The sequence below is a fragment of the Telopea speciosissima genome, chromosome 6, assembly GCF_018873765.1.
Source record: "Telopea speciosissima isolate NSW1024214 ecotype Mountain lineage chromosome 6, Tspe_v1, whole genome shotgun sequence".
Classification (NCBI taxonomy): Eukaryota; Viridiplantae; Streptophyta; class Magnoliopsida; order Proteales; family Proteaceae; genus Telopea; species Telopea speciosissima.
This window is the reverse complement of record NC_057921.1, coordinates 6877911-7022089: the sequence shown is the minus strand read 5'-3', so window position 1 is coordinate 7022089 and position 144179 is coordinate 6877911. Positions and strand designations below refer to the sequence as shown.

Here is a 144179-nt window from a genome sequence, read left to right as displayed (position 1 = left end):
ATGCGTTTCACCAGGTTAAGTCGGAGAGGCACCGACTCGACTCGGAGAGATACCAAACTGAGCTAGCTCATGCCAGAGTCGAGATCGAGGCTCTCCGCTTGGACCGAGATGCTGCCACGGGTATCGGGGTGAGCCTTTCGGTGGAGGACTACAGCTCAGAGTGACATACACTTTTTTATTTTATGTATATATATATTCTCTTTTTTTGTTGTTTTATGTACATTTTGAAAATTTTTTTTTTTTTTTTGGAGAGGATCATTTGTACACATTATTTTATTTTTTGATGTATATACATTTGTTCAATACCGAAATCATTTCTTTTACTTTTCCATAGAAGTGTTTGAGTTAAAATAAAACCGCAAGCGTACGGGTCAATCGTAGCTACGGGTCGCACACGAGGAGATATACGCCACTCTATTTAACTAACTTAAAAGTAATGCAAAGTGAACCAAATTAAAGTGTTAAATTAAACTAACGAAAATCAATGCATCCTAACTCATAAGCATCTAACAAAATTAAGGGATTAAATCGGCGTCCTAACACATGAGCATCTAACCTATCAAACTAAAGTGAATTGAAAGGAATAAAAATACAGCCACACATACTAACCACACAAAAAGAAATAAGGGAATAAAAATGCATCCACAAACCACAACCATATAAAATTAAAATAAAGAAATAGAGGAAGAAGAAGAAGAAGAGAGAGAGAGATAGAGGAGATGGAGAATGAGATTGAGAGTTTAGATAGTAAAACCTGGATGTGCTTGCATGAATGTAATTGAAAAGCTTGAATACTTGCATAAACTTACCATGGCCTCCTCTTCTAAATCTTCAAGTCTTGTCATCAACTTAAGAACTTAGACTAGAAGGCTTAAAACCTAAACTAGAATTAAGAAATTACAACCCAATTGAAGACTTAAATTGAAATTAAAGCATAAACTAAACCTATTATAACCATTAAATGAAAATCAAAAAAACAAACTAGAACTTAGAAAAGCCAAAAATCACAAATTAGAAGGAGAAGTAGAGAAGAAATTTCACTAAGTGAATGAGCAATTTTTACAAGAGAGGTAGGGGGTATTTATAGGGGGAAGAGAGGAGAAGAGAGAAGATGGAAGTGTAGGAGAAATATTCCCTAAGAAAAGAGAATATTCTCTTCTCCTTCCTCTTTTACAATGTCTTGAATCCTAAGAAAAAAGAAAAAAAAAATAGAAAGAAGAAGAAGAGAAGATTGTTTACATAGACCTTCTATTTTTAGAAAAGTAAATTTCTAATTCTAACTTGTGCTTCCTTTTCTTTGTAGATATCTTCTCAAAGCAATAAAATCAAAGATGCTTTGATTTTTCAACCTTCCATAGATGAGAAAATATCTTTCAAAATAAATCTATCCCAAGTAGAATTCCAGAAGTGCCCTTAGAAAGTTGGAGGAGAGAGAGAGTGATGACTAGGATTTCACTCATAATTAATGAAATACCAAATCTGTCTTTCAAAAAACATGGAGCATGGGGTGATTATATAGGCCTAACCATTGTGTTCCTTTCGAAAAATCACCTAAAATAGACCCAAATTTCGTCCAATTTGGAGTTGGGGAGCCCAAGATATCTCAAGTTGAAGTTGGACTGTCCAGAGCCCTCCAAATGGAATCTTTCGGGTACAGGAAAGTAACTTTTGATAATTATGTTAAGGCCCCTGGAATCCGAACTTCTGCTTCACTTTGTCCCCGGACGACTATCAATAATTACAAATAAACCCCTATAGACCATTTTCGCGTGTCGTTACGGAAGCGGCCATAACTTCTTCGTTTCAATTCGGAATCAAGTGCCGTTTGAACCGTTACGAAACTGACTCGATGGGCTATGGATCCATACTTTAACACCTCTAAAAAGTTTAAAAACATCTCCTTAGCATCATCTCCTCCATTTTCACAAGAATTCACCTAAAACCCTGAAAAGCACAAGAAAGCACCGAGTAACTCTGTCCAATGTGGTAAAATGTATGCTTTATGCCCTAAGATTTCACACATAAATGTGCTCATCAAGAAGCACAAATTTCATTGATGATAGATTCAATTACATGGAGAAAGAGAAGATGAACCAATTATCAACTTGATGTCACTCGTTTACAGCATTTTTCCTCCATATTCCTGATAATAGAATCACCATCCCTTGGGTCAAAATTTCAAGAGCCCGAAAATTCTTCAACTTAGGTTGTTCTTGCTTTGGGGACGCCAAGGAAGGAATATAAAAGTTGGTGTGAGTTAAACCCATGAACCTCACATAGTTGCATCCAAGTGTCTCTGGTAATTCCATCCTGGTCTTCATCCAATGGCAATCCCATTGGATCTCTTGAGTAGTCCTTTTATCCAAGTATTCTTTCTGATCTTGGACCTTGTAAAATTCTCGTGTTTCTCTTCTTACTTGATAATGCATAGGCCGGAGGTGAGGACACAGAATTGGTTCCACCAATCTTAACTTTTCCATCACCCACATTTGGAAAACTGCCGGAGATCCATAGTAGAAATCTGTTCCATATTTCTGAGATTGGCTCAAGATGTCAAATCCTTTGAAAGTCTTTGTCAAAACTGTAGGAACGATGTCGCACCCTTCCTCTATTTGTTTAACAACTTCTGCAATCATTGGAGACATTCCTTTCCCAGGAGTTGTTAGGAGGTATTTCCCAATCATACAGAAAAGATATGCCCATTTTCTACATCAAACTTGGTCTGCTTCTTCAACTCTGTTGTTGCTAAAGATTCTCACTATTTTTAATGCATCAACCTTGTTATAGTTAAGAATCTACTTTAGCCCCCTTTTTGTCCATAACGAAGAAATCTTCCAGAGTCTTGAAAAGTTGGTCCTTCTGCACAATCGGGAGGAATAGCTTTCCTTGAGGAGGTGCCATCATGCAGGCCCGAAATTCTTCAATGGTTGGGGTTATTCTGACCTTTCCGAAATGGAAGGCGTGCAATTAAGGATCCCAACATTTTGATACTTCTCTGAGTAAATCATGATGGAGCCTGGGACATCTGATTCTCCCTAGTACTGATAAATGGATATTGTCTAGAAGTGTAGGACCATCCATATGCGTACGGAGAGTCCATTGGTGTAACTATTCATCCAGCCCTTCTTTCTTTGGTCCTCGCATAATACCTGCATCAAGGATTTTATTAGTACCTTGGACATGAATAAGTCTTTAGTTAATAGCCAGCTCTTAACAACCCTAGGCCTACTATAAGTCCAAAGAATGAATCGAAGGCCAAATGGCGGGATCTACCATATTTGCAGGAGATGCCGACTGACAGGATCATAGAATGGACTAACACAATGCCCTCTTCTTTATTATATTTTTTTTGTTTATTATTATTATTATTTTTGAGACCGCACCGGAACACCGGAATACGTCTAGTTGCCTACGTATCCCTTGAGAGGAATCAGGTCAAACGTAGTTCAAGTCACTCAATGAATTCAGACAAAATATTTCTTCAACTAATCCATGTTGACTAATCCCCGGAGATCTTCTCCATCAAGGTCAGCGAGCTGAACCGCTTTGCCTGGTAATATGGCTTTCACTCTGTAAGGACCGCTCCAATTGGGCTGGAATTTTCCTCTTGGATCATGAATTGGGGCCCTTTGCTCTCTCAAGACCAAATCTCCTTCCTTAATGTTTCGAGGGTGCACCCCTTTATTGAACGCCCTAGCCATCCTTTGCTAGTATTTCTTGAGATTATCCATAGCTTTCATCCTCTTTTCATCCAAGAGGTTGAGCTCTTCATATCTAGCCCTCACCCATTCTCCTTCTGGTAACTGGCTGTCAAGTAATACTCAAAGGGAAGGGACCTCTATCAGTAATACAGCCTCTACCCCGTATATAAGAGAGTACGGCGTTGCCCCAGTTGAGGTTCGGATTGATGTCCGGTAAGCCCATAAGGCTAATGGGAGCTTCTCAACCCAGTCATTATGCGTATTGCCATTTTCTGCAATATGATTTTTATATTTTTATTGGTCACTTCGACTGCTCCATTAGTTTGAGGTCGATAAGTAGTGGACCTATGCCTTTTAATGCCGAATTTGGTACATAGTTCTTCCACTTTTCCTCGGAAGTGCAAGCCTTAATCCGAAATCAATTGCTGAGGTACACCATAACTGTAAATGATGTTTTCTTTTATGAACTTCGACACCTTAGTAGCAGTCAAGACTGCATAAGATTGAGACTCCACCCACTTTGTGAAATTGTCGATGGTGACGACTAATACAAATTCATGTCCATTGGAGGCTTTTGGGGTTATTTTTCCAATTACATCGATTCCCCAAGTAGAAAATGGCCAAGGGGCGCTCAATGAATGCAACTCTGTTGGAGGAATATGGATAATGTTGGCAAATATCTAGCATTGATGGCATTTCCTAACGAAGACGACACAATCAGCTTCCATCATTGCCCAATAATATCCCATTCTGAGGATCTTCTTGGCAAGCATTTTTGCATTCATGTGTGGTCCACAGATTCCTTGGTGAATTTCCTTCATAATGGTTTGAGCTTGCTCCTCATCTACACATAATAGTTGGATTCCATCATAAGACCTTTTATACAGCAGGATTCCTTGGAGGATGAATTGAGTAGCATATTTCCACAGATGCCTTTTCTTCCTTTCTATAAAATGTTCAGGGTACCTCCTTTCTCTGATATAATCAATTATTGGGGTGTACCAGGGCCTTCCATCCTCGGTGAGCATATTGACTGGCTCTCTGTATACTGGGCTAGTCCTCCTTTCTATCAGAAAAGGCTGAATCCTATCCCAAGGATCGCATTCTGCCATGGAGGCTAAAGTAGCCAAGGCATCTGCAAACCGATAGCTATCTCTGGGCAAGTATTCGAAAGAGATTTCTTTGAAGCATTTAGCCACCTGCTTCAAATATACCTGATAAGGCTTTAACTTCTCATCCCTAGTCCTCCACTTCCCTTGAGTTTGACAAATCACTACTGAAGAATCTCCGAAGACTTTGATCTTTTCTACTCCCATCGATAAGGCCATTTCCAGACCAATGACATAGGCTTCATACTCTGCAATGTTATTGGTGCAATTGAACTCTAAGCGGAACGCCATGGGTAGGTAAAAGTCCTCTGGAGTTATGAGTAATACTCCTCAAAATATAATTGCCATTCTTTATTTTGATCTTCTTCCATAAAGTGCAAATCTTCATCCGGGAAGGAATCCTCTATTGGTTGTGAATCACTCTTCACAGGAAATTAGGTCAAATGGTCTGAGATTGCTTGCCCCTTTATAGACATTTGATTGACATAAGTTATGTCAAATTCCGACAGTAATAATAACCACTTGGCCATCCTTTCGGTCAATGCTAGTTTTTCAAAGAGGTATTTGATTGGATCCATTCTTGAGACGAGTTTGACTGGATTTGATATCATGTAATGCCTCAACCTTTTAGTTACCCAAACTAGAGAGCTGCATGTTTTTTCTACTGGAGCATAGCGAGTTTCATACTCTAGTAGTTTTCTGCTTAAGTAGTAAATTGCATGTTCTTCTCCATCTCTCTTAGCAATCTGCGCCATCATTGATCCAATCGATGCTTCCCCTACTGACAGATACAAAAGCAAGGGCTCACCCAATATTGGAGGGATTAGTATAGGGGGACAGAGCAAATACTCTTTGATTTTCATGAAGGCATCCTGGCACTCATCATTCCATTCTTTTGATTCTTTCTTCCTTAGAAGTTTGAAGATGGGTTCACATGTCGCGGTTAAGCGAGATATGAATCTGATGATATATTGGATGCGGCCTAGGAATCCTCACACTTCTTTCTCTGTCCTTGGTGGAGGCATTTCTGTGATGGCCTTTATCTTGTCAGGAACCACTTCTATCCATCTTTCGCTAATAAGGAATCCTAGCAGCTTTCCTGCTTTTGCTCCGAACACACAGTTCTGGGGGTTCAACCTTAGCTTGTATTCTTTTATTTTTTCAAAGAATTTTCTTAGAGCTACAAAATGACCTTGCCGATCAATGGATTTGACTATCATATCATTGACATATACCTCCACTTCTTTGTGTATCATGTCATGTAGTATAGCCGTGGTTGCTCTTTGGTATGTTGCCCCAGCATTCTTCAATCCAAAAGGCATCACCTTATAGCAAAACGTCCCCTATGGTGTGGTGAATTTTGTCTTTTTTTGATCCTTTGGACACATGCTGATTTGATTGTAGCCTGAGAAACCGTCCATGAATGATAGTAAAGCATGGCCTACAGTGTTGTCGACCAATATGTCGATGTGGGGTATTGGAAAATCATCCTTAGGGCTGACCTTGTTTAGGTCAGGAAATCAACACACATTCTGACTTTCCCATCTTTCTAAGGAACTGGGACGATATTAGACAACCATTGAGGGTATTGAGTCACTTGGAGGAATCCTGCATTCCATTGTTTGATGACTTCTTTCCTGATTTCCTCACTCCATTCCGACTGCATCCTCCTTGGCTTATGTTTAACTGGGCGAGCATCTGGATACATAGGTAGCCTGTGTTGCACGATTTCTGGGTCAATGCCGGGCATGTCCTTGTAGGACCAGGCGAAGACTTCCTCGAATTCCTTGAGGAGAGAGGTCATTAAGGATATTTTGTTATTATTGAGAGAAGAACCAATCTTGATCATTTGAGGGCATTGGTCAGTTCCCAGATTTATGAGATTTGTGTCTTCTCGGACAGGTTGAGCTCTTCTTTGCTCCAATTTTTCAAACAAGTTACAATGTTCGAGAATATTATCATCCTCAGAAGAATAAGAAGAAGAAGAAGGCAAATTGTACTCAAAATCAGCAATTTCATTCATGATAAGAGGAAGAGTATAGACGGACTCAACAAATTGGAAGTTTCCAATTTCTTTTGGGAAAGCAAATACAGACTCAGAAACAGACTCAGACAGGACTAAACCAGAGCTGGCTACTACTTTAAACTCATTAATATGGAAATTCTCCGTCATCCTTGCCCAATTTGCTATGGATCCTTGAAGAGGTCGTATGAGAAGCGGCGGTGATGGCCCTTCTTCTTCCTCAATGATTACTGCTACTTCGAATAGCTCGCCAATCCCTTGATCTTCTTGGATTCCATCCTTACTTACTTGGTCCAATTCCATGGCTATCTAGTCTACTTCATCTTTGAAGAATATCTCAAATTTCGGCTGAAACTGGCCTTTCTCTTGATCAAACCATGGCTCTCGGTTTCCACAGTAGGGAAAGTTCTCCCCTTCTTTCACGAAGTAACCATTCAGAGTCTTGAAGTAAGGAACGCTCCCTGCCACATTGTTTCTTTGTTCCAAGGCATTCTTCTTCAGATTCCTTCTTGGATTGAAACCCAAGTCGTAACGGTTGGCATTGGCTTGTATTTTTGGGAACGTCGGGATTCCTTGTTGATTCTTTCCCAATCCTAGCCCTGGAAAATACTTCATTTTCTTCATGATCTTCACAAAGGCCTTACACCATGTCATCGGAAACTTCACTGGGACAGGTTTTTCTTCCTTCGCAGATACAATGCAAACACTTTTGATTTCAAGCCCTCCTAATTGCACCTCTGGTAGGGGCAAATGACCCACCTCTATGTTGGCCAAAGTATGTACCATCTTTGGGTCTCCGAAAATGGTAATCACCTTTTGGTCATGTACGAACTTCAGCTTCTGATGGAGACTCGATGCTATGACTCCTGGTGAATGTAACCATGGTCTTCCAAGCAGCATATTGAAAGATGCTTGAATGTGGATGACTTGGAAATCTATGGTAAACTAAGCAGGCCCTACCTTAATATCAGTGGTGAGAATCCCAATTACTTCCCTCCTGGAATTATCATATGCCCTGATGGTTTGGCTTGACGGCTTCATTTTGTCAAGGGGTAAATCCATGCACTTTGCAAGCCCTTAGAGGCATAACATTGAGGGCGGATCCATTGTCAATCAGAACCTGAGGGACTTGATTTTTGTTACACTCCACGGTGATGTAAAGAGCCCTATTATGATTCTTTCCCCATGGGGATAAGTCTTCCTCTGAGAAAAAATGACTGGATAGCATAAGTAGCCCCTACTATGTGAGACAACTCTTCTGGCCCTATTTCTATGGGCACCTGTACCTTAGTGAGAGCCTTCAAAACCGCCTCTCGGTGAGTTGGCGAAGTCATTAACAACCCCCAGATTGAGATGTTGGCTTGGGCCTTCTTCAATTGGTCCAACACTTTTTCGGCTCAACACTCGACCTTGATTGACTAGGCTGATACTTCTCCATTGTAACCCTTTATTCTTAAAATTCTTCCCACTTCTGGTTTTCATAACATCTGAATTCCTCTCTTTGATGATTAGCTCGGCTGGGCAAAGGCTATCTTCTTCCACATCGCTATCTATGATGATAATGGGGCCTTTGGAGTGATCCCCCTTCTTTAACTCTTGGTTAATTTTTTCCTTATCTGCCATGGCTGCGATAGATTTCTGAGCCTGGCCTAGGATTTCAGACAAAGTTTCTTGCTTCTTGGTAATCTGCTAGACCATAAGGTGATGATCAGGGCTTGTCGGATCCTCAGTGATCAATTGACTTATGGCTTGGAAAGTCTTCAAAGCGACTTGGTACATTCTTTTTGCTTCGACCAAAGACATGTAGAAGTTGCAGTTCTTCTCCTCTTCTTGGGAATTAGAACTTTTTCTTCAGGACTTGAAATGACTGGGTGAATATTCCCTGTTGGGTCATTGGCCAATCTCTCTTCATTGGCATGGCAAAGGATGAAATCATCATGCGCTTTTACCCACTCATAATATTCCCTACTTCCGAGGTTAGGAGAAGAAGGAGGAGTCCCGTACAAATCTTGTGCCAAGGCCAGATTCAATCTCACAGAATTCTTTAGATGGCATATTCCCTGAGGGAGTGACCACTGCTCCTTAATAGGTTCCAGCTGTTGAAGTTTCTCTTGGTACTTGTCGTCTATGACTACCATTCTTGCGAGCATTTCTTGAACTTTGTCAACATTTCTGTGAATTTTATTTACCTAAAACGATAAATCCCATGGTGCTAGCCCCCAAATATTCTCATACTTGTCGAGTCCTATCACCGGCCGATAAGGCTCTTCCCCTTCATCAGAACCCTCTTCTTCGGATTCTTCCTCCCATTCTGGCTCTTCATCATCCGACTCTATGGGCCCAAATTCCTGTTCGCTTTCATTTTCCTTGGATGAATCTTCTCTTGCCGAGTCCTTTCCATTGTCAATCTCCATAGGATGGATGTTATTTGTCGGGTCAATGTGAGGTTCTCCCAGATTGATGTCATTGACCCATGCTTCCCATGTTTCACTTCTCCTTGGTGGTTCAGGGTAGGATAGAATATCTGAGAAGAGAGCAAGATCTTCTGGAGGGGCTCCGAATAGATTGTGTGCCAGGGCGTTGGCCAGCCATGCCATGTTCTTCAATTCATGTAGAGTCTGAGCAAGTATGTCATTTTCATTTGGCATGACCAGCCTTTCACATTGTGCCGCAAAGCTACTGTACACCAAATTCGAGAGTAGGGAAGTTGCTTTGTAGAGGATTTCCTGAGTATTAGTGGTGATTATGTCTGATATCTGATAGAAGACACTCATGCTCCAACAGTCGATGTCTTCTCTAGACACAGTCCATTCTCCTCTTGGAGCTTCAGGGGATGATATTTTCTCGTCATCTCTACTTTCATCGTCACTCAATAGAATGGGTTGGATGAGATCGGTTGGATCATCACTATCATCATTCCCAATGTTGTTTACCCATTCCATTGTGTGGAATCCTTCTTCGGCCGGCTCAGGGTCTTGCTCCTCTTCAGCATATTTGATCCATTCTTCATAGACGTCCATGTCATCAGCTTCATCCATACTCTTTAGTGTCTCCCCCTATATGTATAAGAGAGATTTCTTCTGACAGGGATTGTCTTATGGCCAATGCCGATACTGCCTTGAGAAGCTTGGGTGTGACTCGCATGAAATCATCCACTTCTTCCTTTTCAGGGATCAAATGGCAAATTTCAAATGGTGAGAAACCGTGTTTGCATAGAGGTACCCCTATATCGAGGCCTTCCAGCCCAAACTCTAAGAAATCCAATTTTTGAAGCTGATTGTTGGATGCTATGCCCTTGCCATGGTCACACAATTGTCCACCTATTTGGACATTCCCATCACAATTCGTTCTTACGCAATGGACACAGACTTGCATTTTCTCAGCTCTTATCCGGCGTGCCTGCTCATCCTTCCCTAAATACCATAGGATAGGTTGGATTAATGTTGTTGGGTCCTGGATTAATGTTTCCTCTTGCAACATGTTCACCGATCCTGAGGAGGACTCTGGAGAATAAGTCCCTTTCAAAAGAGGCTGCGGTGCTTTCCATGATGGTGTTGAGTATTCCACCCATGTAGCACCCACTGACCTAGGATGATAAAAAGGGGAATCCGGACGATCCACTTCTTGAGAAACTTCCTTCTGAACTGGACATTTCTTCTCCTTTATACCTTTTCGCCAGGCTTGCTCTATAGGCACGTGCGTTCATTAATTTCTTCTTCCTTCTGATTGGTTTGATCAATGAAGTAGGATCCCTTCAATCGGAATCTTCCTGAAGCATGTTCACCTCGTGAGTGGGCAAGGGGTTTGTAGTGACGTTTGGCTACTGCTTAGCCTGTGGTTCAATTTTGCCTTCGTTAATCAAGTCCTAGATCGCATGCTTGAGGAATATACACGTATCTGTGTGATGCCCCTTCTGGTCATGATAATGGCAATAGAGATTGGATTTGTACCATGTGGGTGGATTATTTAGATCCACATGCCTAGGGGGGACCGAATTCATCATCCCTTCCTTTTTAAGCTTGGTAAACAACAGCGTGGGTGTCATCCCTCCGAAATTGAAGGTTCTTTTAGGAAGTTCAGGCTCGGCTTGGATCATGAGAGGTGTGGTCCCAACGGTCACTACTTGTACTTCTGCTGCTAGACGACTTGTTCTTGTCACATTCCCTCCTTTTGCCCTTGAATTTTTCTTTCCAGAGTAGGTTCCCATGGTCTCTCAGGTCACACCTTAGGCTTGTTTCTCTTTGAAGATTTTGTCTTCGATCTTCTTTCCAATGGTCATGAGTGCATCAAATGTCTTGATGTACTAGTAGTATATCTTTTTGTGATATTCACCATATAAGTTTTCCAATAGAATCTCGACTTGTTCTTCCTCTGTAGGGCGGTTCCACATTTTTTGGCCTTTTCTCTGAATCTCAAGATGAAATTCGAGAATTCTTCATTTGGTTCTTGCCTTAGAGTCTCCAGCTCCCTCCGAGTGATATCCATCTCAATATTGTACGAATACTGTTTCGTGAACGCCTTTACCATAGATGCCCAGCATTGAGTTTGGGTATGATCCAATTGGGTCAACCATCGCAACGTAGATCCAGCCAAGGAATATAAGAATGATTGTCCCATTTGGTTCTCAGAAAGTCCCCATAACCTGACGATGGTGGCGAAGATCTTGAGATGAGCTCTAGGATCTCCTGACCTATCAAACTTATCCAGTTTCCACTTGAAGTCTTCAAGGATTTTTCCCTTGGGGAAGAATACCAAGTCTTCTTCATCTTTTTCCTTAATCTTGCCTTTGCCTGCCACCTCAAGTTCCGTAACTTTCTCTCTTATTTTCTTCTCCCTCTCAGTCTCAGGGGGATCTGAAGGCCGACTGTCGTCTCCCTCCTCTACCAGTATGGTGATCAGAGTTTTGGGGGTTGCAGAGATGGTCCTCCTTACTTCTTGCTCTGTAGGTCCAGATGTGGATCCTCCCTTAGAGATTTCATTAACTGATTGCACCAGTTGTGCCATAAGTTATCGTATTTTGGCCATGTCTATTTGCAGCCTATCCACTCGGTGCTCCACGTGACTTTCAGATAAATGATCATCTGTCAGATCCATGTTGTCCCTAAGTGATATCTCAGTTGAAGAATCGGAAGAATGAGAAGAAGACAGGGAGCTTGGAAAGAGTGATGGACCGGCTCGGATCAACCTTCCATCTTGTCGGATCCAGATGGGCGAGAATAATCTTTTCGGGTATGAAATTGTGCCACTACGAAAAAGAGAAACCCTAATTTAGGTATTGAGAGTGAATGAAGAAAGCTCACATATTAGACAATTTAGGACCCGTTTCTCCTTTTTTTTTTTTTTTACTTTCCTTTTGTATATTTTTTTTGTACAATTCTTATTGTATTTTTGTTTTGGCTTAAGTAATCGAAGTCGTCGGAACTTTCGGTGTTGTAGCGGTTCTTTTCGACTATACTTTGAATGCCGTCATCGCCCAAACATTTCTTAAAAGGAAAAGTAAACAAACAAAGAAGAAAACCTAGTTTCAGGTTCCTAATGATTATATCTGGAATCAATACGAGGTGCCCCATTTTTGAGGGTCGTGCAGGATTCCATTAGACAGAAGAAGTGGACCTCCATCTTTCTCTGAGGGACTATCGCGGGACCATGGAATTCCCTACTCGGGGCGGCATCTCATATTGAGGCCAGCTTAATCATCAGGTGCCCTTAAACTCGGTCCTTCTTAAAGCTAACAAGGGTTAGTTTGTGCCGTACCCTAATCATATATGATCTATTTTCCTACATGAAGCATACAATGGGTAGGCTGATAGAATAGAAGAAGGTCACCCTTGATAGAACCGATATACCTATCGCTCATGGTCGCGAATTGCGGGTACATGGTTCTTTTAATATATCTGGAGAGTAGGTCACACAATCTTAGAGTAATCATGCTAGTATCTTTTTTAAGTGACTAAAGCACCCCATAACACACTAGTGACTACCCTCGTTGGTGATTCTAAACTCGTACAGTAAATATCAAAGGCTGTGGCTTCGCCGTTAATTACCCATGACTACTCATGGGGTCCAACGACTACCCATGGGGTAAAAGTGTTCCCATGCAATGTGTGTGTGCACGAAAGGGGTACAGGAAGCGGCTATCATCCGATCTTAGAGTACTTAGTATGACTTACCTCACCTCCCCGGGGGTAAACGTATGACAGGGAGTACCCTCGTTGTTTGATTTCACTTTGAGTACTATGCATGATGCAGTTAGTACACAGGTTTTCATACAAAATTGGAGAGAATATTCTTGCATTTATCGACAACATCTATTTCTAGAAAGCTTGACCTCAAATGGATATTTATCCACAATCCCCAGCGGAGTCGCCACTGTAAGTACCGTGGTCCTCCATGACGAGGTTTCCTCAGCCTTATTGACGACTGGCTATTTGTTTTGTGTGTGGGGTATCATTTTGCCACATCATCATAGGGTTGGGGGTCATGCATCATAAAATATAAAATAATAAGAAGTTGCCACCTAGGATTAGGGCCCAGGATCCAATTGGTGTAGCCCTACCTGTTATGAACGAAAATGGGCTATTGAACTCCATATGGTCTGGTCAGAGATTCAGGTAAGGAGTTAGGTTGCAAGCATGGGAAGGTGTTAGGCACCCATCTTACCCGGTGAAAACCGATCTTTCTGTTATAGATGCTGGAATGACGAATATTCTCTCCTTATGTGATGGTGAGGTTATAGGACATATACTACAGTTACATCTACAATATGTACATTAAAGCGGTAAAACATTAAGGACTACATTGTAACAATGAAAATGCAGTAATTATACCTCTATGAGGGTATACCTCAGATCTTGGTAGTCCCTTGGCTCAGGGGAGACGGACGAAAGGACCAACACCGGCTTCTTTGAATAGAATAATGACTCCTTTTGGTAGCTTTTGTTATCGACAAATGGACAGAATAACGGCTGTAATGGGGGATTCTGCTTGTTATCAGTGCACAAACAGGATAACAAACTCGAAGGAAGAGAATCGCGGGTAATCGAAGGATCTACCCACAGTCGAGAACCTCGCTTTAATGGACACTCTAAAGAGGGAAAATTGGCACAAAGGGGGATGTATCTCACACTAGGAGGGTCTCCCTACCCTGAAAATCCATGAAATGAGGGGAGGGGGACCCTCCTATTTATAGGGGGTACCCCACAACTCTGGCCTGGATAGGTCCTCCACTACGCCGTGGAGGACAACCACGGCGCCATGGGGGACTTTTCCACGGTGTTTTGGATGACATCAGGAAGCTAACCTCGAAAACCTCCCTGGCAGCATGGCTCTGTACACCATTTTCGTGGGGGACCTCCACAGGGTCGTGGACAGTGTGGTCCCCCTCATCTCATTTTTTGGGCCCAAATGGGCCATTTTTGGGTTCCAGAAGGTGTTTGGGCCCATGGGCTAGGTCTTCTGGGTTCTAGGAAGGGAAAGGGTGCATCGCCCATCGTCCATGTCCCATCGTCATCCTCGCCAAGGGTGGTGACAAAATTCCAGTGTCTACAACTATCTAGAGTGGAATGACTTTAGTGTCCCTAAGTCCAGTTAGTGTCAAGTACGGGTAGGTAGATCCCACTCGCTCTAGGTAGCGTACATGCATATGCTCTGATCAATAACCCCAATAAACCTTCATTACAAGCACCACTTGGGGTGATTTGACCTTAATACCCCTAGACTAGGGTAGCATTAAGTAGGGGTAGGTCCCACTTAAGGCTAGGTGAGGCCCACATCCATTTAATCCAGTTTTAAAGCTTAAATGGCCTGTTTTATCTCGGATTAAGCCGGGACTTTCTCTAGTACACTTGTACACCTTTGAGGACATAAATACTATGGATCATACGCATCAAATGTCATGAGCTACCATGCATGTTGAATTTGATTATTTATGGTTAGCCACTGATCGCAATCATCTGAGTGGGGATTTGGGTATCCCTCCCGACTGATTTCACACCACGGCATGTGCACAAAGGGTAGTCAACAATTCTATCACAATGAATGTATTCCCCGACCTTATAACCAATAATTCTATCCTTGACTACTACAGTCCAAGGTCACCGGTGTCGACAGTTACCGGTATTGCAACACCTATTATCAAAATTTCAAATTATCCCAGATTTTTGGGCACGGTTGCAACACTAGTGGACAAGGACACGACCCCAAATGAAGCCTTGGAGCTCCCATGCCTGAAAACTTCACCATGACTGTGATAGTTGCTGAAAATCAACACAGAAAATCATTGCAGTCGATGGCTGTGGTCTGCGCAAAGATCGACCGCAAGGATCAACCGCAAGAGATGGAACCCTCAACTGGCTCAGGTCTGTTTTCCCAATCCATAGGCCTTGCGGTCAATGTATTGATCGACCACAGTGATAGACTACAGGGCACAAAACTTTGCAATCTAGACTGTTTGACCTAGAGTTTTGACCTGGGTCCTCTCCCAAACTAATGAGGACATGCAATAGACTTGTTAGGGTGTTTACCACCCACTGCGAGGACGTGTACACACACGGAAACCTAGGCACTTCTTTTACGATGATGTTGGTGAGTGGATTGTTTTTCACATGATTGTCTTGAATGGCATTCATGCATGATGTATGCTTGGAATATCAATGTGCTATTCACTATGCATGTTATTTCATTGTCAGACTGAAAGTAGAGGTGCTAAGGTACTGTTGTATTGAATGCTGGAAGTTTACGGTTTGATGCCTATAATGGAATCGATATGATTAATAGATATGTGATGAATGATAATTGTCATTAACATTTATGTGTTGTTTATGAGATGAACATGTGGTTATGCGACAAGTGTTAGTAATGGGGATCCAAGTATCATGAGTGGGCACCGGACTTGGGATCGCCATGTGAGAACTATGAGAGTGACTATGTAGAGATGATTGTGTATTTGAGATATCTATGTATCAGGGTGAGAATGAGGTTGTGACTGACTGATCGTTATTTTGGTATCACACTCGCCTTGATATATGTTTGCATGTGTGTAATCTAGGGGACGAGAGGATAGCCGGGCCATCCGTATTATGGTACTATGGACTCAATTCCTAGTCTACACACATGCCTATCTTTGCATTGCATTAGTTGATTGTATGTTAGGTTATGACTTACCCAATTCTACGACCTTTACTGGTAGGGGTTTAGGTGTCGGGCATGCCCATGGGTCCTGAATGTATTTCGAGGTAGCCTGCCATGAAGTTTAGGCACCGACCGTATTTTGAGATGAACACCAAGATGGGGTATGTATTAGGGGTTTGTGGACAACTCAGGGAGGAGTCCAGTATCGTAGGCTTCCATAGTAACACAAGTTTGTCATTGTTGGATTGCCATCTATATTATGGCACCGATGCCAGGGATGCTAACTATGTGTCATTGTAGTACTCGACCAGACTTAGATATGTTTCTAGGGGGAAAAGTAATAAATGCATTCATGCATCATTAACAAATCTGTGCTTGTTGTATGGTTTAATCGCTCACTGGGCTTGTGAAGCTCATCCCTCGAGGGTTCCTTTTTTTTTTTTTAGATATGGATGCAGATTTGGGGGGATTAGTCAAGGTTGATCTGATATATCAGTGTGGCGATGGCTATGATGCCTGGGGTGTTTCTGGTGAGGAGCATGGACCCGATTGCAGCTACGAGGCGTCTGCCTATGAAGCACAGTAGTCTAGGGCGTGAAGTCCACTTGAATTTTGAGAACATTATTTAGGAACTGATGTAAGTAATTACAGTTTTGATATTGGGGTTTGTAAATAATCTTACATGTTTGTATGATGCTAGTACTTGTTGATAAATAGTGAATTGATGAAATAATATGATACTTACTATATGATATCATTGTTTAGATTTCACATTCTAATATTGTATTTATATTGCATAGCTTCTGCTAATACTTTGATTACATTGTGTTGAGAGTTATCGAATATGGCACTGCAAAGTGTGGATCCCTGGGGTTTGGTGTGGAATACCAGGAGTATTCCAATCACATAGCCCATGTTTGGGGAGTGGGGTGTGATAGCGTGGTATCAGAGCACTTTTGCTTTGCCATGTCTAGTAACTGACTCACTATGATTTACTCTACTTTAGGATATGCTCAATAAAAATCTTAACAACACACAAATAGGTTAGAGACATGCTTGTGATTGAAATTGTTGATTTCATTAAGTTAATGCCAACCTTACTTAGTTAGGCTGTCCATGGCTGACATAATTAAAGGAATAACACCCAAACCACCTCCTTGCCTCTGCCGTCCTACTACATAGAAACAAACCTAAAGTCTAATAACAAAAGAACATAACAAAATAGGAAACGAAAAATAAAGTCCTAGATCTACTCTTACTACTTCTCTTTCCCCTTGCTCCCATTCTTATCCTTATCCATTGTCTGAGACCTTAATCTACCTTGGGCCCTTTCTATCATTAGGCGGCCTTCTATGTTTGTTAGGCTATCATCAAACTCAGTGAAGCCCATAGTTATCTGAGCCTTCAAGTTCTTATAGTGAGCCTCCATCCTTTGCTCCATAGCAGTGAATCGTTGTATCATATAACCCCAACCTGGTAAGCCTGACTGAGTGCTCTCTTGAGGTGACAATGGAGGAAGTATGTCGTCACGTGGTGAGGAAGTCCCAGTCGCATGTGAAGGAGAAGCACCGGCCATCTAGGAAGTAGAAGGAGCTATCCTCCGAGTGGGTGAGGCAGTAATAGAAGTAGCAATAGAAAGGAGAACAACTACTGGTACACCCCCACCATCTCTCCCATCTCCGTGGTCACCATCGCCATCCAAGTCATCATTTTCCCTATCACCTCTATGGTCGTCACCCTAATCACCCTCTCTAGCTTGTTCTCTTGCTTCTTCCTCCTCAGCTTCTCTGGCTACCTGGATCCTATCCTGTGGTGGCTCTAGACTCCCTTCTCACCCTATCATCTTCATTTTTCTCAACGAGGTACTTCCGAAGGAAGTAACTCTAGTTCCTCTCCATGCAAAAACCATTGGAACCTGCAAATGTGGGAGAATCGTGGTGATCAACTTGGTGTAAAGTAAGTTTCCCTCCTCTGGGTAATCGATCCGGAGTGCCATAGTCTTAACAATTATGTTGGAGAGACACAGGGGCTGACCAATGTACAAGCAATCACGCAGTAGCTTTGCATCAATGTCACCTGTAGAAAGAGGGAGTAAACAGTGTTAGGAGTCATAAATGCTAGTATTTAATGGGTAAGAAATTAAAACATGAAGAGTTTTAAGCTTCGGAAATTACCTGATCCTTGTACCCATAAATGGGTAGCACATTAAGCTGAATAATGTGTGACAAAATGCAAAGTGAAGGAAAATAATCCTTAATAAGAAGTCAAGTCTGTACTTGCATAGGCTGCAAGGTACGCATCATATCGGCATACTCATCTTCAGTTGTGAGTTGATGATATTCTGTCCTAGGAGGGACATACCTCATAGAACCCACTAGGGAGACACCGATAATTTCTGCCAACTCGTCAGTGGTGAAAGCTATATCAATGTTGTCCACCTGTGTGGTAACCCAAACTCTCCATGTGGAAGTTCGCGTAGATGTATTGTACTAATAGGGGGTAATAAAACTCTGCAGGCTCAAGGATGTTCAACCATCCCAATCTCTTGAACCTTTCCGCCACACGGAAGGATTGAAAGTCATTGGCGATAATTCTCCTCTCCGCGATGACCTAGGCTATTGCGAAGCCCCCCCAAAAATCCTCATGTTCTGTCCAACGGAACCAATATGCATCGAACTCTCTTGTTGGGGCTGGTTTCGTAAACCTCTTTGTTCTGCCATGGCTGTCCTACACACACACAAGAACCAAACAAGACGAGGTTTGATAAATCACACATGGAGAGACAAAGAGAGTGTACGTTAGGTGTTTAGCTTACATACCGTGCAAACAAAGAAGAAAATATAGCAAGACAGGGGATTTTCAAATTTTCAAGTTGGAGCATAGGATTCAAATTTTGGGATGAAATTTGGGAATTGTGATAGGAGTAACCAAGATTAACATGCGTACGACCTAATACGACAATTACACCCTAGACCCCATCTACATTGCCATGCCTCATCCGATTTGGGGCACAATCACAAGAACCCTAACCTTCAAAATTGGGGGAAAAAATCCAAACTTAAGTAATGGGACTCAAAGTTTAAAGTTTCGCATGAATAGTTGGTGAATCGGCATGTATTCAATGTGTAAACACTCAAGCAATCAAAACCTTAAACCATATTTCCCTAAAACATATTTGCATTCCAAATTTGGGCAAGAACTTCCTAAAACCCTAGGTTGGGGTGGGAAGGTGGATTTACACATCAATGGGACATGAAGCTAAATCCTAAAACACATAAACATCAAGCAATCATAGCAAGTTGGAACATTCATGCAAGGAGCACACAAAATGAATCCAAAATCGCGAGTTTCAAACCCTAAGTGGAGATTTTGAATGAGGAATTACCAAATAAAAATGATTTTGGAGGATCGAACTCACCTTCGAAGTTGTTTTGATTAAGGAAGTCTGAGGTTGAGGCTTGGATTTGTGTCATTTGGGGCAGGGGAAACCTTCCTTGGGTGTGGGGACCTTTCCCTTACGGTCGGAGTTGAAGACAAGTGAGAAATAAGAATTGTGGTTCATGTTTTTAAAACAAAAATCGCGCCCTATGATCGTTGGCCGTGAGCCTAGGGCTCGACCGCAGCTTCCAACCGCAGTAAAAATCTAGGCACCTGGAATCCCTGCCTGGATCAACCATAGCCTGCGGTCGATGCATAATACACTGATCGCAACATTGACCACAAGGACCAATTTTTATTGTTTTGAGGAAATTTTTTGATTTCTGATTTACGTGCATACTTATGTTTGATGAGGCCCACCTAGACACGAACTCACACCACCATGCATACTCCAAATCATTTAATTCATTAAATTATTGAGGATTTGATATGAGCCTAAGAGGGGTTTAATCATGGTGCACACACAACATGTTGTTGGCTATAGACCTACCTCACCTGATGTGAATGCAGTCGGGACCTCCGACAATGTTGCCTCTAACACTCCGGGATACACCACTACTCACGAGGTCAGCCAAGTAGTGGGGGACATATTGAATGGTTTCCAAACCCAATAGATGGACTACATAGAAAACATGAGGCTCACCTTCCAACAATAGCAAAGGGAGTTCATGGAGTTTGTGAATACTCGATATGAGGCCGATGAGAGGGCTAGAGTGACAGCAAGTGTCGCTCCTATACCACCTAATCCCCTACGGATGTTGCTCTGCCGACACAAGTTTGGATGGATGTTTCTAGAATCATGGAGAGGTTCCAAAAGTTGAGACATATGGAATTCTCCAGACTGACAAAGGACCCGCTACTTCTGGCTATGTGGGTTTGGGAAATGGAGAAGGCTTTCTCAGTACTTGATTGTACCAAAGAGTACAAGATCAGATGCGCCACCTATATGTTGAAGGGTGAGGCCGATCTTTTGTGGCAGACTACTCAACCTAACCTTGTTGTTACCCACCCCAACCTTACGTGGGAACAATTCAAGGAGGTGTTCTTTGAGAATTACTTTTCAGAGAATTATAGAGAAAGGAAAACAACTGAGTTCATGGATTTTATTCAAGGTTCAAATCTGTCCTTGAATACCAACAAAAGTTTCAGGAACTATTATATTTTGCACCGAACCACTTGAAGACGGATGCGGAGAAGGCAAAATGGTTCGAGAAAGGGTTAAGGCCCGACATCAGCTCCATTATGGTGTCGCATGGTCTTCAGACCTATGTAAGATGGTACAATTGGCCAAATCTATTGAGGATCGACAAATAAATTCCTATGTTGCTCAATCGGGGTATGGAAAGATAGCAACTGCAGCACCAGTCAGCCGGGAACCAACTAAGTTTCCTTGGGGACCCTACTTGAACCCCGCACCAGTGCAATATAGACGTCCTAAAACATCACAACCTATTCATCCCACCCAGTCATCAGCTTCATCACAGCCTATGGGCAATGGTGTCTGGTGTTTCAACTATAACCAATTCGGACATATTTCCAAGAGTTGCCCCCAAAAGAAACCGGATGTACCATCAGCTGCACCAATATGACCAATATACTTTAGACTAGTTGGCCGGCCTCCACAACCTCCACATGGCAATAGGATCCTGGGTCAAGTGTATGCTATCACGGATGTTGAGGCGGAGACTACGCCAGATGTTTTGAAAGGTAAACCACTTTATCACCATTTGATCATGCTTATGCATCATACCATCATATGCTAGCATGGTTGATCTCAATCCTTGTGCTAGGTACTATTTTTATTGCATGCATGCCCGCTTTTGTGCTTTTCGATTCTGGTGCATCACATTCCTTTGTGTCCCCCTGCTTCACAAAAAAGATGGGGATTGCTCCTCAGAGTCTAGCTCAGGGACTTACCGTTAGCACTCCTACTGGTGATGTGGTAGGTTAGGACATGGTGTATGAACTGTGCCCTTTGCAAGTGTGTGGCTAAGACATGATTGCTCACCTTGTCGAGTTGGAAATGGACTTCGACGCAATCTTGGGCATTGATTGGTTGGCAGCCTACAAGGCAAACTTATTATGCATGGAACAATAGATTGTGTTTAGATCTCGGGGCGAGGATGAGTTTGTTTTCACTGGAGACAAAGCAAAGAGATCTAAGAGGCTCATTATCTCGGCTCTTAAAACCAAGAAGCTTATGAACCAAGGGTGTGAATGTTATCTAGCTTTGGTGATCGATACGGAAGCCAAAGTGAAGAATTTGGCAAATTTGAGGATCATGAAGGACTTTCTGGATGACTTGACAAAGCTGCTTCCCGATCGTGAGACTGAGTTTGTTATTAATTTACTACCGGGAGCGGCGCCAGTGTCCAAGGTACCCTACCGGATGGCACCGACTAAGAAGGAACTACATGTTCAGCTTTAAGACTTGTTAAAGAAAGGATTTATTAGGCCTACCATGTCTCCTTGGGGAGTACTGGTCCTCTTCGTCAAGAAGAAGGATGGTAGCATGTAGATGTCCATCGAATATAGAGAACTCAACAAGTTAACCATCAAGAACAAATATCTGCTGCCAAGGATCGGCGACCTATTTGATCAGCTTCAAGGGGCCAAAGTTTTCTCCAAGATCGAATTGAGGTCAGGGTACCACCAGTGGAAGATCAAGGAGAGTGATATTAGTAAGACCGTGTTCAGATCATGCTATGGTCATTATGAGTTTCTAGTGATGTCTTTGGTCAGACCAACGCTCCAGCAACATTTATGGAGTTGATGAATAGAGTCTTCCAAGACGTTCTACACAAGTTCATGATAGTTTTTATCAATGATATCCTAATTTACTCCAATTAGCGGAAGAGCATGTTGAGCATCTCAAGTTGGTACTATAGAGATTGAGAGAGAAGAAACTGTATGCCAAGTTTAGCTAGTGTGAGTTTTGGATCACACAAGTCACTTTCTTGGGTCACATAGTTTCAGTTAAGGGAATCAAGGTTGACCCAGGGAAGGTGAAGGCGGTGATGGACTAGGAAGCCCCCAAGAATGTAGGAGAAATCCATAGCTTTTTGGGTTTGGCCGGGTACTATCGAAGTTTCATCGAGAACTTCTCAAGGATATCAGCTCCTATGACCAAGTTAACTCGAAAGGGGGTAAAGTTTGTTTGGTCCAAAGAGTGTGAGAAGAGCTTCTAAGAGTTGACGCAGAAACTGAGCACAACACTAGTTTTGATATTACTAGATGGCACTGGGGGAATGACTATTTACAGTAATGCCTCAAGGTTGAGACTAGGATGTGTATTAACATAGAATGGAAAGGTAGTGGCCTATGCTTCAAGACAGTTGAAGGATTATGAGAAGAACTACACAACTCATGACCTTGAGTTGGCAGTGGTAGTCTTTGCACTAAAGATATGGCCTCACAATTTATATAGGGAGAAGAGCGAGATCTATAGTGATCACAAAAGCCTAAAATACTTCTTCACCCAGAAGGAGTTGAACATAAGACAAAGGCGGTGGTTGGAGTTAATGAAAGATTATGATTGCACAATCCATTACCACCCAAGCAAGGCAAATGTGGTAGCGGATGTCCTCAGTAGGAAGTCTCAGACTTTGTCTCTAACTGCACTATCAGTGAGCGAGCAGTTGATTGAGGAAGCTCAACAGATAGATTTGGAGTTACTGGTTGAGGATGCTACCATGTCCTTGGCAGCCCTTACTGTGCGTCTGTCTTTGATCAAGAGAATCAAGGATGCCCGACCTACTAATCCAAACATACAAAAGTTATGGACAGTGTTTGGACAAGTGATCAGCCGGATATGGATTTCACCTTATTTGAGGATGGCATGCTTAGATTCAGAGGCAGAGTTTGCTTGCCCGATGATGAACAATTGAGAAGAGAAGTGTTGAGCGAGGCACACAATTCACTGTATTCGGTACATCTTGGTAGCACCAATATGTATAAGGACCTAAAGAGAAACTACTAGTGGACCGGTATGAAGGCGGATGTAGCTACTTATGATTTAAGATGCTTTACTTGTTAACAGGTAAAGGCAGAGAGGCAGCAACCGAATGGATTGCTATAATTGATACCTATTCTAGAGTGGAAGTGGGACAACATCACTATGGATTTTATTACTGGTTTCCCTAACACAGCGAGGGGTATGGATGCCATTTTGGTCATAGTTGATCGGTTGACCAAATCGACACATTTTATCCCCATGAGGATGACCTTTACTATGGATCAATTGGCCAAACTCTACATTGATAATGTTGTTCGCCTATATGGACTGTCTACCGATATCATTTTAGACTGAGATTCGAGGTTTACTTCAAGATTCTGAGATGCCTTTCAGAAGGCAATGGGATCCTTACTAAACTTCAGCACGACCTTCCATCCACAGACCGATGGGCGGTCGGAGCACACTATTCAGACCTTGGAGGGCATGCTTAGGGTGTGTGCTATTGATATGAAGGGTAGTTGGGATAAGCACATATCGCTCATCAAGTTTGCCTACAACAACTGCTACCAAGCATCTATTGGCATGGCACCATTTGAAGCTTAGGATGGTAGAAAATGTCGTATGCCACTGTATTAGGATGAGGTAGGCAAGCGACGTATACTGGGACCTGAGTTGATCCAGGCTACCTATGAGAAGGTAAAATTGATAAAGGACCGTATCAAGGCAGCTCAGTCAAGGTAAAAGAGCTACGTCAATGTTAGACAGAAGGACCTAGAGTTTGCTATTGGTGATGAAGTTTTCCTTCGTGTGTCACCTACCAAAGTGGTGATGAGGTTTGGGAAGAAGGGGAAGTTGAGTCCAAGATTCATTGGGCCTTACGAGATCTTGGCTTACATTGGACAGGTGGCTTACAGATTGGCACTGTCCCCATCATTGGCAAGAGTCCATGATGTGTTTCATGTATCGATGTTGAGAAAGTATGTACCCGACCCAGCACATGTCTTATCTTAGGAGCTATTGTAGACACCTCATTTTGTCTTTTACATCAGAGGTTCCTCATAATGATGATGAGTACCGTCTAAGGCCTAGAGCCGGTGTATCTGTGGATGTAGCGTCAGTGTGCATTGCTCGAATCCATTTATTGATCGTAGATTCCCCTTGTCGGAGCCCAAACCAGAGCTTGCAAGCCCTCCAAGATCCCCTGGAAAGGCTAGCCCTGATCTAGACCCCTTGGAATAAGCCTGGACTAGCATAGAACCTGGCCTAAACAACCCAATCCATCCCTGTTGACACTAAAACCTAGGTTGACACTCAAAGACCCAAAGTTGACATCGACCCCACCTTCCATCGACATCGAGCCATCCCATTTTACTACTAGGTAGAACCTTCCTACTATCTAACTTACCTCGACATTCAAAAAATAACCATTGATATCTGAGCACTTCTTGATGGTGAGTGTTGTTCATTAATAGCCACTCGATGTCGACCTCACCCCATCTCGATGTCAAATCGACCCCAGTTCATTGTCAAATCTGTGTAAATCTGAGAAGCTAAAACTTACCATTTTTTACTCTGATCTCTATTCCTTTCATGACTAAGCTCGAATTTGGCAACTTGGATCTCAATCTTGGCTCCCTTAGGCCCCAAAAAACCATTCCTAAGGTAACTAAACACTTGCCCACCCCCATTGGCTGTTACCTTGACTTTACACCCACCATCGATGCAAAGACAACCCTTCTCAACGATCCAGATCAACCCAAGGATCCCTACACAAATTTGGGAGTGCACACACCCCTCTACATCTATAAATACACCCCCTCTCACGTTGAGGATGGTTAGACAAAGTTTTCATTAAGTCCTTAGCTCAATTACCCATTATTTAGTGCTTGCATGCTCTAAGTCCAGCTCCCCTATTCAAGTGCCTTGAAGCCTTAGTCTTTAGCCTTTCACTTGGCCTTAGCCTATTGTCTCTCCCCCTCTTGAATGCCACAATCCACTTGAGACTTCAAGATCAAAGCCCCCAAGACATCCACCTAGTGATCTAGGCTTGACAACAAAGTGTCGCATACGAAGAGACAAGAGAAGCCACCACAAGCGGTGACACTTTTTCAATGTGCAAACACCCTAAGTTACAAAAGGGAAACCTCCACATTTTTGTTTTGATCGTCTCCAAACTAGGTAGGTTCTTCTTCATCTTTAATTTTTATCAAAATAAGTGTTTTTCAATTTCTTCATTTTGCATCTCCGGAAGAGTGTGATCCCATCTCTCTAGATGGCGATCACATGTATTCCTCACCTTTCTCCTTTCCTTTATGTTGCACTCCATTTACATGCATGCATCTCTCCATAACCCCATCACCTGTTGTCTAAGACTCCCCCATGTTACCATTCATATTATTGATTTACATATCTCTCCTTGCATATGTGTTAAATCATTGCTTTCGCTCCCATACACTTATCGTGTCACCATTCTTAGATTAGAGTCAATCATGCCAAGGTCATTTAGGTTTTGAGTCCTTTATTTTTGCATTCCTGTATACTAATCTTTGCCTTGTAGTCGAACCCACGAGTATGGGCTTCTTATCCATCTTTGTATTTTAATTTTTTACAATTTTTGCACGTTACAGTCTTCCCCAAAAGCATGTTATAATCCAACCTTGCCTAGAAATAGAGAGACCGGTAAGTCCAAGAGGACTGGGGTGCCTAATACTTTCCCCAGATCGTAACTTGATCCGTACCTAGACCAATGGACTGATCAGTCCCCAAAAAGGCATAGCGTGTGAGTCGTTACATTACATTTTTTGGCTCCTAGACCCTCCTCTAGGTGGCGACTCTCTACATTTGATTCGCCCCTCTCTCCAACATCATTGAGGTGGAGGACACGTGGTGATCCCCTGCCATGTCATTATCCTCACAGTGGCGACTTAATTGGGGATAAATTTGATCTGCTTATTAGTATAGGTTAGACTTTTGATGTGCATGACATATATGTTATACTATTATAACATGCTTTTTCTTCCTTGTATGCTTTTGGATGCTAACTTCTATACACTAAATTGCAACATAATTTACATACACTATCACACACCATTGGTCATGCCAACAATGCATGGTTTAACCCCGTTACTTACACCTTATAGTATAATCTACCCTGGGCCCGGTGTGTAGACACACAGCTTACCCTTGGTGACATGCAACTCTTAGCACCATATTGTTTGGTATATCAAAGAGGCTTGCACCGCCGTACCTCTTGATCATCTTACTCATAGGAGTAGTGAGAGGTACATAGGAGCACCTTGCCAAAGGAACCCTTTTTTGGTCTTATTATCCTTTAACCAACATGCATCATGTAGGGATCTAGAGCCCAACGCTTAGGTCATGACACACTAATTGTAATATTGTTTAAGAACCGAATCGACACTTTGTTGACCTTGTTCTTAATTAACCTGATCAACTGATCTCGTCTTGGACCTGCTTCGCCAATCCACGGTCCTTGACGTATTGGCCAACCTAGAACTTGATCAGCTTAGCACCCACACTCACTAACCCTTGTTTGGATTAGTGTGGTAGTGAACTTGTTTGTGCATCATGTTACATATCATATAATTCCTAGGGTGACATACTTGGGGTACGAGGTTTACCATAGGCCTAGGTTCTTCCCAAATTCCCTTTTGGTCTAATCTTGACCCTATCTAATTAGGAACCATTACTTCGGAGCGATAGGATACTGGTTCTACAACTGGTTGGGCTAGGAGTGGAAGAAGACTAGTCCGTGTTTTGAGTTCCCCTGAACAAGAGATGGGTGACGAAAGCAATCATATGGATATGGAGGAGCTGAAGGTTCAGATGCAACTCTTAGTAAGCTTAGTGACTAAGATGGTGACAATTGTCGCTACTCAAGCACTATCACAAGCCAGTTTGGACCACAGTCGCACACGAACCCATGGAGGTTCTTCACTTAACCCTAATCTGGCCCTAGAGGATGAGGTCATCACGTCTGGGCTATAACCCACTATTGACAATCGAGACTCAATCCCTGAGGCAAAAGATTGAGAACTGGAACATGCTATGAAAAATATGAAAGGGGTGAAGGACCAAATGATCGACTTTGAAGGACTTTGTTTCTTCCCTGAAGCACGCTTACTAGAGGGTTTCAAGTGGAAATCCAAAAAGTTTGGTGGAACCAGTGACCCAAGAGCTCACCTTAGGGTATATGTAGGCCAGATGAGGATTAGGAACTTTTCAGAGTAGCAAATGGGCTAGGCTTTCCAAATGTCTTTATCTGGGCCCGCCTTGAGATGGCTTATGTCCTTAGATTCTTCTTAAACCCGCACTTGGGATGACATGGTGAAGGCCTTTAAGAACCAATACTCCTACAATACTTAGATGGAGTTGACCCGCCGAGACCTGGAGACCACTAAGCAAGAGGTTAATGAAGGGTTCACTTAATACTTGATGAGGTTCAGGTCCAAGGCTGCACTAATGTGGGACCGACCCAGAGAGAGAACAAACCAAGATGATTATCAAGAATCTCCAAATGGCTTACAAGACCCACTTGTTTGCCCAACCCTTGACCACTTTTGAGGCCTTGTTTGAAGTGGGCCAGCAAGTTGAAGATGCCTTGAACCCTCTTGACTTGATCCAGGAAAGTTCTAAGCAAGGCGTGACATTGAACAACCAACGAACTGGGGCTGGCAAAAAGACTTTTCCTAGTAAGAATACTGAGGTGAATGTGGTGGCACCGATCATTGAGGCCTCACTTCTGATTGAGAACAATGCCCCAAGGGTAGGGGTGAACCGGTAGAAAAGAGGACTATTGACCAAGATATAGCCGGCTAACCTGCCAAACCCATTACCAAAATGGTAGAAGCCCAACCTCTTTTATGAGTACCATCAACAAAATGGGCATTCGACCGATGAGTGCTACTAGTTGAAGCATACGGTTCAAGATTTAATTGATGAAGGAAAGTTTGTAGTTCAATCGAGCCAACCCAATATACAAACCAATCCCCTTTCGCCACATGATAGAAACTCTAAGTCCATTCACAACCTTGAAGAGGAGGATCGACCCATTAATTTACAAGCCTTGATCACACTAGTCGAGAACTAACAAGATCCCCTTGTTACAGAATGGACTGAATAGTTGGTTCAAGCCCTAACTGCCATCACCGGGAGAAAAATTCTTACATTCAACGGTAGTATCTAGTATTGAAAGTTTGACCATCATATCCCCAGCGGAGTTGCCACTATGAAGATCCATTCCCACGCCGCGCCGCAATGCGTGGGGGGCTTTTGGGTGCTCCTCTATTATTGAGAAGGGGTCTTAATGTTGACTATCGGGGGATGGGGGTCATGCAATCATGTAAAATGGAGTCACCGCCTAGGACCTGATTGGTGTAGTCTGTGAAGGGCTACACGATTCCGTTTGTTCTGGTCAGAGATTCAGGGTAAGTGATCAGGTTACGAGAGTAGGAAGGTGTTAGGCACCCACCTCGCCCAAGTAAACCGGTCTTTCTACTAGATGTTTGTTTTCAAATATTCTTCCTTTATAAATGTTCTATACCAACATACATGGCTAAATAATGATGCACAAACTGCTTAAATAAAACTAAACTACATTATAACTACTATGTACACTACACATGAATATTTAAAAGTCTACTTTGTGCCAAAATCAATAATTAATGACAAAAATATATACTTGTATGCTAAATCAATGTGATTATGAAAAATGTAAGAGGCAGAGCATCCCTTGGCTCAAGTGGAGACAAATGATTGATGTTATCCTTTATCGAACTGAGTAACGACTTTCGGGAACCAAATCGGAACAACTTCAACAAAATATAGGCATCACAAGAATTTGGGAGTCGAATACTCGATTCTCGAACAAAATGGCTATGCCATGAGGAATTTTTAAGGATCAGGCGAAAAAGAAAAGGTCGAAGAAGTTGGGTACGGATAACCAAAACTTCGAACAAGGGAACAAGGCTTAGAAGCTCATAAATGGATTGGGGAAGGCCCTGAAACAAGGTAAACAGGACTCTAGGAAGGCGAAAAGTCAAAAGAGGAGATTTGGGAGCACCCCTCTCTGAAAAACTGAGATGTTGCAAATGAGGGGGAGGGCCCTCTAAAATGAGCTCTTCAGCGCTGCTGAGCACGTCAGTCCGCGCGTGGCATTGCGGTGCTATGGTGGGCTGCAACACTATGCACACTCCGCTGCATGGGGCTGTGGCACTATAGACTAATACGGCTATACGCACGATACTACACATGCAACGTTACTGCGCATGCGGTGCACGCTTCGCAGGGTCATGAGGTTGTGGTGAATGTTAGTGCTTTTTTTTGCTTTTGTGATGATCGTGGACGGGTTCCTGGGGACATCGTCAGTCATTCGCATCCAATTATCATCATTGTCGGGTGGTGATAAAATTCAGTGTCTACACCATGCATGATTAATTTAAATAAACAATGGTTAGCTACTTACCCTTAGTCCTACAAAAATAGCTTCGGTACTCCATGACCTAGTACTCTGCTGCCAGTCCTACATACAAGGTTCAAATTAGACTAGGTTTGGGTGTGGTTGTAACAACATGGACTAAAGATTAGAAAATGCTCAAGTGACAAAACAATCATGCTAAAAAAATGGAAAATACATCATTGGTAGCTTATACACATCCATCTTATTAAAACTAAAATTAAGGAACAAAACTAAAAGAACCCCCAAAGGAGAGGAGCACCATACAAATAAAACAGACAGACATACTTATAGAAACATAAAAGACTAACTCACGAAAGAATCATCAAAATATTCATCAAAAGAAATGTAGGGCTCAATTAGATAGAGGAGGAAATGCTAGAGGGAACCGAATTGATAAAGTATGAAGTTGCTGCAAAATCCTTTGATTTTAGGCTGCAAAAATATCATGACTAGATCGGATCTGTGCCTCCAAAGTGTTCAACCTGTTAGTTGACTCTCTTACATAGGCTTGATATTCTTCTTACAACTATATTTATTCCTTTTTCTATTTTTTCTTCCAAGCGCAAGATACATCAATCTATATATGTAAACGATGGTTTGTCAATAACGAACAAGGGGTCTTCTTTTTCAAGAGCCGCTAGTTGAACTTTAGTTGATGAGAAGATCTACCAAGTACCAAAAATCATCTACTAGACTTCCATGACATCAATAGGTGCAAGAAAATTGGAATGCTTTGAAGAAGCAAAGATCGATGAGTGTTGAAGCCATACAAGTGGAGTAGCTATAATATAAGTACAATATTTTATAACTGTTAAGTTGGATCCGTTCCATGATCGAGCGTTGTTCATTCAAGGAAATAACATTACACAAAATCACACACAAACACTATGCATAGAATTGCAATAATAGTGGTGTATACTGAATAGTGCAAGCAAGATAGTGGTGCACACAAAATGATATACACATTGAGAATATGCAAGGTGAAGAATGAATCGAGTAAGTCATTACAATGGCAAAGAAACCACTTTGTAGATTGGTAAGATGCAATGGGTACTCCTACAATGTGAGAAGTTTGGTGTATGACATGGTGTGTATGACATGGTGGAAAGCTTGTGTTGTAGGGATACACAGATGTTGACATGGTAGGTTTGGTAGACCTGTCCACATGAGTTGGAGGAAGAGATTGTTGGGTTCCTCCTCACTTTAAGGATGGGAACCCACATCTACATTAATGAGACGATAAGCGATATCCTATTTCTAATGTCACTCATCCACATGCAACTACCTTAAGTCAGTTTCACAAACCGACTTGATTTTGTATTTGCTCATATCGAGTCTCTAGAATACTTTGAATTCCCCTCATGTCTCCTCTTGATTTATTTTAAAAAAAATGGAGTTAGGTCTTGGGGGTTTGTAACCCTCTTCTTTGTTGTGTACGTGATTTTCTTATGTGTTTTGCCTTTTCTCTCATCTCGTATTGTTGCAAGCATAAATGAGGATGTAAGAGAAGAAAAGGTACACTCTCATGTTCCTCGAATTGGATTGTGGCGCGATGGCATTTTCTTTGTCAAGGGAGGAAGGGAAGGTATTATAGTTTTTTTTATATTTGTCACATCGGATATTGAGGTGAGAGTATTGTATTCTTGTGAAGCCACCTTGTCTGGTTAGTTATTTTTTTATACAAGAAGGATTATTATTCTTACTATTTGTTAACCCCTAGCACTGGCTAGAGAGGAGATTTTTAATCTCATTATTTATTATAATGGATGTTCTTACAGGTCCAGGGGATCTCTGTTAAACCCGTGCAAAAAAAATGTCGGCTAATTTGAAATATTTTTTTTTTTGGTTGAAGGTCCAAAACCCGAGGTCTAAGGTACCAGTACCTTGTGGAGCGTTGAATGAATGGTCGAGATAAATGATGTAATGTAATGCCCGCATCTTTGTATTAATATTTCCCCGTTAACTTTGGTTGCCAACAAGTGCATCGCCGGTCTAACCTGGCGATTGGTAAACAATAAAACAACTTATATTTGTAATATAGGGGCATTAAGGTAATTATACCAACTCATGAAAAATTGAGTAGTGACAACGTGAAATAATTCTTAAGATCAATAAATTATTGAGAAGAACCTTAAAACGAAACCTATACAATTGATGAGGTTTCCTAGACAAAATTTTGATCAAAACAATAAGAACAAAAGGATAAAGTAATTTATTCTTCAAAAGATAGCAAATTAGAGTCTTAGCCCAACTGGTTGTTACTTTGGCTATTTAAATGGGAGGTTGTATGTTCAAATCCCCACCCATGTATACTTTTATGTATCTATAAAAATTTTAAATAAGTTAAATAAAAGACATGTGATGAGGTGGAAATTCAACTTTAAAAACAAATATGCATGTGGGACCCAACTAAAATGGTAGCCACATGGCACACTCAAGCATAGGAACATATGTTCCATGTTCCATGCATACAATAGTTGGAAGCCACATGGCATCCCATGTGGAAGGATTCTATTGGTGAGAATTAAGAAACTTCAAATTAATAAATAGGTGGCAAGTTGGGATAGGCTAGATATAATTAAAATAAAACATAAGACTAAAGGGTAATTAAGTCTTTTCACTTTATAGGGGTACCTTAGTCAAAGAAAAAGACTAACACTATTGGTAGAAAATGGAGGCACGGTAGGGTAGGACTAGAATTTCATAGGTTTGGGACTTAAAGATATTTCATTTAAAGTATAGGGACATTGATGTCCTTACACATTTAGATGGGTACCCAAGATACTAAATAAAGAAAATATAACATATTGGCTATACAAGGATAAAGAAGGGGTAAAATTGTATTCTCATAAATCAAATCTAAATAAAAATAAAATAAAGTATGAAAGAACCCATCTTCGTTGGTTTCCTTTCAGCAAAACTGAAAAAGAAGAGAAGAACTTGAAAGAAAGTGGGGGAGAAGAGAAGAAAGAAAAGGAGAAGGAGAAGAATAGGGAGCCTTGCTCACCTCTTGCTCTCAAGACCCAAGGTAAGCACCACTAGTGTTGCTTCAAGAAATCGTCCGATGGTCCCTACGAGTGCATTAACTTGCAAAAAGATCAGAGTGACAAAGGAGAACCGGTGTGGTTCTGGCCTAGGACTCTCCGATGCCTAAGTTAGATCTCTCTGAGCAAACAGATGAATGATAGAATTCAAGATAGGTTGATGGGGTGGAATACCTCTGCGTTTATAGTGGAATGTGGCGGTATGGAGAGTTCCAGTTGATGGCCGAGTAGTCCTCGTAGTTGATAGAGTCCCTGGGTAGCAGGGTTCTTCCTTGGTTGGTTGTCTCCTTAAGGGAGGTGGTGTCCCAGTAGGGTTGATGTCCTTAGTAGATAGATGCTTGCGTGTGTTAGATAAGGTCCTTCGTGTTTGAGTCCGTTTGGGACTATGTGGCTAGTAGGCGGTGGCCTAGTGTCCTTGAAATAGTGTATGTCTTGTTGATAGTGGTGGTAGTAGTCTGTTGTACTCGCACTTGAATCTTGGTGGCGGTCATGTCTCCGGGCCTGATCTACGCCTGAGGTCCAGTCTGTGCCCGGGGACCGCACCCATGGTCTTGCCTGAGGCCGCAGCCATGAGGCGGCGCCTGTGAGGTTGCGCCTGTGAGGCCGTGCCCTGTGAGGTTGCTTCTGGAGGTCGTGCTTATGCTTCATGTCTGAGCTGGTTCTCCGCCGGTCCTGGGACTGCCCACTCCCTTAGGCCCGAACACGTGGTGGCTCCCGATTGGTCAGTAGGAATTTGGGTTTATTATTTGCCCCCCACTCTCTTGGAATGGAGTGTTCAAGAGAGTAGCTTTTTCATTTTTGTTTTGAAGCTTTGTCTCCCTTGCTCTCCTCTAATCTCTTCCTTTCTTGGCTATTAGCCCTTGGCCTTCCTGGTGGCTTGCCCAGCCTTGTCCTACTTAGTGTTGCTTACTCTTGATCTTGATCTCGTCCGAGGTCTCAGTCATGAGCTTGTCGCCTTCTTGTGCCCGTATCGCCCGTGCCTCGATCAGTTGGTCACTTGGCCTGTAATTATTGTCGCTTCCTACTTTTGATATTTATGGTTGAATTCTTGCCTCCCTTATGGGTGTTGTTGTTCCTCATCCTTCATATGTGGCCGATAGGCCTTGGTAGTCGTTCAACCTTGGTGGCCTTGAGCCTTGGTGGTTGTTGAACCTTGGTGGCCTCGAGCCTTGGTGGTCGTCGAACCTTGGTGGCCTTGAGCCTTAGTGGTTGTTGAACCTTGGTGGCTTTGACCCTTGGTGGTCATCGAACCTTGGTGGCCTTGAGTCTTGGGGGGTTTGTGGACCCTTGGTGGCCTTATGCCTCGGTGGTCCGTGGACCTTGTTGGCCTTATGCCTCGGTGGTCTACAGACCTTGGTAGTATTGCGCCTTGGTGGTCTATGGACCTGGTGGCATTGCGCCTTGGTGGTCTATGGACCTTGGTGGCATTGCGCCTTGGTGGTCTACGGACCTTGGTGGCATTGCCCCTTGGTGGTCTACGGACCTTGGTGGCATTGCGCCTTGGTGGTCAACGGACCTTGGTGGCATTGCGCCTTGGTGGTCTACAGACCTTGGTGGCATTGCGCCTTGGTGGTCAGCGGACCTTGGTGGCATTGCGCCTTGGTGGTCTACGGACCTTGGTGGCATTGCGCCTTGGTGGTCAACGGACCTTGGTGGCATTGCGCCTTGGTGGTCTACGGACCTTGGTGGCATTGCGCCTTGGTGGTCAGCGAACCTTAGTGGCATTGCGCCTTGGTGGTCTACGGACCTTGGTATTTGAACCATCTCGAACTCCATAAACTTTTCGGACTCTGCCTCTAAACCTCGAATTCGTGACAAATTTGACGTCTCGTACTTCCCTTTTTTTTTTTACTCGAATTGGTCTTTGGCCACATAAACATCTTTGCTCGAACCTCGACCTCAAACCTCGACCTCAAACCTTCGCGAACTCTGACCTCGGACCTCGATCCTCGACCTCGACCTCAGACCTCGAACCTCAAACCTCGTCCTCGAACCTCGTCAATGGCCATAGCCTGTCACCTACGGCCCTTAGCCATGGCCTTATTATTTTTTTTTTATATTGAGTCGAATTGGTCTTTGGCCATAGACATGTCTTTACTCAAACCTCGACCTCGACCCTTAGCGAACCTTGACCTCGACCCTCGGACCTCGGACCTCAAACCTCAAACCTCATCCTCGAACGTTGTCCATGGCTTGTCGCCTACGTTCCTTGGCTGTAGCAATTTTTTTTTTTTTTGACTCGATTTGATCTTTGGCCACAGACACATCTTTGCTCGAACCTAGACCTCGAACCCTCTCGAACTTCGACCTCGGACCTCGGACCTTGAACCTCGTCCTCGGACCTCAACCTTGAACCTCGTCCATGCCCATGGCCTATCGATCGCGGTCCTTGGCCGTGGCCAAAGACCCCCTTTTTATTTTTCTTTCTTCTCTCTTTTCTTCTTTGCTTTTGGGCGATGCCCATTGATGGATGGTGCCCATTCATAAATTTTTTTTTTCACTCTCTTTCTTCCCTCTCTTAAGAGTCGACGCCCATTGATGGCGCCCATGGCCCTTCGGCCATGGCCTCTTGGCCGTGGTCTCTTGTCCGCGGACATTGGCGGTCATCCCTGGACCTCGACCTCAAACTTCGCCCATGTCCATGGCCTGTCGTCTTATGGGCTCACTTGTTGGTCGTTGCAGCTCGCTTTCCCTTCTCCCGGGTCAGAGGCTTGACGTTGGGGAAGTACCGCCCAAGTAAGTAGTCTCCCTTTTTAGTTGGATGCAACCCTCTGTGTCATGCCTGGTGTCTTTATGGAAGTGATAGTACTTGTTGGAATTACACTTCTCAGGTCCTGCTAGCATGGGTCGTGGCCAGTAGTAGGTCATGGTCCTGGATCTGAGACCTAGTGGTATTCAGGGGTGAGAATTCAGGGCTGCTTGCTTGGTCGCTTCTCTTTGGGCGATAGTCGGTCCTTCCTGACTGGCAGTCGCCCTTCTCCTATCGGCACTTGGTCCTCGATCTCTTTCTATCTTTACAGTCGTCTGACGCTGATCTCTTGTTATCCTGTGGCTTGGCCTCGATCACCTTCTTTCGAGCCGGTAGTACCTCGGCCATGTTGGCAAACTCATTACACCGCTCTAGAAGCTCCTTCATGGTTCTGGTCTCATATCGCGCCAGGTCCTTGATCAAGTCCAGGTCTCTGATGCCCCCAACCAAGGCTGTATACTGGGTCTGGTCGTCTAAGTCTCTGAATTCCAAGGACTCCTTGGTGAACCTGGTGACATACTCCCTGAGGGACTCCTCAGGGTTCTGTACCACGTTCAATAGATTGACCGTGGTCTTCTTCTACTTGACGCTGCTTTGGAAGTGGGTGACGAACTGTTCACATAACTCTACGAATGAACCTATCAACCTCGGTCGCAGTCTGGAAAACCAAAAAGTAGTAGCACCCTTGAGGGATGCAGGGAACGCTCGGCAAGAGACCACATCTGATCCCCCATATAAGGTCATCATCCCATTGAAGTAGTTGATATGGTCATTAGGGTCCGTGGTACCATTTTAGAGTTCGAAGGTGGTTAATCTGAACCTGGAGGGGAGTGAGGCTGACATGATCTCTGTCGAGAATGGAAGTTGCCTGGGTGTCGAGTGTGCCACGCCCTTGGTCTGCTTCTTCAATCCTTCCAGCTTCTCATCTAAATCTCGGAGTCTCTTGTCTAGCTCCTCTTCTCGTGACTGTCCCTCACGTCTGGCTGGATGTTCACTGCGACCTCGCTCTCAACCTCTCCTTGAAGTTCCCTCCCTTCTTGAGTGTTGGAGGGATGGCGAATGGTCATATCGTGATGACCCCTGGCGTGAACGTGAGGGGCTTTCTTCTCGATTGGCCTGGCTCCTCCCTGGTGTGTGACTTCCTCCTAGTCGACCTTGGAACACCAACCTCCTAATTGATCCTTTCAGACTGGGTACCACGGATCGGTGTGATGGTGTCCTCCCACGGCTTGACCGTATTGGGAGGTCCGCTGTTCTCATGGGATGCTGGGAGGGATCCCCCTGTTGGTGAGTGGCACTTACGCGCCTGGTGTACCTCTCTGATCTGTCACCCCTGGGAGGTGACCTCCTAGGGCTCTGCTCTTGTCGTGGAATAGGATCTGTTCTTGGTGTTGGCAACATTCTACGGCAGTGGGATGTCGCACGCTGCCTCAGGTAGTCTCGAAAGAGTCGTTGGTCATTGAGGATCTGCCGCTACAAGTCATTGATCTGACCCACAGTCGCTGGTGCATTATGGTCAGGACTAGGTCCACGGCTACTTCGGGGTTGAGGTCGACTACTTCAACATGTTCGTTCTCTGAGATCTCCCTCTCTTGAGAGACATGGTAATTGGCTCTGCGACGCGAGCTCTCTGGAGGTGGTGACCTGTTCCCCTCCCTCGTAGCATTGTTGGTGGAGGGAGCGGTCTTCTTACCCCGTGGTGCCATTGAGTGATGGTGGAATTGACCTAGTAGGTCTGATGGCTAGCGTCATTCCCACAGACGGCGCCAATCTGTTGCGTCAAGAAATCGTCTGGTGGTTCTTTTGAGTGCCATAACCTACAAAAGGACCAGAGTGACAAAGGAGAACCGGTGTGGTTCCGGCCTAGGACTCTCCGATGCCTAAGTTAGATCTCTCTGAGCAAACAGATGAATGATAGAATTTAAGATAGGTTGATGGGGTGGAATACCTTTGCTTTTATAGTGGAATGTGGCGGTGTGGAGAGTTCCAGTCGATGGCCTAGTAGTCCTCGTAGTTGATAGAGTCCCTGGGTAGCAGGGTTCTTCCTTGGTTGGTTGTCTCCTTAAGGGAGGTGGTGTCCCAGTAGGGTTGATGTCCTTAGTAGATAGATGCTTGCGTGTGTTGGATAAGGTCCTTCGTGTTTGAGTCCGTCTGGGACTATGTGGCTAGTAGGCGGTGGCCTAGTGTCCTTGAAATAGTATGTCTTGTTGATAGCGATGGTAGTAGTCTGTTGTACTCGTACTTGGATCTTGGTGGTGGTCATGTCTCTGGGCCTGGTCTACACCTGAGGTCCAGTCTGTGCTCGGGGACCGCGCCCATGGCCTTGCCTAAGGCCGCGCCCCTTGAGGTCGGGCCTGGAGGTCGTGCTTGTGGTTCATGTCTGAGCTGGTTCTCCGCCGGTCTTGGGACGTCCCACTCCCTTAGGTCGGGACATGTGGCGGCTCCCAATTGGTTAGTAGGAATTTGGGTTTATCAACTAGGATCCGATCTTCTCATCTCATAAACCTTCCTTACAAAATTCTGTTTGGGAAAACAGTTACAGAATTGAACCCAAACTCCTACCTTGCATGCTACCATGTATGAAATGCTTAAATTGGTAGCTAGGATGCATGATCCTCTTGCATAACCTCTCCCTCCTACCTCCTACTTTCTTTTCAAACTTGGAATGTACCTAAACTTAAGTTCCAGCCATGATTTGGCTAACCATCGTGCTAAACTATGAATGTAAGCCATGATCTGTAGGATAGAACCATGGATCCGTGCATGCATGCCATGGATTCTATGTTATTGCTCTTCATCCACATTCTTACAAACCCAGAATTGCTTAGACCTCAGTTCCAGCCATGAATATAGCTTAATTTTATACCAAACCATGTGCATAAAGCATGAATAGTAGGATAGAGCCATGGATCCATACATGCATGTTAAATCCCAACATAAATATCAAATTCTGCTACTCTGCAGATTGACCTTTTCTTAGTTAAAATGATATAACTCCACCATCCAAACTCCATTTGTCTTGGTTCCAATTTTGTTAGAAAGTATACTCATAGGGCTGCATTTTATTAGAAGAAACCATTACCTAGTTATGTCTCTAAGTTAGTTAAAAGCTCATTTCAAGTTGCTGTCAAAATCGAATCCTGCTATTTTGACAGATTGACCTTTGTATAATAAAAATAACATAACTTCATAATCCAATCTTTATTTTCTTTGATTCTAATTTTTCTAGAAACTATATTCATAGATCTTCATTTTCTTAGAAGGAACCATAATCCAATTATTCCTCTAAATGAACTGAAATTTCATTTCAATCCAAGAAAATTCTACAAATGAAATCTCTAGGTGATGCATTGGGCGATTGACCCAAATGCCCAATGCAAGGCCCAGTGATGCTGTTTTGGCCAGAATTGAAATCATCCTTTTGGGACCATCATTCTCAAGCCTAGAATAGTGTGTACAACCCATAAATGACCTAAATACCCTGCCCCAACTGCCCTTGCTGTTATCTATGCTTTAGGTGCTCAAGTGGGCCCCACAAAGCCAAGTATCCACACCCAGACTGGGCCAAGCATGACCTGAAGCCTTTGGCCCTGATATGCAGACTTGGTTGGACCATGTTTAAGTTAATTTTCCCTTAAAATTATTTAAAAATGAGGTGCTGCATCTCTGGGTGATGCACTGGACGTTTGACCCAAAGGCCCAGTGCAAGTCCCAGAGATCTATAACTTGTTGGTTGTGTACCCGAGATTGAATCCAAGCTAACCCAAACCAATCCTAGAACCACAATCAGATGTGATTCATGTTTGATGTATTTTAATTTACCAATTAATTTAGGTTATAACCCCGAGTACGAGACACAGTGTCAGACACCGGTTGGGACCAAGCCGACAGAAGAGCAAGCAGGAGCACTACAAGGTGAGTGGAATTACACCATGAGTGTAAGTGTAACATGACTAATGGGTCATGACAACAACAACAACAATATTTACTGTCTCTAATTACTTTAAATTACTTTATATTATTATTTAAATTCTGAATCTTATCTGATAGACATTGGAAATGGATGATAATGCTTATATGTGGAATTGCTAGATTAGATGTCGTAGCCGGCTTGGAAATGAGGCTTGTGGTAGCCCGTAGAATGGGATGCAATTGACACCACCCGACTCATACTATGTCATATAGAATGCATCTAGTTGGATACCACAAATGTGTGAGGCCAATGTCTCAAGGAGGCATTGCTCGGTCAGTTGACCCATCATGATCATTAGGACGTGGTGGTAGCATAAAAAGGTGTGGGGCCAATGTCTCAAGAAGACATTGCTCGGTCGGTAGGCCCACCAATCAATAGGGCTGGTGGTAGCACAGTGGTAACCTAGAGGGCTGGTCGGGCTGACCTTGGTGACTGATGCGGGAGCTAATCAGTCCTCTCCGACAACTCAATGGGTGTATCGCGGGAAGGGGTTAAAAGCCCGCACTAGGGATACATGTATTGAGGATTGTAGTAGCATAGAACCTACCTTAGTTTTGATGCTAGGTGGCTTAATAATAATAAAGAATCTCATTTCATATAAGATTCATTTGGTTGTGCTTGGATGTGCATGCATGGTTATGTTTCATTCACAGGTTCGGTGGAGCTCACACTCTTGTATATTTCTTTTTAGATAATACTGCAGGTGGACCTCTCGATAGCTAGGAGACTCATTTCGCCGAGGAGGATGATGGTGACTACGACCTTTTAGGTTTGGACCCCGAGGGAGGTTATCCCTCTTGTGCCAGTGACCAGGGTGGCCCTTGAGGACGATCTTTAAGGGATGAGTAGCATACTAATCTAACCTTTTGGGGACTCTCTTTGGGTAGATAGGATATACTAAACCCCCCCCCTTGTCTTGTATAGCTTGTTTAGGCTGTTGATGTTGTAGCCCTCTTTTGTATTTTGTAAAGTTATTGGTTAGAAAAGTATTGACTGCATAATCAAGTGGTGAAATGGAGTAATGAACAACGTACAGTTTATTTTGAATGTTTAATGATAAGCTTTAGCTTTCGCAACACTCTATATTTCTTTTATCCATTGTTATGGGTGTGTGTGTGTTTGTGAGTTAAATTAACTGCTTCTTGATCCTTGAGGATTGGCGGATGTCGTAGGATATCCGGGTCACTTGTCTAAAACCTCCCAGGGGGTGGTTTGGGGTGTGACAATCTCCTTCCTAATGACACATAATTGGAAACCATATACTTGAATGCTTCACTAGGATTGGACAAATTCAATTTGACTAAAATTTTACACAAAATTGATACACCACTAGTCATTGAGAGATTGGTAAACAAGTAGTAACCCTAGGAAGAAGAATTTTGAAACTGTAAATTTCAACATTTCATCCATAAGGAAGCTTATCATATTCAATATGAATCTTTGTTCACCTTTACAAAATTCACTTCATGAGATACAAAGAGAACATCAACTAGCCCCATCTTGAGGTTGCTGGGAGGAAATGGTATCCAAGAGACCATCCCCTACAGCTTTTGTCCCCCACAAGGATACTGTCTCGACTGCTTTAGCAAGTATTTTAGGGACACGCACCTTTCCTTCAAGCAATTTAGACTTTTCTGATTTATCTGCTTTCAGCTCAAAGGCTTTCCTGCTAAAAATCCTTGCAAGAGTAAGGTATCGTTGGATCTCTTCATCAAACTCCTTCAACTTGGCTCTCTCCACTTCTCTCCTCTTCTTCACCTCATGAAGAAGCTCAGCTGCATCAATATTGCAGGCTACTTCCTCTACACGTTCCTTCAACCAACCCACCTCCCAACCACTCTTTTCTGCGTCCACCACCTCATCTTGCCACTTCTTCACTGTCTTACGGTCCACGCTATTGTAGCCTACTTTGTTCATCTCAAGGACTACTTTGCAGATAAGAGCGTATATTGCGGAACGAAACTGTATCGAATTAAGGGAGCAGTTGATCCCAATGTCACCATATCTATCCCAAATAGACATTGCAGTGTCCATAAGGGCAGGAGCCACTTTGTAGGGCATTGTAGCAGATGGAGTTGCTCCTTCTCTTGATGTATCTTCAGTATCATCTAAGATGTTCAATTCGATGAAACGATTATCTTTTTTTCGTACTGAAGGAAGCGAAGTAGAACGGTGTCGGTGTGCTTCCTGGGGGCCATTTTGATGATTATTAGTCCCTTGTTGAAGAGGAGGTGAAGAACGTGAGGTTTGGGTTTGGGTCACCCGTGTTTCCTCCAATATTACTGCAAGGAAGGATATAATTAATTGAGATCTTAGTTCTATCATTATATATATAAACGATTAAAAAGTTGATTAAAAGATTGGACAACTAACCATTCTCCTTAGCCTTGAGCTTCTCTTGATCTTGTACTGTTTCACTCTTATTGCTTAAATTCTCTGAGGGAATGGGTGGGTCTTCTTTTATCGGTCCATTATCTTTACTTGATGAATCTTCAACAGGACGTCGTCCCGCCAATGGTGGTTCCGGCAATTTCATTGATCTTCACAGTGGTGGTGGATAATGCATATATATCTCTGCCCTGTGTCTCAGAACCTGACAAACAAACATTTGTAAGAATAATTCATCAGGGATTGTTGTTAACAAAAAAGCAGGACCTAACTGATAGAGACCATTTAAATTAGAACTTACCCTTTCCAACCGGAGCTACCAAACTACATTTGTGCTCTGTAATGAAATGCCACTATAAATAAGCAATTGTAGCAGTTGATGACTTGGTTCATATTCAAGTCAAGCCTTGAACTTCATGAAAAAGGGGGGAAAAAAAATTAAAGGTCAAACTAACCACATTTGAGGCAGAAATGATCTAGGGAAATTGTAATCCTTGTAACACTGATCTGTTAGTTTATCCTCATGAAATGTACATACATTAGCATGTATCTCTGACTTTTTCTTTTATATATATATATATATGTTACCTTGATATAACATGCTCGATCTCTAGGATGGTTACATAGTCCCAAGCATGCTGATGCACATCTTCATGAAAAATGGCTTCTTCTTGCAAGTTAAACATTCAGCTAATGTTATTTATTTCACTTTAACTTTGTTTTATTTAAAAATTAATATTTGTTTTCAGAACAATTACATAAGGAAGTTGATCTGTCTTTACACTAAAGTCAATGTTTGACTTTATATTGCATGAACGAAGTTCTTAGTGACTACCATAGGAATCGGTAAAGAAATAGCATCTTGATCTTTATCATACACAAATTGAAATTAAGAATATTCCTTAGTCTCATAAAATTAATACTAAGAGGGCATCCCTGTCGAAGTCTCCTAGTAGGTTCAAAAAGTTCAAAAACACTCCCCTCCATTTTGATGGAAAAAGTGCATTTGAGGATGGTAGAGATAAGATAACACCAAGAATTGTCAAAGCCAAGGAAGAAAAATAGGGACAGAAGGAAATTTCATTCAATTCTGTCATAGGCTTTAGACATGTCAATTTTCAAAGTCATGTACCCAATTTTCCTCTTTTCCTTTTTCCTTAGAAAGTGAAAAATATCTTGAGCAATAATAATGTTATCAGTGATTTGACACCCTTTAATAAAAGCCGATTGTGAGGGAGAAATGATATCAGGGAGTACAGGTTTCAATCTGTTAGCCAAGATCTTAGTTAGGATTTTGTAGGAGACATTACATAAATTGATAGGTCTGAAATCCTCAACTCTACAAGCTGAATTTTTCTTTGGCACAATGGTAAGAAGAGTGTGATTAATGCCAAATGGGAGAGAGGAAGACCTAAAAAACTCATGGACAAAACCAATTATATCTCCTTTAATAATGTCCCAACAGTGATGATAAAACCCAGTAGAAAGTCCATCGATACCCGGTGCTTCAGAGCATCAATACTAAAGACCGCATCCTTAATCTCTTCTACCAAGGGTAAGTCGGTGAGGTGGGAAAGAAGGATAGGAACATGTAAAGGCCTGAATAAACATTTCACAAATCCAGGGTCAAGAGGGAAGGAAGTTGTTAGGACCTCCTTAAAGTGATTTGCGAAAAGGTGTACAATTTCAGAGATGTTGGAGATCAGATTGGTCTCCACATCTTTAATGTAACAGACCCTATTGAAATGGTAATTATTTTTTGGGAAAAAGATCTGTCCGGGAGTGTGGCCTATGCCAGCACTCCCATGAGTCTATCTCTCTCCTCCCCATGTGAAAAGACAATTCTGCCACCTTGTTTTAAGGAGGAGAGAGATAGACTCATGGGAGTGCTGGCGTAGGCCACACTCCCGTACAGAAAACTGCTTCCCTTATTTTTTTGCCATGGAATGATAAAACCGGGTGTTTCTGTCACCATCATGTTTCATGAAAGTGTAATCACACAAACCACACACCAATCCCAAAAGGTTAACCATTTCTGTCACCATCATAATCACCCTTTGTGGAATATTTATTCAGGCCTTTACATGACCCTACCCTTCTTTCCCACCTCACCGACTTACCCTTTGTAAAGGCTAATGTTGATGGACCCTCTCTTGGTTGTCCAGGTCCTTTCGGTATTGGTGGTGTATTCGGAAACCATTACGAACAGTTTACCTATGGCTTCTAAATATCTGGGTATCACCTATTCAATGGTGGCAGAGATTCTTGCAGTTCGACGTGTAATACTTTCAGCACTTAGCCTTTTGGAATTCAGAATCTTTGGATCGAGAGTGACAACTCCTGCTATCATCAATCTTTGTTAATCAAGTTAATCCTGGAGTTACTCTGCAACAAGTTGTTTTTCACCATACTTTAAGACGGGGAAATACCGTTGCTGATGCCCTCGCTAGTAATCAGATGTTTTTCTATGCGGTTTCCTGACCGGTGCGGTTCCCTAGTGCCTCTCACAAGAGGAGGGTGGACTCCACCCGGGTCCCGTAGACGATAACGATTCCGCTAGTAATGGCTCCAACCTTTCTTCCTCCTTTGTTTGGGAATTTATTCCCACTTCCTTTATTTTGCCTCTTATTAGTTGAATGTGCCAGCACAGCTTTAATTGGAATTATAACCTTCGACCTGTGGTATTCAACGTTTGGGCTCAATTGACAAGATTTCCTGGGCTCAGCAGCACTTCATGCAATCAGTTTCCTTTCCTCATCAGGGATTGAGATATCAGTACTTTTGGATCGGTCAATTTTACCCCTACTTTTCATTAAAAATATATATTTTTTTTACAATTCTGCCATTGGTCCAATACCGATACAAGCCGACCGATTCGATACCGTTATTACAATCCATGTTTCTCACATTAAATACAAGTGTGGAGAGGGAACGTCTGTTTCTATTGTTTGCAACAATATACCAATCTTTTATCTTATGCAAAGGAAACTCTCTCTTCGGAAGTCCAATCTTTTATCTTATGCAGGACGTAATGTGTTAATTATATCTGTGTTAGCCTCTACCCCTGCATATTTGATGAATTGCTTTCTGTTTCTTTTAAAATTTTGTTAGAATATTGATTCTATTTGTTTCAATTTTTGGTTGAGTAACTCTGAGAAAAATAAAAAAAAATTCTCTTATTGCTTGGGAGAAAATGTGCACCTCCAAATCTCAAGGGCGTTTGGGTTTTCGTAAGGCGGAACATCACAACAAAACCTTGCTTATGAAATTAGGGTGGAGGTTACTCACTGATACCTCGTCGATTTGGGTTCGAGTCCTGAAAACAAAGTATTTCTCCAAACTCTCCTTTTTTGACCCTAAAACCCACGTAAAAGGGTCGTGGGTCTGGAACAGCATTTCTCATATAATCCCATTCCTGGAACGTATTTTGATCAGGAAAATTGGTAACGGTAAATCTACCTTCTTCTGGACTGATCATTGGATTGCCTCTCATCATGGTTGTCTCCTTGATTCAGCTAAATTATCGATCTCCTTGATCGATCGAATGAATAAAATTGATTCTTTTTCTGTGGAGTCTGGCTGGAATATTTCTGTATTAAATAATTTGCTACCTTTGAATATTTCTTCTCTGATTCATAAAGTAAATTTGTCATTGTCTGATGACAGTTGGTGGTGTACTTTGGCCAAGAATGATATGTTTAGTACTAAACTTGCTGCTAGGTCGCTAAATTCTATTTCTACAAATAGTAATTCTTGTTTGTCTTCTTGGTGGAACTTCTTTTGGCAGCTTAAGATTCATCCCAAATTTAAATTCTTCTTCTAGCGTGCGTTAAATGCAGGTCTTCCAGTCAAAGCTTCTCTTTCCAAATGGTTCCAAACCGACCCTTCCTGTGCTTTATGTGGAATCTGTGTTGAATCCTTTTAGCATCTATTTCTTTCTTGCGATTGGATTAAACACATTTGGGTGGTGGGGCCTCTGGGATTGAGAACTGAGTTTTTGGCCAATGCTTCTCTGCAGAAATTCTGCCTTACCACTTTGTTCTCTCGTAAATTAGATAAACGATCTTTAGCTTGATTTTTTGGAGTGTTTATCATTATGCGTTATTTCATTTGGGCTGTCAGGGATAAGGTTGTTTTTGGATCGGAAAAACCCGATCCCCTTTGGGTAGTTAACCAGGTTAAGCGTTGGTTAGTTGATTTGAATCGAACCCCCCTTCCATTTCATCCCATGATAAATGTCTTAGTATTGAGCAGGAATTTATTGTTCCTGTTGTTTCTTCGTTACTAAAACTTTCTTATCCTATTTTAATCTGTGCAGGATACCAGATACCAAGAGTAAACTTGGTCGGATGGTCTTATCTTCTTCTCCTAGATGGCAGATTCATCATGTTGGCTATAGGACACTTCATATCTTCCACTCCTTTGGAACCAGAATAAGTCAGTATTCGAACAGGCCTCAATCATGCTTCAAGTATGGGATTGATGATAAAAGAAGTCTGGTGCTTAAATCAATAGATAACTGGTCTCCTTCCATCTCCAACTTCTTCTCCTTAACCTTGGAATCTTTTAAAAGACTTGTTATATATAAATTGTATAGCTCAAAATATCTCATTTGTCAATCAGGGAGACTCTCTTTGTATGGCTATTGCCCTTAATTTAACTAGACTTGGGCAATCTAAAAACACTGTACATATGTCTTTTTTCTAAGTTATTACTTTCTTTTTACCATAAAAAAAAAACAATATACCAATCTTCCTTTCTACTGAGGCAGGTTAAAACACGCCTGTTGTAGGAATACTTTCTCAAACACCCACTGTACCTTAAAAAACACGTGTGGTCACTTTAGAAATACCCAAATTTAGTATGGACATGTTTTCCACATCATCATCTAATTATTTATTTATTTCTAAACCAATCTAGTTTCTCCAGATGCTACTATAGTGGTTTCAAAAATTGTTTGAAAAAATCATTCCAATAGTTAGAATACCAAATCTCATCCATGTAAGTGGGGAAAAAATGGAAACCAAATTTCCTTGTTGCAATCTTAAACCTAAGAATTTGTAGATTTTCTTGGAAAATGATATCCTACAGTCCGTATAAAATGAGGAATCCTTAACGGCAGTTCAGCCTTCAATTCAATCCATATACCCTCCCATATATAAGCATACCCTCACATATATATCCATGCTCTCTCATAATAGTCTGTATGCCCTTTAGCTAGTCCGAGAGTTTTTCAATGATCTGTTTTCCTACATGGCCAACTCCAATTCGACTGAAACTTGACATGTGAACATGTGAGCAGGGCACATTGGGGGCTACCTGTCCACAATTTCAACCCCATCTGAAGTTGAAATAATTTTATTGTACTCCACATGTGCACCTGAAGTCAAAACTACCATCAATGTGACGGGGCCTGCAAAGGTAATCACCGCAACGGAAAAGTTAAAGTAGATGTAACAAAAAATGGATTCTGACTGGTTAAATTGTTGCAGATGCAAATACAGATGATTAAACCAATGAAAAAAAAACCCAGTAGAAAAGCAATCTAAATATTACCCTAGTGAACAACTACATGCTCATCTTTCGAAGCGTGTTCATGTAAGTGTAACTGGAGAGAGACACAAACAGCTTCCGAAACCTGAAGAATTATTATCAAACAGCATTACAAACTGAAGGAAAATAAACTGACCTTGTTTTTCGATTATTTTCCATTAAGGAAGTGTGCTACAGATTGAATACTCAAAATAAAATGCTGCTTATTTATTACAGAATGAGTGCACATTGCAGACCTATTAATTTATCACAAACCTGAGGCATCGTTTGTGTTCCAAAAAATATTTTACATTGAATCAATGAAGCATGATCTGTTTTAAGCATCAGTTATCACATACTCACCTATTAAATATTAGTTATTTCCGTAGTGTCAGTGTATCTCCTAATTTCATCTTCACAATTGATTTTTTTCTTATTTATAAAGATGCCATATTGTTATATTTATTGATTTAGTAATTAACAATCTGTGACTCTGTGCTTATGCTTGATATGTCACATACACATCACCTTTTAGGCAAGTGAAAAGCTAAAATTCATGCCTGTAGCATTTAAATAAATTCCCTTTTATACAACTTATCCAGTGCATCAGATTCAAAGCATGATTGACTAAGCTATTATTCTGTCAAACAAAGTTCCCCATTTCCTTCTACTAGAAAAGGCAAAGCGAAGTAACATCATATCCTATGCCATTAACAGCACTTTGATGAAAAGTAATAAGACAAGATACATACCAAACCCATTGGCTCTGATGTTGTGCCATTGCAAGAAAGCTTTTATGAGGATACTCATTTAGCAAACAGTACATTTGACCTCCTGGGTAACAGAAAGCACATATGATGGACAGCCAGATGTCCACTGGTCCACTGTACTTGCGTATGATGTTTGTACTGATCTGGAAATAAATTAGCAAACATCATTATAACATAAACCACGGTAGCTTCAGATTACTAAGAATTCTTTTGACTATCTAAAGTAGTACCAGTGTACATTAGACGAGTCTATTAACCCAAGTAAAAATTTTGGAGTTCTATTTCCATCAGTGAGGAAATTTCACTTTCTTTTCTCAGCAGGCTGACCTGGGCGGTACCAGGCAGAGGGAGGTAAGCCCACTAAGAAGAGGATTTGGCTGTTGTGGAGGATGATGATTGGTGCCAGGAATCACATGTACAACCACAAGGAAGCCTTCTGTAAGAGGCTTATACAAGAAGCAAAGGGAAATAAGCCTACTACCGGGAAATAGAAAAGTCAATGGAGGGCCCAATCCCAGGTCAACTTCATCATTGGCCATAGTTTGAAATTCGGTCGAAATACACAAAACATCGCGAAATATTTCGGTTTTGAGAAGCCACAAAATTAAATAGAGGTCGACTCTAGAGGAATACCATATTTCAACTCATTTCGGCAAAATTTCGAGATTTCACCCCTTTCATTGGGAACTCCCTAACTACTAGGAAACCTCAATTTGCAACCGACTCAATTAGGTGGTCAACTGTGGAGCATCCACTTCAACATTTGGGTGAATTGAAGCATTATTTTGCCAAATTTTCATGTGTCAAATTTTCTACCCATAGGACTGTCGTGATGGACTTTGAGAGATTCTTCAGGCAGCGGATGATGTGGCCGCCATATGTCATAAGAGTCTAAAGCAGAACTACCACTTTAGGTGTTCTTCTTCCAATCTAATGATTCAAACATATGAAAACATGCTTAAAATAGGCAATCCCTATTAATTATCTATGACGACACTTTTTGACATTGGAGAATATTATTAAATTATTTTTCTTCATTCTTAATAAATATTTCAAGTTCTTTTAATGAATGTTATGTTTTCTGCTACTAAATTATGTGTAGAATAGGTTATATATGAGAAAGGAAACCGAAATATATACCATTCAGTACCAACCTAGGGCCCGAAGCCAAACTACCATTCTAGGTGTGTTTTTTTACAATGTAAAAGTTCAAATATAAAAAAAGGGTGTACCAAGTGCACGAGGCTCGCCACTGTGAGGTCTGGAGAGGGTCATAATGTATGCAGCTTTACCCCTGCTTTCACAATGAGGCTGTTCCCAAACTCGAACCCGTGACCACTTGGTCACAATGGAGCAACCATTACCGTTGCACCAAGGATTAAATATGTTTGGAGATATTTAATTGGGGTTTCCCTGGAGTTTCAGGGCAAAAAATGACCACTTGACCACTGAAATGTATCAGATTTCGGCTGAAATTTGACCAAAATCCGAAACATTTCGGTTTCACCCAGGGTTGGAACCTAGGTTGAAATCGAATTCTTGAACCATGCCACTGGCACATGTAGACATACTTTTTTTTTCTTTATTAGAAATACAAACTATGATGGATTAAAATTCTTCATTTATAGGTCAGAGCTACACCTTTACTGAAGCTGTAAGAAAATTTACTACCTGGTAACTGATGGTCCTAGTGTATCATAATTGAACATAATAGAAAACTGGGTGAACCAGCTAATAAATGTCAGGCTAATTAGAAAGGTTCCCTGACCCTTTTCTTTTCTTTACTTTATTTTATTTCATTTCATTTTTTGGGTGGGGGGCAGGGGGTGCGGCACTGGCTCTGTTAACTTAGGTAGGTGAAAACTAGCCAAGTGATGGCATTTCTCAGTCATGAGGATGTAATGCACTTTTTGACAGCTGTAACAGCCTGCTACTCAGGTCACTTGAGTCAAGTTTATACAGAAAAAACAAGTCTATTCTGACAGAAAATTATCCAAAAACATCTATTAATCAAAAGAGGGACACTAAGAAGTAACCCAATAAATAGTAACACATTTAAGAGTTTCTTGGTTTTCAAGAACAGAATAACACTTGTAACAATAAAGAATCAAGATAGACTCGGTAGCGAGGGTGTTTCTCTTCTCTGAGAGAAGTACAAAGAATCAAGATAGATTTGCATTGGCGGCACTGGCTCTGTTGACTTAGGTAGGTGAAAACTAGCCAAGTGATGGCATTTCTCAGTCAAGAGAATGTAATGCACTTTTTGACAGCTGTAATAGCCTGCTACTCAGCTCACTCGAGTCAAGTTTATACAGAAAAAACAAGTTTTTCTGACAGAAAATTATCCGAAAACACCAATTAATTAAAAGAGGGTCCTTAAGAAGTAACTCAATAAATACTAACACATTTAAGAGCTTCTTGGTTTTCAAGAACAGCTTAGTAACAATAAAGAATCAAGATGGACTCGGTAGCGGGGGAGCCTCTCTTCTTCGACAGAAGAACAAATAATCAAGATCGACTCGCATTGCAAGGCTGTGTGTGAAAGTTTCAGCAATGGAAGACCTTTTGGATCCAGTGCTGGTTGAAGATGAAGATGGGTTCTCATTCTACCAGGCCGTGCGTTATGATTGGAAACCTGCTGCTTGTAAGCAGTGCTGGATTTTCAGCCACTCTACTGGTAGCTGCTCTGCTATCAATCCTCAACTGAACCGGAATAGTGAAGCTCAAAATAGATGGCAGCATAAGGCAATGGTCGATCAAGGAGGTCAGTTCCGGTGAAGGGAGATAGTGAAAATATGCAGGAGATTCTCAGCTAGCCTGAGAGGATGAAGTTGGTTGCAGTGATCCCCAAAGCCTCCTTGTAATACTAATGCCCAAAATACAGGGGTAATTTGGACTTTTAACTTTGTGTGCATAATCTGTACCAATGGACCAATGAAGGGTGGAATTTTGGTTGTTAACATGCACACTAGAGGTAAAAACCTTGCTAGTATTTTATTAGTGTTAGTGCATGGTATGCTTGTTTATTTATTTTCCCTGTGCATGGTTATATGCTGCTAATATCCAAATATTTTTATTTATAAGTATATTAGCATCTAAGTAGGTTAGTGTAGAAAACCTAGGACCTGTAACCAGTAACTTGAGAGCGAAGAAAAGATGAGGAAGAGGAGAGAACTGTTAAACTTATTAGTCTCCCTCATAATGCTTGTATTTATAATCTCAAATTACAATAGAAAGGGGAACTCCTAATCAGATTGGGAATTCCTAATCATGATAGGATTCCAAGTTATAATAGGAAAAGAACTAGAACTAACAACTCAAACTGAAACTAAGACTAACAACTCACAGTAAAATTAGGACTTTACATAATTAGAAACTAGGACTCCAACTAGGACTAGGAAAATAGAAGATACACATATCAACCAAATCATTGTTCACGTGAACAGTGTCACATGAACAGTACTTCAACACTCCCCCTCAAGCTGGATTATACAAATAAGTAAAGAAAGAAGATCCAGCTTGAACTAAAAGGAAACAAAAAAAAACTCCATAATAATGCAAACACTCCCCCTCAAGTTGGCGCATACAAGGTATTAATGCCTAACTTGAACAAAATGAGAAGAAACTAAGTTGCAACAGAATCCAGCTTAACAGATGAATGTAGCTCCCAAATAAACCTTCAAGAACTTGAAAAAATTGATCTTCAAAACCTGGACAGACATGATCAGCAAACCGGGACTAGAATTTCTTCCAAAAAAAGGCAGCTTTTAACGATCTTCAATAGCTAACCAGTGATGAATCTCAGATTGTCATAATGACATAAAATCTTGAAGTTAAATAACTAGAGCAGCAAGTAACGGAAACGAGCTGAATTAGGCAGCGGAAAACACTGTATCAACCCAACTGAAAGTCCTCAAATAGGCAACAACCAAATATCTTCAATACTCTTCAATACTTCAATCTCCCCTTTACGGCAAACTCAACCCAATAACAAAGTAGATACCCATTGGCAATGGTGAAAGCTCTGATCTTCTATGCTTTGCACCAAGTGTTCCTGCAAGTTCTGCTTCTACAATGTCTGCAGGTGTACTGTACATCATGGTCCGAAAACTCGGGTCTCGAAGCCAACTCGGCCCACGAAAAAACCAAGTTGGGCCGAGATCTAGGCGAGATCTCGGCGAGTTTTTGCATTTTTTTTTTTTGACTCGGAAGCCCATCTCGGTGGGTTTTAGGGCTCTGTTGGGTCTGAAAATTGGTACACAGCCTATTTTAGGCCATTTAAGCACAATGGCATCATTAGATTTTGCAAAAACAAAGTCCAAATATGACTTTTACATCGGACCCTTAGTTCCTAGGCGGCGACGTATTAAAATAGCATAATAGATACATTAATGACATAATTTATGTACATAGAACTCAAACAAAACATTCAATTAATAGGAAACAAGTTAATAAGCATTACAAATGTTTAAGTTACAAGTTACAACTTCATCACATAAAATGAGATTGAATGACATATTCATTCCCCATTTGTCCCACATAGTCTTCCCATGACATATTGTTGCTAAACTGTTGTGTATAGTCCTCCACAGCATTCATATAAGAGTTCTCATCCACATATGCCAACATCCCTAACCTAGGGTATAGTTGCTCCACAGTGGCGTTAGACAGTTGCCATGAAGGATGAGATGCACCGCTTATGCTACTGTCATATTGAGGAATGCCTAGGACTTGGAATGTGGACGGATCGCTGGACCCAATGCTGGACCCAATGCCAGACTCACTGCTTTGATAGTCATACGCATGTGTCGGCCTAGCTTGTATAACATAACTCAAAATCACATCCATCTACCAACATTTCATCAATTTTTTTTCAAAAAAATAGGTTTAGGGAAAATGGGTTTACTTTCAAAAAACCTTCACAAACTTGAGCAATCCTCCAAAATTGAGCTGCAATCTTCACCTTCCAAATGTTTGAATCCAACCAAATAATGAAGAAGGGAAGAGAAGATTGAGAGAAGAGAGTTGGAGAGAAGAAGAGGTGTCTCTGTTGACAGAATAGCCCCAAAAACACATCTGTTTTAACTTAAAACAAGTCATTTGGGTCAAATGACCCAGCCCCATACCCGACACCCAGATTTCGACCCGAGATCTCAGCGAGATTTTGCATTTCTCCTATTTTTTCCTTGTTTTTTTCAAGCCTATTCGAGACGAGATCTCGCCGAGATCCTGCACTTTTGTGTTTCGCCTTGCATCTCGTCTCGGCTTTCTAAAAAACCGAGAATCTCTGAGAGATCTCGCGAGATTTCGGACTATGCTGTACATAATCTACCCCCTCACGTGTAGTACACGTGGACATAACAGAGATAATGTAAAAGATAGGGTAAAAACATAATATTCCAGAATTTTCTAAAAATGCTACGGGTAATTAAAAAGGAAGGAATGGTAAAATTGTAATTTACCAGAAGTTTCCAAAGGTGTTATGGGTAAACACCAAAGGTATGGGACATGAAGGGAATTAGAATTATTGAAAGAGAACGGTGTTGAAAAAAAAAGGATGGCATGGCTGTAAGTTGGTGGAAATCCACTTTTAAATACAATCCAAGCCAAAGGGCAAACTGGTAATAAACCAGAATTTTCAAGGGTCAATTGGGTAGGCAAATAGGGGAATGGATGAAAAAGTAATGGCAGTTCCGTAAATAATCAGAATTTTGCAAGGGCTTTTTGGTAAACAAAAAGCAATGGGATACAATGAGTAAAATAACCAAAATTTCATGAATGGCTATGGAGGGTGGCAATTTGGTAAATAACCAAAATTTTCAAGGGGTTATTGGAAAATAATGAAGCAAGGGAACAGATTTGGAAAATAATTTAATTCCCTAGTAGAAAGGGAAACTAGGAAAGGAATGTAAAAAATGGATAAAGAGAATAGGAGACAAAGACAAGGGTATTATTGGAACTCAAAAAATAAGGTTTTAAATAAACCAACTTACGAAGGTTGTCTTCAACCTTACGACAGAGAAACCAGGGAGATTGAAACCTTCACGCAACCACGGTTTCAAGCTCAGGACAAAACCAGCAAAGGCGGAAAAAAGGATCTGCCCAAATCAATAACCTCGAGACCCCATCGTCACCTTCACGAAACTAGGGGCGGTAGTCGTGGATGCAGCGGCAACCCAGCAAAATCTCTCAAGGAAGAGAAGCAGTCCAAAGGGAAGAGGAAAACTACACTTGCTGCAAACACCATACAACCAGAGCACTAAACACCGCAACCAGCCCAGCAGGAAACTAGTTAGTCTTATTCTCAACCATGTCTTCAATCCTAGCAGTAATCGATCCAAACCAGATCGGGGAACCGCCAGCAAACGAAGAACTTTCAGCAATCGAACAAGATCAACCGATAGCAACCACAGCATTAAATCGATTCAGCAGCAAACCAGAATTTAATTCCACAAACAAACCTTCGATAGCAATCAAAGTAAACAACAACAGCGACAATTGATGAATCGATCCAAATAAAATTTCCCACAGCAATAATCAACCCTGGAAACCAGAAATCGAAGAACAACTTCTTCTCTGTTCACTTGCTTCTCAGGAGGAGAGGATCTAGTCGAACCGAGAAACCTTCGTCTTCAAACCGACGGTACGGTAAAGTAGGGAAGAGTTGGGGAAGCAGCAAAAACAAAAGTTCCAACAGATCAATTCAGCAAATCGATGTCTGTTCTTCAAAAAACCAGATTGGAAACCCCTGCAAGATGGAGAAGAAAAAAAAAACCTGCAACTGAATCTGGCAATAGCAGTGGTATCGTAGTAGCGGCAGCGTATCATATACCCAACAAGGAATAAAACTCCTCGAATAAAAACAGCGGCAAACAAGAACCAGATCTGAAACTGGCCAAGAAAAAGAGTTGTTCCCAATAATAACCTTGATCGATCTCCAAGGAATCTTCAAACAGAACAGCAATCGATTCCAAAAAAACACACTGTAGAAAATAGATCTCCAAAAAGGCAGATCAGAACCTGAGCAAATCAAATCAGCAACTCAATGTACGAAACCCTAGTTCTTCTTCGATGAACTAGGGTTTCTTTCTAAAAACAAGAAACCCTAAACGACTCTCAAAACGGCAATCTTGGAGAGAATCAGTCACTAGTTGCCTAGCTCTGATACCATGTAGAAAACCTAGGACCTGTAACCAGTAACTTGAGAGAGAAGAAAAGATGAGGAAGAGGAGAGAACTGTTAAACTTATCAGTCTCCCTCATAATGCTTGTATTTATAATCTCAAATTACAATAGAAAGGGGAACTCCTAATCAGATTAGGAATTCCTAATCATGATAGGATTCCAAGTTACAATAGGAAAAGAACTAGAACTAACAACTCAAACTGAAACTAAGACTAACAACTCACAGTAGAATTAGGACTTTACATAATTAGAAACTAGGACTCCAACTAGGACTAGGAAAATAGAAGATACACATATCAACCAAATCACTGTTCACGTGAACAGTGTCACGTGAACAGTACTTCACTAGTTAGCCTAGTGGTTAGGACCCTATATGGAAATAAAGAGGTCTAAGGATCAATTCATGAGTGAAGCTATTAAAGGTGATTTTATTTCTTTTGCCATAAGCAGTATGGTGGACCCCACATAATATTGACTTTTGACTTGAGGACTATAGATCGATTTTGAAAGGAAGGGAGGATTCCCTTTGTCAAGGTGTACTTGAGAAGTTGAAATAAAATAAAGTAATGTAAGACAGGAATGAAAGTTCAACCAGTCCCAAAACAGGATATGAATCAGGGAAAAAAGGGTTCAATTCGATGGGGTTAAGGTTGGGTTGCATTGGTGTATTAATGAATAGGCTAAGGGTAAAGGTAAAGAGAGGGAATAGATCTAGGATAATAGGGAAGTCAAGGGATTAGCCAAACAGATTTGCAGTAGGGCAGCTGTCTCTGCCGATTAGGTCTGCAGGCTGGGAAAGGGGTTTTGATGAGTTTTGGGAGATTTCTTGAGGAAGGTGATCTGCAGGTTAGATGGGGCTACAAGGGGGGTCGAGTGGTGGTCTTAGAGGGGGGAAGGTTTGCTGAAAAGCTTGAGGAAAATTATTGGATGGGTAGGACAGGAGAGAGAGGGAATGGAATTAGAAAGTACTCCAAAAATAGAAACTAACCAAGGAATTGCAGAGCAGGCAGCAACAATGAGTCTCGGCTGGAGTAGGGAGGTCTTCTGGCTGGAATGCTTGAAAAGAATGAGAACAAAGACAACAGAGTAACCTCCTGGGCTTTCCACCACAAGGAGTCAGCTTGGATCACACACCAGCTCCATCACCAGGGATCGAACACCATGGAATTACTTCAGAAGAAGCAACAGCTTAACAACAATATTGAATGGCAAAATCGTGGGCTCTTCAGCCCTTGGGTTGATTTATATAATATTAGAAAGGGGCAGCAAGGCTCCACAATTAACAAATTTCAAAAATAGAAAGTTTCCAATTAGTCCCCTGTGCTTGGAGTACAAGACACAATCAGTTTCTAAACTGATGTGAACTACTAATTATTGACATCTACTAATTATGAAAATAGAAGCTAACTACTAACAATGAAAATAGAAAGTAAATAACTTCAGCTAGACCACTAGACTGGACCATAACTTAAACTGGACCAACCGGTTCAATTAAACTAACCCAAACCATCTTAAAAATAAACTAAAGAAACAAACTAGCTAAGCCTGTATGCAACCTTATTACCTATACATTAGGCCCATAAAAGTGACCTATTACATTGAAAACCTATGGGATCAAAGGCCCAACATATATAGAACCCAACCCTAGACTTATTCCTAAGAAAACAAGCCATGTTTGGTGATGAATCTGCATCAACTCTCCCCAGCTTGAAGAAATTTGTCCTCGAATTTTGCAGTGACAAGGGGGAAACAACATATGAGTAGCAGCTTTGATCATTCCCAAAAAAACTCTACTATGTAGGAACGTTAGGAATAAAGTCTTCAAGGCGTGGAGCTTTCTCGTCAAAGAACCATTGTGGCATAACAAACTCTATGTGCTTGACCTCTGAATCAAGATCAATTGTGAATGTCGTATTCATAGTCTTCAACGTTGATAACCTTCTCATCTACGACTTAAGGCTTAAACTCTACCTCTTCAAGAACAACATCTTGAATGTTGATGATTTCTTGGGGAGTGTTCTCGACCACCACTTCATCTTCCACTGTTTCAGCTTTGTCTACTTTGATGTCTTCAACGTAGACTTCTTCAATAAAATCTTCTACATGTTGACCTTCTGTCTTGGAAGCTTCAAGCACTGTCTTTTCTTTATCATCATAGTTCATTGTGATAACTTCAGCTTTATCTTCAACTTCAAGCTCCTTCTCTTTGAATGTTTCCTTTGTTTTATCCTTTAATGGTGCAAAGTTGAGTTGAGCTTGTGCTCTAACATTAGTGGTGCTTGACTTCCAACAATCCTCAAATTGTGAACTGAATTCCATTGATGGTTGTTTCAAGTTGTCTTCAATTTTGAAAGCCTTTTGGTAGTAACCTAGTCGAAGGGCGAGTCTCCTTGGGATATGCTTTGGTAGGTACTTGTTCTTCAACTCGTGCTTCATCTCTTCCCAAGTCCTAGGTTCATGCCTTCTAACTTTAAGCCTCTCTTTATGGAATGTCCATCATTCTCCAGCACGACCAGTCAATCGCAAGGAAACAGAGTGAAGCTTCCTTGCCTCAGTTGTTCCATACCAGTAAAAAAATTCATCTAGAGAATCTAACCAATCAAGGAATAGGTATGGATTTGTCAGTCCATCAAAGTAGGAAACTTCGGGCTTCACCTTCTTTGTAGTAATTACAGTCCTCCTCTGTGGACCCCTATCCATTAAATTCTGAGTACAGTTGTCTATTGTAGACTGTGCTGGATGTTCTACCTCACCTTCAAGAGGTGCACAACTACCTTGTATAGGGGTAGCAATACGGTTCTCCCTTGTCGTCATCTGATCAAGCAATTGCTGGAACATCTTCAATACCTTAGCCATAGGATCAGGTGGGTCTGGAGTTCTTGAACTATTCTCTGCCATATCTCTGATACCATTTAATGTAGGACAGGAATGAAAGTTCAACCAGTCCCAAAACAGGATTTGAATCAAAGAAAAAAGGGTTCAATTTGATGGGGTTAAGGTTGGGTTTGGTTGGTGTATTAATGAATAGTCTAAGGTTAAAGGTAAAGAGAGGGAGTAGGTCTAGGATAACAGGGAAGTCAGGGGATTAGGCAAACAGATTTGCAGTAGGGCAGTTGTCTCTGCCAATTAGGTCTGCAGGCTGGGAAAGGGGTTTTGATGGGTTTTGGGAAATTTCTTAAGGAAGGTGATCTGCAGGTTAGATTGGCCTACAAGGGGGGTTGAGTGGAGCTCTTAGAGGGGGGAAGGTTTGCTGAAAAGCTTGAGGAAAATTAATGGCTGGATAAGACAGGAGAGGGAATGGAATTAGAAAGTAATTCAAAAATAGAAACTAACCAAGGAATTGCAGAGCAGGCAACAACAATGAGTCTCGGTTGGAGTGGGGAGGTTTTCTAATGGCTGGAATGTTTGAAAAGAATGAGAGCAAGGACAGCAGAGTAACCTCCTGGGTTTCCCATCGCAAGGAGTCAGTTTGGATCACACCAGCTCTATCATCAAGGATCGAACACCATGGAATTATTTCAGAAGAAACAGCAGCTTAACAACAATATTGAATGGCAAAATCGTGGGCTCTTCAGCCCCTTGAGTTGCTTTATATAATATTAGAAAGGAGCAGCAAGTGTCCGCAATCAAAAAGTTTCAAAAATAGAAAGTGTTAGATACGGGCCAGAATACCGTGGGGGGTATTCTGGACTTTTTTCCTCTTTATTTATTTAGTTGTTTGTATGTGGTTTAGTCCCACATTGCTCATGTACATATGTTTATTCTTTTATTACTCTTATAAATAAAGAGGTGCTTGGGGTGACTCTAATCATTTCCCTAATTTTAAATCTCTCTACATGGTATCAGAGCTGATTTCGAATTAGGGACCAACCCAATCGATTTTTTCTCTCCTTCTTCTCTCCTCCATCGTTTCTCCCTTCTTCTCCCTCCTTGTTTCTCCTTTGTTCTCCCTTTTTTTCCTAAGGGAAGCACTACAAGAGGTGGTCGTATGACTTAGGTGCTGCCCCTCCCAACCTCTTTTTTATGTCTTCTCCATGATCAATTCCTGCTTGATAGCTGCTGGACTCTACCTGCGATTTTGAAGTCTTCAAGTGTTTTTAGAAGATCAGCCCCTACCATTATTGCAGGCTGTTCTTCCCTTATTGGAGCTTCTTCAGCACCCTTTCCAGCATCTATTCAGCATATATATCCTCCTTCATTGAAGACCTCCACTCCCAATCGATCTCTATCTTCAAGGTTTTTTCCAAAACCCTGACAATTGTCGACTTTGGGTGTGGGGCTGCTTGTTGCTGCTACACTTTGGCTCTACTTCTGCAGGGCTGCTTCTACACTTACAAGGACATACTCGACTGCAATTTGGGCCTTCACAATTCAGTTTTGAAGACCTCTCTAAGATTGATATACCATCACAAGGTTTTTTTTCAAAACCCTGACATTCATCGATCTTGGGGGCTGCTGCTGCCTATTGGACCTATATTTCTGCAGGTTATTTTCTCCATTATACAGGGTCAATCGACTTCAGTTGCTGCTATTTACCTACAGTTTTATCCCTCTCTTGTCCCTTTATCGATTTCCACAATTCAGGGTTTTTTACAAAACCCTGCAAATATCGATATAGGGTTCTTCTTGAGCTGCTGGTTCTGATTTTTGGAGAGGTGATTCAGCCTTTAATTTGAGGATAGTTTTGGATTAATTTGCTTCCAGTATGGGTGATTCGATCACTTCTTCAGCTACTTCAGACCAATCACTTCATGATGGTCACAGCAAGACAGAGTACCACAGCTTCCCACCAAATCCTATTAAACTGGATGGCTCGAATTATCTTCTATGGTCCAGATCTGCCTCTTTTGCTATTGCAGGCCGTGGTCTCACCAGTCATATTAATGGCACTTGTGTTATGCCTACTGAACAAGGGCATGCTCAGGAAAAGTGGCTTGCCAATAATGGTGTTCTGACGTCTTATCTGATAGGCTCAATGACTTCAGATTTACAGCATAACTTTCTTCTTCTGGACACTACCTCTCAGATTTGGGCTGCATGCAAGGAAACATATGGGCAGCTTGGCAATGATGCCCAAGTATATGAAATCCGGAAGAAGGTCCTTCACACCACTCAGGGAGAACTTTCAGTGTCAAAATAATATGCTACTCTCCGCAGTCTGTGGCAACAGTTGGACCATTTCTCAGACTTTCATCCTACTACAGTGGTTGATATTGCTTCCTATAAGAAGCATGTGGATAAGATCAGAGTCTATGACTTTTTGGCTGGTTTGAATGTGGAGTATGATTAGATCCGTGTTCAGGTGTTGGGCCATAAGCCTTTTCCCACACTTGAACAATCATATGCATTGGTGTCTTCTGAGGAGAACCGGAGGGCTGCTATGTTGCACCCTCCTATTACAGAGAGATCAGCTCTTAAAGCTGCTGCCCCTGCCACTCCTGCTCCTAGTAGCACTGCTTCTCTGGGTGATTCTGCTACAGGAAATGTTGTTTGTGAGCACTGTCACAAACCCTATCACACCAAAGAGAAGTGCTGGAAACTTCATGGGAAACCAGCTGATTTTGAAGCGAAAAGGGCTGCCAAGACCAAGACCAAGGCCCATCAGACTGAGACTATTACTGCAGCCCCTGCTACTGACCCTGGTCTATCCCAGGAGGATCTACAGGCACTCCTACGTATGCTAAGGTCTTCCGCTGCCGCTGCCTCTACTACATCAGCTACTGCCAATTCTTCTGCTCCTTCAGGTTCACACTTTGCCCGGTCAGGTATTCCATTTGGAGGTCATTGTACCTCTGTAGCTTCCCATCCTTGGATCATAGATTTTGGAGCTACAGATCATATGACCGGTTCCTCTAGCTTGTTTCATAAATACTCTCCCACTTCTGGGAAAGATAAGGTCAAAGTGGCTGATGGTTCTCTTTCTTCCATATCTGGAAAGGGAATTATCAATTGCACTTCCTCCCTTCCCTTGACTTCTGTTTTGCACATTCCTAATTTTACTACTAACCTTCTTTCCATTAGTAGTATTACTCGTGATCTTAACTGTAAAGTCATTTTTTTTCCTTCTCATTGTGTGTTTCAGGATCTGGAGTCTGGGAAGACGATTGGATTGGGTAAAGTGCACGGTGGGCTGTATCTGCTTGATGACGGTCGCTTCTCTCCACCACCATTACATTTTCCACTACACCAGAACTCCATGGTCTGTTCTGAACTCTACCAATGGCACTCTAGGTTAGGTCACCCCCCTTTAGGAATCTTAGCTCATTTATTTCCTAGTCTGGTCACCCTTCGTCCTAAGGATGACTTTTTTTGTGAGGCTTATGTTCTGACCAAACAGATACGTTCAAATTATCCAGTTTCTAATAAAAGGAGTTCTTTTTGTTTTAATTTGGTGCATTCTGATGTTTGGGGCCCTAGTCGTAAACCTTATATTTCTGGCCACCGATGGTTTATTTCTTTCATTGATTGTCATTCTAGGCATACATGGGTATATCTTTTGCATACAAAAAATCAGGTTTTTTCATGTTTTCAGCATTTTCATAAGATTATTCAAACTCTGTTCCAGGCTACTCTCAAAGTATTGAGAAGTGATAATAGAACAGACTACACTGAGTCCCAATTTCAAAAATATTTGGCTGACCATGGCATCCTTCATCAAACTAGTTGTGTTGATACCCTTGCCCAGAATGGTGTGGCAGAAAGGAAAAATCGCCACTTGCTAGAGATGGCCAGGGCTTTGATGTTTGCGAGGAATGTCCCATCTCAATATTGGGGGGATGCGGTACTCACTGCCGCCTATCTCATCAATAGGTTGCCCTCTAGGGTTCTTAACTCTCGTAGCCCCTCTGATGTTTTAATGGGAAATCCTCCTTTATTGTGCCACCCAAGGTCTTTGGTTGTGTGTGTTATGCTAGGGATACTAGATCTCCTGGCAAACTGGAACCTCGGGGACTTCGTTGTATTTTCTTGGGTTATTCTCCGACCCAGAAAGGTTACAAGTGTTACCATCCCCCTTCCCGCCGGACCATGGTTAGTATGGATGTTATTTTCCATGAGTCTCTTTCTTACTATTCTTCGCCACCTCTTCAGGGGGAGAGTTCTAGTGAAGATGTGCCTTTTGAGATTCCTCTACCAGAAGTTCCTCAGGCTGCTGTCCAACCTACTTTATCACCACCCACGGCTGCTGTCCAGCCTAATTTACCACCACCCACGGCTACTGCCCAGCCTATTTTGGATGCCCAACTTCCTCTGGCTGTTCCTCCCTCACCTGATGGGAATCCTTTACAGGGGGAGACCATAGAAAATAGTGTTGTTAATGTTCCTATCCAGGGGGAGCTGACTCCTGTCCAGAGGACTATTGGTGAATTTCATAAGAGAATCGACAACTCCAACATCATCACCTATACAAGGGGCAGATCCAACAGAGGGCAACTGCAACCCACTATATCACCAGTACCCATCCAATTGCCGGCTCCAGACCCGAATCCTTCATCTCCTGGTAATCCCTCTCCTTCCGACCTACCTATTGCTCATCGCAAAGGTACTAGGACTAGCACTTTACATCCCATATCTCGCTTTATTTCATATAGTTCTCTTTCTCCTTATTTCCGTGCTTTTGTATCCTCTCTTTCTTCTGTCTCTATTCCTAAAAATTGGCAGGAAGCATATACAGATGGAAAGTGGAAGGCAGCAATATTGGAAGAAATGAGAGCACTACACAAAAATAACACGTGGGATCTTGTGGCACTTCCTCCAGGGAAAAAACCAATGGGATGTAATTGGGTCTTTGTGGTAAAACAGAAGGCTGATGGTTCAGTGGATCAGTATAAGGCACGTCTGGTTGCAAAGGGATTTACTCAAACTTATGGAGTTGACTACCAGGAGACCTTTGCACCAGTGGCAAAGCTCAACACTATCAGGGTGTTATTATCTTGTGCTGCAAATCTTGGGTGGGATCTTTAGCAGTTAGATGTAAAGAATGCCTTCCTCCATGAGGAGCTTGAGGAGGAGGTATATATGGACATTCCACCAGGCTTCTCTGATGACAGGACTAGGGGCAAAGTCTATAAGTTGAAACGTGCTCTATATGGGTTGAAGCAATTACCTAGGGCCTGGTTCAGCAGATTTCATAAGGCTATGATTTCAGCAGGTTATAAGCAGAACAATGCTGATCACACTTTGTTCATCAGATGAGTTGGTGACAAGGTTACTCTACTCATAGTCTACGTGGATGATATCGTGGTGACTGGTAATGATAATGCTGCTATCAGGGATTTGAAGCTTCTCCTTGGCCGTGAGTTTGAGGTCAAAGATCTAGGTTCTCTCAAATATTTTCTAGGGATAGAAGTTGCTCGCTCTTCAAAGGGCATCTTTCTTTCTCAAAGAAAATATGTCATGGATCTATTGACTGAGACAGGGCTGCTAGGTTGTCATCCTTCAGATACTCCTATGGAGGCCACTACAAAACTTAGGGAAAAAGAGGGTGAACCTGTTAACAAAGGTGGTTATCAGCGGTTAGTGGGCAAACTAATCTATCTTTCTCACTCCAGACCTGACATAGCAGTTGCTATAAGTATGGTGAGCCAATTCATGCATGATCCCAATTCCTCTCATATGGATGCAGTCCATCATATTTTGAGGTATTTGAAGTCTGTTCCAGGAAAGGGAATTTTCTTATCTTCCAATGGTCACCTCAAGCTTGAAGCTTATACTGATGCCGATTGGGCTAGTTCTCCTGACAAGAAGCCTATCTCTGGCTATTGTTCCTTTGTGAGTGGGAACCTTGTCACCTGGCGTAGCAAAAAGCAGAATGTTGTGGCAAGGTCCAGTGCTGAAGTCGAGTGTGCGATGGCCCAAGGCATTTGTGAACTTCTATGGCTTAGAGGATTATTACAGGATATTGGTGTTGTTGTCCATCTTCCAATGTCACAATAAAGCTGCCATTAGCATTGCTCATAACCCTGTCCAGCATGATCGCACTAAGCATGTGGAGGTTGACAGACATTTCATCAAGGAGAAGCTTGAAGCTGGCCTCATTTGTGTTCCCTTTGTGAAGTCTACTGATCAACTTGCTGATGTGTTCACTAAGGAGCTGAATAGCAAGCTGTTTCATCCTATCTTAGTCAAGTTGGGCATGCATGATATATATGCTCCAACTTGAGGGGGAGTGTTAGATATGGGTCAGAATACCGTGGGGGGTATTCTGGACTTTTTTCCTCTTAATTTATTTAGTTGTTTGTATGTGGTTTAGTCCCACATTGCTCATGTACATATGTTTATTCTTTTATTACTCTTATAAATAAAGAGGTGTTTGGGGTGACTCTAATCATTCAAGCCTTTCCCTAATTTTAAATCTCTCTACAGAAAGTGTCCAATTGGTTCCCTTTGCTTGGAGTACAAGACACAATCAGTTTCTAAACTGATGTGAACTACTAATTGTTGACATCTACTAATTATGAAAATAGAAGCTAACTACTAAAAATGAAAATAGAAGTAAATAACTTCAGCTAGACCACTAGACTGGACCATAACTTAAACTGAACCAACCGGTTCAATTAAACTAACCCAAACCAACTTAAAAATAAACTAAGTAAAGAAACAAACTAGCTAAACCCATATGCAACCTTATTACTTACCCATACTTTAGGCCCATAAAAGTAGCCTATTACATTGAAAACCCATGGGATCAAAGGCCCAACATGTATAGAACCCAACCCTAGACTTATTCCTAATAAAACAAGCCATGTTTGGTGATGAATATGCATCATAAAGTAAGGGAGAGAATTAAGAAACTGTAACAAGAATTGGGAGATTAAAACTTGAAGTTCTATTAAAAGAGAGTTGAAACCTACTCCAAGAAATAAAGAAGAAATAAAGGAGAAAAAGAGATAGTGAGAGAAAGTTACACGCAAACAAGGGAGAGTTCCATTGAGTCTTTCATTTTTCAGAAGGTAATACATTGTCCCATTTTCATGCTCTATTTCAAAGTCATTTGAATATAGGAGATTTGAATTTTATGGTTGTTTTGCTACAGTGTACTGTTTTGGATGGATACTATTTGCTGTTAGGAAAAGAACTATAGTTCTTAATAGGTGAGGATTTTGGGCCCCAATTTCGGTGGGATCATGGATAATATGTAGATGGAATACTGTTCCGAATTTGGGACCCATCCAATTTCATTTGATATCCCATCTGAATGAAAACTTGGTACTAGTCTGCTGTCATAGCAGAATTTCAACCTGAACTTGGGAATAATGAAAGCCCGACTAATACTTGGTATTCAGACTTGAAATTTGGTGTGAATCATTATTTTTTTGTCCAGTTTCATACTAGAAAAATTTGGATTAAATTAGTTTCAGGATATAGTAGTTTTGTATCTTTTAATTCTGTTGTGCAGATTCTGGCTGAATCTGAGCACTAAGATTGAAACGCATGATTTAAATATGAAATGTGAGAATTTGGAGATGATTCTTGGTGGAGATCGTGGTATTAAGGTAAATTGGTCTCCTGTAAATTTTGTGAGTCTCAAGATATGTATAAGTGGGGGAAATACTGGATTGTGAGGGTTGTCTGTGTTTGCAAGTTGGGTACAACCTTGTAGGGGTGGATTACCCTATTGATTTTGCTATTTATGGTCTATGTAGGGGATATTGGATCGTTACTTTTGTGATTCGAAGTACAGTGAGAATTGACTTAGAACTTGCTAAAGTGAGTGAGACCTCACAGAACCTATGTATTATTTTTATATACAAATTTCTTTTCTTTGATTTACTATTTTATGAAATTTCATGATTTGAAATAACATGACTATTTGTGCATAATTGTTTTGAAGTCTACTTGGAAGTACAATGCATATTTTGAAACATAACTTGATTTATATGGAAAGAATGCATGGTTGTGACTTTAACAAAAGCATGATGAGACTTGCTATTTTATGATATATATATGTATGACTTGAACGTAATATCAATGGACTGTAACCCTTCCAACAGGGGGTTATGTGTTGGGGTGGATTGTTGAGCACAGGAGTGAGGCAAGAGCGTGACGTTTAAGGGCATGGTACGGTTCTGTGAGCCAAGAGCTCGAAGCTCATAATTTCACTGTGTTTGTGTATGTGGACTGAGGGCTGAGGCAAGAGCGTGACAGTTAAGGAACGTGATTTCCCCTCCATTGGGGCCCCGTTACCAGTTCTGTGAGCCAAGACCCTGAATCCCATCCCGTTGACTATATTGGTGGTATGTTGATTGTTAGTAGTGCCACTTTACAAACCTATTGAGACTATTAATTTGAACTGGTGTTATGAACATTTGAACACATGGCATGTTTTACTGGAATTTATAATATTTTCAGATTTATACAACTTATGTTTTGAGATTCTATTATATTTCTGGATATGCACTTGTTTACTGATATTTTATGTTTTGTTTCCCCTTACTCACTAAGCTTTCCCCAAGCTTACCCTTTTATTTAACCACACAAAGAACAAGAGTCAAGAGCCATGCTCATGTGATGAGTGCATTGGAGTTGTTAGAGGAGATGATGCTCAGATTGGGGATGATTAGAACATTTCTAGATTCATTTACTTTCTTTTATTTGAAACGGTTGTAATGATTTTGGATTTGGATTTGACCTTAGATATGGTTTATTTTAAGATTTGGATGGATGGATTTAATAGAGATTTATTTAACTTCTAGTTGTTGTGCCACCAACACCTTAGTTTTGAATATTTGAATTAATATTAACCGAATGCTGATTTTAATTGTTTAAGTCTTCTGTTGTGTTATATTATGGTAATAGTGAGGATTTATTTGGAGATTATGATTAATGGTTCAGTTTTGGTTCATCTATCTAAAACCATTTTAATTTTGTGGATTTGTATGACGACCCTTACCCCTAGGCCGGTTTAGGGACGTTACAAAAGTGGTATCAGAGCAGAGTTTCAGAGTAGAGTATGAACTAGAACTGGTGGCATAGGATCTTGAACATAGAGATATTACACTTAGAATTGAACACCTATCAATAGGGTAGTTTGTTTTGGTTTCCTGTGTACTGGAAATTTTAGCATGGGAGTGATATATTGCTTTGAACTAATGCGTACCTCTTATTGTTAGGTACAATGCCTCCCCGTAGAGGACTCCCGCCTCCGCCACCAGTAATTGAGGATGCTCAATTCCTCCACCACAACCAACTGAGGAGGATCCACTACCACCACCACCAGATGAGGAGAATCTACCCCCACCACTACCTATTGTGCATGGGGTTACTCTATGAATTTTATGGGAGCATTTACAAATTTTATGAATTTTGTGCAACAACAGGCTACAGTTGGCGGTAACCAACTACAACCAGGCCAACAGGCCCCAAGGAGAGAAGACACCAACAAGGTGGTGGAAATATTCAAGAAACTGGGATCACTTGTCTTTTAAGAGAGTGAGTATAGATCCCTAGTGGCCATCAGTTTAGGTTGATGAGATGGAGAAGATCTTCAGAGTCTTGGAGTGCACCGACCACCAGAAGGTCGCTTGCGCCACATTCATGCTGCAGGGAGAAGCCAATATGTGGTGGAAAACTTCTACGCAGATTCTGGAAGCTCAAGACCCAGTGATTACATGGGCGAGATTCTTAGAGGCCTTCTAGGAGAACTTCTTCCTTGAAAACCTTAGGGAGAAAAAGGAGGTGGAGTTTTTACAGTTGACTCAGGGATTTCAGTGATGGTCTACAGAAAGAAATTTGAAGAATTAGCTTGGTTTACACCTGAATAGGTTGATACTAATGCTAAGAAGGCCAAGAAATGTTTGAGAGGTTTGAATCCCCAATTGAAGGGATCGATCGTAGTATTGAAGCTGAGATCATATGTTGAGGTGTTAGAGAGGGCACTATTATTAGAGGATAATCAGAGGGGTACTACACATGGCAACTCGAGTAAGGTACAGGGAAAGAGGTCTATGGACAATCAGCATTCTAGGGATGATAGACCCCAGAGGCATCAGAGGACTCACTATGAGCAGACCACATAAAATCCTTGTCGTATCTGTGGCAAGCATCACAATGGGCAGTGTAGGCAGAGTTCTGATAATTTCTATACATGTGGAGGACGAGGTCACATGGTAAAGGACTGCCCTATGCCATTACCTCATTAAGCACCACAACTTGGACAGCAAACCACGCCACCACAGAGGCAGCAGCAGATACCTTAGAGGTTACCACATCAGGGGCAGCGTCCACATCAGACACACCAAGGAACAGCAACAGCCCCCGAGGCAGCAATAAAAGCAAATACATCAGACTGCGCAAACGGGTCAAATACAAAAGGCTCAGGCCAGAGTTTTTGCTTTGACGACAGAGGATGTTGAGGCTTTACCCACAGTGGTTACAGGTAAGCCTATATCTAAGGATTTGATTTATAGCATAACTGATGATTGCTTTGATTGATTGATGGATTGCATCTAGAACTAGGAAATTAAAACTGAAACCTGGAACATATTTTAGGTACACTGAACATTTCTACCATATCTGCCAAAGAATTATTTGACTCGGGTTCGACACACTCCTTTCTATCTAAATCATATTCTGAGAAGATTAGTGTTGACCCTAGACCATTGAGACCCTCCTTATTGGTGACCCTACCATCTGGAGAGAATTTGATTGCAGACACTGTGTTTTGAGTCCTGTTTGGTTCAGATAGAGGGCAAAGAGATGCCAGCAAACTTAATTATTCTAGACATGACAGACTTTAATGTCATACTTGGCATGGACTGGCTGTCTACTTATCTTGCCAATATACAATGTTATGAGAAGGAGATAGTTTTTAAACCCAAGGATGAGACTGAATTTAAGTTTAGTGGGTTGAGGACGAGTAAACCTGCATCGCCTCTGATATCAGTAGTGCGTGCAAGGAAATTACTCGCTCAAGGTTGCCACGGATTTTTGGCTTGTCTAGTTGATTTGAAGAAAGAGGAGCAACAGTTGGAGGATATCCATATCATTAGGGACTTTCCAGATATGTTCCCTGATGACCTTGTTGGGTTACCACCCGATAGGGAATTGGAATTTGTCATTGATCTAGTACCTGGTACAGCGTCGATCTCTAAGCACCATACTGAATGGCACCATTAAAACTGAAAGAGTTGAAAGACCAGCTGCAAGAGTTATTAAAGAAAGGATATATCAGACCTAGCGTGTCTCCTTGGGAAACATCAATGTTATCTATGAAAAAAAAGGATGTCTTCAGTCTAGATATTTCATCAACTCTGTCACCAAATAGGTCTTCAGTCTAGATATTTCATCAACATCACTCCCAATGATTACAATGTTATCTACATAGACAATCAAGACTGTAATATGTTGACTAGTCTTCTTGATAAACAAAGTGTGATCAACATTACTTTGTTTATAACCAATTGACACCATGGCTCTATTGAAACGACTGAACCAAGCTCTTGGGGACTATTTTAGACCATATAAAGCTATCTTTAATCGATACACTTTGTCCTGGGTATCTGGGGTACCAAATCCAAGAGGGTGTCCATATATAACTCCTCTTCAACCTCCCCATGGAGAGAAAAGCATTCTTCACATCAAGTTGTTGAAGATCCCATCCTTGGTTAACTGCACATGAGATAATGACTCTAACAGTGTTCATTTTTGCTACTGGAGCAAATAATTCATGATAATCGATCCCATGTGTCTGAGTGAATACTCTAACAACCAGCCTCGCCTTATATCTATCCACTATTCCATCAGCCTTTGGATTCGGTAGTGACGATTGGTTAGGAGCAGTGGTTGTAACAGCCGTGCCCAAAATCCATGCCTAGTTGGACCAAGCCTATTTTGAACCTATTTGAAACACCCACACCTTACCTGGACATACCCTTGACCATTGGTGAGTGATCCAAATCATATGGTCCAATCACTTGGGGAAAGTCCTATACCTATTTTGATAGCCTATTTCATGTTTTGGATAGGACCACAGCCTTAGTTGAAGCTCAGAACCTTACCGGGCTTGAACTGGACCCATTGGCTGACCTTGGGACACCCTTAATAACCTTGCTGCTGTATCTACCGCCTCTAGGCGGCAGATCAATCCATTAGCCGCCCATCTGCCTCTTCAGCCTAGAAATGCCTAAAACAGCATCTTTGAGCTATGGGACCCACCAAGCTTTGATGCTAACCTAACCTAACCTATCCCTAGGTGATACCCTCCCTTACCCTCTCATACTTTGTGGGACCATAGTGAGAGGTTTAAATGGTTTCAATGAAGGAAAAATGCAGTTTTAAAGTGAGTTTTCCATAGACCATCCAAACAGGCCTCAGTTTAAGCTGTCTATTTAAGGTTTTGAGCTTCTAAAACCCCTATTTGCTCAACCACTTTGCCAAATTCGTGGGAGGGAGTTAAGGAAGGAGAAAAAGGAGGAGAAGAAGGGAGGAAGAGCTTGGGAACTCAGCTGGATCATCCTCTTTTGACTTAAATCCTCAAGGTTTGCTAGAATCTACCTACTCTATTCAATTCTTCCTTTATTGGCTTTTGATTTAGGGTTTTTAGTGGGGAATTTGATGGGAAAGACCTTGAACTCTTCCATACTTGATTTATTTGAAAATCTAATTGTAGATTTATACTCTTCTCTACTTCCTCTAGCTCTAGGTATGCCTCGTCTAGAAACCAATTGTGATTCTCTATCCATTTGAGGCTTCAAGCCAAAAAACCTTCATCTAAACCCTTGCCCATCAATTGTTTTAGTTCTCTGAAGTATGTAGACCTAATAGAAGGTGTAGGGATCATTATTAGAGCTTCCATGAAACTTCGGATGGATTGCAACCAAGCTAAGCTGAAAATACAGCAAAGCTGGCCCAGGCATAGTTGTCACGTCATCACGGCGATCCAAGTTGGTGGAGGGGTGTCATGTCGATATATCGACATGTCGCCTGCCATGGCAATTATATCGACTATGTTTTATTTTTTATTCTCTATTTTTAATGTCATTTAGTATGCTATAATATATACACTATAACATCAAAAATTAACACGAAAGTGTACCACTAATCTACTATGGTTTAATTCATGAAAGTAATATCCATTAGTGTATATGAAATCATGGATTATCAAATAATTGATAGCAATAGTCTTGCTGATAATAAAGTTGAAATATCATGAGAGTTGAGATATGATTCATATGAAAGTGACTACAAAAGTAACAAAACAAAAAAACAATTACAAGAACGTAATTTATACTGAGTGAATAAAGCTAATAAACAATCCATCTAAATAAAAATAAAAAAATTGCTGATGTGAATATGTGATTGTGTATTAGTCAATAGTGTATTAGTGTTTTCTATTTAATGTTTTTTTATTTTTTTTTATGTTAAGGAAAAAGCATTAAAATAAAAAATGGTTAAAAAAATTTATTGTTAAAAAATTAAGTTTTATAATTTGAAACAACCATGTCGCCCGATATGGCCGTATGTCGTGGTATGGCGTCCATGGCGGCGCCATGGCGACGACATGGAGGCCATATCGGTCGATATTCTTATATCATCCATATTGGTGGTCGATATGTCCACTTCTCCAGCGATATAACGCCATGGTGTTGATATGGCGACGCCATGACAACTATGGGCCTAGGGTACTCTGTTGTGAGAGGCAGATGCCATCAGCCACCCCCATCTGCCGCTGCCTCCATTTTTGGTGTATGGCTGCTCCTATATAATGCCCCTTATGCCTTTGATAACCTCCACACCTTGGGGACTAAACCATTGATCGATTTTGGGACTCCTTGGGGTATGTTCCTTGAGTAATATGATTTGGGATGTTAATTAAATGATTCTTCCATAATTATTATCTAGGGTTCGATTCAACTTCCGGTGAGGCCTTGCGGGTGCCATTGGGAAGTGAAGTGCAGGATTAAATCACCAAAAGTAAGAAGATTATAAGTGGACTAGATATTGACTTAATTTATGGAGTGTTTATGTTATTTTTAGTTGTGACTGTACATGCTTGCATAGTGTTTGGTAAAATGTCTCATCAAGCATACTTGGGATTTTTTATTGGGCATCATCTATCATTGCATATCATTGTTGTACTTTATTTCAAATACATGTTCAATGCATATAGAAGGATTTCGTTGGTTGTTTGCATATTGTTTAATGTGATCATTGATAGTAGAGCATCATGCATGTGGAATGGGATCCAGGAGCCGAGGGTAAAGCCGGTCTCGTGATTGCCATGAGGTCATTAGAATTGCATCTTGCATTAGGTTGGATATGGGTTTGTGATGGACCGACCATGCCAACTGTACCACATTCACCGTACTTGTATGTGGTTGTGTATGCCATAGGAGACGGGTGGATAGTGTGGCCGACAGGCGGGAAAACCGGTACTATGATCTTAGCCTCTGGGCATACGCATTCACATGCGCCATCATGTATGTATATATGTCTATGTTAGGGGAGACGGGAGGATAGTGTGGCCGACGGGAATATGGGCACTATGATCTCGGCCCCTATACATATATGTATGCATGCGACTCATTACATGTTAGATGCATGATCGTTAGGTTGAATTATCCCCAGTGCAACACCTCTTACCAACAAGGGATAAGGTGTTGGTTAACCGGTGGTGGACCAATGTACTGGCATAGTTGTCAAGGCGTCCAGGTGCCTTGGACACCTTCATCGCCTACTTGGTGTCGCCTTTATTTTGGGCCCTCTCCAGCGCCTTGGGTCGCCTATCCGCTGTGACAACTATGTGTACTGGAATACCATTCTCGAACTTGGGAATTGCTAAGTGAGAGCTCCGGTACCGAGGGAGAGCTAGGGTTACATCGGGGATTTGCCGTGTAAGATGTACACATGTATGGTAGGCTTCCAACCGCAACTCGGGTTACCATCGCTCTGCCGTATTCTAGACCCGGGATGTACCTAGGAGATGTTGCAGTAACACTTCACCCAGACTTAGGCATTTGTTGTTAGGTGGATAATAATTAAAATAAATCTATGCATCATGTGCTTTCATCCCTAAACTGTTACGTATGGTTGTGTGTTCTAATTCACTTGTTGGGCTTAGTGAAGCTCATCCCATGTGGAATCTTTTTTTTTTCAGATTATGATGCAAGACATATTATGCTGATGGGCACTGATGATGGTATGGATATGGTCGATCCTGGAGACGATTGGTGGGTTCCAAAGTCCAAGGGACATGGAGCTGATTGAAGATGTGATGAGTGTGACTATGGGGCACTGTGATCGAGGATAGGATCCTCAAGTTACTTTCTCTTTAATTTCAGTTTTTTTATTTTTCTAATGAGCTTGGCTCCAACCTTATTTTCAGTTCTACCTTGAAATGTAATAACTTGAATTTATTTCTACTTATGTCTGTTTTAAATCTTTGGATGTTAAAAGGATAACTCACACATGGTTATGTATATGTTATCACGAATTTAGCTTCCGCACTCTGATTTATTCCTATATATTCTATTTCCGCTGCTTCGATTATAGATGTTTTGGGTTAGGGATTGTGAGGGCTAACTACTACTTTTGTGATCTTGGGGATGTTGGGGTGCTTGTGTGCATCCCAATCACACCACCCTGGTTGTGGGAAGTAGGGTGTGACAGTGGTGGTAGTAGTATCAACTTGCTTTTGTTTATGCCATGTTCCTCGAGTAAATATCTTCAAAGTGTTAGGCTCCCACTGGACTAAAGGCTGATACTGTTCCTGTCCTGCTATACCCTCCTCAAGTTCAACAGACGGATCTTCCACTGTAGGCACATCCAATGAAGCAATAAGGGCACTTCTTCACTTGCAGACTCCCCCTGGACTAAAGGCTGCTCTTGTTTCTGTCTCTTGAAAGATGACATTTCTGACTGCACCATGGCATAAGCTTGCTCAAGTGATGGAAAGGGATCACGATTCGGACATGAGCCCGAATCTAATCAAACTCAAAGTTGAGACCAACAAGAAAATAAAAGAGGCGGAGACTGTCTTCCCATTTTTTGAATGCAATCACATCAGTATCACAAGTAGCTGTAAAAGACCCATAGAAATCCAACTCTTGCCACATGCTACACAGGGTTGAATAATACTAGGCTAATGATAATTCCTGTTGTTTGGTCTCATGAATTTTCTTTCGGAGTTCATATCATTGGGCAGCATTAGCAACCTGAGAATAGGTGTCTTTAGCTGTTTTCCAAATCCTAACAACAGTGTCTACAAGAAGATAGCCCTTGGCTATGAGAGAAGACATTACCAGATAATTGGATATAACCCATTTATCTTGAACACCACCAGCAGTAGAAGGCATAACAGATTCCCCTATCAGATAGGCTGAATAGCCACAGAAATCAATGGCGAGATAACAAGAACGCGACCACATCAAGTAATTGCTCCCATCAAGTTTGATGAAGTTGAGAAGGAACGAAGGAAAGTCACGTTGACTAACTCCTTCCTGTCCAAAAGATGCGGTGGTCAAATCGGACACCATTAGTTGCTGGTCAAGTCAGGTTCAACATCAACACTGCATGAAGGATCCCAGAAAAAAATACCAACGAATCCTGATTAAATGAGGGATTTAGATCATTGCAAGTGAAAAAGCCCTTGGTGGGAGATAACTCACTACCAAGGGTGAAGAGAGAGAGGCAATGGCGTGTGGAGGGATCACTAGAAGAGAGAGGTGCTAGAACTGAGAGCAGGAGAGAGGCGACGACAGAGGCAACGGTGGTGGTGGCTGGCGGTGCTGAAACTGAGAGGAGAAGAGAGAGACCGTTGTGGGAGATGGTCGTGGTGGTGTTTGCGGCGCAAAAATCGAGAAAGGAGAGATAGAGGGGAGACGGTAGGGTTTCGTGATGGAGGGCATTAGGGTTAGGATCCCGATGTGGATCTTAGCTCTGATACCATGTGGGAATTGAGAATAATGACTTATGTCCTTAGGCACCAGCAGACCTTTATTTATAATAATGAAGAGAACATTCTAGAATAGTACAAGGACAGAAATACCCCCAAAGACTAAAATACCATTGAACCCATATTACAACATATAGAAAGATCAAGATCTTAAAGATGACTCTAAAGCCATAAAAGCTCAAAAATACCATTGGTCATAGCACGAAATTATGCTTCAACACTTGATCAGGCAGCTACACCAGGTTACAAGAACGCCACCAACATAAGTACAGTATCCTGATGTCAACATTCTGTCATCAAGAGAACCAGCATAGTCTGCATCTGTAAAGGCCTCAACACGCATGTGATCATGAGGAAAGAAAAGAATGCCTTTTCCTAGGACAGACTTCAAGTATCCCGGTGTGTGAAATACAGCCTCCATATGTGTAGAATAGGAACCATGCTTGTACTGACTAACTAAACTAACAACATAGGCTTTGTCTGGATGAATATGAGAGAGACCAATCAACCTGCTTACCAATCTTTGATATCTGCCTTTGTTAACCGATATTCCCTCTTTATTTTTGAGATGGGAATTAGCTTTAAAAGGTGTATATGTAGGTTGCATCCTAGCATCCTAGCATCCTAGTTTCAGATAAGAGATCAAGGGTATACTTTCTTTGAGAGAGATATCTTTTGATGAATAGGCAACTTCAATATCAAGAAAATATCATAGATTTCCCAAGTCTTTAATCTCAAACTTCTTTCACAAATAAGACTTTAGGTAAAATATCTAAGTAGGGTCACTCTAATGACAACAATGTCATCAACGTAGACAATAAGAACAATAATGTAATCACCTAGTTTCTTGATAAATAATGTATGGTCAGCATTACTCTATTTATACCCAACAGATACCATAGCTTTATGAAAACAGCCAAACCAAGCCCTGGATGATTGCTTCTATCCATATAGATCCCGTTTCAGTTTGCACACTTTTCTCTGAGATTCCTTGCTAGAGAAGCCACGAGGAACTTCCATATACACCTCCTCAACTTCACTATGCAGAAAGGCATTCTTGACATTGAATTGTTTTAGTTGATATCCCAAGTTAATAACACATGAAAGAATAACTCAAACAGTGTTCATCTTCGCAATTGGAGCAAAGGTCTCCTGATAATCAATTCCATAAGTCTGGGAGAAGCCCTCTACAACAAGTCTGGCTTTGTAATGGTCCATTGTGCCATCCATTTTCTGTTTAACTGTGAAAACCCATTTGCAGTCCACAGTCTTCTTGTTTTTAAGAAGAGAGACTAATTCCCATGTGTCATTTTCCTTAAGAGCCCTCATTTCTTCATTCATAGCATCTTTCCACCATCGGTCAGCTAGAGCCTCTTGCCAATTTCTGAGGAATGGAAACAGAGGACAAAGAAGACACAAAAAACGATAGGATGGAGAGAAGGAATCATAAGACACAACAGGAGAAATAGGGTGTTGAGTGTAAGTTATTTTACCTTTATGAATAACAATGGGTAAATTAAGAGAAGGATCATTATGATCACTAAGAGGAAGAGACTCACCTGATGGAATAGATGGTACAATGGATCTTGGATCAGAGAAAGGTGGTTATCTGGGTCGAGTAGGCACAGTTGAAGTGGTGGTACCAACTTGCTTGCCCCGCACTGTTTATAAACATGTAGAAGCCTAGATGATATAGACTTCCTCTGAAGTTAGGGCCTAGGTAGTGTAGGATCCCCCTGATGTGAAGAATTCGTCTCCCCCTGAATGGGTTCAATCTCGTGAAACATTGGACCATCAAGAGAAAAAATCATTGGCATATCTTCCCTAGAAATAGTGATATCCCCCAGAAGAGGTGGCGATAGAGGGTAATATGCTTTAGACTCATGAAAGATCACATCCATGGTAACCAAGACACAGCGGGAAGGAGGATGATCACACTTGTAGCCCTTTTGTGCAGTAGAGTAATCGATAAAGATACATTTGAGACTCCTGGGATCAAGTTTTCCATAAGGGTGATGTTTACGGGCAAAACAAATGCAACCAAAAACCTTATGTGGAACTATGAAGGAAGAACAGCAAGAGGACATCGAAAATCCAAAACTCAAGTGGGCAGTTTGTTAATGAGGTAAGCTGCAGTTAGAACAGCTTCACTCCAAAAATAAGCAGGAAGATGCATCTCAAACATGCGGGAACGAGCCACTTCCAACAGGTGACAATCCCTACGTTCCGGCACACCATTCTGGGCAGGTATATCAACACAACTGGTTTGGTGTATGATACTTTGGGAAGCAAGATAAGATTGGAAGCTGTTGTCTATGTATTGAGTTCCATTGTCAGTGCAAAGGATTTTCATTTTAGCATCGAATTAAGTTTGGAACATGATGTGAAAGCTCTAAAAACAGCTAAACACCTCATTTTTATGACACAACAATTATAACCAAGTAGTACGAGTGTGAATCAATAAAGGAAAAACTTTAGCTAAAGTTCCAAGGGGTGGATGACCTAAACGCCTATGCCAACGATGAAAATATAAAGCTACTTGAGGAGAATCCATGTGAAGAGCTTGAGAAGGAATAGTAGGTGAACGAGCCTGGCCATGATCAAGCAAGTATAAACCATCGTGCACTCCACCATTGTCAATAGTTTTCCTCGTCACCAAGTCCTGAATAACACAATGGGATGGAAAAATGTGACTTTACAATTCAAATCTCGTAAGACTACTAATGGAAAGGAGATTACTAGTAAAATTAGGGAAATGTAACACAGAGGAGAGAGATAACAGAGGAAAGCACTGAATAGACCCCTTCCTTGAAACAGTAGAAAGGGAACCATCTGCGACTCTCAACTCTGTCTTTACCTGAACATTGAGAATACTGGAAAAAAAAAATTTGGTTAGATGACCCAGTCATATGAGCAGTGGCACCTATGTCAATTATCCAAGGGTTGGATACAACTAAGGCACAGTGACCACCAAAAGAGATACTTGAATGGTCGAAGTTGGAATCAGAGGTGGCAGGAACAATGGCAGTACAAGCAGAAGACGACGAAGGATATGTCGAAGGCTCCAATTTGGTCATGAGACGTCTGACGATTAGTAACTCATCCTGTGATAAAGAAGATCCATGGTTACAGTGCCAGTTGTCTCAATATGATGGGCATGGGCAGGAGTAGAGCGACCATGACCACGTCCACGAGAGGTAGTGGGACGACCAAGGAGTTTCCAGCAGGTTTTCTTAGTGTGATGCTCCTTCCCACAATAGCCACGCTTAAAGTTCCCTATCAGTGGTGGTACAATCACCTGAGCGGGTAGAACCTCCCCCGGGTTGTGAACCAGAACCTATGTTAAGAGCAGATTCTCCTGAGATATGGGCTGCAACATCGCAGCACGGCGACTGTCTTCCATCTGAACCAAGGAATAGGATTGCTCCAGGGTTGGAAAGGGATCTCGACTTAGTACATGAATCCACATTCAACCCAACCAAAAAATCATATACCCTGAGCTTGTCTTCCCTCTTCTTGAAGTTCGAGGCATCTGTGGAACAGGTAGACTGGAAATCCTCATAAAATTCTAACTCCTGCCATAACCCATGCAACTCAGAGTAATATTGGGATAACGTCATCTACTAATGCTTGGTTTCATGAATTTTCTTCATCCCATAAACCTAAGCATCATTCCACACCTGGGAATAGGTATCCTTGGCCGCTTTCCAGATCTTGGCAGCAATATCTAACAACAGATAGCCCCTTGCAATATTGGGGAAAATTTAATTAAGATGAAATGACATTACCAGGGAGTTATTTGAACTCCATTTCCTTTGAGATGGACCAGCAACAGTAGGTTTCTCAGTTTCACCTGAACATACCAGACAAACCCTCGGGAATCCATAGACAGGAAAAAGGACCGAGTCGACATCAGGTAATTGCTCCCATCCAACTTGATGGAGCTAATAATAGGGAACGAAGGAAAATCACTATAAGCCCATGACTCGCTCCATCGGTTCCAGTTGATGTAGTAGTAACGTCAGACATGACTGTTGATCCCAGATAAATCACAGATAGAGAAAAAAAAATCTCTAGAACATGTAGTAACAACTGATCTTCACAACAATCACAGATTCTCAAACAAAGGCTCTCAGGCCATATAGATCCAGACCAAAGAGGTAAGCCCTCAGTGGGAAGGGAATCACCACCGAAGGCTAAAGATGAAAGGCGGTCAGATAAGAAGGGGGGGCAAGAGAGAGAGAGAGAGACGGGTGTGAGGGTGAGGGAGGCGTACGGTGGTGGTGGGGCTAGGGTTGTGGTGACTCCACAATGGTATAGGGTTTGGATCCCAAGGTGGATCCTTGTTCTGATACCATGATGATTTTTGGGGAATAATGACTTGCGTCAATGAGACACCAGCCATGCTTTATTTATAAGAGTAAGATGAGGTACAAGTACAATAATGCCCTTAAGGACAAATCAACCCTTATACACATATTACAACAATTACAATATGCCCCTTCAACTCTCAGCTCCTATATCAACTCCCCTAACGCCGTCTACACCTCTTGATCTGCCCTTAGAGATAAGTGCTTCTCAAGGAGTTCAGCTTCGGGTGGAGTCTGCTGCCCAATCCAATACCTTGTTGTCTACACCACACCTCTATACCTTGTTGTCTGCCGAGTAGGATGGCCTCTAATCTCCCCCCTTCAGCCAGCAGTGTATCAACCTAGAAATAATCGTCGTTCAGGCTGCACTCACTTGGGAGCTGCTCCCGTCCTCCCTAGAGTGGAGACTGCCATCAGTGAGAGCTGCTTCAAGGAGCAAGATACCTTGAATCCTTCTGTCCAATACTCCAACCAGGAATTGCATTAGTTGGAATGTAAAGGAGCTAAACTCCCCAGCAAAACAGGTGGTGGTTAAGATACTTATATGGTCTGTGGGTGTGAAGCCACGTGCTCTCCTTGAAACCAAGGTCAAGCCTGTTAATATCCAAAGTCATTTTGGCGCTGCTATGCCACATTGGGACTGTATTCAAAATAGTAATCTCTAACACACTGCTAGGATTGCTGTTTGTCGGGACCCCTCCTCCTCGAATATTTTGACTATCAAGAAGACTGACCAATTGATACATCTCCGAGGTTTTATTATGGGAAGTTCCAATAAATTTTTATGCATTTTGATTTATGCTCATAACTCCCCTGATATGGGAAGAGAGCTGTGGACAGATTAGATTAACATAGCTCACCAATCTCAAGAGGGTAGGAGCCTAGGACTGTTTTGGGCGACTTCAACGTTGTCCAGTCTCAAATGGAGAAGATGGGAGGAGAACCAATCAACCAAGGAGTAGTGGATGATTTTTAACCAATGTCACTTTGACGCAGGACTTCTCAATTTTAAATGGAAAGGAGAAGATTTCACTTGCAGCAATGGTCAACAACAGGGGATGGACAGAATTGTCTGCAAATTAGACAGGGTGCTGGTTAACCTCAAATTGCTATATAAATTCAATTGCTCTGAAGTCTTACACCTCGGTATGTCGGACCACTGTCCCATTAAATTGTCTATTCTTGAGCAAAAGAACTATCGCCCTAAGCCCTTCTATTTCTTTGATGCTTGGCTAGCTCGTGAAGATTTCAGGGATGTTTTATTGAGGGGCTGGTCTGAACCGGTTACAAGGAATCTCAACCCGTGGACGAGACTTGCTTCTAAGCTCAAGGATGTCAAGGCTTGTCTTCGAGTTTGGAAAGAGGAATACTTTGGGAATATTTTTGATTCAGTCAAGGCTGATGAAAACAACCTAATCTTGATTCAAAGAGATCTCAGCATGAACTTTTATACCCGCGCCCAAATTACACTCTAATTTTCCGGGCTAAATTGAATTTTCATTGATAGGTGTTGTGACGCTGCCAACGGTCGACACCTGCGACTTTGGACCGTAGCAGTCAAGGGGAAAGCTCGAACACAAGGATGGGATTCACACCTTGATGGGCGATTGGGCCACATAATGGGTAAGCTTTTAACCCTAAATGTTAGGTATACATACCCCCCTTGAAGCCCTTGAAGTGCGGGCCAAGGCCCGGACACTTTACCCTTCTTGTTTAGCTTTGCAGCAAGAACGAACGGACCCACTGCTGATGAGTCTGTTCGAAAGTCTGTTGGTACTGTTAGGTCTTTTGGGAAGTATTTCTTGTGGGACCCACTTGCCCAATGTCTCGGACATTGCATTGGTACTCCCGGGCATGGCGGATCCCATCCCCATCCTTATAATACCATGTGGGGTCAAGTTGGTGGGCCACATTGCCCACCTTGGATTTTAAATGGTTTTAAACCCTTTGTGGCCTAACCAAACAGACCCTAAGGACCCTTTTAAGTTATAAAGACCTATGAGCTCTTTAGCTCATTCATTTCCTCCTCAAGCCAAATCGTGGGAAGAAGAGAAAGAAAGAAGAAAGGAGAGGAGAAGAAGAAGAAAAAGGGAAAGGGAGAAGGGAGGAAGCCTTGCTGCTCTCTCTCTCTTCTACATCATTCTCTCCTTCCCTATTGCTGTCCTCTTCCATTGAAGCTCATCTCATCCTTCCCTGTTGAAATCCAGCTAAAGGAAAAAGGAAAAGAAGGAAAGGAAGAAAAGAAGATAAGGAAAGAGATCAAGGGGACTCACCTAGCCTCGGTTCTGCTCCCTCCATTGGTGGTGAGTACTCATCTCTCCCTCTCCATTGCCCTTTTTTAATTCTAGGACTTTGGTTTTGGGGAAAACCCAAGTTTGGGTTGGGTAATTGGGTGTAGGCCATTGATATCTTGATTCATTGTGCCATTAGGGTTAATAGGCCCCTAATCAACCTTAGAGACCTTCCTTACAAGCCCTTGATGCCATTAATGGTCTTGGGAATCGATTTGGATGAATTTTGGATTAAAAACCCGTGTTCAGTCTGCGAACGGGGACCCACGACCGGACCCACTTAAGTGGATACGTTCGTAGATCCGTTCGTTCCCAAAATTACTGACTACTTGACCTGTTATACCCGCACCCGAGATACTATTATTTTATTTCCTTCCTATGCCACATAGGGAGGTAGAGGTCCTTGTGGGTGAACTATGCTCCTCGGTTGTTAGGCCAACCCATAGAATCTTTGACCAGTTCAAAGGGGTCACCCTGTGATGGGCAAAGGGGGGTAAGTTTTGGCACCCATTTATTTTTGGTTATTACCCTCTTTAAGTCCTTGGTGTGCGGGTCAAAGCCCGTTAACTTTTGAAGTCCTCTCTGCCAGTTCAGCAGGGACGAATCCACTGCTGGTGAATCCGTCCAACAATTCGTCCTAACGGTACTAGAAGAATGGTAGTTTTCAGCGATGCATCGAAGATGGGCCTTGGTTGTGTGCTAATGCAAGATGGGAAGGTAGTGGCCTACGCTTCTCGGCAACTAAAAGATTATGAGAAGAACTATCGAACTCATGACCTGGAACTTGCAGTTGTGGTTTTCGTTCTGGAAATGTAGAGACATTACCTGCATGATGAGAAGAGCGAGATCTACAGTGATCATAAGAGTCTCAAGTACTTCTTCACCCAGAAAGAGCTCAACATGAGACAGAGACGATGGTTAGAACTGATGAAAGATTATGATTGCACAATCCACTATCATCCGAGTAAAGCAAATGTAGTAGCAGATGCACTAAGCCGGAAATCTAAGACTTTGTCCTTAGAATCATTGGCTGTTAGTGAGAAACTAGTTGAGGAAGCAAGAAGAATGGATCTGGAGCTACTGGTAGAGGGTGTTACCCTATCTTTAACAGCCCTATTAGAACAGTTGACATTGGTGGGAATGATCTAATAAGCCCAGGCTTCCGACGAAGACTTTCAAGAAATTATTGAAGCTATTCGAGAAGACACACAGCGAGAATTAAACTTTACATTGACCAAGGACGGCATCCTCCTGTTTAGAGATCGGCTATGTGTTCCTAAAGATGTACAGTTGCGAAAGGAAATTCTGACAGAAGCGCACAACTCCCCTTATTCAATCCATCCAGGTAGCACAAAGATGTACCAAAATTTGAAGGGACATTACTGGTAGAGCAGAATGAAGAAAAATGTGGCTGAGTTTGTGGTTAAGTGTCTCACTTGCCAACAAGTGAGAGCTGATAGGCAGCGACCACATGGTCTACTACAAACTGCCTATTCCTGAGTGGAAATGGGAACACACTACCATGGACTTCGTCACCTACTTACCCCGCACACCTAGGGGTGTTGATGCCATATGGGTCATTGTAGACAGGTTGACGAAGACAGCCCACTTCATCCCTATAAAGGTCACTTACTCGATGAATAGGTTGGCTCGTTTATACATCAACAATGCAGTTCGCCTACACAGAGTCCCCGTCAGCATCATCTCCGATAGAGATCCCAGATTTACTTCAAAGTTCTAGGGTGGTTTTCAGAAGGCCATGGGCAACTTATTGAACTTCAGCACTGGATTCCATCCTCAGACAGACGAACAGTCAGAGAGAACCATACAGACATTAGAGGATATGTTCTGAGCCTATGCCATAGATATGCAAGGCTACTGGGATGAGTACATTTCGCTCATATAGTTCGCGTACAACAATAGCTATCAGGCTACAATTGGTATGGCACAGTTCGAAGCCAAGCATGGGAAGAAATGTAGAACACCATTATACTGGGATGAAGTTGGAGAGCGTCGTCTTTTGCTACCCGAATTGATTCAGGCAACTTGTGAGAAGGTGGACCCAATTAGAGATCAAATCAAGGATGCCCAGTCTAGACAAAAGTGTTATGTAGATCTGAGGAGCAAGGATTTAGAGTTCATTGTCGGGGACAAGGTGTTTCTCTAGGTATCTCCCACCAAGGGGGTGATGCGATTCAGCAAGAAAGGGAAGCTGAGTCCGAGGTTTAATGGACCATATGAGATCCTTACGAAGGTCGGGCCTGTAGCGTACCGGTTAGCTCTTCCTCCTTTGGCAGATGTACCCGACGTATTCAACGTGTCCATGTTGAGGAAATACGTTCATGACCCGAGCCATGTATTATCACAAGAACTACCGGAGCTTGCACCCGACATGACCTACCAGGAGTAGCCCGAGAAGATACTTGACAACAAAATACTACACCTCTGCAATCGTCTTATCTCGTATCTAAAGGTGAAGTGGTTCAATCACCCGAGAGAAGAGGCATCTTGGGAATATGAAGTTGAACTGCGGGCGAAGCATCCCTCTCTGTCTGACTTAGAAGGTATGACAAATTTCAAGGATGAAATTTCTTATAAGATGTAGGGAATGTTATAACCGCACCCAAGACCCTAATATATAATTGTAATTTTGTGCCACATAGGCAAGCCCGCAACGTATACCAGTGAATTATTTGCGATGGTCATTAAGCCAACTCATTAGATCGTCGATCAATACACCAGACTCGAGGTTGAAGAAAGATTCCTTAACCGGGATTGGGTTAGGTTCGTGGACGGTGACTTCCTAGATTACCTTCCTAGCACCAGTCCCAAAAGTGAAGAGGATCTTAAGGAGAACCCGGTGTTGACTCACATCAACAAGTGGTGCCTTTGTGCAGTATGCATTGAGAAGAGACTGTTGTTCGGGGTTTAGGAGTTAGCCCTCGATCAAAGGTAAGTCTACAATATAGGCATAGTCCTTACCCTAACACTCATATGGTTAGACCTTTCTCGAAGCCCTTGAAGTACGGGCCAAGGCCCCGTGGCATTTCTTTGGTTGTTCAGCCCTTTCAGTAGGAACGGACCCACTGCTAGTGAGTCCGTTCGTGTTGTCATGTCTGTTTTTGTGTATTTTCGTGTGTAGGACCCACATCCCCGTACTCCAGACATCGTGGCTATTCCCTCGGGCAAGGTAGACTCCACCCTTGACCTTCACTTACATTGTTGGGCCATGTAAGTGAGCCCACAAGGCTTAATTTAGACAAAAATTGAGTTTTATGGCTTAAGGGCCAAACCACACAGGGCCTTAGGGTCACTTGCCTTAAATAAGGCTCTGGGCCTTTATTAGCCATTACTCATCTCAACCACCAACCGATTGGGCATTGAAACAGAAGAAGAGAAGAGAAGAAGGAAAGGAAGAGAGTGGGGGAAGAAAGAGGCTTGCCACTTGGAGGATCCCTTGTGGACATCAACCATTAAGATAAGAACCTCATTTATTACACTCTCCTTCCCATCCTAAACCATTAAAAACCCTCTCCTCTTGGATTGGTCTTAGCCTAGGGTTTCACTTGGAACCCAAGTTGAGACCATGACCATTTTTGGAACTCCATCAATGGAGCTTCCTATACTACATTTGACCTTGGAAGGCCCCCATTTCAACCTAGTTGTTGTCCTATTGCTCCCTCAACTCTAAACCCTAGATTGGGATCATGAAAGTTAGATTCCTTGTAAATCCTTGAACACATAAATGTTATGTGACATTGTGACCCTAGGAAGGTTTAAGATTCCCCTAGCTAGCCCTTGATGCAAGGATTTAAGTCTCGGACCGTATCGTATCGTCTCGGCCGATACGTCTCGGTATCGGTCGTGGTCGATACGATACAGGCCGAGACGTATCTTTTTTTTTTTAAATGCAAATGTCTCGACTGTATCGAGACGTATCGACCGAGACGTACTGATACGATACGATACGTATCGATACAGTCGAGAGTTTTTAAAAAAGATTATTTTATTATATTTAAAAAACGATATGTATCGAGACGTATCGAGTCGTCTCGATATGTATCGGTATGTATCGGTCGATACATATCGATACATATCGAGACGACTCGATACGTCTCGATACGTATCGTTAACTTAAAAAACACATGGCCATTTCATTCTTTTCACCTAAAACTCGATTTCTAGCAGTCCTGGCAGAAAAAAGCTCTTCCCAGCTTTGAGAAACCCTTCCAAAAACACATTTAAACTTGCTTTTTGGGTAAGATTTCTTGAGGGCTTTCAATTCTTTGCCAAAAACGAACTTAGAGGAGCTGAAATCACATCATTTGGTGGATCTAACAGCCCACATTCGAATTCAAAAGCTGTTCTTGAAGGGTTAGGTAAGTTTTTTGAAAAAAACTTGAATCTTTTGCTTTACTCTTTGATTATTGGTATGTTTTTTGGTATGAATCAAAGAGAATATGTTAAACAAACATAGAAATTACATTCTTTGTATGCATTTACAAAGATTTGGTTTCAAATCCATGTTTCTTTGACCATTTTTACCCAAAACCGAAAATTCCTTCTTTAAAATGAAATTATTTTTTTTTTCTTCTTAACTTTAAAACAAATGGTAATGTTTATAAGATATGGAGTACATTATGTATAGATGTATGACATCCCAAGAAGATTATACATTTACCCTAAAATCTGTAATTTTTTTTTTTTTTGGGTATTTTCTGAATTTATAAAATACTTAAAAAAATGTAAAAAATCTGATTTTTCCATCTATACTCTTTCATTATAGTTTGATAAAATGTATAATTGGCTGAAATAGAATCAAAGACTTAGATTCATATATGTAGTACATTATGTCATTGTTTTTCATTATTTAAAAAATTAAATAATGTGTAACTAGTTGTAGAAAATATAAAAATGTTTAAATATTGTTTAGGGCAACTTTGCTAGGTAGTAAATAAAAGAAGATGATGCAATGCATGACATGCATCATAATGTCTGTCTATACTTGTATAAATAATAAATTATTGATGTGTGGATTTGAATATTGTTTAATATATATCTTATATAGTTATTTACTTTTGTTTGGTATTTAGGACGATGCCGCGACAACAAGACATTGAGTGGTCTTATTGTACCAAAATAAACAATAATAGATTGCATACACAGTGCAACTTTTGTGACACCCAACATCTTGGAGGTGGGGTAACTCGGCAAAAAGAGCACATGGCAGGAGGATATAGAAATGTTTCCAAGTGTACAAAGTGCCCTGTAAAGTTAAGCAGGGCAATGCAAAAACACCTTAGAGATTCCAAAAAAAAATCCAAGCAAGCACATGATGATGTTGATGCATTGGTGAAAAATTTGATGGAAGATTTTGAAAATTATGAAGGATCGGATATGGAAGCAGAGGAGGACCCAGAGTTGGCATTGGCGATGAAACAATCAAGACATGAAGCAAAAGAGCAACAATGGAGAGCTGAGCAATTGATTAGAAGTCAATCAGCTCGACCCAGCCAGGGCCCTGTAGATATTGGTGTTGGCTCCTCTTGTCGTCCATCTCTAAGTAAGGGTAAGCAGCTTGTTGGCCTTAGTAGAGCAACCAGTGTGAAGGAGATGTTTGACCGGTTTACAAAGAGTGGTAAGGGTAAGAGAAAGAAGAGCCCAGATATCAGAGACATGGATCCTAATGTCTATAGAGCAAGGGATGCTAGCCAACAGAGGATTGAAGAAAGCTTTCAACCCAAAACACTTAGTAAAAGGATAGGCAAAGCAATCTCCAGATGGTTCCACAGTTTTATGATTCCACCACATAAGGCCAAAGATCCCCACTTCAAAGCCATGGTAAAGGAGATTCAGCGGTGTGGAAAAAATGTTAAGCCACCCACACCTCATGAGATTGCTGGGCCTTACTTGGATGATATTGTCCAAGAGGTGCATGAGTATGTAGAGAGGTTCAAGGAGAAGTGGCCACTATATGGAGTGACCATCATGTGTGATGGATGGAGTGGACCAACAAGATTATCCATCATCAATTTTCTTATCTACTGTGATGGAAGGACGATCTTCCACAAGTAAGTTAGGTTTACCTAATTTATTATATCATTTAAAATTTGTTTTAAGGTTTTGTCTTTTAATATTTCATTTATTATTGTGCAGCTGATTGGTGGCTCAATTATGGGGGTACTAGTGCTCCACACTTAACCCGAATTGCAATTCGAGTATTATCCCTGACGGCATCCTCTAGTGGCTGCGAACGTAACTGGAGTACATTCGGGTTGATACACACCAAACCCCGGAATCGTCTCAGTTATTCAAAGTTAGAGAAGCTAGTGTATGTCCATTACAACATGTAGCTGAAGCTTAAATATTTAGAGCTGGAAAGAGAAGGAGATGATGTAGATGTCAACCCAATCGACATCAACCACCTACTTGACGATGAAGATCTAGTTAGAGCATGGATAGAAGATACCGATAAGGTATTGGTGATGGATCAATTAAGTGAGGATCGCCAGACAACCAAACCTGATCCAGTGATAGAGAGCATCATTCAACAGATGGATGAGGATGCAACACAGCCACCATCACAAGATCCTTGTCCTAATGTTGAAGAAAATGAAAGTAGCTCTGAAGAAGGTTTAGTCAGGAGGACGAGGTCAGGTCATCCGTATGGAGGAACTCAACAACATGTTGATGATGAGGATGAAGACGACGATGGTGATGGTGATGGTGATGGTGATGGTGATGGTGGTGGTGGTTCTGTTGCTGCTGCTGATGATGATGATGATGATGATGATGACGATGATGATGATGATGATGACGATGATGATGATGGTAGTGGTGGTGGTGGTGGTGGCCATGGTGCTGGAGGTAGTGGTGGTGGCCATGAGGCTTCACAACATCATGTTGGGGTTCAGTTCACATGTGAGGCAGGATACACACATACTACCCAAGATATGGATCATGGTCCTGAGCCTGCTGGCCATAAGACTTACTCGCGGACGCCGCATAAGGGCAAGTCTGCCAAGCGCTCCCACAATTCTTAGTATATATGCATGATATATGACATAAATTGCTTGTTTATATTGTTTTTTGTGTCCAAAAATGTATTTTCATGTGTATTTTGATCATTTTCATGCGTTTCTGCACCGATCGATACGTATCTCCAATACGATACGATACGTCTCTTAAAATCGCCTGACCGATACGATACCCGATACCGATACTTAAATCCTTGCCTTGATGTTGTGGGATACTAGGATCTCATAGGCTAAGGCTGAAGTTAAAAATCTTCAAAAATTCAAATTGGATCTCAAACAAATCAACGAACGGATCTAGCATCGGCACTCCGTCCGTAGATCCGTTCCATACATTCATGGCACGATACTCGAATGGACTCACGGAAGGGCTCAACCTATTGCCTACATCCGTTAGTTCGTTCCCTTTGGGATTTTCTCAAAATAACTAATGGATGGACGAACGGATCTAATAAGGAGACTCCGTTCGTTAATCCGTTCCTTGTATTTTGGCTCCAATGCCTGGACGGATCCAGGAATGGACCCTCCGTTCCTGAGTCCATTCATGCTCTATTTTGCGAACTAAAAAGTAAACCTGGGGGACCATTATTGGGACCCATCTAAACCTTCTAACACCTTGTTCATGCATCCCTAGGTGATCTAACTAGTACGGGGGAGCATGTACCGAGGCAACGTCTTCTAGGCACTCCGAGCGATACGCGAATCCTTTGTGAATGGGTTTGGGTCGATTGTTTGGGTTTGCTATTATATAATTTATTACACATGATTGCATCATTGATAAAGCATGTTGCATATTGCATTAATATCTTTTATTCGTGAATTGTGATATATATGTGATGTGACTTGAGATATACTTATGTGTGGGTTTCGGTGTCGGGTCATACCAACACTGGGACCCAGGAAATGAGAACTACTGTTGCATGTCATGATGATTTGTATGCGTCGTGTTGTGCTGGTACCTGGGTGTTAGATGGAATGGGATGTTGATATACCCAGAATACCTCTTGACACGATAAGAAGCATGTAGTATAACTGTAGTTAGGACTTCGTTCCCTGTGCTACGACCCTTACCAACAAGGGTTTAGGTGTTTGGTAACCAGAGCACCTAATGCCTGTAGAGAGTTAGAGAGGCCAAGCCAGGGTTAGTAATGGTTATCAAGGTCTACCTCTGCGTGGTGAAGACTACAGCCGGTGTAGGCTCCATTGTGATAATTGAGGTTGCATTGCGGTGAGCATGCATTGTGGTGAGCATGGAAGGATCCACAATGTTTTCCCAAGTTATCATAGTAGCATATACCTATTGACTTAGCATTGTGTGTTAGGTGATAAATGAATTAATAATAGCATGCAGCATGGACTATTTGTGCTTTGTGTGTATGTGCATCCCCATCCCCTCACTAGCTCGGTGGAGCTAACCCCCGTGTATACACTCTTTTTAGATGATGATACAGGTAGTGATTGTCTTGCTGGACTCGAGGTTGAATCCTCGAGATATGATGATATCGGAGCTGAGGATCTGGAAGCTGTGGCTAAGGAGCACGGCGACAGATGCCCATGTGATGGTTATGCCTACGGGCCGTGTTGATACTCGGGAATTAGTCCCTTTTTGTTTATTTTTAGGGCACGAAGCCCTTGCATAAACATTTTACTGTTATACCCTTTTGTAGTTATTTGATGGTCATGGGAACGTAAAACTACAGTACTATTTATCATTAGCCAGTAACATCAAATAACTATTAATATGAAACGCTTCCGCTTATACTTGAAATTGGAATTATGATATTTACTTCCTTTCTGCACTCTGACATTAATGAGATATAGATATTAGCTTAGGATTGTGGATTGGGACGCTGTATCTGTGATCCTAGTAGCTTTGTGGGATGACGTGTATCGTCCCAATCATCCCCTTTTATTATTATTATATTCCTTATCGGGATAGGGGCGTGACATCCACGACTAGACTCATTAGTCTGCCTTCATTCGAGGATCCTTTCGTACTCTGTTTTGTTGTACTAAAAGATAAACTTTGGGGACCCTCTTGAGATCCCTCCTACACTTCCTAACACTAATGTTCACGCATTCCTAGACAACTAAACTACTACAGGGAGACATATAGAACACCGATCGGACGACAAACCTTATAGTCAATACACGAACTACTAGGTGAGTGGGGGTTTGACTTTGTTTTATCGTTGAGTGTTTCTTTACATACATGTCATGTGTGATGCATTCATGTTGCATACATACCTTGGCTATGTGCTCATTGTTTAACTTCCATTATATGGGTTATGATGGATGCATGCTTTGATTATCTTGTTTGGGTGAATGATTATTGCTTAATTACTCACTATGCTTGCTCATTAAAATGTTAACATGTTAAATGCTTATGGAATATGTTTTCACTTAAATTGTTATAATGGAATGTGATTTTGGATATTAGAAATGTAACAAGTTATGGATGTGAGCGATGTTGTATAATGGGAAGAGATGTAGATATTAGTTATTTGTTAAATGCGATTAAAGGGATACAAGTGGTAGATGTGTAAGTTCCTACACCGTGATCGCCTTATTTGGTTAATGTGATTAAAGGGATACGGGTGGTAGATGTGTAAATTCCTACACCAATGTGATAAAAGGGATACGAGTGGTTAATGGGTATATTCCAACACTGTGATCGCCTTAATTGGTAATCCAGGCCGGGTATTCGATGGGTACATTCCGGGACCGTGGTTGGATTTATCGGAGATTTGCCGAGATACCGATGTGTGTCCATGATCGGCAGGCTTCCACACGCAGTTAGGATCATTATCGTTGGGTGTCTAACAGGTACATTCCAGGACCAGGGATAATGCCTACTGCGTTGTAGATAATATCACGGCATGCATGCCCTGCATCATAATACGTAACGCATCATATATCATGATTCATATTGCATATTGAACTGTTGCATATGATGCATGACTGTAAATTGGATCTAATGTGCGAGTCATCATTGGTGGTATGGGACGTGAATGATGTTCGTTTATCAGGTTTGGTTTGCAGTCAAACAATTGTTGTTATGTGTGTGGTTCAATTTTCTACTCACTGGGCTTAGTAGAGCACACCCCTCGTGGAACCCTTCTTTTTAGAATGTGATGTAGGTTGTACGGTACCAGTAGAAGACAGAGGACACGATAAAGGATGTGGATGCGAAAGTTGGTCTATGACTGTCGATGCTTCTTTCACTTCTTGTTGCTTTTGATATTGTATTTTCTTGATGTATGTTTTCCTTTAATTCTCTGTACTTATGAAACGACTTCTATTGTATTAACTTTTAAATTCAAGAATAATCCACCATGTATTTATTATCACTCTAGTTTTCCCTTTATGAGAACCTACGGCTTTATTTTAAAAATCCTTCTGCTACTCTGATGTTGTTTATGATTTTCGACTGTGACTGTGCGGTAAGCCACTACGTCCGTGATCCTGGAGGCGGTTTGGGATGTTGGGAAGCATCCCAGTCATACCAAAACCCTAGGGTGGGGGTTGGGGTGTGACATGAACCCTTCACTTGAAGAGCTAGTTGTGAAAGAAAAAGAAGCGAAGTCCACCCTTCTGGAAGTGCTCTTAGAGTAGGAAGCCTTCCTCAAGCAGAAATCCCATCTTTGCTGGTTGCAACTTGGGGGCTGGGAATAATGGATTTTCCCATAAGTCAGTTAAAAGCAAGCAAAACTGAAACCATATTTTTCAAGTGCAGAAGGAAGATGGTTAAGTAGTGGAAAGCCAAAGGGAGATAAAGCAGAAGATTGTGGAACATTTTTCACATCTCTTTTGAGTTCATTCCTTCGGAGGAAAGTAGTGACTTGAGCAGCTTGAGGTTTGCCCATTCTTTATCCTTAGACCAGCAGAATTTATTGATTGCAGAAGTTTCGACAGAAGAGGTGAAGTCAGTGGTGTTTGAGACTAAAGCCAAAAAAGCCCCGGGCCCTGATGGCTTTGGTGCTCTCTTCTTCAGACCATCTTGGGACCTAGCGGTAGCACAGGTTACAGAGGCAGTCAATGGTTTTTCACTCCATCATGCCCAGGTCGGTCAACTCCACCTTCATTTGTTTAATTCCTAAATCATCAGAGTCTGGAATTAAATAATTTCCGGCCTATTGCCATTTTCCTTTTGCCTTCTGCGACTTTATTTATAAATTTATCTCTAAGATTATGGCCCTCTGATTATAGAAATAGTTGGAAGTGTTGTTTTGTCCTACCAGTCTCCTTTCATCAAAGGCAGATCCATTGTTGACAATATCCTGATATGTGATATATCATTTAGTTAGAGGTATTGAACAAAAGCATTCTTACCTTGCGGCTGTGATGAAGGTTGATCTTCATAAAGCCTCCTAATGAGGGTTTGCTAGGGCTAAGCCTGTTTACCACCACTACTGCCCCCTCATCTCCTTTGCCCATATGTTCTGGAATGTTAAATGTGCCCTCAAGAGGTGGAACTCCTCCTCCTTTGGTAATATTTCTTCTCTGGTTTCAGATTGCAAGGTCAAGCTTTCAGATTAGGCTACAATCTGATGTTCATAATGTCTCTATGCCTGAAGAAAAAAAATGTGTCTCATTGAATCTCCTGTCCATTATTGCTCAGGAGGAAAGCTTTCTTGGGCAGAAATCCCGCATTAAATGGTTGGAGCTTGGGATTCCAACTCTGCTTATTTCCACAAATCCTTGAAGGCCAGCACCAATATCCACTCAATTGTTTCCCTTCTGCTTAGAAATGGTTCCTCTCTCACTGAAGTAGAAGATATCAAGTCCGAAGTAGTGGATTATTTTGTGCAGCTTTTTGGGCCTTCTGTCTCTGCCTTTCCAGATTCTATTCCGGAAGGCTTTCTCAACAAATGCATCTCCCCCCCCCCCCCTCTCCCTCCAAGCTACCCTTCAAGCTATCCCCTCTGAGTCTAAAAACCTCATTGTTGTTCACTCTCACAAGACTAACAAAGCCCATGGTCCGAATAGGTTCAGCATTCGGTTTTTTATGCCTGTTGGGATATTATCAAAGTGGACCTTATCAAGGCCCTTCAAAACTTCTTCTTTAACCCCAGTAAGATCAAAGGGATTAATCATACTTTCCTCTCTCATTCCCAAGAAAGAGGGTGCTTCTTCTATGGCTAATTTCCACCCTATAGCCCTCTGCAACTTGCTTTACAAATTCATAGCATAAGTCCTAGCTAATAGGCTTAAGTTGGTGGTTGATTCCCTTGTCAGTAATAACCAATCAACCTTCATTCCTGGTTGATAGTAATTAAAAAAAAAATAGGGTAAATTACACGACACCCCCTGGTTTTCAAACGAAATTCAGATCACCCCCTGGTTTAGACCCAATATGACAAATTAGTCTTTACCATTAGTTTTATGCTGTTAAGTGATGATGTCAGCCAGTTAAATAAATTTAAATCCCTAAACTACCCTTGACCAATGTTGAAGATGAAGCAAGGGTAGTATTGTAAATTTAATTCTAATGTTTTAGTACAAGGGTAAAATAGTCCTTTCACACCAATAACTAACAGCAGACTAACACCGTTACTGTAGAGGAGGTGATCTGAGTTTCGTTCGGAAACCAGGGGGTGATGTGTAATTTATATAAAGACAAATACAGAGACCTCAACTGGAAGAAAAGATTAAAAAACAGGAATGTAAACAACTGCAGAAGATTTCATAAATACCAAAGAAAGGGGAGATTAAAACAAGGGGCGCTGTTCTCTGTGTCGCAGGCTCGCAGCGCAGCCTGCGCCCAGGCACATGGGGGTGGGCGCAATGACCACCCTGCCCCCCTGCAAAGGCTGCCCATGTGCCACAGAGAACATTCTCCCCTAAAACAATTAAGATGATCAAAAGGAAAAGAAAAACATACAAGTTCCCAGGCTTCAATATTTCTTTGCGAATTCTCATATAAGGCCATGCTGTTCATATAGTCCAACATAAAAGAAGTTAAAGCTCATAGATTACAATAGAGCAGTCACTAATTATTAACTACTGAGAAGTTCATTATAAACCGCGACAAAATAATATATAAAGAGTAATTCATGGTTTTAAAAAAGACATTGATAAATACAAAGGTAGGCTGTAGTTACAATAAGATAATTAAACAGAAGGATGAACATTTTATTTGGCAATTTTGCCTTTACACAGTTAGGCATAGACAACCTTTAGTCTCCATGGTTAGCCTCAGTATTGCCACATGGTAGAATGAAGTGGCAATTACTGCCGTTGATAGACAGGAAGATCTAGATAGGCTGCATGTCAAATTTCAGACTCAAATTCAACCATGTACCCTCCAATGTATGTCCATGTACACATACAGTACTCGCACCACTACTATGCACTCTCCCCTGGTCCTGGATTTCAAAGCTTTATTTTGCCACTTGGCAAACTTTGAAGCTGAAACTCGACACAGGAGCAGGTGTCGTAAAGGTCTACCTGTCCATAACATTTGGGTCCCATTCGATAATGCCATGTAGAGAATGCCATCCGCTGAAATTTCAAGGCTGGCTCCATGGCCATAGAGGAAATTTAACTATTTATTTGCTTCAAGGGTATTTCAAGGTCCTAAAAAGGCACAGACCAGACACAGAAAAGTTCATCCAAAGATTGGAAAAACATAACAGTACAGTACAATAACTAAGCAGGACTAATATTTATTTTACATCCCAAACAGTTGTGACAATTCCTTCAGATTACGAGGGACGTTTTGTTCTGTTTGGGCCTTCCCACATTCTAGTAATTTATAACATGTGAACATAGAAGCAGGGCAACGTCATCATTCTTTTTTCTTTTTTTTTTGGATGAATAAAAATTTAATTACGAAGAAAAGGGGGAGAGGGATATACAAGCCCGAAGGCCAACTAGCCCGAAACTAGAAAGGACTAGGTAGGGCGCAAAATAGTAGAAGAGAGACCCCAGGAGACAACAATACACCTGTTCCTTGGGGAATCTATGACACTAGTAGGGGGGAGGGAGTTAGCTTTAGATGAGACATCAAAGAAGATGGCCTTCCAAATCATGTCTAAAGAGCGGGAGTTGGACGTCCATCTTCTAAGGTTACGCTCCATCCAGATGTGGGAAATAGTAGCACAAAAAGCAAGCTTTCCAACCGTGTCACAGATCGACTTTCCACCAAAAGTCATATGAATCCAAATCCATTCCCGAGACAGGGGAAGAGGCCTTCTACGAGCAGGCCAGCAATGACGAAGAACCCGGTTCCAGATGGAGGCAGCAAAGGGGCAAGTGAAGAAGAGATGGTCGATGTCTTCATATCCATTCCAACAAAGGCAGCAAGTAGGGGAGACTTGCATGTGCCTGTGGATGAGGAAGGCCTGAGTTGGGAGGCAATTTGCAAGGGCGCGCCAAGCTGTGAAGCTCTGCCTAGGGATGTGGTCTTTGTACCAAACCACTTTGTGCCAAGGAGAAGGGGTCCCTCTATGTCTGACCGTGTCCCAAGCAGAGTGGGAGCTGAAAGTGCCAGTGGGGGAGGGAAGCCATAAGATGGTGTCCCCTCTGCCTCTGTGACCCGGGGGAATAAGGGGGAGGGAACTCCAGAGATCAGCCAAGGGGGGAGGGAGGAGGGGGGGTCCAAGAGCCATCAGTGATGATGGATGCTACAGGGGACAGCCTGTCCATGCAGGACTCATAGATGGTGCGGGGGCTGACTAAGGAGGCCAACACACCCGAAGGGTGCCAATTGTCTAGCCAAAGATAGGTCTGCTGCCCATCATCAATCCTGCAAGAGATAAACCCTTTGGCAACGTCATCATTCTTGTTTTCACATTACTCGACTTTTTTTTATATTAACAAGAAAGCACTTTATGAGATACTAGAAATAGGAAGGTCCAAATAACCCAAACAATAAGCTATGGGAATGAAATATGGAAATGAAATTATGATGAAATTCATAAATTAAACATTATGACCATGGAGAGTGACAAAAGAGATGGAGAATAACAAACTCTGAACGACCTATTTGTATTTATCCTCCCATTACCCCCAAGAAACAACCATAATAACGGAAATCAAGCAGGTGGCGCCAACTCATCCAGCACAACAACCTGACCATTATTGCTACTCAATATTCTGGGGGCCACTGCGTCAGGTTCTATTTCATGAGTGTCTACAAGGAGTTCATTCTGAACCGGAACAATAGCCATACAACCTTCAGGCTCCATCTGAGAGGGTGTGATTGTTGAGTTATCACAGACATTTTCTCAGGCACCTTGAGTACTACCACCCAGAACACTCTCTGCTGCTAGTTTCGTCTTTCTTCCAACCACTCTGTTCCATTCTCCCTCAGGGGCCCCATATGCTGAACACCCTGAACAATCTTGTCTGTTAAAACACTAGAGATCTCAGGTGGAGCATCAGCAGAATGGTTGCCAAGAGGAGCAGGCTTCCGAACATACATGGGAATGGTATAAAGGGTATGAGGATTACAGTCCAGTACATCATGTGCACTAAATTTGTCTCTTGTCTAGATACTCTGAATTTAATCATTAATAGTGCAATACCCTAGAACAATCAGACAGTAGGTTGCACTTCAACTATCCTTTCATGTCCATGAGGATGATCAAATCAACCTACCATTTCCATTTGTTAACGTAACACTAGAAACACAAGATATTACACAAGGCTGAAAATAGAAAACGGGGAGAAGCAATAGTGCTTACTTCTGATTTTCTAAAAATAATACAACTCATTTGAACCCTAAACCCAACAAGTGGGGGTTGGCTATTGTTATTCCTAGGTTGACACTAAGAGGGGGGGGGTGTGAATCAGGGTCTTCAAAATTTCTCCCAAAGGTCTTCCACACAGTTCCCAACACACTCCCCTTGGTATTCCCTACACTAATAAGTAATAACACTATCCACCACAGGCACTCACTGCTAGCACTGTCACAATCCTACGCTGACTGCACCATCTCAAGCATACACAACCACACACACACATTCACATCCACATACAATCATATTTATGTCCACAGTCCACCTCAAAACCATAGTGGTGAGGCCTACCAGACTGTAAACACCCATCCTATCATCACCATGCACTTGAACATATCCAAATAAAAACAAATGCAAAGGAGACATAGTTTTTACGTGGTTCGGCAAATTGCCTACATCCACGGAGCACTGCCATGATCAGGCATTCGCGGTGCTCACCCTCTCCTACTTAAGCTCTTTTTTTTGGATAAGTAAATTATATTAAAAAAAAAAAGGAAAAAATAAATATACAAAAAAACAGAAAGCCACCTAGAACCTCTTTACAATATGCTTAAAGAGGAAAATGGGAGACCCCTAACTAAAACGGGACAAGCCCCGTATCAACCAAAGTGCCAAAAACAAGGAAGTTACAACCGATAGTAGATACAGAAATCAGCATCCCCCTTAACCAATTTACAAAGTTCCTCCAGGAAGTCAGCCAGTTGAAGAATAGTCTCCACATCACCCGTAGGTAAGGAGGCAATGTAATCGGCTGGTCGATTCACCTCCCTCCACACATGCTTATATTCCACCGAAGAAAGAGAGGCACTCAAATGGTGGATTTTGCTCTTCAACCACAGTAATGCCCAAGGACCTTTAATCTTTCCATTTAGCAAGTCCACCTTTGGAATCTGACCAAATGGACACGTCATAGAAGCCTTTTTCAATACATAAAGTCATACCCCGAAAGATAGCATACAACTCCATAGAAAGGACTGGTCTATCTACACCCCACCTGCAAAAGCAATACTGGGGAGACCCATAGCATCACGAATCAGCCCTCCATAAGTTGCCTTTTCTTGGGATAGAGAACCATCACAATTCAAAGCAAACATAGATTGAGGAGGTCGAAACCATGAACATGCCTTCGGAACAGTAGGATTCCAATGCACATTAATTCCCCAACTATCAACAAGAAACTAATTTCTAGGGTTGAAGTCCCAGTAAGAGAAATGGAGGCACGCCTAGAAAGCACATCTTCTTTAATTGCAGCAACAACTTGGGGTCTTGTTCTTGTCTTATTACGGAACAATCTAAAATTCCTCTCTTGCCATCTCCTACTTAAACTCTTGCTTAAGAGCATGGGTAATAACCCTAGTTGTGAGTTTTAGCCACAAATACGCAAGAGCACCATCTCCTACTTTAACCCTTGATGATCACAAAGGCTAAGGCAACAAACCCCAAATTCTACAGGCCTCACCTTGATAGGTTACACCTCCTCTTTGTCCAGTTCCCCATTGGACTTCCACCATAAAATTAAGGGTAAATTACACGTCACCCCCTGGTTTTCAAACGAAACTTAAATCACCCCCTAGTTTTTGAAAATACTCAAATCACACCCTGTATTAGACCCCAATATGATAAATTAGTCCCTACCATTAGTTTTATGCTCTTAAGTGATGATGTCAGACAGTTAAATAAATTTAAATCCCTAAACTACCCTTAACCAGTGTTGATTTACGATTTTACACTTGTAACTGAAAACCCCAAATTCATCATCTTCCTCACACCTGCAACTCAATCTCAAGCAAAAGAAAGACCAGAGGAGGGAATCCATCCTTGGTGCATTGTAAAGAGGGCAAAGAGAGCGTGGCCATTTCGTCATCAGCCATGCATTTCTCTCCCTTTCCTTTCATTAGATTTCAATTCCCAATGCTTCAGACAAATTTACGTAGCGGTGGGTTGTCGGTGGGTTGCCTATTTTGGTTTGGTGAGAGATTTCCGGAGGAGAATTGTTGCTGAATTCGATTTTTTTTTCAAATTCTTTCTCATCAAAATGGATCGGTTTTTTACACTCCTCAGGATGTATTTCTTGCAACCTTTTTCAGAGTCTCAGTGTATGAAGAAGCTTAAATGAGCATTCTCCTATTGTCTTTCCTTTTCTTTCTTCTACCTTCTTCTTCTTCTTCTTTTCCTCCTCTTATAACGCCTTTTTCTGCTGCTCTCTTTTCCTTTCTTGTCTTAAAAAGAGAAGTGGGTAAAGCGTGAGGAAGCCAAGAATTATGGGTAAAGAGAGGTCATGGGGTGGTCGTTCCACGACCACGAGGAAAGCAGAGGGACACCTCTAGTTGTATGAGTGGTGTACTTCAGTAACCCTTTGATTTACATCGGTTTCAATTTCCTTTACACCAACCTTGTTTTAAGACCCCCAACTCCTTTCTTCCCGAAGAACCCACAATCCTCAAAGGTTAGCTCTCTCTCTCTCATACCAATTATTCTCTTTCAAGGTAGGAGAGTGAAATAACAGGAAGTTCCAGCTCTAGGGTCACTATTCGTCTTCTCCAACTCAATCGGCCCGTTGACCAAGTTTGAATCACGAGGAAGAAGACGATGGAGAGAGATCTAGAGAGCATAGGCGTGATACGAATGGACCACAGGGCTAGGGCGAAGCAGAGGCGGCGGTGGCGGTGGCAGCGGTGGCGGTGCTGCCAGTGGAGTTACAGGAAAGGTGTGGGGTATTTTAGGTTGAAGATGAAGGAAGGGTAGTATTGTAAATTTAATTCTAATGTTTTAGTACAAGGGTAAAACAGTCCTTTCACGCCAATAACTAATAGCAGACTAACACCGTTACTCTAGAGGGGGGTGGATGAGTATTTTCAAAAACTAGGGGGTGATTTGAGTTTCGTTTGTAAACCAACGGGTGACGTGTAATATACCCTAAAATTAATAATAGGCTTATGACAATGCCCCAATACAAGCTCAATCAATTGCGAACAATTAACATGAAAATTCCTCAATTACAATACAAGTATTGACTCAGGAATTTTCCCAAACACTTGGCCTACAGTCAAATACACTATAAATAGGGATTTGTTAAATGTGGATTACCTCTCCCAACGTAATTGCACTACCGACTACTTCCTGATGCGTAGATATCATCTTGAGTGCGGTCCATCCATCAATGCAGTCAACCACAATCACCAAACCTTTCACCAAGAACTAGGGTTTTTTGTGCTTGGATCAATTCTCTTTGAGTAATCCCACCAATGGCATCTTCAATAAAGCCCACTGAACACTTTGATTGTGTTCCAATCAACCACGATGTCACCAATCATCACCTTCTCAATGATTTTGCGTTTCAACCCTTTTGTCCTTCTCTTTTTCTACCAAAAATGCCTTAGGGACGTTCTCCTCTCAATTCTGAGCATATAGGGAAAAACTGGACTCAATTTGGACTTAAAATAAGTCCAGAAATGTAAGAAGCTCAGCCATTAGATTGGGCAAAGGTGGAAAGCCCGGATGTGCTTTGTTGAGTTTCCAAGGGTATTTTGGTCTTATCAGTCTCGGCTATATAGGTGAATCCAAAGTATGGACAGCAACTATAGTACCAAGTAAGCAGCAGTAGATAAACACAAGGCAGCACAAAAAAACTTGCAAACCACGCAACAAGGAGGGCAAAAAACAACTCCCACAGATAAAATCGATAACCCTTCAGGGTTTTCAAAAACCAAATAACTCTAGTAATGACTGTATCAATAGTTCAATACGATTAGCAATAGAGAGCCAATATACAGGTAAAATAGAATGAAACTAACAATTAGCAGTAGAGTAATCTTCACACATCGAAGAACAGCAGCAAATCATAAATCCAAAAATCAATTTTGCAGGGTTTTGAGGGAGAAGCAAGAAATCAATATCACCTGGTCAGAAGACCTATAGATCTTGAAGCTCAACTGAGAAGCACCATAAATCACCATCAAAAAATCCCAGATCCAAAGAAAACAGCAACCAACAAGCACCAAAGACAATCGATTTTAGCATGGTTTTCCCTGTGAAATCGACTTTTTTGTAGGAAAGAGTGAAAATTGATTCTTGCTCCACAGGTTCTTCAAATCAGAAACTGTAGATCATCATGTAGGTAGAACAACAATATTCCATTGATGAGGGAGTAACTCTTATATCGTAGTAGGTGCAAAAATAGGTGGCTGCTCACCACAGGTTTTGAAAGAAAAAGGAAATCAGCAGTAGGGAGATGGAGAAAACTAAATCTGATTACAGGCGCTCTAATACCATGTAAGAAGTCCAGGATCCTGCAACCAGATTAGAGAAGAGGAAAGAGAAGAGAGAAGAGAAGAAGAAAGTTGAAAAGAAGAGAGTCAAGAAGAATAGATTTCTTGTTAAGCTCTAAGGCTCTTACACCTTATATAGTCTCTCAAAAAAACATAACATTAAAGTCTACCTCCAACCAAACTCTCACCTAACTTTGACAATGGAGGAGCCTGCCACCTAGCTTTGACAATGAAGGCTGCCTCCCTTTGTTGACAATGGAGGGAGCCTCAACAGACTCAAATAAGACCAAAATACCCTTGGAAACTCAAACACTGGTGGTTTTTTCAGTGTTATTCTGACTACTCTGTTTTTGTCATCGCCAAGAAGATTAAAGTAATTGTGTTGATAGTCAATGTGGATGATATCATCATCTTTGGCAATGATATGGTTGGTATCACTGAAGTCAGGGAGTATTTACAGCAGCTTTTTCAGACCAATGATTTAGGTCAACTTCACTATTTTCTTGGCATTGAAGTTGTTAGAAGCAAAAAAGGAATCGGCTTATCTCAAAGGAAGTATGTCTTAGACTTGCTATCTGACACTGGTATGCTTGCATCAAAACCAGCGGACGTTCCTATGGATCCTGTTGAAATAAGTAGTTGTAGGGGCAGAAGGGTCTTTGTGTTATGATTAGTTGTTTGCCTTTTACTTGTCCTTTTCCTCTTTAACTTTATGATAAATATATTGGAGCAGACCTGCGGCAGATTATTCTTTTCTGTCCGCAGGTCCTCTCCTCTCTTTTGGGGCTCGTGTGTTTCTCCCTTCTTCTTCTTTTCCTTCATTCTCTGATCTGGTTCACTAGGTTCTAGTTTACTAACATGGTATCAAAGCTTTTTTAATCAGATTAGAGCCCCCCCCCCCCCCCCAACGATCTTCTTCTGATTTCTCTCTATCATTTTTAGCCTGTGGTGTGCAGCTACCTACAGCTGCCTTTACTATGGTGTAAATCTACTCCTATAGAAGAATTAATGGAGTGATTTCTAGTACTATCTACCCAATTTGATGATCGATTAGATTTCTTCTTTATCTACTCTTGAAGGCTGCTCCAATCGATGTCAAGACAAAACCTTGTCAATTATCGATTTATCTCTGGGAAGGCTGTTGTTGAAGTTCTGCGGTTCAAGGCTGCTTCTACATGTTATTTATTGCTTCTGGAAGTTGTTGCAACCTGGTTTGATTGATGGGGCTGCTTATTTGAAGGTCTACCTCTCCTTCCCAGAAACCCTGAGATCGACTCTGTTTTTTTTTTCTCTGGGCTGTCTTCATTGAGTGTGTGGTATTGCTGCTGTTCTTTGCTTCCCTTATTGCTGTCGATCAGTTATCTTCTTATTGGTTGCTGTTGCCATCTGTCTCTTACTGCTGAATCAACTATCATTGTTTGCTTATCCTTATTGGTTCCTAAAGAGTACATATCATGGCTGATTCCCCATGACAATGTTAATGTTCAGATTACCTCCACTAAATTGAAGGGGAATTCCAACTACCTACTGTGGGCACAAGCTGTTCGGGTTTACATTATAGCTAAGGACAAGCTTAGCTACATTACCTCTCCTCCTCCAGAACTTGACTCTAAGGAGTACAGCACATGGAATAAGGAGAAAGCTATTATTTTAATTTGGTTATGGAACAGCATTGAGTCGGATATCGCTGCGAATGTTATGTTTCATACCACGGCAAAGGGAGTTTGGGACAATCTCAAGGAGACATAATCTCAAGAGAAGAGTATGACACGTATCTTCGACCTTTATGAGAAATTGTTTCAGTTTTAGCAAGGAGACGAGTCTTTCCAAGACTATTACAGTTCTTTCGAGGGCATGGTTGAAGAGTTAAATGTCTTCCAGCCTCTTACTACTGACATTGACAAGTTGAAGGCCCAAAGGAATGAGTTTTTTGTCTCTAAGTTATTGGCTAGCTTAAGTCCTAGTTTCAAGGCTGTTAAAGGACATATGTTGGCTGGTGAATCTGTCCCTACTTTGAATGACACTTTTTCTAGGTTGCAGCGTATTGTCTCTCCTAGCTTCAAGCCTGAAACAGACCCTACGGAAAATTCTGTTTTCACTACTACTAGAGGCCATGGTAGAGGCTGTGGTTCAGGGGGAGGATGTGGCTTTAGTGGTCGCAATTCTGTTGGGCAGCATATTGATGAAGCAGCCCGATTGTGCTCTTATTGTGGGAAGACTAATCACACTGCACTGTTGACACATGCTGGTCCAAGCATGGGAAACCCAAATGGACTCAAAACTTGGCTAATCATGCAGCTTCTAAAGATGGTATTGATTTTGTTACGCCTAGTGATACTAAGGCTGGTTCTACTTTGGGAGATTCGTCTACCAACATCCGTGATGAGATGCAACAACTCATGCTTCGCATCAAGAGTCTGGAATGATCCACTTCCACTCCTGGGGCATCCACCACTGCTGCCACTCTCGCTCATGCAGGTACACTTGCTGCTCTCTTTTCCATTACTTCCACACCCTGGATTATTGATTCAGGGGCTTCAGCTCACATGACTGGTAAGTCATATGTTTTTAGTACTATTACTTCTAGTTCTCACACCCCTCCTGTTGTTGTGGCCAATGGTTCCTCTACTCCTGTTACAGGACATGGTATTGTTTCTCTTAATTCTAACCTTTCCCTTTCTTCTGTCTTACATGTTCCCCAATTTCCTTTAAGTCTTCTTTCAATTAGTCAACTTACTAAAAATTTGAATTGTTCAGTAACCTTCTTATTGTGTTTTTCAGGATCTTCACACGAGGAAGACGATTCGTGGAGGGTGTGAGAAAGATGGACTATATTATCTGAATGGTGCTGCCCCGTCTGCTTCAACTGTACCTACTTCTGTTGGTGGAGAGTCTCCGTTTCGAAGGCATTGTAGGCTAGGCCATTTATCTTTGTCTAGGTTAAAAGTTGTTTTTCCCCAGTTTAAGTCTTTAAATAATTAGTGTGAGGGCAGCGAGTTGGGAAAGCATCATCATGCTACTTTTCCTTCTCGTCCTATGCCCCATAGTGATTCTTTATTTTCCTTAGTGCATTCAGATGTGTGGGGTCCTTGTCGTGCAAGCAATAGACATAGTTTTCGGTATTTTGTCACTTTTGTGGATGATTATTCCCGACCTACTTGGCTGTACCTCTTAAAGGATAGATCAGAATTTTTATCTGTGTTTCAAAATTTTTGCAATGAAATAAAGACTCAGTTTAATGCCTCTATTAAAATTTTTCGATCTGATAACTCTTTAGAGTTTGTTCAAACTGAGATCTCATATTTTTGTGTTGCTAACGGAATGATTCATCAAACTAGTTGTTCCTATACCCCTCGACAGAATGGGGTAGCGGAACGAAAGAATAGGCACTTACTTGAAGTTGCCAAGGCTCTCATGTTGCATATGTAGGTGCCCAAACATTTTTGGTGTGATGCAGTTCTCACTGCATGTTTTTTTATTAACCGAATGCCATCCTCTGTTCTTAGTGACAAGTCACCATTTTCTATGTTATTTCCCGATGTTTTGATTTTTAGTTTGCCTCCCCGAGTCTTTGGTTGCGTTTGCTTTATGCATAATCTCCATCTCCATGGTGATAAGTTGGACCCTCGGTCAACTAAATGTATCTTTTTGGGTTACTCTAGGACCTAAAAGGATTATAAGTGCTATGACCCCCTCACGGATGTGACCTTTTTCGAAGGTACATCCTATTTTTCTGCTCAGCCCATCGTGTCCAGTGATCCATTAGCTATGTCTGACCCTCCTCCCATCCCTGCCATCGTTCCTTTGTCTACTTCTCCACTATAGGTGTATCGGCGCAAGAGGCATTTTGAATAGCCCCATACAGATCAGCCTGGCCCTTCTGCATCGCTTCATGTACCTTCCTCGACCTCTGGTGGAGATCCAGTCTTACCTGTTCTTCCTAACTTACCAACTGATCCGGATCCTGATGGCATACCCATTGCCACTCGGAAAGGTAAACGTTCCTGTACTCAGAAATCCTTGGTTACCTATCCTATTGACAAGTTTGTCTCTTTATCCCATCTTCCAGCTTCTTCTCTTAGTCTTATTACCTCTTTGTCGTCTTATATTGTTCCTAAGACTCCCACTGAGGCTCTTAAAAACCCTGCTTGGAAAACCGCCATGGATGTGGAGATGGATGCTTTACTGACTCGACATACATGGGAGTTGGTAGATTTACCTCCTGGTAAAGAACTGGTTAGGTATCGTTGGGTGTCCACTATAAAGTATCATTCTGATGGGTCTGTTGAGCGGCTCAAAGCCCGCCTGGTTGCTAAGGGATACACCCAGACTTATGGTGTCGATTATTTTGAGACTTTCTCTCTTATGGCTAGACTGAATTCTGTTCGTCTCATTATTTCTCTGGCTGTGAACTTTGATTGGTCCTTATACCAGTTGGACATTAAAAATGCCTTTCTTTATGGTGACCTGATTGAAGAGGTCTATATGGAGCAACCTCTGGGGAATGCTGCTCAAGGGGAGAATTGTAGGCATGTGTATAGGCTGCACAAGGCCATTTATGGGCTGAAACAGCCTCCCCATGCTTGGTTTGAGAAGTTTGGTTCTGTTGTGATTGGTTTTGGGTTTACTCAATGCTTCTCAGACCATTCTGTATTTGTTCGCCGCCAAGGAGAGAGATTGGTGGTTCTTGTGGTTTATGTTGATGACATTATCGCGTCAGAAAATGATGAAATTGGGATCAAGGAGGTGAAGAGTTATTTACAACAGCATTTTTAAACAAAAGATTTGGGCCAACTTCACTACTTTTTTGGGATTGAGGTTATTTGAAGTAAGAAGGGAATCAGCCTGTCTCAAAGAAAGTATGTGTTAGACCTCTTGACAGAAACTGGTATGCTTGCTGCCAAACCAATAGATGTTCCGATGGATCCTAATCACAAGTTTGGCTCTAATGACGGTGAGGGTCTTAAGGATGTTCACTCTTATAGAAGCTTGGTTGGAAAGTTGTTATATTTGACAGTCACTAGGCCAAACATTTCCTATGTTGTTGAGGTTCTCAACCAGTTTATGCAATCCCCTTGCAAGTCACATTGGGATGCAGCCATTCGAGCTCTTCGGTATTTGAAGGGAGCCCCTGGAAAGGGGCTGATTTATCGTCCAAATGAACACATGGAGCTTGTTACCTACTCTAATGCAGATTGGGCAGGATCTGCCAGTAACCGTCGATCTACTACAGGATATTGTACCTTTGTTGGAGGAAATCTGGTTACTTGGCGAAGCAGGAAACAAACCATGATTGCCAGATCCAGTACTGAAGCAGAGTATAGAGCCATGGCTCATACTACTGCAGAGTTGATGTGGATTAGATCTCTCCTGCTTGAGATGGGGTTTCCTGTTCCAATCCCTATGAAGATGTTTTATGACAACCAAGCCGCTATCTATATTGCTAGTAATCCAGTATTTCATGAGAGGACCAAGCATATAGAAGTGGATTGTCACTTTGTTTGTAGCGCCGTCTTGAAGAAAATGGTTGAGACACCTTTTGTCTCTTCATCTGATCAGGTTGCTGATGTGTTCACAAAGTCCTTGTTTGCTCCTGGTTTTAAGTCCTGTTGTAACAAGCTGAGCATGGGTGATGTATATGCTCCAGCTTGAGGGGGAGTGTTGAAATAAGTAGTTGTAGGGGCAGAAGGGTCTTTGTGTTATGATTAGTTGTTTGCCTTTTATTATATCGTTTTTGTAATAAGGGTATCCTTATCCTTTTCCTCTTTAACTTTATGATAAATATATTGCAGCAAACCTACGGCAAATTATTCTATTTTGTCCACAGGTCCTCTCCTCTCTTTTGGGGCTTATGTGTTTATCCCTGCTTCTTCTTCCTTCTTTTCTTCTTCTTTTCCTTCATTCTCTGATCTAGTTCACTAAGTTCTGGTTTACTAACAGATCCTCATCAGAAGTTTGGAGTTGATGATGGTGAGCCACTCAAAGATGTACATCAGTACAAGAGTTTAATTGGGAAGTTGATATATCTCACAGTAACCAGTCCAGACATATCTTTTGTAGTTGGAGTCCTTAGTCAATTTATGCAGTCTCCTCAGAAAGCTCATTGGGATGCAGTTGTTCAGATTCTTTGGTATTTAAAGGGTACCCCAAGTAAAGGGCTTATCTATCGATCCAATAAGCATATGAAGTTGGTTGCTTTCTCTGATGCTGATTAGGCCAGCTCAGTTAGTGATCGTCGTTCTACTATGGGATACTGTACCTTTGTTTGAGGTAATCTGGTCACATGGCATAGTAAGAAACAGACGACCATTGTCAGGTCTAGTGTTAAGGCAGAGTATAGAGCCATGTCTCATACTACTACGGAGTTGATGTCGCTTCGATCATTACTTCTAGAGATGGGTTTTTCTGCGCCTACACCTATGAAGATGTATTGCAATAACCAAGCAGTTGTCTATATTGCCAATAATCCGGTCTTTCACAAAAGGACAAAGCATATTGAAGTGGATTGTCACTTTGTTCGGGACGCAGTCTTAAAAAAGCTAGTTGAGACTCCTTTTGTCTTTTCCACAAATTAGTTGGCTGACATGTTTACCAAATATGTGTTTGCTCCTAGTTTCCGTACTTGTTGTAAGTTGTAACAAGCTGAGCATGGGTAATGTATATGCTCCAACTTGAGGGGGAGTGCTGAGTTTCCAGGGGTGTTTTGGTCCTATTAGAGCAGGCTCCCTCCATTGTCAACAAAGAGAGACTACCTTTATTGTCAAAGCTAGGTGGGACCCTCCTCCACTGTCAAAGTTAGGTGAGAGTTTGGTGAGAGGTAGACTTTAATTGTCACACCCCCTATCCCGACCAGGGATAGAATAGTACAATTACAAGGTATGACTAGGGCGATATGTGTCATCCCACAACACTGCTAGGATCTCAGATGCAGTGGCTCAAATCACAGTCAAACACTAAAACAATTATCACAATAATATTAGAGTGCGGAAGCAAAGGAATAATTACATTTCCCAATAAAGTCAATTGTTCGGAAGCGTATAGTAAATAATTACATAATGCTCATTTGTCTATTGGTAATAAATACAGTACTTAAATGTTATCCAAATGATCATTACCTAACTATCAAAATATAAAGTTTATACAATGAATGGTATAAACTCAAAAGTGACAAAAGCATCAAGTCTCTGAAATCAAAATGCCTCATAGGCACAATCATTGCAAGGACATCAGTCTCCATGATCCTCCGTCAAAGAATCGGGGTCCTCAACACCATAAAATAATAGTCAGAGGAATGAACCTCAAGGTTCGCCACATATTCATCATCTGCAACCACATCTAAAAGAGTGCACAAAGAGGGGTAAGCTCCACTGAGCCCAGTGAGGGGATGGGGAACACACAAACAGTAACAGATAGTCCATGATGCATGATTTAATTAACACATTGCCACCTAGCAAACATTTTAAGTCACTAGGTACTTGTTACTACAGCAACTCAAGATACACCTTGGGTAACTTATGGTTATCGCTGCGGTATACCCTCCGTTACTGCCTTAGAGCCCGCACCGGAAGTAGCCACGCACGATACCACCCAGTGGTAGACCCCAATAGCCAAAGGTTACTCTACCCTGGCATTCTCACCTCCTCAGAGCATGTAGGGGCCTTGACTACCCAACACCTGAACCCCTGTTGATAACAGTCGTAGCAAGGGGAAAAATAAACCTAGCCGCAAGTACTATATGAACTTATCATGTCGAGAGGTATTCTGGATGCATCAATGTCCCATACCATCTATCACCTGGATACCAGCACAGTATGGCACATGATAGACAAATATGCAATATGACAGAATTAACCACGTGATCCCGGTGTCGGCCTCCCGACCACCGGATCCCAATACACAACTCGTATAATCACAACGCATAACAATCGTAATAATAATAATATGCAAAATGAATCATGCACGGTATATGGCACACAAGCATATTATGGATAAACATTCTCAAAATAATTCAAATCCCAACCCCACTCACAATATAATTCACGATCTGTTGTTATAGGTTCGCCATCGAGGTTGATTAACACGCCTCAAAGATACAAGTTTTAAAGCCTAGGAAAACGTGAAGATAGTGTTAAAAAAGGTAGAGGAGGGATTCCAAAAAGATACCCCTCAAAATACCCAAGTATAAGGCTTTTAGGGTAGGGTGGTTTTATGGGTGGTTTTACCCCAATACCTAAAATCGCAGGTAAAACCACTCCCAACTGAGGCCTTTAAGCCCTAGCGGTTTTATGGGTGGTTTTACCTAGAACATGAAACCGTATGTAAAATCGCTCAAGACAAGGGCTATATTTAAGTGCGGTTTTACTCAGATTGTGAAACAAGGGGTAAAACCGCCCAGTTCTAACTCGGAGATTTTTGGGGTTTCTACCCAAGATTTCATCTCCCAAGGGTTTGAGGGCATTAGGGCTTCAAAGGGGGTTACCCTAAGGTCATTAGGTCCATGAAACCAAAGGATTCAAGGGGGGAAAACCCTTGGAGAATCCGATACTAGGTTTTACTAGTAGGGTTCAAGGGTGAGTCTTTACGGTCATGTATAGAGGGTATTGACCCCACATTGGCATAGGGTAGAAGTACCAATTGGTCCTTGGGTTCCAAGTGGAACCCTAGGTCAAAGTCTTCCCATTTCCCCAAGTTCCCAAACCCAAAATCGATCAAAGAGGGGAAAAGGGTTTAATGGCCTACCTGACTAATAAGAGGAGTTCCACGATTTGGCCTCCAAGGGATGTGGGTCCAAGCCTTTAGCCAATCCCCTTCTCCCTTCTCCTTCTTTCTCTCCTTCCTTTTTGCCCTCTTCCACGTTTTTGGGGTAAGTGGGATGAGTTATGTCCAATAAATGGTCATGGGGGTTCTATTAATAGGAAGGGAACTTAAGGTCTGTTTGGTTGGGTAGCAAATAGGTCAAAACCCATTATTGGGCTATAAATGGTTAAGTGGGTCCATTTCTTGGTCCCACAAGAAGTGGAAAGGTCGTGGAGGGGGTCCACAATGTATGGGGATACTAGTCCCTTGCACATTTCCCAAGGTAAGTGGGTCCCACAATAAAACATTCCATTTACAGTTAATTTAGTCTGGGGCGGTCTTACGGATGGTTTCACTCAGCACCCAAAACCGTATGATAAACTGCCCAAGCTAAGATGGGTTATTTTCTACTCCAAACATCCCCGGCGTTGTCCCGTACTACGAGGACTTCAAAGAAACATGCAATAAGGTAAAATAAGGGTAGAGCGGTCACCTCTGTGTAGTCCTCTTGCCAATCACGGCTTGTCTTCCAAGATCCCGAAGAGCTTCCTCATTTCCACACTTACATCACTAGGGCACGAAGTATCAATGTGGAATGACACCGGGTGCTCCTTCCGGAACTCCTCGCTCTTGGGACTCGTACTAGATGGGTAGTCGGTGAAATCATCATCAACAAACTTTCCCCACTCCCAGTTGAGGAATCTTTCCTCAACAGCCAAACCTGTGAATTGATCAATGATCTTGTGGGTCGGTTTGATGACCATAGCAAACAACTCACTGGCGTAGACTTCAGCTCCATCTACACGCCACAAGAATAATAATAAAATATTACGGTCTTAGGTGCGGGTATAACATTAATGTTATGTTTTTATGAGAGACTATATAACGTGTACTTCTCAATTCTCCTCTTATTTCTTCTCTCTTCTCAATCCTCTTCTCTAATCTGGTTGTAGGATCCTGGACTTCTAACATTTTGAGTTTATAGGGGTATTTTGGTCTTATTAGAGCCTATTGAGGCTCCCTCCATTGTCAACAAAGGGAGGCAGCCTTGTGTGCATCTAATGCTGCTTACATTGATACTACAGTTGTTGTCTATACTTTGGATTTACCTATATAGCTGAGACAAATAAGACCAAAATACCCCTGGAAACTCTACATGCTTGAAAGGGCATCTCGTGATGTTTCATCACATAACAGCTGGCGGCGTGACAGGCGCCATGTAACAACATGACGGAGCGGAGTGACATTCATAATATCACGAGAAGGCGCTGGTGGATTTAAGGCCGTCAGATTGCTCGATCACGTCATGGCTTAGCGCGACGCACAGGGGCACTCGGGTCAGAATCTTGACAAGCGATATAGGTCAACCACGAAACACTGAATCACGTTCACCCTGTGGCTTAAACATCAACTATTGGACCGACATTAAAGATGCGGGTCAATTTGTGTGCACACAATTGGAATCTTTCCTATCGCGGCATAACGACATAAACTTGGGCGGAGTTTAGCCGTTGGATTTGGATTAGAGAAAACGTGGGGAGTTGGATTGTCTCGATTTGGCATCTTTGGCGATGAACATTGTACACATGAAACATGTGATCGGTGTTTTGCATAGGTGTTCTACAGCGTATAGTATCTGAACACACCTGTCCAACCCTGAAGCTCATGATGAAATCTATAGCATCAGGCAAGCCGCGCCATGCGAGCGCTTTTATTACAGCCACCAGATCAGACCCTGATTTAGGTGGTGAGTCTGCACACATCATTCTCACCAAACCATCACCTTCAACCCAGAGAACGGTGGCACCCGTGAGGGAGACCTCCGCCAAGTTTCAACCCACAGGTTTCACGCTTTCTTTCATGTTCACAAAATAGATACAAATAAGATATTTACAAAACTAGTGATAACTAAACTCAGGGACAATAAGGCTGTCCATCCATAGTTGACGATACTTTAGGAAGAAAAGGAGTACGAATAATGGACTCATTCTACTATAAAGAAAGAAAAAGTTTAACACAACATCCCATAAATTTGACATTAGTAACATAGAAGAGGTAAAAATTACAATGATAATAATATCATTAGTAAATTCAAAGTGAAGAATCAACTTACCGTACCCCATGATGGACATCACAGTGATTCTTATGACCCGAAACTCCATAATTGTCAAAAGTAATTATCTAGAAAGCATGAAACGAAACACCAAGATATGAGACATGAAATGTATTCCATTATACACACAGGGATCATGCGAATGGTGATGGAAACAAGCAACTATGGAACATCTTACAGAGTTAATTAGAAAATATCTTACCAAGTCAATGCTTTGACTTGAAACTTCTTCTTTAACAATATTTGCCAGTAATCTATGGCTCCAGATCTTGTTAAATCCATCCTAGCAGCGATAGGTACCAAATTATAACAAAACATATGTCCAGAGGTCATTATTTCAAACAAATACTGAGACCTTTTGGAGGCGAAAACAGGAAAGCTTTATCATTTCATAAGGATTCTTTCTTATGTGGTATGGGCTTACCTGTAAATCCGGATGGTCCAAGATCTTCACATGTTGAAGTGGAACCTGCATAATTATCTAAATTATAATGAAATTGACAACAAATGGTCCAACGCTATGAAAATGTACAGCATGCATAGTTATGTCTTCCCCTTGAGGTTTAGAGATTCAGCCTAGTACTTCCAAACTACCAGGTTGACTGTTTTCTGATTCCTATGAAGCCAACACCAAAAAGGAAAACACTGTTATTCGTGTCAACCTGGTTTCTTATTTGAATGCATTACTAAGAAACTGAGTTTTAAAGGCTTGAATGTTCCTAAGACAAATTTGCATCACCTTGAGAACAGCACACGCCTGGTAAAGCTCTTCCTTTCTATTGTTTCCCTTGCCATCTACGTTACCTACATGATAGATGAAGCAACTACAGAATAAGAAAATGTCAAGACATGAGAAGTTAGAAGGAATTGAAAATACCGAGTCTTAAAATAAAGAGCAATTAGCAAGAGTGTTTAGGAGGGGGAGAAATAGAAAGAGCTATTGCCTAACAACATAGTTGTCAAGGTGGCTATGCAACACATGGCGTGCATTATAAGTAGTATTTATGCCATAATGATATAACTATAATTGTAATGCAATATGATCAATTTAATGTATTGTATCAATGCAATATAATATAATTATGCTAGTAATGACCTAATATGAAAAACCAACAAATAATAAACAAAGTGTAAGATTTAATATAAGAATTGGGAAAAAGAACTCTGTCCGGGAGTGTGGCCTACGCCAGCATTCCCATGAATCTATCTCTCTCTCCTCCCCATATGAAAAGACACTTCTGCCCCCTTGTTTTGAGGAGGAGAGATATAGACACATGGGAGTGCCGGCGTAGGCCACACTCCCAGACAAAAAATGATTCCCTATAAGAATATTCATAAAAACCAAAAAAAAAAAGCAAACCCAATAAACTAAGAGCATAGTAGCACATAACTAAGAAACAGAATTATAAAGCATGTAACTATGTAAGTATGATTCCATGAATCGCATGTACTTCAAAATCCTGTACGCAAACCAATAATAAGGAAGAATTATTTCATATAACATTAAGAAAAAACATCATACAATATGGTTCTGCCTAGGTGACTAAGGTGGTCGCCTTTCCTGCATCAAATGTGTGCAGTCGCCTTGGACCCTAGACTGTGCCTGGGTGACGCCTTGACAACTATTCCTAACAAAGCAACTTCTCAATGATTAATAAAGAATGCATGTATCAATTTAATTACTTGAATCATGGCGCCACGTGACTACAGAATTTGTCAAAGCTCATAAATCTAGTTAAACCACTTTCCATTTGTAAACAAGATTCAATTTAAAACTTACAACCACCAATAGCATCTGTAAGAAACTGAAAAGTATATGGGTTCCGTAATCAAAAGAATGGAGACAAATTTAACAGCTTGGGAAGGTTCTCACCTATCAGAAGGAGGTGATTTCATTTTTTTTTTTTGGATAAATTAAAAATTCATTAAGCGAGGAGAAAACCCACGAAATGGAAACAAAGAGAGCTCAGAAGGAGCAAAAGAAACCAAAATTACAACCCCACAGGGCAGGGCTCCAAAAAGAAAAAAGAAGTTACAACCCTACGGGACAAAATTCCAAGAAGAGACAATTTGACTATCGCTGGGGGAGCCCGAATGGCGCAAAGGGATTGCCGATAACTTGATTTTGATGTCAAAGAAGATGGAATCCCAAATCTGATTAAAGGATCTAGATTTGGTAGTCCATCTTCTGATATTTCTCTCGAGCCAAATTTGATGAATAGCAGCACCAAACACTAGTTTACCCACACAGTCAAAAAAGGAAGAGCCTCCAAAAGTCATATCCACCAAAATCCACTCCCTATGGAATGGGAGAATTCTCAAGTTAACGGGCCAGCAACGGGCAAGGATCAAGGACCAGATCTTCAAGGAGAAAGGGCATTTAAAGAACAGGTGATCAATATCCTCAATGCCGGACCAACAGAAAATGCAACAAGGGGAAGCCAGAATATTTTTGTTGGTGAGGAAAGCCTGGGTAGGGAGACAATTGCGGAACACACGCGAAAGGGTGAAGCTGTACCTGGGAATGGAGCTGGGAAACCAAACCAAGTTGCGCCAGATGACAGCATCAGCAAGAGTTCTAATAAGATTCCAAGCTAATTTCAGACTGAATTTCCCAGATTGAGAGACTGACCAAATGGTATTGTCCCCACTCCCAAAGGGAGATCTGATAATATGAGAGAGGGCAACCCAAATGTGGTCCAAGTGAGGTGAGAGCATAGATGAAGGATCCTAGGCTGAGTTTCTAATGATAAGAACAATTATAGCTGATCTGTCCAAACCCAAATATAAATAGTTCTGTCACCAACCAAATGGATAAGGATACCTGCAGGGTGCCAATTGTCAAGCCAGAATCTAGTAGCTAACCCATCATCAACCAAGGGATAATAGAGCTTTGGGCCAGTTGTCCGAGCAGCAATATCTTTCTCCAAACCCACGAAGCATCTGCAAGGATAGGGACTGTCCAGATGGAATCCTTACACAAATATCTTTGGTACACCCAATCAACCCACATACTTTTTTCCTTTAAGGCAATCTTCCAAATAAGCTTCAAAATTCCAGCATTGTTTGAGTCTTTTATTTTGCGAAGACATAAACCCCCTTCAGCTCTTGGGAGGCAAACCGATGCCCAAGCTAAAGGGTGAAGAAATCTTAAGAAATCCGATCCCTTCCAAAGTAAGGAGCACATGAGGCCTTCGAGCTTTGAAATAATCGACTTAGGGATGCCAAAGATGCCTGGCCAATACAAATAAGAAGCTTGGAGATATAGCAACTATTTGCATCAAATTCTCTCCCAACTCAACGCACCAGCATTGGTGGGAAAGAGAATAGAGAAGATACAGTGTAATTTTGTTTGGGATGATTGGAAACAAAATCATAAACTGCACGTGGTTGACTGGAAAGTGGAAACAAGCCTGTCTCTACAAGTAAAAAGGGGGTCGGAAGTATCAGAAAAGTTAAGACACTTGAACCCCTTTTCTGTGATTGGCTTTGGAGATTTAGCAATGAACCTAATAGCTTGTGGAGAAATGTAATTAGTGCCAACTATGATGGCTAATGAGTGGGGAAACCTCGAGGCTAGGGGTATTTATGCCGCAGATTGTGGAAGAGCATTAGGTCCTCAAATATATTATTCAAGCAACATATAAGGATTCAAATTGGAGAAGGGAGGTCTAATTCATTTCGAAGTGATCTTTGGTGTACTAATGTCCCCCTTAAAAATATATCCCAACATCTATGAGATTGCTCAAACAAACAAGTGTTAGTTACTGATTATGCAAATGTGAATGGAGCCTTGTACTCTCCCACGCATGAAGAGTTCTATCTTTTGTAATTGGTTTACTCTAATTTATAAATACAAGTGAGGGAGAACATCCCCATCGATTTTTGGCAAAATAATGTCTGGAAACAGCCTCTCTACAAAAACAGGGGCAAGGCTGCATACATTATGACCCTCCCCAGACCCCGCAGTGGCGGGAGCATCATGCACTGGGTATACCTCTTTTTTATTTTGAATAAGTAACTCCTATTGTGTGAAGTAGCAGCAAGCCCAAGGTGGTCAATCCTTGGTTGGGTGGTGGTGAAGCCTCCCTTGACTTTCAGTGGTGAAACTAGGTCCTTTTCCTCTTCTTATCTTCTTCTATTTCTTCTCTCCAACTTGTTCTCTAAGTTTCAGCAACAACACAGTTCCTGCGTAAGTGATGTTCAAGGTATTCTGAAACTCGGTCTTTGAGGATTCGATCCTACACTCATCCTTCCTCTCTTATTGGTATTGTTTCAGTTATTACTCATCTCAGTTTCTGCCCAGATCTGTTCCCCGTTCCAGTCCTGCTATAGGAGTTTCTGTTCTATTCTGATCTCAGGTTTCCTTCAAAGGTTCCAGGCAATCTATCCATCGGATTGGGCTAATATTTGGAGGGATTCTTCTCCTATAGGACTCCATTCGACCAAGAATGGGTGTACACCTGGTCATCGGATTGGGAAATATTTATGTACTTGTTCACTTTCTATTTCTTGATTTCCCTAGCTATTAGTTTCTGTCCTTAATCAGTTCCTATAGATTTAACCATTGGATCATTCTGAAATTTGAACACATATTCTGCTGGAGGTAGCCTTATTCTATCAAATTTTCAGCCGTGTCTGAGTATTGGATGTTGAGTATTTGATTACTCTCAATTCTGGTTCTGTTTCTATGTAGTATTTAATCACTGTGATTCTGCCCTGTGGTTTGTTGTCGATTAATCTGTCCTACAGGTTATTGATCTTTGTCATGATCTTCTTAAGTTGTACATATATGTAGTTATGTACTATTCTACAGTTTACCACACATCAAAGCTCCAAAAGCTAAGGTATTTAAGTAATCTCCTCATCCGCTTAACATAATTAATTTGAAAGGGATAAACTTACCAAAGACTAACATTGGTCAACCTCTTAAAACATTTGACAAGCAGGCAGACAGAAGGACTAGCGGCATTAGCATCAAGTAGTCGATATCAAATATCAGATGTTATTGTCCATGTAAACCGTTGTTACTTTGTTTTCCATGCATATACAGCAGTCAGTTCTACACAATCCTAGGGTTAGTGGTGGTGATCCCGAGGTTCAGAATCGCTATGGGCCCCAACTAGCAACGGACTAATAAAGTCAATAGTCTAGTGGCAAAACAGAAAGTAAATGGAAGTTTATAATAGAATGGCATGGCTGTAAATAAAGAGAATCTTAAAGGATAATTGGTAATTAAAATAGGTGTTGGGATAAGAAGGGAATTAGGATTTATTGTAAGGGGACAAACTTGAAAGTTAATTAAACGATAGGACAGAATAAAGGGCAAAGGAGCAATTTGGTAAAGCAAAAGAAAAAATGAATAAAAGAGAAGAAGCAAGAAGAGGGTGGGGAAGGGAAAACAGATTGCCTTCAACCTTAAGGACGTGTTTGGTTCGGCGAACCAACTGGTGGTGTATCAGTGGATACATGAATCTGAATTTAAAAAACTGTTTGGTTCAAATTGTTGGTGAACGGATTCCGATTCATAAATCTGAGTGATTCCACTTTTTCTATGTAAATGTACATCTATTTTGGGTCCACCGGTACAGGTGGACCCATATTTGATTCACGAAAATCTAACCCTACTATAAATACCTTTTTTGTTTGTGAATCTACTATGATTCTACAAACTATCGGGCACTACCTCTCAACCCTCGACTGGTTCATCTCCTGCGAAGGGAAGACCTCTCTCTCTCTGTCTCTAGCAGGTTTTGAGTTTTGAATATGGAAATTGCAGGTTAGGGTTTTTTTTTTTTTTTTTTTTTAAAAAAAAATTGGATTGTACGTGTTTGGTTCTGATTGTTCTCAGTTTTTTTTTCCTTCTACTAATGGTACATCTGATATATATGTGCAATCTATGATGAAGATTTTATCCAATCTCTAATGAGGTAGCTGTGATTATATCAAATTATCACCATCTTTCGGCTGAGATTGCATATGCTTGTGTGTGTGTGTGTATATGAGGGTTTTTTAATGAGGTAGCAATGCCTGAGGTATTCTTGGGAAGAAATTCTCAAGTTCGATACTTGACCACCGCATAATCTCTGTCTCTGATTCTCTCTGCTCCACCTAATGCAGCCAAGAAATATAACTTTTACTCCAATGCTCCCATGCAGTACACCAGACTCATGTTCTGATACTGCTACAAATAATTCCCCCCACTCTTTTTCAAATTCCCCTCTCTACAGTACCAAGATCAGTAAATTAACTTACTTATTTCATCCTCTGCCACCTTACAGTGAGTTCCTTTTTTTTTCTTCCTAGTAAGAAAAGAATGTGAGAGAAATTTGGACAGACAGGATACAGAATAGCTCCATACTTTCTTTGCTTTCAGTTCTTGGTTAGGCTTAAAATGGTTATCTTGAGAGCAAGTTGGTAATGAATAAGAAGGTTGTCGATGAAAGGAAAATAGTAGGGTGGTGAGCTTGGTTTTCTAGCTGGTAAGGTGAGTTGGAAAATGGAATAGTACCAGGTGGAGAGAGAGAGAGAGAGAAAGAGAGTAGCAGACAAGATAGGATAGGAGGACTGAATTGGATAGAACACCAAATTGTGGGCCAAATCTAGAGGGACTAGGAAGGAAGGGTAGAGAGACAAAGAGAAGTGGTTAAGCTTCTTGCTTTTGATTCTTTGGATCACTTCACTATAAATTAGGTATTAAGGTAGAAGGCTTGTCTTCCCAATTTCTTGGTTTTGGGTGTGTAAAACCATATTTGATTTGCAAGGGAATGTTAGTTAAGGGAATAACTTTGTAGGTTGGGAGAAGAACGTGTTGTTCTCCAAGCAATTTTGCTGGGTCTTTGTTTCTAAGGCTTCTTGGGTATAACTTTAGAGCGCTACTGTATCTTTTCAAAACCTTCAAAATTTACCTTTTCTTTGTGGAGAAATGTGTAAGTTTGTTCCTCCCCATAGTTCAAAATGGAGTCTGGATTGCATAAATATATTCATGAAAATTACTTAATTGTTAGCTGAAGTTTGTATGTCCTGATTGTTAGAGAACTTCAATAACGGTTGTACCTTTTCTAGCTACAAATTTCTGATCTAGCTTCTTTTTTCTTTTCCTCTCATTTTACCTTTGTTTTTTCATTTACATACTGAAGTTTCTATTTTGTCAGATGCTGGTTGCTGTAAGTAATTAGTTTCTATTTTCATTACTTGGTAGTAATAGGCATGTTTCTACTTAAGTTCTTTTCATTTTTTTTTACTCTCGGCTGTGCATATTGCCATGCATAGAAGAACCCAACCAAAAAAGATATGCCAAGGGGCATATGACGTCCTTGTTGATGAATCGGCTTCTTTAATCCGGAAGTTAACCCAAAAATCCATTGCAAAATCAATAAGATTAAGACATGTAATTAACAGTTAATTAATCAAGTTAGGCTCCATGAAATCAAAAGCCTTATTCTAAACTTGGAAGAACATGTTATAGGCAACTTGGGTTCTCACCCAGTTTGAACCCAATTCCACCTAACCTTCACCTAAGGTCATCATCAACCTTAAACCTGCAACCTTTTTTTTTCCATTTCTTCCCATATCCAAATTTATTAGCTATATGAGCATTCACACCTCATAAAGTGGGACTGCTTCTGATTACTGTTGGATTAGAATAATCAGTACAGTAATACATTTGGTATCCAATGTAACCAAGGGAAGTCCCCTCCTAGCTTGTCAGTTTTCTACAACTACTAGGAGGAATAAATTAAAGGATAAAGGTCTTGATGAGGTCCATAGAGTTGGGTAGAAGGGCCCTTTCACAAAAGACCATACCATTAGGCAACAATTGGTAATAGAGGTTTTTGCCTGTCAAGTCCAAATAATGGTAATCTCTAACTTCCCATATGAGTCTGTCCAGTTCATTCTTGACATATCCACATTTTCTTACATAGGAGATGGAATGTAAGAGAGATTTCTAGGCTGAGAGTGGTTATTGCTAAGAGTGTTGAGATTTCAATGGTGGGAATAGTTGTTGCAAATAATTCTCCCTCTTAACATTCTCTTTTTCAAAACTGATGAGATAGCCATCAAGGCACTGCTAAGTTCCCAGGGGACACGGCGGGCCTTGATGCCCAAGACAACCAGGTTGCCTCATGTGTCAAGGCATCACCAACCCTAGAAGATAAAGGTAACTTACATTTGAATATGGAAAGCATACCTGGAATATGTTCCTCACCTTGGGTTCCTTGGTCTTACCTAGGCGTCACCTAGATGTAATGGTGCCTTGGTGTTAACCTTGGCTCCCTTGGTACCATGTCTATTATGGATATTGATTTTTAATGTTCAGGGTTCGTGAGCTACTCCCTTGGTGCCATGGGTATTAAGTCTCTCTATGCATATGACATATGTATTATTAATGTATGAGTAATTCTTTGGAGTTTGAATGTCCTGATCTTTTGGAGGGAATTGATCGATGCTCTTCTAACTGGAAGACCAAGCTATAGTCAAATTTCTTACTAAAAAACTGATAGACAAATTGATGTATCACAGCTTCAGGTTCTAAATATTTGGATGCAGATTCTCATTGCTAGTATTGTACTTACTGCATTTGTTATTGTTCCCTGCTTTAATTCAAGCTTTTAGATGACGGAAATAGTGAAAATAGTCTCCATTATGAACGAGAGAGTAGGCACTGCTTGACTGCGAAGGATGTTGTGGAACTTGAAAAATGTGGGGATGGATGGCCAGCAATTGAGATGGGAACAAGTAGTTGTGAGTGTTCTTAGGTAAAAACTTGAATGTGTAGAAGTTGTTAGATGTTGAATTATAAAGTGCATTCTTGCTAAAAAAATTGACAGCAATGCAAGACATTTTCCTTTTGTGTTGCCCCTCTTAGATCTTGCCCTTTTGAATTCTAGAGCTTTAGGACTGCATCTTCAAAACATCATGAATGTTAAGGTTTGTGGCAAGGTCTCATGGTTACTTGTAAATTCCAACCTCTACTTGATGGGTCTTTAGCCCAAATTGGTAGAGCACTTGGAACATGTGCATGTTCCAAGGGGCTGGTGGTTCGAGTCCACCAAGGCCCAAACTCCTTTAGCTACAGAAGATTGGGACCATTTCTTATAGTATAGGAATTTTTTTAATTATATTTTATTAATGTAATGGATGACAAGGACATTTATTGGATAGGAACTCTTTTAACTGCCATTATAATTCAAGCTTAAACATCAGGTGCATGCAACTATCTTCATAAATGTTCCATATTCTAGTCATATAGTAACCAATATGTTGACAGAATCTGTCTGAACCAAATAGTTTTTCATACAGATTCAAGTTGAATCCAACTGACTGACTCAAGGTAACCAAACAGTTTTTCTGTCAGGACAACGAATCCACTGGTGCACCACCAATGGATTCCTCACCAATATCAACGCAACCACCACTTGGTTTAGCCAATCAAACACATCCTAAGACCATAGTTACCCAAGGCGGCGCCATGGAGGGTGCCTGGATGCCATGGCGGTGTCGCACTGGCGCCTTGAATTTTGCCCCTCTAAAACGCCATGGTCGCTTTCCCGCCTTGATAACCATGCCTAAGACTAACCCAGGAGATGGAACCAGCTGCAGTTCTAAAGAGAGAACTCCTTCATGGGTTCTCTGTTGGCTCCAAAATTTCAAAGGTAAGTCCATATTGAAGAGCTCTCTTGAATGTCGAATGCACACCTTTATCAGACCAAATACTAAACAGAAGAGAAGTATTGGTAGAGGAGGGCAAGTCTGATCTGAAATTGGTTTTGCTACTCACTAATAAAGCAAGGTTTGGGGATGAGACTCCACAGGTAGTGTCTCCCTAGGGTATGTATAGAACCACAAAGCTTGAGGCTGATAGGAGGAGAAAACTGTGAGAGATCAAAGTCTCTTGCTGTATCAACAGTAACCCCAAACAGAGACATAAAGTATGAAGAGAATAGCATGAAGGAAACAAGTAGAAAGGAAAAAAGTAAAGAAGGGAGAAGGTCTACTGAACAGGAAGAGAAAATAAATTGAAGAAAGAGGAGGAAGGGGAGTAAGGAAGAAGAATGCCGCGAATGGTCCAAAAACATTAGAAAAATTAACATCAGAAAAATACTCATCTTTAATGTGCTCCATTCCGGTGCTATGGACTGCAAAGGTGTTCACCATGATCGCCTTTCGAAACAGTGCATCAGCCACTTGGTTCTCTTTTCCAGCCTTATATTTCAAGGCGAAAGTGAACTCTTGAAGGTAAGCAATCCATTTGGCATGGTGATTGCTTATGGACCTTAGAGAGTGGAGGTACTTCAAGGCTTCATGATCTGAAAATAAAATAAACTCATTGCCGATCAAGTAGTATCACCAATGCTTCAAGATTTGGATAATGGCGTAGAGCTCCAAAACATAGGTAGAACCTCTTCTTGGCGTCATTCAACTTCTCACTGTAAAATGCAATGGGATGGTCAGCTTGCATAAGAACTCCTCCAATGCCAATGTGTGAAGTATCAATGGCAACTTCAAACATCCGCTCAAAGTTTGGGAGGCGTAGCACAAGTGCCTCCGTCATTTTTTTTCTTGATTTGGTGGAATGCCTTAGTTGCTGCCGGTGTCCGTTGGAATTGCGCTTTGCCGCCCTTCATACACTCAATTATAGGTGCCATTATAGTGCTAAAATTCCTAATGAATCTCCGTTAATGAGGCAAGATCGTGAAAACTTCTAACTTCAGTCAAGGTCTTGGGAATAGGCCATCCACCACACTTTTTATCTCCTTCAGGTCAGCATCATCTCCCTTTGAAGAGATGATAAATCCAAGGAATATAACCTTGGGTAGCATAAAGAAACATTTCTTGAGGTTGATGTAGAGCTTTTCATCCCATAGCACTCTCATAACGGACCTCAAGTGTTCAAGATTCTCTCCTTGGCTACGGATGCAGATGAGGAAGTCACCAAAGTACACAACAAGAAACTTCCCAATAAAAGTATGTAGGACTTGGGTTATCACCCTCATGAAAGTATTTGGCACATTGATGAGACCAAAAGGCCCGCCACTCATACAACCCATCCTTGGTTTTAAAAGCTGTCTTCCATTCGTCGCCAGGGCGTCTATAGATCTGGTGGTAGTCACTCTTCAAATCCATCTTAGAAAAGATAGAGGATCCGATCAACATGTCCAACATGTCGTCAAGACGTGGAATAGGGAACATGTATTTGACCATGATTTTATTTACGGCGTGGCTGTCGATGCACATCCTCCAAGAACCGTCCTTTGGCGTCAACAAGGTTGGGACTGCATAAGGGTTCATGCTCTGAACAATGAATCCTTTGCGCAATAACTCATCCACTTGCCTCTTCAACTCAGCATACTTCCTTGGACTAAGGCGATAAATGGGCAAATATGGTAGCTCCGATCCAGGCACCAAGTCTATGGCGTGTTGGATGTCTCTCATGGGTGGATACTCGTCTAGTAAGTCCTCCGGTACAAGGTCTTCAAAGTCAACCAGCAGCTCTTTGACGGGTCTAGGAACCTTCACTTCTTTCACCGGTTCAACTTCTTTTGTAACAAGAGCTAGGATCAGACCTGTCTCTTCAATTGTAGACAAACTCATGATGAGGGAGTACTAATATCTTCTTTCCAGCCTATTGTCCCTTGCTTTGGCGTGCCTCCTTTGGTTCTTCTTTGGGCTGCTTGGTAATGGACTTTAGTATTTTCTACCTCTTTGCTTGGGCTGCTCTCAACCTGGGTTTCATCAATGGAACGTTGAGGGGGCTCAACACCAATGGCTTCCCTTTGAAATCAAAGAAACATTGGTTCTTTATGCCACCCACCAAAACATTGTTGTCATACAACCAAGGACGTTCAAGCAACACATCGGTGAGCACCATGGGGATCACGCCGCACCAAACATTCACTACATAACCTGAAATTTTCAAAGGGACAGAACAACGTTGATTAACCTCCAAAGTATCACTATTGAGCAAGGATACCTTATATGGCTGCAGGTGTGGCTCCACTTTGAGCTGTCCATCCACCACAAAAACATGGGAAACAACGTTCACGCATCTGCCACTATCAACAATGACGTGGGATGTAGTTGATCCACTGGTCATAAGTGTATAAAATATGCAATGGCGCCTCCAATCTTCACATTTCTATTCAGCCACCAGAATTCTTGTGACCCCACATTCATCTCATAGAGGTTTTCATCACTATCATCGTCCCAAGGGTTATCATCATCTTCCCCTTCATGGTCAACATCAACAGCTCATGTAGCATCAAGTTGTGGCTCACAAACAAGCATCTCCGGGTTGTTTTCTATTGCTGAAATGACACTGTTTGCCTTGCTTCTTTTGAGGCAGTACTTGGCAACATGCCCTATGCCCTCACAATGAAAACACCGGGTAGAACTATTTTCCCTGCTAACCATAGGGGCCTTGCCTTTCTCTTGTGCAGTAAAAGAAGGTCGTGTAGGCTGTCCACTAGGGCGAGAAGGTCTGTAGGGCTTCTTCGTTTCAGCAGCCTGGGAATTGTAGCGTCTACGGGCCAACTTCAATAAATCTTCCGCTTCAAGAGCCTTCTCAAAGTAGTCATTGAGGGTCTCAATCGGCATGACTCCCATCTTGTCACAAATTTCAACCTTTGATCCCAATTTGAAACTGGAAAGAAGCCGATCATCTTCCTCATCGATTCTGGTACGGGTAACCAAATTATTGAATTTGTCAATATACTCTACAGACAAGGTACCTTGGCGAATGGTGTTCAATTGGTCACGCAACCTTCTATGAAAAGTGGAAGGTAAGTATTTCACCTTTAAGTGATCCTTCATCTCCTCCCAAGTAATAGGTTCATTGTGTTGGCAGCGCAGTTTCTCTTCATAATTTCTCCACCATTCTCTTGTTGGTCCAATCAGTCTAGTACAGGACTGCTTGAGTTTAAGCTCCTCTGTCAAGGTAAACCAATCGAAATAATCATCAAACGCGCATAGTCAATCGTAGAAGATAATGGGATCAGATTTCCCATTGTACTCTCTAAGTTCCAACTTGAATTTGTGCTTGTCATCTTGCCATCTAGCACCATAACCGCCCGAAGAGGAAGAAGAAATAAAGAGAAAAGATAATGGGATTCGGCTCTCCCCGCCAGGCTCCTAACAGCCCTTCAAGTCATGCTCATACTTGACAAAGGAAACCATATTTTGCAGTAAGAAAATTTCATTCAAACAGTAAATCTTGGGGGAGGCATTAACAGCCTTTACAATAAAAAGAGGGCTATACATGCACAGTTGCACCTCTAGTAAGAAGAGAAATAGAAACTTAACATAATTAGTTGCAACATGAAAATAGAAACTACTGTAATTAACTAGGACTGAAATAAAATAGAAACATAATAAAATCTTCACTCCTCCCAAGTGATAGCCAAAGTCTTTATGTGGTCCCCACCAAGGGTAATATCAGCCAGCACTTGAAGTCCCAAAATATGTCAATAAAGATTGACAATAATGCCCCCATGATCTGGGTTTGAGAGATCCAGCAACTCCCGGACTTACTGGGCTGGCCCAACACAAAGTTGGTTGGCCCTATGGCCCATTGGGTTGGTCCACCAATTGGTGAAGTGAACCAGCCCTTCTCCCACGAGTTCTGTTGAAATATAAGTCTAGGGGCAAATAGGTCTTTTTGATGTCTTATTTTAGTTTGTTTTTTATCCTTTTATTATGTCAGTTTGGTGTAGGGGCAATTCTGTCCAGAGGTTCTTTTTTAATTATAAATACAAAACATTTGACCTGCGTGAGAACAATTCTGTTCTAATGCAGGTCCTATTCTCTCTCGAGATTTGGGTTTTCTCCTCTTCTTCTTCTCCTCTTCGCTCTTCTTCTTCTTCCTCTAGTCTAGTTGTTAACTCTTGATATTGTAACATGGTATCAGAGCTTTTCTAATCAGATTAGAGTGCTCTCAACGATTCTCTTCTGATCTTCTTTTCCCGATTTCTTCTTGTGGTGTACAGCCACCTATAGCTGCCCTTACCATGGTTTAAATCCACTGTTTTCAAAAATTAATGGAGTGTTTTTACTGCAATCTACCTATTATTATTCGCTGATTGGATTTCTACATCAACCACACTCAGGATTGCAAGCTTCAATTTCAGAATAAGACCCTGGTAACTATAGTTATCAAGGCGTCACCAAGGCGTCCAGGCTCCTTGGTCGCCTTGGACGCCTTTGGCGCCTTGATTTTTTACCCTCTAAAACGCCATGGACGCCTTCCCGCCTTGATAACTATGTTGGTAACTATTAATCTCTTCTGGGAATTTTTTTTGGAGTTCTATGATGGAGGTCTGCAATTCTATGTTGTTCTACGATGAAGGGCTACTTCTGTTGATCAATTGCTACTGCAGTATGCTGGTTATGGTACTTGTTTGAAGGACTTGATCTTCTTCCCAGAGGGCTTGTTATCAAATTTTTTTTGGCTGACTATTTCGGGGGTAGATTTACTGCTGATTGGTTCTTATTTCTATCTACTGCAGATTACATATTTTTTATTATCCTGGAAGCTGTTTCTATTGCTGCAATCCCCTTCACTCTCTTTAGAGTCGATTGCTGCCCTGGGATTTTACTTGTTCTCTTATCGGTTCTTGGAGTGGTTCTCATATGGCTGATTTGAAGACCCCCACTGATAATGTAAATGTCCAGATCACCTCTATAAAATTGAAGGGGAATTCCAACTACTTACTTTGGGCACAAGCTGTTTGTGTCTATATTATGGCTAAGGATAAACTTAGCTATATTACCCCTGATCCTCCTCCATCTGATTCTAAGGACTACATTACCTGGGTGAAGGAGAATGTCATTATCTTAATTTGGTTATGGAACAGCATGGAGCCGGATATTGATGCCAATGTCATGTTTCACACCATCGCAAAAGGAGTGTGGGATAACTTGAAGGAGACGTACTCTCAAGAGAAGAGTATGACACGGATTTATGACCTCTATGAGAAGTTGTTCCAATTCCAACAATCTGACAAATCTCTGCAAGAGTATTATAGTGCCTTTAAAGGCATGGTTGAAGAATATGTTCCAGCCACTCACAACTGATATTGAGAAGTTGAAGGCCCAAAGAAACGAATTCTTTGTCTCCAAATTCTTGGTTGGTTTGAATCCAAGTCTGAAGGCTGTAAAGGGGCATCTTCTTACTAGTGAATCTTTCCCTACTTTGAATGATATTTCCTCTAGACTGCAGCGCATAATTTCCCCTAGTTCCAAGCCTAATGCCAACCCCAAGGAGAATTCAGCTTTTACTAGTACCAGAGGCCGTGGTTCAGGGGGAGGACGTGGTTTTGGTGGTCATGGTTCAAGTGGACAACATATTGATAAGGCTGTCGGGTTGTGTTCTTATTGTGGGAAGACAAATCAAACTGTTGAGGCATGCTAGTCCAAGCATGGGAAACCAGAATGGGCTCAAAACTTGGCTAATCATGTAGCCCCTGAAGATGGTTCTGATCTAGTTGCTTCAAGCGATACTAAACCCGATTCAGTCGTGGGAGATTCATCTACCAACCTTCGTGATGAGATTCATCAACTGATGCGTTGTATAAAGAGTCTCAAGTCATCTACTTTCACTACTGGGGCATCTACTTCCGCTGCCACACTGGCTCATGCAGGTACACCTACTTTCTTTTCCACCACTTACACACCCTGGATCATTGATTCGGGGGCTTCCACTCACATGTTGGCAAGTCATCCGTTTTTAGTTCTATTTCATCTAATTCTCACACTCCTCCTGTTATTGTAGCCAATGGTTCCTCAACTCCTGTTACTAGGCATGACATTGTTTGTCTTAATTCTAATATTTCTCTTGCTTCTGTATTACATGTTCCTCAATTTCCCTCAAGTCTTCTTTCTGTTAGCCAACTTACCAGAAATTTGAACTGCTCAGTGACATTCTTCCCTTCTCACTATGTTTTCCAGGATCTTCACACGAGGAAGACGGTTGGTAGAGGGTGTGAGAAGGATGGACTATATTATCTGAATGGTACCGCTTCGTCTGCTTCGGCTGCAACTACTACTGTTGGTGGAGTGTCCCCTTTCCAATGATATTGTAGGCGAGGCCATTTATCTTTGTCTAGATTAAAGGTTTTGTTTCCGCAGTTTAAATCTTTGGATAAGTTAGAGTGTGAGGGCTGCGAGTTGGATAAGCATCATCGTGCTACTTATCCATCTCATACTATGCCCCGTAGTACGTTCTTTTTTTCATTAGTACATTCAGATGTGTGGGGTCCTTGTCATACAAGTAATAGACATGGTTTTCGATATTTTATCACTTTTATAGATGGCCATTCTAGAACTACATGGTTATACCTTTTAAAGGATCGGTCTGAATTTCTACATGTATTTCAAAATTTTGCAAAATGAAATAAAGAATCAGTTTAATGCTTCTATTAAAAAATTTTAGTTTGATAATGCTTTGGAATTTGTTCAAAATGAGATATCTTCTTTTTGTGTTGCTAACGGAATAATTCATCAAACTACTTGTTCCTATACTCCTCAACAAAATGGGGTAGCAGAATGGAAAAATAGGCATTTACTTGAGGTTGTCCGGGCTCCCATGTTGCATATGCAGGTACCCAAACATTTTTGGTGTGATGCAGTTCTTACTGCTTGTTTTTTTATTAATCGGATGCCCTCATCTGTCCTTGCAGATAAATCTCCTTTTTCTATTTTATTTTCTGGCATATCGATTTTCACTTTGCCTCCTAGAGTTTTTGGGTGTGTCTGTTTTATTCATAACCTTCATCTCCCTGGTGATAAATTAGATCCTTGGTCAACCAAATGCATCTTCCTAGATTACTCTTAGACCCAGAAAGGATATAGGTGTTATGACCCTCTAACTCAGAGGCAATTTGTTAGTACGGATGTTACCTTCTTTGAAGGTACACCTTATTTTTCGAGTCAGCCCACAGTGTCTAGTGATTCGTTAGTTGTGTCTAACCCTCCTCCTATTCCAGCTATTGTTCGTATGTCAACTTCTCCACTACAGGTGTATAGGCGCAAGAGGCACATTGGGCAGCTTGATACAGATAATGTTGGTCCATCTACATCGCCTCCTATACCTTCCTCAACTTCTGGTAAAGATCCAAGCTTACCTGCTCTTTCTGACTTACCAGCTGATCTGGATCCTGATGACTTACCTATTGCCACTCGGAAAGGTAATCGTTCATGCACTCAAAATCTTTGGTTGCCTATCCCATTGAAAAATTTATTTCTTTGTCTCACCTTCCATCCTGCCTTCATAGTCTTGCTACTTCCCTATCTACTTATACCATTCCTCGCACCCATACTGAGGCTCTTGCTATCCCTACTTGGAAGAAAGCCATGGATGTGGAAATGGATATCATACTGACTCAATATATATAGTAGTTGGTGGATTTACCTCCTGGTAAAGTGTTGTTGGGTGTATACTATTAAATATCATTCCGATGGGTCTCTTGAGTGGCTAAAAGCCCGTCTGGTTGCTAAGGGATACACCCAGACCTATGGTGTAGTTTATTTTGAGACCTTTTCTCCTATGACTAGGCTGAATTCTGTTTATCTCATTATCTCTATGGCTGTGAACTTTGATTGGCCCTTATATTAGTTGGACATTAAAAATGCTTTCCTTTATGGTGAGTTACTCGAAGAGGTCTATATAGAGCAACCTCCCAGGTATGTTGCTCAGGAGGAGAATAGTGGGCGTGTATGTAGGCTACATAAGGCTATTTATGGGCTAAAACAATCTCCTCGGGCATGGTTCGAGAAATTTAGTTCCATTATGGCTGGCTTTGGTTTTTCAAAATGTTTCTCCGACCATTCTATGTTTGTTCGCCAAGGAGAGAGGTTGGTTGTTCTTATTGTCTATGTTGATGACATCATTGTGTCAAGAAATGATGAGAGTGGGATCAAGGAGGTGCAAAATTACTTACAGCAGCATTTTCAGACTAAAGACTTGGGCAAGCTTCACTATTTTCTTGGGATTGAGGTTATCAGAAGCAAAAAGGGGGATCAGCCTGTCATAAGGAAAGTACGTTTTGGATCTCTTGACCAAAACTGATATGCTTGCTGCAAAACCAGTAGATATACCTATGGATCCAAATCAAAAAACTTTGGCATTGATGATGGTGAGTGTCTTAAGGAGTTAAGGATATTCACTCCTACAAAAGCTTAGTTGGAAAACATTTATACTTGACTGTCACTAGACCGGATATATCTTATGCAGTTGGGGTTCTCAGTTAGCTCATGCAATCCCCTTGTAAGTCTCATCGGGATGCCGTTATTCGGGTTCTTTGGTATTTAAAGGGTGCTCCAGGGAAGGGGCTTATTTATCGTCCCAATAGACATATGGAGCTTGTTATCTATTCTGATGCAGATTGGGCAGGTGTGGCAAGTGATCGTCAGTCTACCACAGGGTATTGCACGTTCGTTGGAGGAAATCTAGTTACATGGTGAAGCAAGAAACAGGCCACTGTTGCCAGATCCAATGCTGAAGCAGAGTGTAAAGCTGTGGCTCATACTACTGCAGAGTTGATGTGGGTTAGATCTCTCCTACTTGAGATGGGGTTTCCAATTCCGACTCCTATGAAGATGTTTTGTGACAAGCAGACAGTCATCTATATTATTAGCCCTGTCTTTCATGAGAGAACTAAGCATATTGAGGTGGATTGTCACTTTGTTCGCAGTGCAGCCTTGAAGAAGCTGATTCAGACACCATTTGTCACTTCATCCGATCAAATTGTTGATGTGTTTACCAAATCCTTGTTTGCCCCTAGTTTTTGGTCTTCTTGTAACAAGTTAAGCATGGGTGATATATATGCTCCAGCTTGAGGGGGAGTGTTGAAATATAAGTCTAGAGGCAAATAGGTCGTTTTGATGCCTTATTTTAGTTTGTTTTTTATCCTTTTATTATGTCAGTTTGGTGTAGGGGCAATTCTGTCCGGAAGTTCTTTTTAATTACAAATACAAAACATCTGACCTGCGTGAGAACAATTTTGTTCTAACGCAGATCCTATTCTCTCTCGGGATTTGGGATTTCTCCTCGTCTTCTTCTTCTCCTCTTCTCTCTTCTTCTTCCTCTAGTCTGGTTGTTAACTCTTGATATTATAACAAGTTCCTTTAGTGTATTTCTTGCCAAACAGTTTGGCATCTGCATCATAACTACTACCAGCCTTACTGGACCGATAACTCGGGCTGAGCCGGTTCCATCTGGGCTTGGGTTTCCAAACCTGGCGTGCAGGTCCGACTATTCAAGTGCCACTGCATCAGTTAGTGGAAGCAAAAATTCTTATCCACAAATCATCTATTTCTCCAAGTTGAACTGTACAACTTATCTAGAGTTATTGCAGAGTCATGATTTGGTGCTTCACCATACCTGTTGACATGCATAGAAGGTGAAGATTATGTCCTTTTGAAGTCAAGTAAAGAATGACTGGTAGGAAAAACCTGTAAAAATGCTATACGATGGCTTTATTAAAACAAAAACCACAGATTATAATAAAGAAATGTTGAAGTTACTGAATAACAAATGCATGATAAATGGCCAATACTGATGTCAGCACTTTCAGCAACAGAACACCACAGGAAGGTTTAATGCCTTTAAAGAGAACAGGAATTTCATATCGATGTACATATAAATGACTGGACAACAAATGCATGATAAATGGCCAATACTGATGTCAGCACTTTCAGCAACAGAACACCACAGGAAGGTTTAATGCCTACAAAGAGACCACAGGAATATTCATATCTATGTACACAAAGATATCATAGGAACACTCCAAGTAAATGTGGGGATGATATTCTCCCTATGAGCAATGCTAACACTACAAACAATTATGGGCTACGAACTCTATGAACCACCCCTCCCAATTACAAGTGAGCTTTAAATGTTTAACTTTTATTTTCACAGTTTTAAACCCCATGTGTCAGTGGGAGGGCTGGTTCATAGAGTTCATAGTCCTACCCATTCATCAGTGCAAGCATTCCCCTCTCTACTATTCATTGCCATTTGCCAGTACGCTTTTCACATCCATATATTTCACTCTTCAAGCTTCATTTTATCTTCACCTAGTGCCTCTAAGCCTCTTCCATTCACAAAAAGTTCTCTCTCATCCATTAGATCCATAGTTTCTTTTCAGGTAACCTTTTGGTCCATTACATCCTTAAATATTTGGCAGAATGAGCAAATACATTTTGACTCTCCGCAGAACGCTGACCATTATAGCGAACAATGGAAAATTCATGTTATCATTTGAACCGGTTATCGCATCCGAGATTTCCTTGGACTCATATGGTGGCAGAAGGGTTAGGGGGAGGTTTTTCCTCAACAGAATCTTAGAGGCAATAACCAATCAAATGAGCAAATTTTGATGTTACCGTTCGGCACATAATAGATAGGACTTCATCATTGAGGAAGTATATGGATGTAAATTTAATTTCAGTTGAATGGGGTAAGAATGGAATACTGACGTGCGCTCATAAAACGTGAACTGGGACAACTTGGAAGAGTCAAATGGAACATTTGGAAAAACTGTACATTTTCGTAATTTTAACAATACAGCTCAACCAGAGAGAGTAATGAGAAAAAAAAATCATACAGCCAATACCACGTGACTGGGAAGAAAATGGAGAAGGAAGTTTGGTTGCAGTAAGTGAAATTAGGTTGTAGCACACTGAAAAAAGGTGGAAGACAGATAGACAGGTCACTTCTATAATCAATGCCAAGGTTTAAAGTATCAGTATCGGGTATCGGGTATCGAGTATCGGGTATCGGGTATCGGGGTTTCAGGTATCGAATCGGTCGAGCGACTTTAAGAGACGTATCGTATCAGAGATACGTATTGAATAGTGTAGAAACGCATGAAAATTGTCAAAATACACATGAAAATACACTTTTGGACACAACAAACAATATAAACAAGCAATATATAACATATATCATGCAAGAATACTAAAATGGAGAATAATGTATAACCAAACAAGTGAGTTAAACTGAAATTGTTATAAAAGATGATGTTTCTTACATGTTGTAATCGTCTACAGACATGAAGAGTATTGGATGAGGCAAAGGATGATGCTGTAGCCCTCCTTGATTCATTTTTTGAGTCCAAAAGTGTGAAAAACCAAGATTAAATGCAAGATTTTAGTATCTTGCTTGAGAGTTTTCCTTCATTTTTCTGTTAGAATAGGAGTTGTATCGAGTCTGTGAGTGAATCTGGCTTTTTTATGTAATGTATCAATGGTATCGGTACGTATCGGTAAATGTATCAGCCGATATGTATCGATACGTAGTAAACCACCTACAGAACCCTTTTTTGGATGTATCGATATGTAGCGATACGTATCGGTCGTATCTTATTGATGTGTGTCAGTCGTATCGTATCGATACGTATCGGCTGGCCGATACATTTCAATACAATTCAAGACAGTCCCTTTTTTTTTAAAAAAAAAAACGTATCGGTATGTATCATATCGGTACCGACCGATACCGATATGATACGATATTTTCCGCTACTTTAAACCATGATCGACGCTACATTGATAGACAAGTACAATGAGTACCAAATGTAAATACACAGCCATAAGAAAATTCAGTAACTGAAGCTTACATAGATTCATCATCCGGGTGGGCTATGACCAGCAAGACCTTTTTCTTGCAAGCAACTTCACCTGATTTTGATATAGCACCAGATCCTCCTTGTTAGCAACATACCTGGTATATAGCATCAAATTGCAGAGAAGAATCAACTTACCATTAGATAGAAATGCATCCCTGGCTGGAAAACACCACGCATAAATAGTAATGCATAGAGAAGCTGCCCAAAGTAAAATCAGTAGGATGATTATCGAGAACCAATCCATCTACGTGTACCTGAAAAAAGATTTCGGATTGCCACAAATTAAAGTTAATTTAAGTTGAACACTGCCTGGAAGCTCAAGGCATTTGAAATAGGAGAGAAAGCACAAGAAGAGAGGGAGAGAGAAAGAAAGGAGATAATACAAAAATTAGAAACAATAGGTATATAACCACACATAGTAATATTATCTCTATGGTACCATTGTCTACAAAGTTATCGTTTCAGGACAATCATTAAAGTTATAAATTCGACAAGCTGTCGCCACTTAAGGCAAGACAGACACTCACTGATGTAGATCACAAGTCCATATGTACCCACAGGAACAAGCCTCAAAACGAGCCCAGCAAGGTTGTGGGATTCGACTGCTGTGAGAGGCAGCCTGGTCTGATGATGTGGCAAGTTTTTCTTGGATCAATGGAGCATCACCTAAGGCAGCCCCAGCCCAGAGAAAAAGCATGAAGAAGATAAGAGACCAAGACATAAATTCAAAAAAAAAAAAGTTACTGTTCATGTGAACAGTACCATGAGTTACTGTTTGCATGAACAGTGATTTTGGGTCTGATATGGACTGCTAGTGTGAAGATTAGGTGCTGGATGCTGGTGGAATATTCTAATAGAAGCAGCTATTAATTTAGTTTCTATTTTGGCATAGACCTAGTTTCTATTTTTTTGGTTGTTTGTTTTTAAATTAGATTTTCTATTTTTTAAGAAGTCTCTATTTCAGTCCTTTGTTTCCTTTAGTTAGATTTAGTTTCTACTTCCGTTTGGTTTCTATTTTTGAGACTTTCTATTTTGATATACTAATGATAGTATATCATTTCTGTACATCTCCTACGTGAAACAAAATGCATACTCCAATATCCTTCAAGAGAGTAATCCACTCAAAAGAGTATTGCAAGGGAAGGCATACTCAGAGGTGGCCCAAATCTTCTCGTCATTTGACATACACTTCAACAACATTTGTATCAAGAATGCCTTTCTTGAATTCAGATAATAATACATAATGGAGTTATAATCATAACAGTTGGCTTGTGAACAAAAAAACAAATGCTTGTGTGGCTGCATTTGTTAGCACACTCTGGATTTACTGAATCCTAAGCCTAGGACGATACTCTAAAAACCCATAGGGCAAATAACATCTCAGTATACAAGCAATGATCTCAAAATCAATAGGCCAAACAAAACTCTCGGTATACAAGTCATACAAGCAGTATACACGCAATACTCAGAAAATCCATAGGCCAAACAAAACTCTCGGTATACAAGTCATACAAGCAGTATACACGCAATACTCAGAAAATCAATAGGCCAAACAAATATTTGATTAGACAAGCAATCTCAATATTAAGTTTACAAGCAATAATCAGTATACAAGAATCTTAGTTTAAAAAAAAAATTCTGCTCTTTCTGTATCTCATAGGCAAACAATTGAAAGCCAAACATAATTTACAAAACCCACACAACCAGAAACAGGAAGGGAAATTCAGGGAAAGGTAAAGAAAAAGAAATAAAAAAAAAATGTTAATTCTGGAGAATGCATGTTGCTATTTGGGTTGCAGATTGCAGATGTTGAGGAAGGCAGAGTTGCAATCAACTCTGAAAGGAAAAGAAGAAACAATAAGTAAACGGTTGAAGGGTAAGGTTATGCTCGATTAGAGATTTAACCTGTATGGTTCTAGAGTTTGGGATTGAAAACCAAAACCAATAATGGATTTGCAGAAAAGCGAATAGAGTGGGAGATGAAAAAGAGACACAAAGAGAGAGAGGCAGCGTTATAGAGAGAGACACGATAGTCGTCGTGTGAGAGAAAGAAAGAGAGGGAGGTAGAGGATGAAGGCCATGGCCGAAGCATACCTGGGTTCCTCCTGGTTCGTGCGTCTCAGGCGAAAGAGAAAGGTGTGTGAGTCGAGTCGAGGCCAATATAGTCGAGTCCGGATCCTCTCCTGGTACCGTAGTAAGCCGACGCGTGGCAGATGTAAGACGGGATACCCACTCTTCCTTCGTCCTTCTTTTGTTCACTCTCTTCCATTCCCTCTTTCTTTCATTACAACTTGGGCTCTCTTTGCCATAGTTTATATTTATACTTATGAACTATTTATGGATAATCAATTATGATAATAGATTGGGTTATAAACAATAATTATGGGTTATAAACAATAATCATTTGGTTACTACTAGACATAATAAATTATAGGACAAAAATTCTCTGTCCGAGAGTGTGGTCTACACCAACACTCTTATGAATCTATCTCTCTCCTTCCCATGTGAAAAGACACCTCTGTCCCCTTGATTTAAGGAGGAGAGAGATAGACACATGGAAGTGCTGGCGTAGGCCATAGTCCAGTACAAAAAACTGCTTCCCTAAATTATATAATGAAAAATAGGTTTGGTATGCTTAAGTGAAGAATATATTATGTATTATGGTGGGGGTGGGATGGGGTTGAAGAGAGGGAGAGGGATAAAAGAGAGACCTTGTTCTAATTTTCTTTAATTTTACCAATTTACCCTCACTTAAGTAGCAATTCTATAAAATCAACTTATCAGTTGCTAGCCAGGGATGCACAACAAGATATTGCTGCTAGACCATCTTCGTCTCATGTCCATAGGTGGGAGAAGCTTTTGAATGCTAGCTGGAGGAGAATTTGGTCGATTGATACACTGCCGAAGATCAAGGAGTTCATTTGGCGTGCCTGTGCAATGGGTCTCGCGACTGGGGAAGGCCTTTCAATTAGGAAAATACCCCTTGATCCTTAGTGCACTTTGTATGGGGAGGCGCTGGAAACGGCTGATCATATCTTGCTTGGGTGTGTGTTTGTTAAGCAGGTATGGTTTGGTAGTTGTCTTTCTTATTCTCCTCCAAGGGACAGAGAACCAGTGCTTACAGACTGGTTGTGTCATGCCCCCGTCCCATTAAAGGATAAATTATAAGAAAATGGGTGACTGAGACGACGGATGTCATCCCAAAACTACCAGGATCACACATACAGTGTCCCGATCCACAGCCTACCTAATATCAAGGCATGATAATATCAGGGTACGTAAACCAATGGGGTAAATCATTCCAAAATAAAGAGATCGAATTCAGCGAAAGCGTAAATCATTTTGAGGTCAAATAATACAAGATGTCGGTTCACTAATGATAACGTATTTTACAATTATTATATCCCGTATCCATCCAGTAAATTTCAAAAGTTTATCCATGGAGTCTGTACATGACTAAAGATGTATACAAAAGTAAAGATTTAAATCACGCCACAAAGGCACCGTTCTTGGATGTACATCGACATCCAAGTCCAAGCCACCGGCTCCACTCGATCCGCATCCATAGGAGCTCATCAAGAGATTACCTGCATATCAACTAAAAGAGGTTGTGCAACAGGGTTAGCTCCACAAGCTAGTGAGAGAGCAAAGGGGAATGTACATACACGCAAACAGACAATTTGAAAGCAATCCATGATGCATGCACATGTTAGATTAATTTTCCACCTAACAGACAATTTTAAGTCAAGTGTATGCTACTATGATAACTTGGGAGACCCTGTAGGTCACTTAACTTATCGTCACAATGAAACCTCAGTTATCACAAGGGAGCCTACGCCGATCGAAGCCATTGGACCACCCAGTGTAGACCCCGATAGCCATCACTACCCCTGACCTGGTGTCATACCCCCATCCCGATGAAAATATTTTACATTAAATAGGAGGTGACTGGGACAACCAACGTCATCCCAATACCTACCAGGATCATAGATACAATGTCCTGAGCCACAGTCCACCCTGTCATCAATTGTGATAACAGCAAGGAACGCACCCAAATGGGATAAATCGTTCCAATCACAGAGTTAGCGGAAGCAAAATTTAATTAAATCATGTAAAATTATAGAGCATCAATTCTCTAAAGATAACACATAGTACAATATCAATGTTTGTAACCATTCATTCCTCTTCTTATAATTAAACATAAAGTTTGTACATGATTGTGGATGTGTTAAATCCGTGCCTGAAACCCGATTTAAAACCCGGTCTGGTTTGAACCTTTTGTGTAGAATCGGGAGTGGAGTGCGCTCGTGAACTGTGGGCTATGATACTCAAGCCATCCCACAAAATTGTCAATCGTGGCTCAGGGAAAATCGTCAAGGATAGGTACCTCGACAGAGATAGGGGGAGTTTGTCTATGAGTGTGCATTCCTAGAATTCCCGCACTTGGTGTACCCGTACCCACTAAGAGATGACTGGGAGTAAGTCGGTATCTTAATAACTTATGGGTATAAATACTAGAATGGGCTTGGGCTTAGGACCTTAGCCCCTTTCTATTTGTAACTAGAACTAAGGCCATGGGCCCAAGTGGATCCAATGGCCCAATGACTTAAACTAGACCTTGGGCTTACACCTAACCAAACAAGCCCCTAAGCAAATGGACCTAAGGACCTAAGACTAACCAAACAAAACCTAATGGCTAGATGGGTTATTAAAGACCCAAAACTACTATTCACCTCACATTACAATCCTAAATCTTGGAGAGGAGAGAAAGAGGAGAAAGAAGAAGAAGAAGAAGAAGAAGGAAGAAGGAGAAGAAGAAGCAGAAAAAGGAAGGAAAAGGAAGGAGGGTGGCGAAGCTCAACCTACATGCATCAATCCTTGGTGAGCTCTCTCTCTCTCTCTCCTATTTTACCTATTTTTAAACCTATTGTTTGGAATTGTGAGCCATGAATGCTTCACCTACCCTAATGGAAGGGCCATTAATGGCAAATCCTTGATGCTTAACAATGAAGCTCCTAACCCTACCTTAAACCCATTCACCCTTCTCCATTTATGAGCCCTAAGTGGGGTTTTACCTCCATTTATGGGTTTAGCCAACCATTTATGGGAAAGCCCCAGGTGTGAGGTAGAAATCGATGAGTTTTCTTAATTAAGGGAAAGCCCTAGGTCTGAGGTAGAAATCGATGAATTTTCTTAATTAAGGGAAACCCATCTAAACTTTGGATTTATGGACCCAAATTGTTGATGTGCATTAGCACCTTTGATGGAGTAATACTCATGGCCAATAAGCCCTAAAGAACCTTAGGTATACCCCATTTTGACCCAAATCAATGGACAACCAAAACCATTATCGGAATGGTATAAACAGCAAGATCGGCAGGGACAGGCACATGTAGGTGCCGGTCCTTGAGATGTTGCAAGTGCCGGTCCCTGAGATGTTGCAAGTGCCGGTGGGCTACTACCAGGGGATAGGCACATAGACAAGCACATACTATATGTGCCGGTCCCTGAGAAACTATTTCTGCCGGTAGAAAGTCCCGAGAGGGACAGGCACATAGACAGGCAGATGACATTTGCCGATCCTGGCCTTGCTGTATGTGCCGGTCCCCTGTTGCTAGCCTTGTTTGATAACTTGTGGGGCCCAACTCTTCTGGCCCTAAGACACTAACCTCACCCCACATTGTATACCCTCTTTAGGTTGACTCACCCGGCTCAGGGGCGTATTAGTACGTGGGATGATGAGCTTGGCATTGATCGCCGATTTGAAGAATTCGGAATTAACGATTGATCGAGAATCAAGGTGAGTGAGTTAAGCAAACGTCTTAATTTATAGAATGTTTGTGTGTCGTGTCTTACGAATGCCATTCATGCATGTGTGCTATATTATATAATTATCATTAAGATGTAGGACGATATATATGTTTAGATGTTGATAGGACTTTACATTCTTGTCTTGCGATATTATTTATTCTTTGCACTATGGTGCAAATGGTATTAGATTTTGTTATGGGACTCGGGTGCCGGTTCGTGCTGGACCTGGGGTTTCCATAATGTGGATTTCACTCATGACATGTAGATCTAGGGCTTCGGTAGCGGGATCCAGGTGCCGGTGGGTACTGGGCTTGGGATTGTCGTACTTATAATTGCAATAGAGTTGTCTACTGCATTAGATGGAAACGGGGTGGTCACCAACCGGCCGCTTTCGGTAATCACATCTCATACTTGTATGTGTATGTATGGGCTAGAGAGGCAAGAGGATAGCTGGCCGACCATCTTTCGGTACTATGAACTCGACCTCTGGCTTTTGCATGTGCGTACCCTTTTCATACAATAGATGCATTTGGCTAGGATAATTTACCCCGTACTACACCCCTTACCAACAGGGGTTAAGGTGTTGGTTAACCGATGGTAATATCCTGTGTGATGGAATTACCATTCTCAAAACTCAGGAGAACTTTGATGAGTTCGTGGGACCGGGAAGGAGCTAGGATTATTATGGAGGTTTGCGTATATCTCTTGGTGGAGACCGGTACTACAAGCTTCCAACCGCAACTCGGGTTTATCATCGTCAGTATACCATCCGCTTATGGTACCGACATTGGAGATGCTACCTAGGGTGTTGCAATAGTACTTTACCAGACTTAGGCATTGTTTGTTAGGTGGATAATAATAAAATTTAACTTCATCATGCATTCATGTGGCATGATTGTAACCCATATATGTTGTGCGAATTATCCTGGTGGTATGGGACGCTGTGGGATTCGCTTATCATGTCTGGTTTGCGATCAAACTCATTCGTTATTATTATTGTGCTTGCTTATGTGGTTTGACTACTCATTGGGCTCATGAAACATATTTACTATTGAAGAAGGTCATGATGAGTGGTGGACTCCGGAGTATGACGGTCATGGACCGGAGTGCTACTATGAGATGTGTTCCACGAGGGAACAATGATTCTTGGCTGGTGGCCATCGTTTGTTACACTTTGATAAACAATCAACTTTGATTCAAAGGTGTATTCTTTTTATTTTTTTCTTGATAGATGTATTATTTATACAATAGGTAATACATAGGTCCTGATCCAAATGAATTGTACTTGTAGGGGTAAATTTGATTAGACAATATTTTATATACTATCACATAGCTTCTGCTAACTCTGATGTTATTAATATTATTTCTTTCCTTTTTACCTATTATTTGTCGTTGTGAATGAGTTAGTCTTGGATACTGCATCAGTGATTCTGGTGGTTGGGGAGCGTAATTGTACGCTCCAATTACATTTCCCATGGTTCAGGAATGGGGGTGTAACAGCTTGGTATCAGAGCGCGATGCTCTACCTCAAGGACTAACTTAGTGTTCACACTATCCGATTTACTCTGAACTAGGGTTAAATATTAAAAGCCTTATCCACAAACAAGAATTAGTAGAATAAGGGAAAATATAGAAATTTTATTGAGAAAACAATGCTTTGATAATACAAATAAAGGTAGGAGACTCCCATAGAACATAAACCAGTTTAGAAATGAAGAGAAAATGAGAGGTTTGTTGGTTCCCAATACAAAAGCCATATGGGCAACAAACAAAAGAAGGCAACTCCTATACTATCACTACTACTGAACTGGTGGTGGAGGTGCGTCAAGAGCACTAGCACGCCTCGTAGACCCTACTAGCAAGGCGAATGCTTCCATCATTAAGCTCTTTCGATGTGAGATTGCAATAAAAATATCTCACCAACTTAAGGTATAAACCATGCATTAGTCAGAGCATAGAAGACCACCCCTGTGCTCCAAATCTTTGGGTAATGTTGTAAAAGGTGAAATGATCCTCAACAACTTTCCTTTCACACAACACCATCTCGAACTCAAAATCGGGCCATCGAGTGGCGTGTTCCCAAGAACGGAACAATACTTCATCAAACACCTGGGGTTGCTCACTTCTGCCCTACCTCTACCTTGGTCTTCCCCTTGGCCTTGTTGGCCTTGGACCCTGCTCCTTGTTGCTCTTGGTGGCATGGTAATGACCTACACACCATAGAAGAGAGGCATGAAGAACAAATTAGGTTGTATATAAAGAAATTTAATTAAATGGAATAATGAGGAAGAAATAGAAATGGTATTCCAAAAAAAAAAAATGTTTTAGACTATTGAAATGCCACCATATAGCTTGTCTAAAATCTCAAATTATAAGTCAAATAGATTCAGGTATATTAAGTAATAACTAATCACATGTAAACCACATATGAATATGTACAATACAATGAGAGATTAGCCGCGTTGCCAAGCAATGTGAGAGCATCAAAGCATTCTATAAAGAGATGAAAATCCATGATCACTTAGGCTTATAACCAAATAACATATAGGAAACCTCATTTGGGGATTTGTACAAACACCTTACCTACACCTTTGCAAATGGGTGAGCTTGTACAAGAAAGCTATGAGAACACAATGCAAACCCATATGAAATTATAGACAAACAACCGTTAGAGAGCATATTTATTTGACATTGGAAACTTCAATTCTAAGAACTCTAGACTTGAAGGAAGACTTGGAGAATGTGCAATAAATCAGAAATTTATAATGCATAGAGTGTGAAAGGTGTTACAATTAGTAGGGCATGCAAGAAATAGGATTAAGTCATGAGTTCCTTCATTATTTAAACTAAAGTATGTAAATAAGATGGAGAAGAACCCATTTAAACATATCTACGAGCACCATACATGCTTGAAACAGGGCTGCTTAGTTCATAAATAAAATAAGTGGGGTTTGATGTAAGAATCAACACAAAATTTAAGTACATTTCCCTACTAACTTGGCACAATCAAAAAAAAAAGAAAAAAAGAGAGATATATGAGGGTAAAGTCATGAACAATGATGTAAAATATAATGATAATTGGGATTAGCCTAACTATAAAGAGCTATTGTACATGTTAGGAAAATTTATGCATTATAGGATTGATGTTGCATAAGCCCAATGACTTCAAGATACACCAATACCAATCAAGAACTGGGGCCCTAGGTCTACAAAAAAAAAATTCCCAAAAATTGTGGTTAGGCATATTACGAATAACATTTTGAAGAGTAAATCATACCATAGGCCAGTGTGGGAACGAGAAGAAGATTACACATTGAGATGGGCTTGCAATTAGCTAACTTATACAAAGAAAAGTCTACATGAACATTCCACAAACACTTCATCTACACAACCTAGGGCTAGTGTACTTGAGATCAAAAGGAGAATTCTTATACAAAAAAAAATCACCATAATACAATGCACATTGACTACAAGGTGCAAGGTGCAAATTTATAAGAAACCATGGAGACAAATAATTATTAATCGAGTATACTCAATACATAATACAAAACCCAAAGTTTGAAACCCTAGGTTAAGAGAAAACTAGAAAGAAAAAAATCAAGGAATTGAAATTCTTGCATGTTTGATGTGACTTATGTTTATAATTGTTAAAATATGTATGTAATGGATAAAACATGACTTTATGCAAGATTATTGCAATATGTATGGAAAGAAAAGAAAGAAAACAAAATCCTAATGAACACATTTGAGAACATCAAGCAAAAC

At 41.4% G+C, this 144179-nt stretch overlaps 2 protein-coding genes, 1 long non-coding RNA gene and 1 other non-coding gene across 6 annotated transcripts; 2 read left to right on the top strand and 2 right to left on the bottom strand.

The window, feature by feature from the left end:
- Positions 1-41084: 41084 nt before the first annotated feature.
- LOC122665415 lies at positions 41085-42135 on the bottom strand. Its single transcript, XM_043861564.1, has 2 exons — positions 41973-42135; positions 41085-41881 (listed from the first exon to the last, which is right to left on the bottom strand). The coding sequence occupies exons 1-2, from the start codon at positions 42133-42135 to the stop codon at positions 41085-41087; spliced, it is 960 nt and encodes a 319-aa protein (XP_043717499.1).
- Positions 42136-47156: 5021 nt separating this feature from the next.
- On the bottom strand, positions 47157-134915 carry LOC122663640 (N-acetylglucosaminyl-phosphatidylinositol de-N-acetylase-like). Of its 3 annotated transcripts, XM_043859242.1 has the most exons (11): positions 134739-134912; positions 134595-134655; positions 132359-132429; positions 113720-113784; positions 113405-113449; positions 113183-113263; positions 112981-113048; positions 94944-94992; positions 48272-48432; positions 47544-47625; positions 47157-47401 (listed from the first exon to the last, which is right to left on the bottom strand). In XM_043859242.1, exons 1-10 carry the CDS (start codon positions 134845-134847, stop codon positions 47556-47558), a joined length of 780 nt encoding a protein of 259 aa, XP_043715177.1. In that variant the 5' UTR covers positions 134848-134912; the 3' UTR covers positions 47157-47401; positions 47544-47555. The 3 variants fall into 3 exon arrangements, with proteins under 3 accessions (XP_043715177.1, XP_043715178.1, XP_043715179.1); XM_043859243.1 differs by lacking the exon at positions 48272-48432 and having other exon boundaries at positions 134739-134915; XM_043859244.1 differs by lacking the exon at positions 134739-134912 and having other exon boundaries at positions 132359-132440.
- On the top strand, positions 117800-132384 carry LOC122663641. The gene is made up of 3 exons (XR_006333205.1): positions 117800-118064; positions 119600-119604; positions 132263-132384. It is a non-coding gene; the product is annotated as an uncharacterized LOC122663641 (long non-coding RNA).
- LOC122666398 lies at positions 118872-118958 on the top strand. Its single transcript, XR_006333590.1, has one exon. It is a non-coding gene; the product is annotated as a small nucleolar RNA Z196/R39/R59 family (small nucleolar RNA).
- Positions 134916-144179: the final 9264 nt, after the last annotated feature.

Coding starts and splice junctions, on each gene's coding strand:
- LOC122665415 (XM_043861564.1), bottom strand. CDS start 42,135: ATGAAATTGCCGGAACCACCATTGGCGGGACGACGTCCTGTTGAAGAT. Junction 41,882..41,972: donor GCTCAAGGCTAAGGAGAATG/GTTAGTTGTCCA, acceptor CCTTCCTTGCAG/TAATATTGGAGGAAACACGG.
- LOC122663640 (XM_043859242.1), bottom strand. CDS start 134,847: ATGGATTGGTTCTCGATAATCATCCTACTGATTTTACTTTGGGCAGCT. Junction 94,993..112,980: donor GATGTCCATCATGGGGTACG/GTAAGTTGATTC, acceptor CTATATGAACAG/CATGGCCTTATATGAGAATT. Junction 48,433..94,943: donor ATATTGAAGCCTGGGAACTT/GTATGTTTTTCT, acceptor ATTTATTTCCAG/ATCAGTACAAACATCATACG.